The sequence below is a fragment of the Sus scrofa genome, chromosome 14, assembly GCF_000003025.6.
Source record: "Sus scrofa isolate TJ Tabasco breed Duroc chromosome 14, Sscrofa11.1, whole genome shotgun sequence".
Classification (NCBI taxonomy): domain Eukaryota; kingdom Metazoa; phylum Chordata; class Mammalia; order Artiodactyla; family Suidae; genus Sus; species Sus scrofa.
In genome coordinates, this window is record NC_010456.5 from 38,552,498 (window position 1) to 38,675,956 (window position 123,459).

General features: G+C 52.6%; 5 protein-coding genes across 12 annotated transcripts; 3 read left to right on the plus strand and 2 right to left on the minus strand.

Moving 5' to 3' along the window:
- DTX1 (deltex E3 ubiquitin ligase 1) lies at window positions 7,208-47,293 on the plus strand. The gene is given in 12 exon segments (XM_021072393.1): window positions 7,208-7,393; window positions 7,894-8,884; window positions 27,269-27,757; window positions 27,760-27,949; window positions 42,782-42,843; window positions 43,212-43,373; window positions 43,665-43,697; window positions 43,700-43,725; window positions 44,448-44,606; window positions 44,701-44,862; window positions 44,957-45,046; window positions 46,000-47,293. Coding segments are annotated over 11 exon segments (1,857 nt in total). The 5' UTR covers window positions 7,208-7,393; window positions 7,894-8,625; the 3' UTR covers window positions 46,225-47,293.
- RASAL1 (RAS protein activator like 1) lies at window positions 46,404-80,693 on the minus strand. Its single transcript, XM_021072391.1, is given in 22 exon segments — window positions 46,404-49,036; window positions 49,301-49,380; window positions 50,205-50,325; window positions 51,056-51,191; window positions 51,277-51,414; window positions 52,778-52,950; window positions 54,186-54,330; window positions 55,020-55,157; window positions 58,943-59,135; window positions 61,499-61,611; window positions 61,892-61,956; window positions 62,356-62,509; window positions 62,654-62,721; window positions 62,724-62,770; window positions 63,316-63,404; window positions 65,198-65,329; window positions 65,468-65,549; window positions 67,595-67,724; window positions 72,580-72,641; window positions 72,797-72,910; window positions 75,453-75,509; window positions 80,038-80,693. Coding segments are annotated over 22 exon segments (2,442 nt in total). The 5' UTR covers window positions 80,103-80,693; the 3' UTR covers window positions 46,404-48,896.
- CFAP73 (cilia and flagella associated protein 73) lies at window positions 89,917-98,021 on the plus strand. Of its 3 annotated transcripts, XM_021073262.1 has the most exons (8): window positions 89,917-90,681; window positions 92,431-92,545; window positions 93,309-93,413; window positions 93,745-93,945; window positions 94,451-94,672; window positions 94,981-95,139; window positions 97,258-97,346; window positions 97,689-98,021. In XM_021073262.1, the coding sequence occupies exons 1-7, from the start codon at window positions 90,470-90,472 to the stop codon at window positions 97,333-97,335; spliced, it is 1,092 nt and encodes a 363-aa protein (XP_020928921.1). In that variant the 5' UTR covers window positions 89,917-90,469; the 3' UTR covers window positions 97,336-97,346; window positions 97,689-98,021. The 3 variants fall into 3 exon arrangements, with proteins under 3 accessions (XP_020928921.1, XP_020928920.1, XP_013838377.1); XM_021073261.1 differs by having other exon boundaries at window positions 97,258-97,718; XM_013982923.2 differs by having other exon boundaries at window positions 89,920-90,681; window positions 92,440-92,545; window positions 97,258-97,718.
- DDX54 (DEAD-box helicase 54) lies at window positions 98,163-115,769 on the minus strand. The gene is made up of 20 exons (XM_021073260.1): window positions 115,114-115,769; window positions 112,727-112,856; window positions 111,196-111,266; window positions 110,474-110,662; window positions 110,314-110,363; window positions 108,552-108,593; window positions 108,330-108,425; window positions 107,586-107,707; window positions 107,381-107,442; window positions 107,166-107,297; window positions 105,344-105,554; window positions 104,926-105,060; window positions 103,736-103,969; window positions 103,582-103,655; window positions 102,876-103,085; window positions 101,582-101,724; window positions 101,362-101,475; window positions 100,726-100,830; window positions 100,358-100,470; window positions 98,163-98,778 (listed from the first exon to the last, which is right to left on the minus strand). The coding sequence occupies exons 1-20, from the start codon at window positions 115,285-115,287 to the stop codon at window positions 98,546-98,548; spliced, it is 2,640 nt and encodes an 879-aa protein (XP_020928919.1). The 5' UTR covers window positions 115,288-115,769; the 3' UTR covers window positions 98,163-98,545.
- On the plus strand, window positions 115,589-121,634 carry RITA1 (RBPJ interacting and tubulin associated 1). Of its 6 annotated transcripts, none has more exons than XM_005670684.3 (4): window positions 115,589-115,857; window positions 116,020-116,160; window positions 116,566-116,931; window positions 120,584-121,634. In XM_005670684.3, the coding sequence occupies exons 3-4, from the start codon at window positions 116,621-116,623 to the stop codon at window positions 121,089-121,091; spliced, it is 819 nt and encodes a 272-aa protein (XP_005670741.1). In that variant the 5' UTR covers window positions 115,589-115,857; window positions 116,020-116,160; window positions 116,566-116,620; the 3' UTR covers window positions 121,092-121,634. The 6 variants fall into 6 exon arrangements, with proteins under 6 accessions (XP_005670741.1, XP_005670742.1, XP_013838378.1 ...); XM_005670685.3 differs by having other exon boundaries at window positions 115,590-115,857; window positions 116,082-116,160; XM_013982924.2 differs by having other exon boundaries at window positions 115,598-115,857; window positions 116,027-116,160.

Here is a 123,459-nt window from a genome sequence, read left to right on the forward strand (position 1 = left end):
GATTAATCCCACTGAGGGTTAAGGATCCAGTGTTGCTATGAGCTGTGGTGTAGGTCAAAGACGTGGCTCTGGCGTAGGCTGGCGGCTACAGCTCCAATTAGAGCCCTAGCCTGGGAACCTCCATATGCTGCAGGAGCAGCCCAAGAAATGGCAAAAGACAAAAAACAAAACAAAACAAAACAAAACAATTAATTCCACTGAGCTGTGAGAATCCTTTGCAATCTGAACAGCATCACATACACACCACGGAGAGTTACAGTGGGGATGCTTTTACTCCAGCAAATAGCAAATAGTCTCTCCCTCACTTTTACTTTGCAAGGATTTGTTTTTATTTTATTTATTTATTTTCCTTTTTTGGCTGCCCCAAGGGCCTGTGGAGTTCTCGGGCCAGGGATCAGATCCAAGCCCCAGATCTGCAGCAACGCCAGATCCTTAACCCACTGTGCTGGCCGGGGATCGAACCTCTGTCCCAACTGTCCTAAGCTGCTGCCAATCCTGTTGTGCCACAGCAGGAACTCCAGGATTTGGATTTTCATAAACAGGATTTGCTTGAAGCTATGTGTGCCCATAGAAAGGCAAAATAGGACACTGGCTTCAAATCCTGCCTGTTGCTCAGTGGCCATTTGACCTTGAGCCTGCAACTTGAGTGTTCTGTGCCTTAGTTTCCTCATCTGTTAAATGGGGATAGTAATATTATATCTCATAGCTTTGCTACAAAGCTTAAATGGGTTAAATATGTATGTAAAAGGTGAAGGAATATTTATGTAAAAGGGTTAAATATAAATGTAAAGGTGAAGGTTAAATATATAAGTAAAAGCCTGGTGCGGGATATTGTTCTGTGACCACTAACTGTCATCACCACCACCATCATCACGAAGACTAATAGGATTTCTATCAAGATCCTGGGCTGTAAAGAGACACCCACCCAAGTTGGAGCCCTTTGATGTATTACTGACAAGTTAGTTACTTGTATCCTCTGGCCTCTGTGCCTCAGTTTCCTTATCTGCAAATGTGGGTGATGCAACAGTTTTATTTGCTAACATGGGGATTAAATGACAGCAAACATGTGACCTGCTTAGCTCAGGGCTGGATACACAGTAAGCCTTCACTGAATGTTTGAGAGAAAAATTACCTGAAACATCCATGAGGAAAGCTACTATCAAAAAAAAAAAAAAAAAATCGAGGAGTTCCCATTGTGGCTCAGCCAGTTAAGAACCTGACTTGTATCCAAGAGGATGCGGGTTCGATCCCAGACCTCACTCAGTGGGTTAAGGATCTAGCATTGCCGTGAGCTGTGATGTAGGTCATAGATGTGGCTCAGATCCCGCATTGCTGTGGGCCTGTGGTGTAGGCCGGCAGCTGTAGCTCTGATTCGACCCCTAGCCTGGGAACCTCCATATGCCACAGGTGCAGCCCTAAAAAGCCAAAAGAAAAAAAAACGTAAATAACAAATATTGGTGAAGATGCAGAGAATTTAGAACATTTTTACCCTGTTGGTGGGAGTGTAAAATGATGTAGCTGTGGGAGAAAACAATAAGGTGGTATCTCAAAAACTGAAAGTAGATTTACCAAACTGTACTAGTCAGCCTAGGCTCCTTTGGCTGTCATAACAAAATACCATAGACTGGGGGGCTTAAAACGATAGAAATGTATTTTCCCACAGTTCTAGAGGCCAGAAGTCCAAGATCACGGTCCCAGTTTGGTCAGGTTCCGGTGAGAGTTCTCCTGGTTTGTGGATGACCATTTTCTCATTGTGCCCCCACATGGCCTCTGAATGAAGATGGGGAAAAGAGAGAGAACTGTCTCTTCCTCTTTTTATAAGACCTCCTAAAAGCCGTTTCTCCAAACAGAATCACAATGTGGGCTTCAGGATTCCATATATGAATGGGGGGTGGGGTGGGAAGGACACTCAAAGCAGCACATATAATCCAGCAGTTCCACTTCTGGAAAGAACTGGAAGCTAGATTTCAGTTATTTGTACATCCATCTTCATAGCGGCACTATTCATAATAGCCAAGAGGTGCAAGCAAACAAAATGTGGCCTTTAGGAACAATGGAATATGACTCAGCCTTAAAAAGGAAGGCAACTCTTGACTCTTGCTACAACATGAAAGAAACCTGAGGGAATTATGCTAAGTAAAATAAGCCAGTCACAGAAAGACAAATACTGTAGAAGTCCATTATTATGCGTATCTAGCATAGTCAAATTTGTAGAGGTAGTAGAATGGTGACGTTGCCAGGGGCTCTGGGGAAGGGGAGGAACGGGAGGAATGGGGAGTTTCACAGGACTGCAGTTCTACGAGACGAAAACGTCCTGGAGATCGGCTGCACGACAATTTGAATATGCTTAGCACGACCGAGCTGTCCGCTTAGAAGTGGTTAAAATGATAAACTCTAAGTTAGGCGTTTTGACCACAATAAAAAAAAAAATTTAAATGTATTACCTGGCAATCCCTCCAGTATTAGAGCGCTGGTCCCAACATAGGCCACCAGGGGGAGCTATGCACCCACTCCAATTTCATTTCGCAGCCCTCCCCTCCGTTTCCCCTTTGGGGATCGAGTTGGCGGTTTCCAGAGGAGGAAAAAAATGCCCTAGGATCCTGGAGAAAGTTGGAGCTCCTCTCTCCGCCTCGCCTTCCCCAGACGGACCAGCTCTGCCTAATTTCCAGAGCTGCACCGCACCCCTGCCACATGCCCGCCGCATCCAACTCTGAGCCCCATTCTATCTCTGGGTCCCTTCCCTCTGTGCTGGAGACTTCGCGAGTCCCGGATGGGGTGCGCCCACCCCACCTGGCTGCCTGCTGGCCTCCAGATTGCCCTGGGGCTGGAGAAGAGGAAGAAGTGGCAAGAACTCACCCCCCCCCCGGATTACCCAAAGAAGAGGACAAAGCAATGGAATTGGGTCAGAGGCCTCCTATCCACAGGATTTTCCCACTCAGCTGCCAGCTGTGTATGTCATAACCTCCCCGGAGGCCCAGTCACTCCATCTCTAAAGTCTGTAGTAATAATACCCAGAGGATGGGAAAAGGTTTATTAAACTCTGATGCTTAGAAAGCACTCGATGAATGGACTAATGACCATTCCATGCCACATGTCTGATGCTGGTCTGGGTCTTCACATATGTCCCTCTGAGTGGTTTTTCTACTGCATTGCAGAAGAAATCCCATTTGCCCTGATCTCTTAAGAAACCTCTCCTGAAGTTCCCCTGTAGCACAGCAGGTTAAGGACCTGGCATTGCTACTGCTGTGGCTCAGGTCACTGCTGTGGTGCAGGTTCAGTCCTTGGCCTGGGAACTTTCACATGTGTGGGCACCACCAAAAAAAGAAAAGAAAAGAAAAGAAAAGAAAGAACCTCTCCTGAAGAAACCCACACCAGGATTTTCTGGGCCAGACTGGCTCAGTGTTTTAACCAGGTAGGACTCACTGGTTAAAGAATGAGAAAGTAATAGAAACCCAGTTAAATCACCTCAAGGAAGAAGCCAGTTAGACTACCTTAAGGAAACATGTGTCTTGTGGAATCCCAGAAAAAAAAAAAAATTGAACAGCTGAGAAGAGCAGATCCGGGATCTGGGCTCTTTGGGCAACCCTGGACCATTTTCTCTGTCCTCTCCCCAAAGCCTGCTTTATTCCCCACTCCATGCACAACATGTGCCCACATTCCCTCCCTCCAGCCCATGGACCCCGCTGTCATTCCTGGAGCATGCCAAACACACTCCCACCTCAGGGCCTTTGCACTTGCTTTGCCCTCTGCCAAGGACACCGCCCTTCCCTAGATCTAACCTGTGGTTCACTACCTCCCTCCTTCAAGTCTTGGCTCAGATGTCACCCCAGTGACGCCTTCCTTGACAGATTGAAAATTTAAACCCTGCCCCTGCCCCATCAGCAGCATGCTCTAGCCCCTCCCCTACTTGCTTGCTTTTTTCCTTTAACCTGGGTTCACAAAAAATAAGGGGGGGAGCGTTAATCATAATCCTTAATCCATAGCCCTACTCATCAGCATTTAATTATTAAATTTAGTAATGCAATAAACACCTGTGAAACCACTACTCAAAACAAAAGCTACAGCCTTGACAATAATCCACCTCTAACCACATAGTTCCCTCTGCCCCAGCATGATGTCCTCACTTAATCCTCATCTTGAATCCTAAACTTATTCCTCCTTGTATGCTTTTTATAGTTTATTACTGCATATGCGTGTATACTTTTAGTTGTTTTCATTTTTTGGCCACACCTGCAGCATGCAGAAGTTCTGGGCCAGGGATTGAACCCACACCACAGCAGTGAACCAAGCCACTGCAGTGACAATGCCGCAGATCCTTAACCTGCTGTGCCACAAGAGAACTCCCTAGTTGCTTTTAACTTAATCGAAAGGATATTGTGTGCATGTAATGGAACATATTTCATTGGATATTCTCTCTCTGAGATCCACCCACATTGCAACATGTGGCCATAGTTCCTTTATGTTGACTGCCAAGTAATATTTTATCATGGGAATTTATTCATCTGCTCTCCCATAGATGGGGACGTGGGTGTTTCCCAATTTGGGCTACTGTGGCCAGCACCCCCGTGAATAGTCTTCCATGTAGTTCTTGGTGTAGATGGGCAAGAATTTTTCCACAGTGGGTACTTTGGATTTGAATTGCTAGGTTAGGAGTTCCCATCGTGGCACAATGGAAGTGAATCCGACTAGGAATCACGAGGTTGAGGGTTCAATCCCTGACCTTGCTCAGTGGGTTAAGAATCTGGCATTGTCATGAGCTGTGGTGTAGGTCGCAGACGCGGCTCGGATCCAGCGTGTTGCTATGGCTGTGGTGTAGGCTGGGAGCTGTAGCTCCAATTAGACCCCTAGCTTGGGGACATCCATATGCCACAGGTGTGGCCCTAAAAAAGCAAAAAAAAAAAAAAAAAAAAAAAAAGAAAAGAAAATTGCTGGGTCATAGGATATGTATCTGCTCAGCTTTAGGAGATAAAGCCAGACTATTTCCCAACATGGTTGCACCAATTCACATGCCCACCAACAATGTTTCTTTGTTTTTGCTTTTTAGGGCTGCACCCACACATATGGAAGTTCCCTCATATACAGGTTAAAGAAGCATAGTCAGACCCAGGTTGGATGTGTAACTCAAAGATCTAGAAAAGTAGCAGAATTGTCTTCTCCCATCTCATCAGTTGGAAGTAATTGTACTGACGACCTCAGCTGGTATTATGGCCGCAAGGAAGCAAGACAGAAACACACAGAAGAGAAAATCCTGGGATTCCTCTGCTAGGCATGTCATGCAGGCATACAGTAAATTTTAAAGAGTTCATGATGGATTGCTTTTGTTCTACTGGCTTCTCTACTGGTGTCTGAGCCATCTCCCCAGGGGTTTGTGAGCTCCTCAAAGATTCCTTTCACCTCCTTAGAATCCTTTTCTCCCAGGAAGCCCTGGGAGCAGGGCTTTGTACTTCCAGATGCTCCAGAGCCCAGTGGAGAGGGGGCCATTAGGGCCCTGCTGCTCCAGATCCTCAGCGGGATGCTATTCATTAACGACTGAAAAAAACACCACTGGTGAAGTGGGAGGTGCAAAAGGGTTTGGGATTCAAATCTCAGCACTACCACTCACTCTCTGTGGGAACTTGGGCAAACCTCTGAGCTCCAGGAGATTTTTTTCCATATGTGAAATGAGGACAATATTACCTACCTTGTGGGACAACTGTGAAATGGAATGAGCATTACAAAAGTGCCTTGGCACATAATAGGTACTCAATAAACGATAGCGATTAAGTAATAAACACCAGCCACACCACACAAAGATGAGTAAGACACAGTCTCCGATCTCATGGATGGCTCATTCTAGCAGGGACAAATTCCATTGAAGTGGCTCATTGTGATATAGGGTGTCACATCAAGGTATGTGCAAAGGAACACAGAGGAAGATGGGACAAGTTCAGGGAAGGCTTCCTGGAGGAGGTGACATTTAGTCAGACCTTAAATAGCATTATACAGTCTGGAGTCATGGGTTCTTTCCAACTTGCTGCTAAATTTCCATGTAACTTTGAGCCAGTTTCTTCTCCATCCCGGAATCCTCAGATCCTTGTCTGTAACATAAGGGTGTTACAGCATCAACTCTGAATCTTTGGGGTCACAACCTCCGTGGAGAAGAATCTGCTGAAAGCCAGAGCCCTGCTAAAAAAAAAAGTACAGACATGTAAGTTTGTCTGTAAGGGGAGGGCGGGGCTTCATGGACCCCTGGAAATCCTAGGCTAAATGCCCAGAGCTCAACCATCCTGTTGGAGCAATAGCACTGCAGAGCTGGCCCTGCCCTCCGACAGAGCCGCTCTCTTTAGTCTGCAGCAGGCACAAGCAAACAGAATCACAGCCCAATCTGGAGAGGCCCTTGGGCACTGGGCTGCAGGAGAAAACAGGGGCCTGGAGAAGAGGCAGTCACTCCAGTTAGCTGGGGAATTGAGTTAGGTTCTGGGAAATCTCCCCTGAGCAGTCTGCCCTGACTTTGTCCCGTTCATCACCATCTGCCCTGGAGAGGAAGAGGAGCGTGGGCCGTGCTGGACAGGCTCCAACAGACCGCTGACCCCCATCTGCCGCCCAGGCTGGAGTTCCCGGACACATCCTTCATCCTCCCTAATCTAAACACCCACAGGCTCCGGGTGGTCCATCCCCTTGCCAGATGTTATGCGGTTCTCAGTTGCATCCAGCTTGCCAGGGACAGGAGGGCTGGCCATCCCATTAACACTTGAGCTACTGCCACCACCTGCCTCCCTTTTCATCCAGCCAAACCTCATCTGGCATTTATTGAGCACCTGTTGTTTGCAGCATCCCTGAATGATATGGCGGTGGGCCTACCCTTACCCTCCTCCAAAATCTTTCTTTAAACAATCTCTGGATCTTAGTCATTTGTTCAAGCATTTATTGAGCATCTATTGTGTACAGGCCCTGGACTGGGCAACTGGAATGTAACCCATGACTAAGATTCAAGCTGGCACTCCATGGACACCCCAGTCCATACTTCGCACCATGCTGGGGTCAGGAGGCCTCCTGGGGTCCCAGGTGGGCCTAGCCCAGGATATGGGGCGCCCCGGGGACTCGCGTGTCAGCGTTTAGGGCCGCGGTCTGTCTCCTCCCCTTCCTCCTTCTCCGCCCCCTCCCCCTTCCCTCCCCTGAGCGCGGCCGCGGCCGCCTCCCACCCGCGGGATTCCGGCGTCCGGCAGCAGGCACACGCGTCCGTCGGTCGGCAGGGTAGTAGGTCCGCACGCCGAAAGCCCAGCGCCCTGGTGCGCGGCCTGGGAGAGAAAGGGCGCGGAGGCGGGACCGAGGCTCCCTCCCACTCCGGGGGGAGCCCAGGAGGCGGCCGGGCTGGAGCTTGAGCCGGAGAAGAAGGCAGAGCAGAGGAGAAGCGGTGAGAGCGCGGGGTGCTTGGGGACCCCACCCCCGGCTCCTTTGGGAGGTCCGCGCGCGCTTTGGGGAGGTCTGGGCTGGAGAAGGGGGACTGTTACCCCCAGGGCGGAAGGCATTGACCATCCAGCTCCCGGCTTCGCCTCCTCGGTGACGCGACCCCCGAGGGGCCCTGGGCCGCGCCTGCAGCGCCGCGCATCCTCGCATATCCCCGCGCACCCTGCATCCCTCGGCTGGGCGTGCGGGCCCCGGGGGAGGGGAGCGCTCAGGGAGCTGAGGAGGGGGCGCCGCAGGCGAGGAGGCTCGGAAAATTTCGCCCGCAGCCCCATCCCTCCCTTCAGGCCTGCCCTTAGGGACCGAGACCACGCGACCCCCTTTAGCCCCCCTTGCTCACCCCCCCCATCGGTTCCCCATTGTTCTCAGCCGATTGCTCTCCCGGGAAGGGGGGAGGGGGTGCCGCGCTCTATTCTTAAAGGGCCCTCTCCCCTTCTTGTTTCCTGGCAGGTCGCGAGCACGAGTGGGGTGGGGCGTGCCCACGGGCCCCCGCCCCCCTCGTCCCCTAGCCCAGCTCCGGGAGCCGCTGCCCGGGCCGCCAGGCTGGGGATACGCGCCTCCCCCCTCCCCCGTGCGTTCTTCAGCCACTCAGGCCTTCCAGGACGCTGTGGATCCGGAACAAGGGGGACGGGGACGCCCCCCTTCAACAGAAGCCGTCGGGGGGGGCGGACCCGAGGCAAGGCAAGCAGCCCAACTGGAGCCAGGCTCGGGGTCTGGGACGCAGTTGGGAGCGCAGAGGGCTGGCCGGGCGCTGCAGAGAACAGCAGGCTGGGCCGGGCCTCCTGGGTGACAGGCCCTGCGCGGCCAGGAAGAACGGGAGACCAGCAGGAGAGAGCCCGGACCTAAAGTAGTGGCGTCTGCCTCACTCCCTGATCTGAGCTGGGGACACCAAGGAATTGAGAGCGCCGTTTTCCCCATCAGAAGAAAGACACTTGCTCATCCAGAGAAGCACCTTTATCTGAGACAGCTCTGCCGCCAAGGGGTCCTTGGAGCCTGGAACACCATCCCACACTCCTTTAACTGAGGCCTCTGGGCCTCAGAGAGGGCCAGGAGTTAGAAAGGAGGCCAGACAGTCCTTGCTGTCCTCCCTGGGGAGAGAGGAATTTCCCCACCGGATCCCAGGCCCAAAAGGAGCTGGGCCAGGAATATAGCGGGGTCCTGGCCCCTGAGGCAACAGCGGCCATGTCACAGCCAGGCCAGGGCGTGATGGTGCCGGTGAACGGGCTGGGCTTCCCACCGCAGAATGTGGCCCGGGTGGTGGTGTGGGAGTGGCTGAATGAGCACAGCCGCTGGCGGCCCTACACGGCCACTGTGTGCCACCACATCGAGAACGTGCTTAAGGAGGATGCCCGGGGTTCCGTGGTCCTGGGGCAGGTGGACGCCCAGTTGGTGCCCTACATCATCGACTTGCAGTCCATGCACCAGTTTCGCCAGGACACAGGTGAGTGGACTCGCTACCCTCCCCACCCCACTACCACCATCACTATCACCACACCACCTTTCAGTGGGATGCTGAAATGCCCCCAGCATCCCTGAGGAGAGAGCCCAGATCTGCAGAAAGCCAATCTGCTGGTCTGCCCCCAACCCTCAGAAAAAGGGACAGTCTGGCTTAGTCCAATTTAAGACTTGTGTTCTGATCCAGCCTCTTATATTAGGTATAGGGCTCTTGGCAAGTTATATCACCTCTCTGAGTCTCAGTTTCCTCATCTGCAAAATGGATGGGTTGATGTCTCTCACAGCTGTGTGAAAATTAAATAAAATTGTGCTCACTGAACACAGAGCCTAGAAGAGCATTAGCACTCAAATCATCACAGTGAAAGGGCTCTCCATGCACTTCCCCATTTGATTTTTTCCCATCATTACAGCCAGTCTTACTGTTCATAGTAGTGGTGGTAGTAGTAGTTGTCGACCCATTTTGCAGATGAAGAAATTGAGTCTCAAAGAGGCTGAAAGAGGAGTTCCCTTTGTGGCTCAGCTAGTTACTAACCCGACTGGTATCCATGAGGATGCAGGTTCGATCCCTGGCCTTGCTCAGTAGTTTAAAGATCCGGGATTGCTGTGAGCTGTGGCATAGTTCACAGATGCAGGTCCAATCTGACCTCTTTCATATGCCACACCTGCAGCCCTAAAAAAAAAATCTTAGAGCTGGGATTTAAGCCCAGACAATTGATTTCCAGAGCTGAAACTCTTGACTGGTATCTTATTCTGGTTCTAAGTGATGGTAGTGTTGGGGTGATGCGATGGTGGTTCTAATGATGGGGGGAGGGGGTTGGTGGTGTTGGTGCTGGCGGCGGTGGTAATGATGGAGGAGAAAGCGTTGGTGGCAATGTCAGTGGTAGCACTGATTGTGGAACTGGTGGGAGTGGTGTTGATGGTTGTGTTGGTGGTGTTCTCGGGGGTGTTGGTGATGGGCTGGTAACAATGGAGAGAATGAGGTTGGTGGCAGTCCTGGTGTCGGGTGATAGGTGATGGCGGTGATCAAAATGGTCAGGTCCCACTCTCAGCATTCTTGTTCGCCATCACCGTGGAGTGCTCCCTGAGTCATTGTTGCCTGGTGGTCTATGACAAGCTTGGTGGGCAGTGGGGGAGGACAAGGTCTTGCCTCATGGGATCTGCCAGAGAATCCTTGGCATGTTCACTCCCAAGGACCAGCTGATTGAGGTTTGAGGAAGTTATTGTGACTCTCTAGATGACAGAACTGCATGTAACAACCCTGGGGACAATAGGACACTTTCCTTCTCTCTAGAGCTGTGTTGTCCGATATGGTAGCCGTGGTGCTATTTAAATTTACATTAATTAAAGTTAAATAAAATTAAATATAGTGCCTTGGTCTCACTAGCCACATTTCAAGTGCTTGGTAGGTCCATGCATCTCATGGCTACTGTATGGGACAGCATGGATCCAGAACACTGCCATTGTTGCAGAAAGTTCTAGCTTCCAGCTCTGCTCTAGAACATTGCCTGGTGCCTACAGAGTGGTCACCAAGCATGGAACCACAGGTGCATTCATAACAAGTGGTGCATCAATGTTACTTTTCAGTACATCTGGTTCCAAAACTCCAAGTAATGGCGACAGTCACTAGTGATGCCAATCATTCATTCATGCCATCATGGATTTACAGATCTCCTGCTGCGTGTCAGCTCCTGTGCTAAGCACTAGAATACTGCAAGAAGCAAGACAGCCAGGGTCCTCAGTAGAGGTCTTTTGGTGGAGGACCTATGCTGGAGATTCCAGGGTAGTCAGAGAGCAAGCAAACACCTAATTAATTACACAGATAATAAGTTGCAGGTCTGAGAACATGAAATAAACCTGATCTGGGGGTGGTCACAAAAGGCTAATCTGAGGAAGTCAGGTTTGAATAGAAATCTGGAGAATGAGTGAGGGTAGCAGTGTTCCCAGCAATGGATACAGCCAGTGCAAAGGCCCTGTGGTGGGAAGAGCAGAGTACATTCAGATCTGTTGCATTTGGAGTGCAGGGGATGCAGAGAAGCTGGTACAAGATGAGGTTGGAGCGGGGACAAGATGTACAGCCCTGGGCAGCTGTGAGGAGGGCTTTGAATTTTATCCTGAGAGTAGAAGTGACTGTTGAGTCCTAGTGCCCATTCTTCCAGAAGAGGCAGAGTCCCCAGTGGAGAATCACCAGGCGTCCCCTGCCCCATTCTCTCCAGTTTATCCCAGGACCGCCTCTGGTGGAGGGCAGGGGTCTGGCAGCAGGAGCTGGTTTTTTTCCATGGCTTCATGTTTGGCATTCTGTAGGTTCGGGCTAGTGCTGGGTGGGGACATTGTCCAGGACCTGACTCGTGGTCCTGAGAAGCAAGGATAGGCCCACCCAAGGCTGCCAACTTGGCCACTTGGCCTTTGATCCCCCCACCCCGGCTCAAGGCTCCTTTTCTATTCCCAGCACCCTCGCTTGCATTCTTAACTCCCCAAACTCTCTCCTTTCCCCCCTTTCAGCAGGCCCCTTACTCTCCATGGCACCCCCTTTTAAGGTTCAGCCTCACTGGATCCCCCAGTTCAGTTTCAGTCATTTTCTGGCCGCCCCCTCCGGGAGCGCTCACTCCACACCTGCCCCCAGTTTGCCGGAAAAAGGAAAAATCCACTCATCCTTCCACAGGCTCCTGGGAGCCTGCCAAGACCCCTAGCGAGGGAGGAAGGCCGGGAAACCTGTGGAGCCAGCAGGGGACCTAGGATGCCCAGAAAACTGCTGGCGGGGGCATGATGTCTCCCAGCAGACATGTTATAATATGCTTGCCCACGTTTCCCACGGGCAAAGCAGTGTCAATCTTGTCCTCACTGTCAATGGTCCAGGCAAGAGCCTCGAGCAGGTATTGTTGGGCACACCTCTCTGGGCCTCAGTTTCCACATTTATGAAATGGGCAAGAGTATTGCTTTGCTAACAGAATTGTTGAGATGATGGAAAGAACCACACATGTGATTTTACCCCACAAATCTTAACTAAGTACCCACCATTTGCCTAGCATGTGCTGAACACTACAGATGTGTGAGAGGTGAGTAGAAGATTGTGGTACACACACACACACACACACACACACACAGCACACACAATATAAAGTTGCAAAACCCAAAGCTCACATATTTGTACCAAAATAAACACAGCCTCTCCTTAGAGTTTCTAATTATAAAATTCTTGAAAAGTTCATTGAAGCTGAGCTTTAAGGGGGTTTTTGTCTTTTATTTTTCTTTTTAGGGCCATACTCATGGCATTTGGAAGTTCCCAGGCTAGGGGTCTAATCGGAGCTACAGCTGCCAGCCTACCCCGCAGCCCACAGCAATGCCAGATCCCTAACCCACTGAGCAAGGCCAAGGATCGAACCTGCAACCTCATGGTTCCTAGTTGGATTCGTTTCTGCTGCACCACAACGGAAACTCCAGAACTTTAAGTTTTTGCAAGAGGTAGCAGCACACACCAGCACCCTGACATTGAAGGCACAGGCTCCCTGATAAGGGCAGACAGTAAATATTTTAGCCTTTGTGGGCCTACAGTCTCTCCTCTAACTGCCACTATAGCTTGACTCTGCTGCTGTAGGTTGAAAGCAGCCATAGACAGTATGCAAATATGTGTGTGTTCTAACAGAACTAGTTCTAGCCACTGAAATTTGAATTTCATATTTTCACAGGTCATGAAATAGTCTTTTTTTTTTTTTTTTTTTTTTGCCCCAGCTCTTTGAGAATGTAAAAACCACTCAGCTCATGAGCTGTGCAAAAGCAGACAGTGGGTGGATTTGACCTGCGGGCTGCAGTTCACCACCCTGGGCCTTAACATGTTCTTAACCTGCCCACGGGGTAGGACAGCACTGGTGCCACACCACACCCACAGCCTGGGGGATACTCAAATACTCGCCTTGTTGTGTGTGCCAAGGTGCACACAGCAGCAGCCTGCATGTACACCGCTGACACACAAAGGGCCTGTCTACACGCCTGTCACACAGCCAGCGGAAGAAAACCCAGGTGTCAGGTTTGGACCACAAGGGAAGGGCCAGGCCTGGTCCCCCCCCGGGGGGGGGGCTGCTGTTTGTTCAGCCGGTGGCCCCCTCACCTCTCCCCTGCTGGGCTGTTTTCATCACTCTCAACAGGGGGTGAGGTTCCCTTTGAAGCCCTACAGGACTGGAGCCCACGTGGAGGAGAATGCTGTGACCCTGGGCCACGTGATGTTAGATTACTCGCAGGGGTGTCCCAGGCAGAGGACTGGAGGGGAGAGCCAGAGGTGGGCAAGAAGTCAGGCGGGGGCTTCCTTCACAGGCACGCGTGCTGCCCTATGGGTGTTATTCTTTCCACCTGGTGGAACACACGGTGCTGTTGCCCTAAAGCTTGCCTGGTCTTCCTTTGTCTTAAGCCAACCAACCCAGGATTTCATACACCGGAAAACCAAGCCTTAGGTGTTTGCCCAGATGGGCAGAGCAGCTAGTGGTGAAGTTGGACCCAAGGGTCTTGGAAGAGGGTGTTGGCTCCCACTAGCAGTGAGAGAAAGATTTGGGAGCTGTTTCCTGCCCCCGTGAGAGGTCACGGCTCCAGGAGAGTCATTTCCCCCCCTGCTGTTGGGATGGCAGCCACTGAGGGCCTCACGCGGACCCTGGATTTTCCACCCAGTGCCAACAGCTGGATAGAAATGTGACCCAGGCAATTTCCAGATTCCTTCCTGAGCTCACGTGGCTGGGGGTGGGGCGGGGGGAAGGCCACCTTTCAGACTGACTGGTGATGCCCATTCTCTTCTCCCTCTGCTGCTGGGGCCATTTATGGCAGCCATATGCCCATTCTCTTGATGGGACAATTGAGGCTTGGAGAGGCCCAGCTGGGAATTATCCCCAACTATTGTCCCCACAGAGTGCTGTGCCTGGCACTTCCAAGCTGTCAGACTGGAGGGACAAGTGGTGACTGGTTTCAGATCTTCCAAGCCTACAGCATCCCTTCTCTGGGTAGCTGGGGCTCCCCTTCCCCTCAGCTGAAGACACACTTAGGCTGTTGGAGAGCAGGTGGGGCCACCCAGAGGGCGGAACAGCCATCACCAGGGAAAACACTGCCAGCACTAAGACTCCTAGGCAGCTCATTGTATCGATGGAGAGACAGAGGCCCAGAGAGAGTGAGTGACTTGCTCAAGGTCACATAGCCCATCAGTCCTCTGGACCCCAGGCATCTAAGGATAGAAAATAAGGTGATGTTCAACATGCCAGCTGAGAAAGTCCCCTCCCCCTCTCCCTTGAAAGCTCTCCTGGGGCTTGTTGCCAGGTTCTGTACCAAAGCAAGTACAGTCTCCACCCACCCCCACCGGAGGCCTCCAGGGCCCAGCTCCCTGATTAAGGGACCCCTTGGGCCCTCTCCCAGACAACCTGAAGGGCCCCTGGGGCTGAACTTGACACCAGGGGCAAGAAGGATGATGTGTATTTGGGACCAGAGGGGTTCGTTCCCTGGTGGCGACAGGTCCAACTAATTCATCCATGGGTATCCCCCCAACCATCTGTCACCACCTGCATCCCCACCCTTACAGATCCATCTTTGAGCCTCTGGCTGCTTGTCTGGTACCTGAAGCCTCTTCTGGTGCCATAAATTCATTACTTTTATTTGACAGTCATTGGTGCTCTCAGTACAAGGCCCTGGGCTGGACCCCTATCAAATGGATTTCAGGATCTAGTGGGGGCCAAGGCAGATGCATATCATGGGAATGGCAGTCAAACGGTCTGGCACAGATACAGATCTAAATTCCAGCTTGGCCCTTTGTTCGTTGTGTGACCAAGGGCAAGCCCGTTAACCTTTCTGAGTCTCAGACTCCTGCTCTGTAAAATGGAAATAAGAATAGTCCCTAAGGGGAGTTCCTATTGTGGCTCAGCGGAAATGAATCTGACTAGTAACCACGAGGTTGCGGGTTCGATCCCTGCCTTGCTTAGTGGGTTAAGGATCTGGCATTGCCGTGAGCTGTGGTGTAGGTCGCAGACACAACTCAGATCCCATGTTGCTGTGGTTGCGGTATAGGCCAGCGGCTACAGCTGTGATTGGACCCCTAGCCTGTGACCCTCCATATGCTGTGGGTGTGGCCCTAAAAAGCAAAAAAAAAAAAAAAAGAAAGAAAGAAAGAAAAGAAAAGAATAGTCCCTACCTGAGATGGTTATCGTGAGGATTGACTGAATGAGATAATGTAGTTAAAAGCATGGAGAATATTATTTTGCACATAGTACTCATGTTCAAGTAGGAAAAACATTTAAAGATCTTATAGGAGAGTTTCAGGTTGCCCTCAGCCAGCTAAGGTGGGTAGTGTGTGCCTGGAGCCTCTGAGAAGGAGGACTTCCTAGAAGAGGAGTCCTTCAAGAGCCTATATGGTTTGAGAAACACTTCTGGCTGGAAGAAATAGCACCAGCAAGGTCCCGGAGGAGGCTACAGGCTAGAGTGAAAAAGGGAGGCAGCACTAGAAGGGGAAGTAAGAGAGGAAGGGAGGCCTCTTGAGTCTCACCGGCCATGGCTGGGCTGCCAGCTGTCACCCTTTAGCGGCTAGGCCCCAGAGGACCCAGAGCCACACTGCAGGACCAGCCTCGTTAATCATGGGCCCTCAGAGGCCAGAGCTGGAGCAGGCTGGGCAGAGGCTGACGCAGGCACTTCCTGACAATCTGTCTGGGCTCCGTCGTCCTAGCCAGCAGGCATCAGCCCATTTAATACATAGCAAAGCTGAGGCTCAGGGCGGGGGAGGGGGACCCTGCCCAAGCTAGGAAGAGATGGATCAGAGATTCAGATCCAGGTGGTCTGCAGCACCTGCGCAAGGCCCGGCTGCCCCAGCACCTTGGACAGCGACACCCACGGCTGGACCACTCCTGCCTGCGGGGCGGACAGGGGTGGGGTGGGGGGAATCCTCGGTCAAATCCTCCTCATGGCCTCTTCTCTCTCCTCTCCTGTACCCTGCCCCTACCTGCTCCCCTCTCCATCCTTTCCTGCTCTCTCCCAAACCCCCATCGTCACTGGTCCAAGGGAGCTGTAGATTCTGACCTAAAGATGAGGGAGGTGATGGAAGCTGTGATGGGTGTTGGAGTTGGGGAGGTGATAGGGAAGGTGATGAGAGCCATGGTGGGGGAGAGGACGGAGAGGTGATGAGGGCTGTGATTAGAGCTCTTCGTGGTAGGGGTGGAGTGGGGAGTGTGATAAAGGGGACCGTGACAGGGAGGATAACAGCAGCTGTCATGGGGGAGCAATGGGGGCACGGTGGGGGCTGCGATGGAGAGTGGGGAAGAAGGTGAAAAGGAGTGAAGGGGGTGGCATGAGGGGGTTCTAAAGAGGAGGCGATGGGAGGGTAATGAGGAAGGCCCAGGATGGGGAGGTGTGGGGCAGGAATGGTCACAGTGGAGCTGCCTATTCAGGCTGTGGGCTATGGGATCCCTAGGACCCTCTTGAGTGTGAAGTTCTCAGGGTATAGAGGGTGCCCAGGGCCCCTCTGGCCTCCCTCCCCCCGCATATTTGTCCCCTGGGCCTCCCTCCTTCCTCTCACTCCTGCATCACACCCAGTGGCAGCCAACCCCCAGGACTGCCTCCAGGTCCCAAGAGAGTCACCACCCCCCGTGAGACCCCCCAGCCTCACAGTTAACACAGGCACCCCCGCCAGCCCCCAGCTGCCCTTGGCTGATCTCACCTGAGAACATGGGGCCCCAAATCTGGAACTGGCTGCCTCAGGGACCCTGGTTGGTGAGGCCCAGTTCCAGATTCTCTTCCTCGCAGCTCTCTGGTCAGCATGGGGTGGGGCGGGGGGCAGTGCTGGCTTGTGACTTTGGGTGAACCATGCTCCCTCCATGAGCCTCAGTTTCATCCTCTGTAAAACATGCCTCTTGGGACTGTGGTCAGTATTACTTTGTTCATTCAGCAGGAATTTAATGAGCACCTACTACGTGCCATACACTGTCTTAGACACTAGGGATGCAGCAATGAGCAGGACAGATACAAACCGCTACTCTCAAGGCTGTTCCATGCTGGTAGGGCTGATGGGCATGGTACAGGAGCCCAGACACTGAGGAGGTCCAGAATGTAGGGCTATTCCTGATCTTGGCGCCATAGGAGCAGCCAGGCTGGAGGCTGAGTCTCCCCTGGGCCCTGTGTAGCTGCATCTTTGCTCTGCCACCTGGCTAAGTGCCTCTCCCTCTCTGTGCTCCTCCCAGCATCCCTCTGGAGCTGCTCCAGGCTGCCACCTCCACCTTCCCCGGGCAGTCGTGGCAGGCGGGTGATGGGCTATGGGAGGGAGTCTGGCGCCAGGCCCTGGCGCTGAACGCCCTGAAGTGCAGAACAAAGGAGGAGGCAATCAAAGGAGGCAGTGCTGGCGGCCAGGACAGTCTTGCCAGCAGCTGCAGCGTAGCCACCTCTTCTGCGATGACAGGCTGGGCCCCATCGTCACGGAGCTTTTGTCCCCTGTCCCTCCGACTGCAAGCAGAGCATGCCAGGGGAAGCATAGAGTTCACCCGAATTTGCACCATTACGGAGCCCTCTCCGGTTCCTCTCTTCCAGGGAACAAAGGTTCATTCACGCTAAGTTGTTAGTCACCTGGTACTGTGAAAATAAGAGTTGGGGCCTGGGGTCAAGAGCTCCCTCTAAGTGCAGGTGATTTGGGCCAAGTCCCTTTCTCCTTCCGGGGCTCAATATCCCCCTCCAGAAACATGCTGGAAATTCAGATATTTACAGGGCCTGGGCAGCCAAGAGAAAGGTATGCAGTGCCTGGGAAGGTGATGGTTTTCCGCTGTTGTTCTCTAGTGCCTGGTACATGGTAGGTGCTCAATAAATACTTGAAAACATGAACAAGGTGACCGTGACTCAGCTTTTGCCAACTGTTGCCAAGAGCGCCAATCCTGGTGGCTGCATCTTGGATATTTGGGGATTTTTTTTTTTTAAGGCCACACCTAAGGCATATGGAAGTTCCCAGGCTAGAGATCGAATCGGAGCTGTAGCCGCTGGCCTACCCCACAGCCACAGCAGTGCGGGATCTGAGTCACTTCTGCGACCTACACCACAGCTCATGGCAACACCAGATTCTTTAACCTGCTAAGCAAGGCCAGGGATCGAACCCACGTCCTCATGGATACTAATCAGATGCTTAATCCACTGAGCTACAACAGGAACTCATATTTAGGGATTTTCAAAATCCAGGCTTGAGAGGGTCCACCTCATTATTAAATGCCTGGTCATGACAATTATAAACGTCATGGGGACCCAAACAAAATCAGTTACTCTCAACTTGCATTCTCCAGCCTCATCATTTGCAGTATTCGGGTAGGTTCATTCATTCATTCATCCATTCAGCTAGCATTTTCCAAGTGCCTACCTCCCTGTGCTCCTGGCTGTGGAGAGATGCTAAGGTGGCTGAAGCCAGTCCAGCCTTTGAGAGGTTTCCGGGCTAGAAGAAACAGATGCCTCAACCTTCAGTGAGCTACGTGCTTTACTGGCGCTCCTGCAAGTGCAAGGTGTGCTATGTGAGTCCCAAGAAGGGAGTGATTCTCCCTGAAGACAGCAGAGATTTTCAGGGGACAGTGCTTGAGCTGAACCATGACAAGTGTGTAGGACTTCAGCAGGGAGGAAAATGGGGTGGTGTGGGTGGAAGGACATGCCAGAGGGAACAGCCTGTGCAAATATGCAGAGGCATAAGCACGTGTGATGTGTTCAGAGAATAGCTAGAAGTTTGGTGCCGTAGGAGTGTGAGGCTTGTGATGGGCCTGGAAGATGAGTTAATGCACTTAGACCGTTCATTCCTAAGGGCACTAGAGAGCTATTGAGGGGTGTTGAGCGGAGGAGAGATGTGGTCAGACTTGAGTCTGTGAGAATGCATGACAGGGTCGAAGGGTGGAAACTGGGACACAGGACAGAGGTTGCTGCAGTAGGGGTGGTGGCAGCGGAAGTGGAGAGAAGTTCAAATCTGGCTGGACTGAATCCCGGCTTAACTTAGTAGCTATGTGATCTGGGGTAAGTCACTTCACTCTCTCTTTGGTATTTGTACAAGGCAACAATAATAATGGTACCTGTTCTATAGAATGTTGTGTAGATTAAGAATTAACATGTGTGGAGTTGCTGTTGTGGCTTAGCAGGTTAAGGACCTGACATAGTGTCCTTGAGGATGCCTCACTCAGTGGGTTAAGGATCCAACACTGCCATGAGCTGTGATGTTGGTTGCAGGTGTGGCTCGGATCTGGCATTGCTGTGGCTGTGGCATAAGCCAGCAGCTGTAGCTCCGATTCGACCCCTAGCCTAGGAACTTCCATATGCCATGGGTGCGGTCCTAACAAAGCAAAGAAAAAAAAAAAAAGAATGAACATGTGAAACACTTAGAACAGTACCTGGCACATAGGAGGCACTCTGTGGGTGTTTACCATGATGATATGATGATGATAATATCTGTTTCACAAACGAGGAAGCAGAGACTTGGGTCAGAGGCAGTTGCCCAACACCACTCAGGGCTCCAGGAGAGAGAGGGCTCTCACTCCTTCCTACCCACTGCATTTCCCTCTTTCAGCTCCTGCTGCTGTGCCAGAGGGTCTGAACCCAAGTGTGTTAAAAGCCAGATGACCCAGAAGCCACACCCACAGCCCATCATGTAGGGATAGCCAGCTTTCAGGTGCTGGCAGCCTCCAGAGCAGGGACATTTTGCAACTGATTTGAAAGTGGCGGCCTCTTCGAGTGCCATGCAGCCCTTTAGCCTTCCCCAGGCCAGGCTGGAGACCCCCTCCCCTCCCCTGCCTGGCTGCCAGCCGACCCTGGGGACCCTGGGCCAGATTCAAACGTGCAGAAACCGCTAATGGGCCGCAGCTCAGTTGACAAGTCCCCTGGGAGCGTTTGGAGGGAAACAACACTGCGGGATTATTGATCACAGGGCAGTGTTGAGGGGGGCACTCTGGGCTCACAGACTGCAGTTTGAATCCCAGCCAGGCCACCGCCCCCAGGTGGACCTCCAAGTCTTCCCAAAGAGCCTCAGTTTCCCCATCTGCCAAATAGTAGTGCACAAGGGAGTTCCTGTTGTGGCTCAGTGGGTTAAGAAACCTACATAATGTCCATGAGAATGCAGGGTCTCACTGGCCTCTCTCAGTGGGTTAAGGACCTGGTGTGGCTGTGGCTGTGGCATAGGCTAGCAGCTGGAGCTCTGAGTCGACCCCTAGCCTGGGAACCTCCATATGCCGCGGGTGCAGCCCTAAAAAAATAAAATAATAAAATAATATCCATACCTCACAAGGCCACGTGAGGATTAAATGAGTTAACATGAGCTTGGGCCACAAAATGTGTTCTCTGAGTGTGAATGATGGTTCTAAAGGCTTCTAGGTTGGGAGAGGAGTCAGTAAACTACCTCAGCAGGCCTGGCATCCAGTCGGTGTTCAAATCAGGCTTCACCCATTGCCCGAGCTCCAGTCACCGGCCTCAGCCTATAGCGGGACTTCCCCAACCTGACAGGACATCCCATGACTGCCTCCCACAGGCCCCCCTTCCCAGGAGGATCTGGGTGCCCCCAAACTGAGGTCACTTCCCTCCAGGAAGCCACCCCCAGAGGGAGCAGTTCATTGTCGGGATTTAGGGCTGGCCCAGTCCAGAAAGGAGCCCTTTGGAGACTAGAGGGGCAGACAGAAGGGCTCAGAGCCTTCCCTGTCTCTATAGAGTCAGTTTCTCCTCAAGGCTAAGAGCTGGGAGCAGAGACACCCACACACAAGCAGAGGGGTCAAATCAGGACCAAGTTCTCCAGGCAGAAACCTCTTCATGGCTAAACAGCTGAGGTAGTGAGTTCCCCATCACTGGGGGTATCCTAGGCTGGGCTACCACTTGTCTGAGTTAAACCCCTTAGAATCGGGAGTTCCCATCGTGGCTGAGTGGTTAACGAATCCAACTAGGAACCATGAGGTTGCAGGTTGGATCCCTGGCCTCACTCAGTGGGTTAAGGATCCGGCGCCGCCATGAACTGTGGTGTAGGTTGCAGATGCGGCTCAGATCCAGCATTGCTGTGGCTCTGGTGTAGGCCGGTGGCTACAGCTCCAATTAGACCCCTAGCCTGGGAACCTCCACATGTCTCAGGAGTGGCCCTAGAAAAGACAACAAACAAACAAACAAAAAAAAAACCCTTAGAACCAGTTTAAGCTTTCCTTTCCTTTACTCCATGAATAAAGCACCATCCCCAACCCTCTCAAGATTTCACTTCTTTCGGGAGTTCCCATTGTGACTCAGTGGGTTACAAACCCCACCTGGTATCCATGAGGATGTGGGTTCCATCCCTGGCCTCGCTCAGTGAGTTAAGGATCTGGCTTTGCCATGAGCTGTGGTGTAGGTTGCAGACTCAGCTTGGATCTGGCATTTCTGTGGCTGTGGTATAGGCCGGCGGCTACAGCTCCAATTCAACCCCTAGCCTGGGAACTTCCATATGCCGTGGGTATGGCCCTAAAAAGCCAAAAAAAAAAAAAGATTTCACTTCTCTGGGACCTCAGCTGTCTTCTGTAAAATGTGAATAATTCAGATCCCTCCCTGGAAGGACAGTGCTAAACACAGCCTCTGGCACATAGTGGGTACACAGTAAATGTTAGCCTTTTTTTTTTTTTTTTTTTTTTGGTCTTTTTGTCTTTTTAGGCCCCACTGCGGCACATGGAGGTTCCCAGGCTAGGGATCTAATCAGAGCCATAGCCACCGGCCTACGCCAGAGCCACAGCAATGCCAGATCCAAGCCAAGATTGAGACCTACACCACAGCTCATGGTAATGCCGGATCCTTAACCCACTGAGCAAGGCCAGGGATCGAACCTGCAACCTCATGGTTCCCAGTCGGATTTGTTTTCTCTATGCCACAACGGGAACTCCAGTAAACGTTAGCTTTCTTGTTATTGCTGTCACTGCCATCTACCCCCACTGTCTCTCCTCTCTATTCCCCCCGTCACTTGGCCCAGCTCTCTTGTTCTCTCTGACTGTCTGTGATATTTTCCATCTCTAGGTTCCAGAATTTTGTTTCTTTATGTCTCTCTGCCCCCCACTCTCTGGTATCTGCCGTAGCATTTCCCTTTTTGATCCTGGTCTCTCTGTGCCTGTGTGTCTCTCTGTCTCTGTGCCTCTCTCTCCCTATCTCTTGCTCCCCCCCACGTCTCCATCTCTTTTTGGTTGTCTCTGCCCCAGGCATGAACTGGTTCCTGGCTGCAGTAGCCATGGCGCCCGCACCCCCACTCTCTGGGGGCCCAGCTCCTGCAATCCTCCAGCTGACATTTGGCCAAAGCCCCTTTCCCCTCAGTCCAGCTGGAACAAGACTGGAATTTTTCAACCAAACATTCCTAAGAAACAAGGGCGGGTGGGGGGAGAAGGGAACAAAAGCAGACACAGAAACAGGCCCAGAAATAGTACGTGCTTCACACAGGTTGCTAACTGCCATGGGGACGTGGACCCTGGTGGCCAGCGCAGCTGGGTGCCCGTGAGGCCGGAGAAAGGGAGTGGAGCCAGCGGAGCCGGTCGCTGTTAGAAAGATCGGCTGTGCATCCAGGCCACCCGTCTGAGGCCCTTCCTGTTTCCCGGGCTTAAGAACCTCCAGCTCCATCTTAGACCCATTGTTCTGGCTAAAAATCTAGGCCAAGGCCACTGGGGAGGAGAAAGAGTGTTTCTGTCACTGCTCCCTTGGAAATCTCGAGATCGTGGCCCAGACAGGTCACCAGGGAACCAGCTGGCCCCCCTCAGCCTGGTCCATGGCCAGTGTGAGCCGGGGAGGTGGACGGACAGGCAGACAGGCTGCACTGGGTGCTGCGGGGTGCGGGGCCCAGCAGGGAGGCCAGCAGCTGCCCTAATTACTCCAGCTCGCCAGGTTCAGATCTCATTTGAAAAGACTCCAGGGACACAGCCTTTAATAACTACCAGTAAACAGGCAGGAAAATCGATACCTGGTAAATAGAGCCCTGGAGAGAGGGATGCCTGGGCTGGCTGGCCCTGACCTGGCTGGGAGGAGCTCCCAGAGTCCTTTGTTGCAGAACCAGCCAAAACTCTGACCTCTGGAACTCTGTCCCCCAACTCCAGCCTTCCCTGGGGACCCTCTGTGTGCTCTGGGCCCAGCTCCATTCTGCACTCCCTCTCCATCGAGACCAACCCTCTCTCTTCCCCACTCCCTCCCAGCCCGGACCTATGCCAAGTAGGTGGCCTGTTTCAGTTGCCCCTTATGTAGGGAACAAAAACTATAGATCTGACCTGGTCCTTGTCCTGAAGTCATTAACTGGTGAGGAAGATTAAGAACAAAATGAATAACTGAATGACAGTGCAAGGACAGACATGCAATAACAAGCTTCATGTGCTTTAGCTATTGCAGCAGAATGGATGAGTACTTCCTAGAGGAGGTGGGCATGTAGAGGGTTTTATTGAGTGAATTGGAGTTCTCCAGGTGACCAAGGGTTAGGAAAGGGTGACTGTGGGTAATGTATATAATAACACAGTGTCTTAGCTAACATTCTTCAGGCACTTGCTCTGGCCAAGCATCCAGCCAAGCACCTATGGTGTGCATCTTACTTTGCCCCACGGTAATTCCTTGGGATAGGTCTTAATACCCGCTTTTGACAGATGAGGACAGTGAGGCTATATGTGGAGTCAGGATTTGCCCATGGCCTGTGAGACTTCTGAGTTGTTGCTCCCAACCACTTCGCTCTGCACCCCCCACCCATGACCCTGCTTGCCTAGCTCAAGACTTGGCACCCAAAGGTGGTTAAACATAGCAAGATCCCACCCCCATCCTTCCCATCCAGGGGTTACATCTTCCAGGTTTGCCGGGAGACTAATGGAGGTACTTCAGACAAACAGGACCTGAGGCTCATCTGTCACAAGCCCTTTTTACAGGTGGGGAAACTGAGGCTCTGAAAAGGGGAAGACCAGGACTCAGGAACAGAGCCAGGGAACAGGATCTCAGATTTTCCCTCTAACTAATCTCTCAGATCTGCCCAGGAAGAACAGTACTGTCAGGGGGAAAAAAAAAAAAATCAATGCATGCACACTCAATTAAAATGATAAAGCAGACCGGAGAATGAGGCTGCCCTGGAGGCCCAGGGGAAGTTTTCCTATGATTGACTGGAACCTTATAGGAGCCCGGGGGATGGGGGGGCACACCCATTGTGCCTCTCTCCTAAGAGCTACAGCTCCGTGCCCCGACTTCCCCAGCTCTCAGGGTCTGGGTGGTTGAAAGGGAGCTTGGGTAATCTGTAACCCTTGGGGTTCAAACAGAGGAGAGAGCAGAGGACAAGCTGTTTCAGCCCTGGGCGGGGAACTGAGTGAAGGTCAGATAGAATCTGTGCTAGGGAGCGGGCAGCCTCAGCAAGGCAGGGGAAAGTGGGGGATGAACTATGGCGGGTGGACCAGGCTCCCTGGGGTTGCGCCAGTTAACAGTGGAAACATCCTCCATGTAGGGAGGGCCCACTGCGTGCCAGGCACTATGTTAGGTGCGGGGAGGCGGTGGTGGCAGGGCAGGTACAGCAGTGAGTAAACGCATGAGATCCCTGACCTCGTGGGGGCTGCTGTGATAAGGAGGTCTGCAGAAGAATGAATCAGGCAGGGGGTGCTGAGCGCCGGTGAGAGGATGACCACAGGAGGGCAAAGGAAGGGTAGTCTGGGAAGGTCTTTCCAAAGAGGTGGCCTTTGAATAGAGACCTGGAAGAAATGAGGGAGGAAACTGTGAGAACGTCTGGGAGTGGCTGGGTCATATTCCAGGCAGAGGGAACAGCAAATGCAAAGGCCTGAGGCAGGACATTGCTTGGGATGTTTGAGGAACGGCAAGGGGGCCAGGGTGGCTGGAGTGGACTGATTGAGACATGGCTTTGTAGAACTGTGAGACTTTGTAGAGGCTTTATAGACAGTGTGGTGCTTGGTTGGTCATGGCCGGGACTTTGACTCCAAGTAAGCAGGGAACCATGGGAGACTTTTGAGCCGAAGAAGAATGTGATCTCTGACTTGCATGGATTGAGATCCCTCTGCTGCCATGTGGGAAAGAGTCTACAGAAGGCAAGGATAGAGTGAAGACCAGTCTACTGCAATTGTCCAGGCAGGAGAGACACAGTGGCTTGGACCAGGTAGATCCAGGATGGCGGGGAGAGAGAGAAGTGGTTGGATGTGGGATGTATTTGAAGACATGGTACATGAGGTAAGAAGTCAGTGATGAGTCCCAGATTGGGGGCTTGGGGCTTGAGCAGCTGGAAGGATGGAGCTGCCAGTAACTGCAACAAGGGAGCCTTTAAGAGGAGAAGGTTTAGGGTAGAGGAAGATCACAGCTGTGCTTTGGCAGAGATTAGTTTGAGAATCCTGTCAGACCTGCATAGGAAGGTGCTGGAGAAGCGGCCAGATACACAGGGCTGGCCCTCAGAGGAGACGATATTGGAATCATCAGAGTAGAGACAGAATTTGTCTTGCTGGGTCTTTTTAACAATTTCATAAGGAAGGTGCACTTGTGCCCATTTCAGAGATAAGAAAACTGAGGCTTAGAGTGTTGAGTCACCCGACCACAGACACAGAGCTGGAAAGTCAGGCAGTCAGGACTTGAAATGAGATCTATCTGCTTCCCAGCCCTGGGGCCCTACCCAGACCTTCGGCTCTGTGGCTCTTCTCAACGAGTCCTCCCGGCAGTCCCAGGTGAGAGGGGTGGGGTGGCTCACAGATTACCATCACCTACATTTTAGAGATGGGGCCGCCAAGACTTAGGGAGACTTAAAGGACTTCTCCACAGTTGAGGAACAGTCAAGAGTGCAGCCTTCCTCCAAATGTGCCAACTGAACTCTGGAAAAGAATCTCTCCATATTGGTCCCAAGGAACAGAACAGGCTAAAGGCACTGAGAAGTCCTGTAGCCTAGACCTTGGTCTTCTCTGTTAAAGCCAGTGTCTACGGAGCCTTCTTGTCAGGAAGCATCTAGGGGTGGGACACATGGAGCAGAGGTTGTGAGCAAAACCTCGGAGCCCCAGTTTTTCAAGTGACTACCCACCTGGCTGTGGTTATGATGTAGTTATTTAATTTCGAATGACTGCTCAGCACAAAGCCGCCCCCCCCCCCAAGCAGACAGGCTGCATGCTTGTTAAAAGAAGGAACAAATAAACAGATGCATGAAAAAAGGAATTAATAAGTGGATAAAGGAATGAACTGATCCAAAGATAGCAAAAGGCATGAAAGAATAAAATAACCGAAGTCCAATTGGATCAATGTTTGAACTAATGAATTCATTCACCCAATCAGCAAACAACTAGTGAGCACCTACTGTGGGCAAGTGCTGGGGATATGGCAGTGAATAAAACAAAGTCCTGCCTTGTGGCGGTGACATCCTAGTGGGAGGAGACAGACCAGAAAACGAGATAAATATGTAAAATATAAAGTATACCAGATGGAGAAAACGGAGCAGGGAAGGAGAGGGGTAAGGAGATGTTGGGGGAGGGTGCACATTTTTACACAGGATGGTCGTCAAGGAAGCAGTGGTTGAACTTGTGGATAAAGGAGCTGAGGGAGAATAAATGCAGGTACAAATGATGGATAGCAGGCATGGGTGAAAGAGCTAGTGAAAGAATCGCTGAATGAATGAACTGAGGAATACATGAATGTGTGAATAAATGAATGAACTAATGAAAGACCTACTGAATGCATAAGTGAACTTGTGCTTGAAGTAATCAAGGAATGGATGGATTGATGAAGGAATTATTGAATGAGTGAATTACTGAATGAAGGAAAGAAGAACTGCAGGCCATCAGTGTCTGCATGATCTTGGCCTCTGTAGATCCCTGCCAGCGCTCTGCAGGTGCTAACTCTGCTTACACCTCCTTGTTTGAACAGCCCCCATGTCCCCTTTGCCCTTTTCCTCCTCCAGGGCCTGTGATTGCCACTGCTTCAGGGCCTGTGAAGCCCCCTGCCCCCCCTTGCTGATTGGCATCTCTTTTTTTTTGCTTTTTAGGGCCACACCCATGGGAAAGTTCCCAGGCTAGCAATCGAATTGGAGCTACAGCCACTGGCCTATGGATCCAGCTAGGATCCAGGCCACGTCTGTGACCTACACCACAGCTCACGGCAATGCCAGATCTTTAACCCACTGAGCAAGGCCAGGGATTGAACCCACAACCTCATGGTTCTTAGTCGGATTCGTTTCCCACTGGGCCACAAGGGGAACTCCTCGGTGCTGTCTTGACACCCCGCTACCTTGCCTTCCCCTCCCACCCTCTCTCCCCAGCTCAGACTCTGGCCCTCAACCTCGCCCCTGCTCGCACTGACCCTCCAGTTTGTGCTGACCCTCTGTGTTGTCCCTTGCCCCTCCATCCTGTGCGCCACCCCCCCGCCCCGCCCAGTCCCGCACTCGCCGCGGATGTTAACCGCCCTCCTGTCCTGACTCCCGCCCTCCTTGTGAGCACAGGTACCATGCGACCCGTGCGGCGCAATTTCTACGACCCGTCGTCGGCGCCTGGCAAGGGCATCGTGTGGGAGTGGGAGAACGACGGCGGCGCGTGGACTGCCTACGACATGGACATCTGTATCACCATCCAGAACGCCTACGAGAAGCAGCACCCGTGGCTCGACCTCTCGTCGCTCGGCTTCTGCTACCTCATCTACTTCAACAGCATGTCGCAGATGAACCGCCAGACGCGCCGGCGCCGCCGCCTGCGCCGCCGCCTGGACCTCGCCTACCCGCTCACCGTCGGCTCCATCCCCAAGTCGCAGTCGTGGCCCGTGGGCGCCAGCTCGGGCCAGCCCTGCTCGTGCCAGCAGTGCCTGCTGGTCAACAGCACGCGCGCCGCTTCCAACGCCATTCTGGCCTCGCAGCGCCGCAAGGCGCCCCCGGCGCCCCCGCCGCCGGCACCGCCGCCGCCTGGAGGGCCGGTGGGCACGCTCGCCGTGCGCCCCAGCGCACCTTCGCCGGCGCCGCACTCTGGGCCGCGCCCACTGCCGGCTCCGCCGAGCCCTCGCAGCCCCCGGGCGCGCCCCCGCGGAGCCCCAGCGCCCCCAGCGGCGCGCCCACCCCGGGGCAGAACAACCTCAACCGGCCGGGGCCCCAGCGCGCCACCAGCGTGAGCGCACGCGCCTCCATCCCGCCGGGGTAAGCCGGGCCCTGGGCGCTGGGGTGGCTGCCCACCGGGGCTGGGAAGAAGGAATTACAATAATTATAATAATCATAAGTAATATCTAGCGTCTATTAAGTACTCACTTTGTGCCAACATTAACTTAGCACCTTAATGCTCACTTATCTCCAGGCGTGTAAGGACCCTGTGAGGTGGGGAGCATCATCATCCCCACTGCACAGAAGCGGAAACAAGCAGGGGGAGAGTTAATAACATATCCAAGATCAACTGCAGTGGCGTATAGTCCGTGTTTATTTTATTTTATTTTAGGGTTGCATTCGTGGCATGTGGAGGTTCCCAGGCTAAGGGTCTATTCGGAGCTGTAGTCGACGGCCTGCGCCACAGCCACAGCAACGAGGGATCTGAGTCGCGCCTGCGACCCACACCACAGCTCACAGCAACGCAGTATCCTTAACCCACTGGGGGCCGAGGCGGGTCGGGGGAGGGGGGCGGCAGGGATCAAATCGTCATCCTCATAGATACTAGTTTGTTCGCTTCTGCTGAGCCCACAAGGGGAACTCCATGTTTATTATTTACTAAACCCTTGATCTGCATCAACTCATTTGTTACCTCTCCCCCAGATACCACCATGCCCCTATTACCGTGGGGAGGCTGAGGCTGGGAGAGGACCAGCCAGGTGGAGAGTAGGGATTGAAATTCAGATCTGTAGGATTCTAGGAGTCTGTGAGGTGTTGCCTTAGAATTGTTAGAGGGTTTCCACCCCAGCCCCAGGCCATACCCATCTTTTGTAGAGGCTCAAGCAAGCATTAGCCCCTTATCCAAAATACTTCCTCACCTGAAAGATCATCATTAATTACTTGGGGCCAATACTCTAATTTTCAAGCTGGGCTTCAGGGACTCTTGGCGTGACCTGATAGTGGCAGGAGAGGGTGGTGGCTAAAAAGTCAGGCACACAAGGGGCCAGCCTCTCTGCTCTCATTTTGATGAGAGCAGCCCTTTGGGGAATCTCTTTTATGAACTGGCATTCCCAGCAGGATTTCCCTGAGGAAAGGAACCCCAGTCATTCCAACTTTGGAAACTCCTGGATGGAGGCATGCAGGCCCCAGGATAGGGACCTACTGAGCCTGTCAGCTGCCCACCCTGGAGCCCAGATTCAATTGATCTCAGCCGACTACCAGGCCCTGAAGGAGTGGGAGGCAGAGGGAGGAGCAAAGACCTTGACCTTGAGACAAATCAAAAGGGAAAAGAGCAGGTGGGGTGTGGGTTGTGGTGCCCAAAAGGAGGCAAAATATCCCAAAAGTCAACTCTGCTCCTGTCCCTCTGGCATGGCCCAAGAGAGTGACCTTGCTGATCTGAGCTCAGCAAAGGTCAAGTATAGAGACGAGCTGTAAGTTCACCACATCCAATTCTCTCCTCTCACCAATAGAGGCCTCAGAGTTCCCATTGTGGCTCAGTGATTGTGAACCCCACTAGTATCCATGAGGATTCCGGTTCAATTCTTGGCCTCACTCAGTGGGTTAAGGATCCGGCGTTGCCTTGAGCTGTGGTGTAAGTCGCAGACACAGCTCAGATCTGGTGTTGCTGTGGCTGTGGTAGCGGCCAGCAGCTGCATCTCTGATTTGACCCCTAGCCTGCCTGGGAACTTCCATGCCCTGGGTGCAGCCCTAAACAGACAGAAAACAAAAAGAAAGTGGGGGGGGTGGGGGGGAGGAAGGAAAGAAGGAAGGAAGGGAGAGAGAGAGAAAGAGAAAGAAAGAAAACAAAACAAAACTGAAGTCTGGGAAAAGGAAGGGACCCTGAATGAGGCTGCCCTATCTTCCCTCTCAAACTTTGAAAGTCTGACTACTTGGATTCAGATCCCCTCTCAGCTGCCACTCCTGAGCAGTGAGATCTGGGGCAAGTCCCTCCCCTTCACTGAGCCTCAGTTGCATCATCTGTCAAATGGGATCTGTGTGCCTGAACATAGCACCTACAAGACGAACGTCCTGCAGTGGCAGTCAGGGTTACTGTTGTTATCCTAGAGGAGGATTGGTCTGGGGGCAGGGGAGCTGTTATTTTCCGTGGGAAAGGACTGCAGGCAGCTGCCACTTGCCTGCCTCACCCTCCCTTCCCCTTCCCCTTCCCCTTCCCCTCCAGGTCTTCCCCCCCCCCCAAACCAGTGTCCACAGAGAGGAGACATGAGGAGGGCGGGGAAAGCCTCCGGTTTTGTTGCAGGAAGGACTCACCCACCTGGGAATCATGGACAGATATTCACAATGGCTCCTTGTAGACAGCAGCCTGGCAATGGCTCCCCTATGGAAAGAGAGAAGGCTCGAGGGCCCCAGAGTGACACGAAGCGTGCAGCTGCAAGCTGGACTAGAGGGGGAGGGGGCAGAAGCAGGAAAGTCCCAGGGTCCTTTGCAGTAAGATTTGAAGACCTTCTCTCCAGAGCTGTATTGCTGTAATTCGCTAGCTGATTATGAAATCAGAAGGTTATAACCAGAATTTTCTGGGAATGGAATGAAGGGAACAAAATGGAATAGAATAGGACAGGCTAGAATAGAATAGAATAAGTTGGCATGTGTCAAGAGTTCCCATTATGGCTCAGTGGGTTAAGAACCTGACTAGTATCCTTGAGGATGCAGGTTCAATCCCCATCCTCGCTCATTGGGTTAAGGATCTGGCATTGCTGCAAGCTGCAGTGTAGGTCACAGATGCGACTAGGATCTGGTGTTGCAGTGCCTGTGGTGAGGATGGCTTCTGCAGTTCAGATTCGACCCTAGCCTGGAAACTTCCATATGCTGCAGGTGTGGCATTAAAAAAAAAAGAAAGAAAGAAAAGAAAAAGTTGTCATGTGTTATAAATAGTAACAGTAAGAATTGTTCCATGAACCTTTTGCATGATATCTATATGTGTTTAATGGGTTGGCAGGTGAAATGGTCGCTGATGAAATTCTTAAAAGCCACTGTTATAAGGGCAAGCTGAGGATTACTCAGTTTTTATTGCTTAGTATCAATTCTCCAAATATGTACCGTGGGAGCATGTGCACACAGCCGGACCAGACAGGATCCAAACTGCCAGCCTACAGCAATTGCTAGAGAACGCAATTGGAAGTGAACGCAATTGCTAGAGAGTGAAGTGCTGGCCAGGTGGTGGGACAGGGTGGCAAGGTTGAGAGGGAATGGGTGGTCTGGGCAGACCCGGATGAGGAGGTAGATAGCAGACCCGGAGAAAGGCTGTTCCAGGCAGAGGGAACAGCATGTGCCACTTCATTGGAGCCTGAAGGACATGGCACAGGGAAGGGCTAGAGGTGTGAGGAGGGCTGGAGTAGGAGGTGTCAGAGCGAACAGGAAAGAACATCCCAGGCTGTAGTGCAAAGGGGTGGGGGTGAGCATGAATCCAGCAAGTTCCGGAGACCACGAAGGGATGGAGGTTCCCTGGTGGCACGAGTAGGAGCCGAGATTTTTTCCATGTTGGGGGTCCCAAGCCAGATTGCAGAGCCTGAGGGGAGCCTGGCTTGGTGCCGCCAGCAATAGGGAGCTATAGAGTGTGCTTGAGCTCAAGAGGGTCGCGGGAAGAAGAATGAGTTATCCCTGGGGGTGCCGATCATACAACATGTCCTTCTCTGACCTGCCGAACCCTGTGTTCCCCAGCCATGTGTTCCCTCCCAGTCAATGCCACTCCCCCTCCGCTGCCTGGGAGCTCTTTCTTACCCTCTCCAAGACCAGACATTGGCCTGGAACAGGGACATGGGTGACTGACAGGCCTCCCTTGAACCTCCCCAGCCGTGCAGACCCTGCCCAGTCTCACCCCTGCCCTTCTAACAGACCCTCCCTAGCCAGACAAGCATGTGCCAACCCCCACCCCCCCAGCAGCCCCCATCTCCAAGGAACTCCAGGTAAAAATACCCCTGGTTCAGAGTTGGCAAGGGGGAGTTCCTGTAATGGCTTAGCAGTAATGAACCCGACTATTATCCATAAGGACACAGGTTTAATCCCTGGTCTCACTCAGTGGGTTAAGGATCTGGCATTGCCGTGAGCTGTGGTATAGGTCACAGACACGGCTGGGATCGCACATTGCTGTGGCTGTAGCTCTGATTGGACTCCTAGCCTGGGAACTTCCATATGCCACACTTGTGGCCCTAAAAAAGCAAAAAAAAAAAAAAAAAAAAAAAAAAAAATTTAACCAGAATGGGGGGTGGGCACAGGACACATGGCATCTGCTGCTGAGTGAGGGGAGTGGGAGGAGGGAGGCATGGGGATGGCTGACCCTGGTCCTCCAGACTGAAGCTTCCCATTGCCAAGGCAACCGAGGCCCCGGTGCAGCCTATGAGAGAAAAGGGATGGGGTCTCTGAAGAGTTAGGCAGCCAGGGCCCTCACCTTCACCCTGGTCCCAATATACCCACATCAGAGTCCCCCCGTGGCCCTTCCCACTGTCTCTCTGCCTCTGTGTTCATGTCTGGCAGTGTACCTGGGCTGCCATAACTAAGTGCCACAAGGCTGCAGGGGCGGCCCGAACAGAAATTTATGGTCTCATAGCTCTGCAGGCTGGAAGTCCAAGATCAAGGTGTGGGCAGGGCAGATTTCTTGTGAGGCCTCTCCTTGGCTTACGGGTGGGCACCTTCTGCCAGTGTCTTCACATCATCCACCCTCTGTACCTCTGGGTCCAAATTTCCTCTCTACAAGGACACCAGCCGTACTGATTAGCTCCCCCACCATGACCTCGTTTATAACTTGATCATCTCTGCAAAGATCCTGTCTTCAAAGTGTCTGGGGGCTTGACGTGGGGGAGGGGGGAGGTTAGAACTCCAACACTTGAGTTCTGTGCAGGGGGACACATTTCAAGCCAGAGCAGTGTCCCTGTGACTCTTCTGTCACAGCTTCCTGCATCTCAGCCTCTCTGTCTCTCTCTGCCTCCCTGTGACTGTGTTTCCATGTTTCCGTCTGTCCATCTCTCACTCCTACCCTCCTGCCTTCTTCTTTCTCTCTCAGCAACTCTCTCCCTCCCCTGCTCCCGTCTCTCCACTCTCCCTCTCCCCTGCAGAGAGAGGCCCACAGTGTCCCCACCCTCACTTCGGTTTCCTATCCGCCAGAGCTAAAATCACCCTGTTCACTCGTGCCGCTCAGCATGCCTTTAAACTCAACATACATGATTGGTGCGCCAGGGAGGGGTGACTAGGAGGACCTCGTTCTTTGTCATCCTGCTCACCTCCCACCCTCATCTCAGGACAGAGGCCCAGACAGGGGCACTGACTTGCCCCCAGGGCACACAGCAGGTGGAGCCTGAGTGCCCCCTGGCCAGGGTTTTTTTCCACTCCCCTTGTGACAACGATGAGGTGGAAAGCCAGCTGGCAGCTGGGGCCTGGGGGACAGACACACAGGGGTGGGGAAGATCCGCCCTGTCTCCTGAGAGGGCAGCATCCAGCACTTTGGAACACAGCTGTGGGGCAGACTCAGAGTTTCCACCCCACGTGGTGGAGGGGAGAGGGAGGGGACAACTATTTCCATTCACTGAGCGCCCACAGTGTCCCAGGCCCCATTCTCATGGCTTTTACACACATCACCCCTTGATGCGCACGGAAATACAAGGTGGCAGGTCCTATTATTCCCATTTTTCAGATGAAGAAACTGAGGTTCTGCGGAGTTCCCATCGTGGCTCAGTGGTTAACAAATCTGACTAGGAACCATGAGGTTGCGGGTTCGATCCCTGGCCTTGCTCAGTGGGTTAAGGATCTGGCGTTGCCGTGAGCTGTGGTGTAGGTTGCAGACACAGCTCAGATCCCACATTGCTGTGGCTGTGGTGTAGGCCGGTGGCTACAGCTACAATTTGACCCCTAGCCTGGGAACCTCCATATGCCGCAGGAGCGGCCCAAGAAATGGCAAAAAGACAAAAAATAAAAAATAAAAAAAAAAAAAAGAAAGAAAGAAACTGAGGTTGTGAAAGCCTGGCCCTTACCCAAGCTCACACCACCGGGGCTTTGATTCAAAAACCCCAGTTGGCCAGGATATTAGGGTGCGCCACTGCCCTGTCTGCCCACCTCCAAGTTTAGGGCGAGGCTTCCACAGACCTGGTTCTGATTCCACAAGGTGCTGGGGAGTCCAGGGAGTGGATGGACCCACAGAGGCTGAATTTGGGCCCAGCTTCCACGTCTCCTCTCCCTGTGTGATCCCAGTGGAGTTCCTTGCCCTCTCTGGTCTTCAGTTTTTGCATCTATGAAGTGGAGCTGGCAACCAAGGCCAACACGGGGCCAGATATCAAAGTGCCTGCACTTTCAAGTCTACACCCATACACATCTGCCCGCAGAGGTGGGAGAGGGGGCTTGTTCCCACCCCTCCCTGCACATCCCTGGCAGACTAGTACCAGGTTGCCAACCTCATCAGGGCCATAGAGATGCCAGGTGAGTTCTCAGACCTCCGAGTCTTAGCTGGAGAACCCCTTCCTGTTTCCTGGCCATCAGTGGTTCCTTCCTTTCCCAGTCACTTGTTTATTTCTATTGTTTATCCATCTCTCGGGCTGTTTATTGATTCCTCGTTGATTTGCAAGCACTCCTTCTGCATAGGGTATTAACCCTTTAACTATCTTTCCCCAGTTTGCTGCTTCTTTTTACATTCTTTATAGCCTATGTTTGTTTTTTAATTAATCTATATACATTGAGCAACGACTCTCTACCAGGCACTGTTTGGGGCCCTGGAGATACAGCAGTGAACAAAACAAACAATTGCTAGAGTTCCTGTCATGGCTCAGTGGTTAATGAATCCGACTAGGAACGATGAGGTTGCGGGTTCAATCCCTGGCCTTGTATGTGGGTTAAGGATCCGGCGTTGCCGTGAGCAGGGTGTAGGTCGCAGACGAGGCTCGGATCCTATATGGCTGTGGCTGTGGCGTAGGCTGGCGGCTACAGCTCTGATTAGACCCCTAGCCTGGGAACCTCCATATGCCGCAGGAGCAGCCCTAGAAAAGGCAAAAAGACAAAAAAAAAAAGGACAACTGCTGCCCCCCTGGAGCTCTCATTCTTGTGAGAGATAAGGAATAAACAAAAGAAGTAAATTCTAGAATATGGTAGAGAGTAGTAAGTCTGTGGTAGAGGAAAAACAAGGAAAGAAGGGAGTGTCGGGAGTGGTAGCAGTGAATAATGAGGTCAGAAATGGCCTCGCTGAGAGTATAACGTTTGATCAAGGACTGAAGGAGGTTGAGAAGCAAAACCTGTGGAGAACTGAGGGGAGAGCATTGCAGACAGTGGGAGCAGCTTGTGCAAAGGCCCTGAGGCAGGAGCAGGCCTGGTATGTTCAAGGAGGCCAGTGTGGCTGGAGAGGCTCCAGGGAACATGGGGAGAGCAGGGGACAGAGATGAGATGGGGGCCAGTCCTGGAGGTGAGGACTTTGGCCTTTGTTGTGCGTGGTTGGGAGCCAGCAGGCCTGTGAGCTGGATAAGGACGGGTGTGACCTTGTTGTCACAGATTCACTCTGGGTCTGGAGAATAGGTGGAGAGGTGGGCTTTGATGTGGTGGGTGTGACTGGGTGGTTTCCTTCTTCTTTTTATTTCCTGCAGTGATTTTACGTTTATGTTTTAAAGAATCCCCCTTTTTGTTCCTCCAGCTCTTTAATAGGTATTACATTTAAATGCTTCAAAAATAGCAAAGTCCTGAAAGGCACAACATAAAAAGTCTTGCCCTCACCATGTCCCCGCAGGGCCCCTGGCCTGCCCCCCTCCCCCCCTTTTCCTGGCCTGGCTGGAGTGCAGTGGCTGAAACTCTGCCTCGCCCCTCCCTTGCTGGGCTCCCCCAGTGCCTCACCACAAGGTCAAACCAAACACCCCCATCCTTCCAACCCCCAGACCTGAAGCACTTCCTGCCCTGCTCCCTGGGAGGCCAAACCACACACTCCTGTCTGTACACGGCAGCCCCAGGCCGTGGGAACCACCAGGCCTCCCTTCCCCCCCTCCCTGCCCTGCCTGGGCTGCCCCTCCAGCAGTGACTGAGCTGGGAAACCAGGAGGGTGGCGGAGGGAGGCATGGAGCGCCCAGGCCTCTGGATAGACCTGGGCCCTAAATAACAGCCACCTCTCAAAATCTCTCTCTAGGGGACTTCTGTACCCTTGAATCCCTAGAAGTAGATGGGGTCAGCCGGGGTGATAGGTCCCACCTGACTGAGGGGAACTGAGGCCCATAGAAGCTTAGTGGCTTGTCCAGGTGGCCCAGGGGGTGCTGGAGCAAGGAAAGGGGAAGTGAGCAAGGCCCCCGGGTGGCAGCCGTTGATGGCTGATGGTTTGTGGCTTCGGCTGGACCCATGGGGCACCCTGTCCCCCTGGAGCTCGCTGTGATGGTCTTAGCCCTGGGGCTCTGCAGTGGGGGTGGGGGCGGGGATCTGGTTGGCCCCAGGACTGTGTGGGAGTCAGGGGTCAGGAACAGGAGGAGTGGGTCCTGGATGGGGACAGGTGACAGGAACAGGCCCAGGGAATGGGGGAACCCCAAGTACTGTTCAACTTCCTTCTCTCTGTGACATGGCACTCTCGCTTCTGCCCCCTTGTCACCCATTTGGACCCAAATGATGGAGGCCTGAGCCTTCTGAGATTCCCCAAGAGGCCATGGGTAAGTGCCAGGTGTCCAGAGGCTGCCTGAGGCCAGTCAGGGGACCTGAATATGACATGTCTAGGGACTGCTAGGGACATGGAGGGGAGGGAGAGGCCAGGAGGCCAGGAAGGCCTGCCTAGGTAGACAGATGGAAACTCAGCTGCCCTAAAGGGGGTGTCAGTGTGGCTTCCTGTGTCCCTGGGGTCCTGACCCCCCTTGTTGCCTGGGACAAAGAGGAGTGGCCGGAGCAGGCAAAAGTCTCCACTTGTGCAGCCCCTGATGCAGCCCTCCCAGGCTGACCCCTGAGCCAGCTCCAGGGTCCATTTCTTGGGCACAGAGGGCTCAGGAGGCTGGCTCAGCTCCAGATGACTCCACAGATCAGCCTGGTGGGCTCAGCCCTGGCCTCTGACTCAGAAACTCCAGGATCCCCAACCAGCTGGGTGACCTTAGTGAAATCCTCTCTCGGGGCCTCAGTGCCATCCTCTGCAAGATAAGTGACAAACAGACTTCGGTTTGTGTGCCATCTCTGTTTGCATGGAAGTGACTTCCTGGAGTGCTCTTAAGGAGGATTCTCAAGTTGCATTTTAGCTTAGTGGAAAGGAGTGCTGGGATTGATTGGTGATGCCTGCTGTGGGTGCTACATAGGCAGTAATAGTACATGTGTCATGTATTTGCCATCCCTGCTCCAGCTTTGTCTCTGGGGAGCACATTTGGTATGAGAACTACCAGTTCTAAGGACACCAGACCCCCTTTGAAGAGACCAGAGAGCTATAGACCAATTTCACATTTGGCTCAATTCCTCTATTCAGTACTTAACTGAGAACCCACTTGCACCAAGTTCCATCCTCAATCCTGGAGTCACAGAGCTGGCACAGACACATTTCCAGAAGCTCACAGTCTGGTGAAAGAGATAGGAGTGGAACTACACAACTAGAAAGCAAAGGAAAGACAGGAAATGTCTGTGTCCTCAAAAATAGATAAACACTGTCCCCTGGGAATTAAAAGAAGGCGTGGTTATGTCTTTGCTTGAGGTGGATCAGAAAAAGCCTCATGGAGAGGTCAGGAAGACAGACCTTTGAACCTGTCTTCAAAGCAAAGATGTGAGTTGGGAATAGACAGTAGGGACAGGCAGAGGGAACAGTGTGGCAAAGATACCCAGACAGGAAAGGGCAGGGAATGGTGTGAGGAACAGCAACCTGGAAAATCTCCCCACGTTATCTCATCCTGCCTTTGAACGTTGCCTCCCAGCCAGAGCAGGTACAGGGCATCTCCATTTGCTCTTCTTTGGCAAAGGAAAGAGAAGGGGGCCAAACACCCCATTCTTCTTTCCCAGACTCATCCGGGGGAGATTTTTTTCTCAGACACAGCCTCCTGTCTCAGTCTCTGAGTCACAAACTTGGTTTGGGGTCGCGTGGCTAAGAGCACAGGCTCAGGAGTCTGACATCCTGGGCTCAGGGGTGGGCTCTACCGCTTACTAACAGGTTACTTCGCTTTCTGCACCTCGGATTCTCTCTCTGTGGGATGGGATGTCAGAGACTCGTTAGGCTGAGGGAAGGAGGCTTTAGAACAGCCTGGGACATAGAGAGCTTTTGGAATTATGGATCTTGGCCCGTCTCCGTGTGGCACGTTCAGTGGGACAGTTTCCAGGAAATGTTTGGGTTCCCCAACTTGCCGAGGAATCTCTGCCTTGAGTTGGATGTGGAGCGTTTCTGGGAATTTCCTAGAGAAAGCTTGCTTGGGCTGTTGCCCCAGATGCCCACTTGCTGTGCCCACTTTAGGATGAATGTTGGCAGAGAGTCTCTGAGGGGCCAGAGGCAGCAGAGGGTCTTCTTTGGGGTGTCAGCTGCAAGGCTCACTTCTGGTGTGGGCAAAAAAAATGCATGGGGGTGGGGGCTGTGCCCAAGCCCACGTGTGGGAGTCATTGGCTGGGAAGGTTCCCACAAAATCCACTCTTCCTTCCTTCCTCCATGCAACACATTTCTTGAACATCTACTATAAGCCATGACTGGTGTTGATGGGAGGTGGGAAGGCAGATCTCTCTGATGAGGCAGCGTTGCTGCAGACCTCAGGAAAAAGCCTTCTGGCGGTGGGGGGGGGGGCACAGCGAGTACAAAGGCCTTGAAAAGGCTCGGCATTTAGAGCCACAGCAGAGATGTGCAGAGTAGAGAGGTGGAGGGGGTAGGAGATGAGGTCTCAGACGCAGGGAAGGCCTGGGCATGCCAAAGACATTTGTTTTTGCCCACGCCCATGGCACGCAGACATTCCAGGGCCAGGAATCAAACCCCTGCCGCGGCAGTGACTCGAGCCACAGTGGCAACAACACTGATCCTTAACCCGCTAAGCCACCAGGGAACTCCCCAAAGACTTTGATATCAAGTTGTGATTAGTGCTTTGATCAAAAAACTAAATAAGGGAAGGGCCAAGGCAGAGGCTTCTCCAGAGTAAAATGTCAGGGAAGGTCTCTAATAGGGTGACATTTGAGCAGAAACCTGTGTTAAGTGAGGGAACAGAGCATGAGGCTATCTGGGGAATTGGCAGTGCAAAGGCCCTGGGGTGAGGATGTGCCTGGTATGTTTACAGAACGGCAGGGAGACCAGGGAGGCTGGGGTGGAGTATGTGAGGGTGAGCACGGGGTAAACAGAGTTCAAGAGGGATAGGTGGTGGCTGGATCTCAAGGTAAAGAGGTAGGAGCCATGGGGGATTGAGGGCAGAGGAGGAACGGAATCTGATATGGGGGTGGGCAAGGCAGTGGGACCCACCCCTGTCCTGGGACAGCCAGGCCTGGCTTCTGGTCAGAGCAGGTTTCAAGGCCTGAAGGATTCCTCTGACCCTTTGCCAGGTGGGGGCCCAGGAGGGTGGGGCAGAGAGTGAAGGCCGGCCCCCCTTCCGGGAGGCCTGCGGGCAGCGGTCTCCTGTCCAGGGCAGGAGGATGTTCTCGCTGAGTCGGAGGAAACAGTGCATCCCACATCAAAAGGGGGCCTGCGTGGCTCCCACGCTCCAGCATCGTGGGAACCCTGCTACCCTGGGTTCTCGCGAGGGGCCTGCACATTGAGAGAGGCTGGGGGCCACCTGGGGGCTGTCCCCCAGTTTGCTGATGGGTAACTTAAAAAACGGCCCCACCACTGTGGCCCATTCACAACCCTCATCTCAGGAGCAAGGCTGACTTTTGTAACCCAGGGCTCTGTGGTTTTCAAAGGGTGTTAGAGATTGTAGGGCTGCTGAGATCTAAAATATTCCCTCTCTGGGGTCCCTCCCCCAACCTAACTCTCTGGCCAAAGGCTCAGCAAGACCAGGGACATGAGCTGGACCAGACTTTGGGCATTATATGGATTGAGGGTATCCAGCTGTCCTTGCTGATTGGTAGAGGCTGCCTGGAGAGCCGTGCTGATGACTCTGCTTGGCTCAAGAGAATGCTGTGATGGATTAGTGATGTCTGCCACAGAGAAGAGACAAGAAATGGTGGTACACGTGCTAGATACTTTTCTTTCACCCTTCTTACAGATAGCCCTGGAGAGAAGGAAGGATGTTTTCTCATGAGCTAGATGGGAAGGAAGGAAGGTGGATGGGGGAGACCTGGGTATGAGGAGGACCTTAAACAGTGTGTCTACACTAGAAGTGTTTCAAAGGACAGGGCAGGAAAAGAAGCTGGAAGTGCCTCCATGCTTTCCTATAAGAGGATGGGGAGGGATGAGATTGGAAGGGTGCTACCCCCCAGCAAGGTCCTGGAGGATTATGACAGACCCCAAGAAGGGGCAGATGGATACTCAGCCCCCACCCCTTGGGTCCCGGCAAGCCACGAGAAGGAGAAAATCAGGACACCTCCACTCTCACCCCTGTGCCAAATGATACACCAAACACACGAGCTCCACATGTTTTAACCCAAACCCATTGAACCTTCACAAAACTCCAGCCCCATTGCAGATGGGAAAACTGAGGCACGGCCCCCTATCCCCCACCTCAGCTGCCCAGATCCTGGGGGCCCCATGGTACCTGCCCTGCGCTGCGTCTCCTCAGGTGCTGTGTTCAGTGACTCTGAACACTTTGGTGACCCCAATGTCTGCTCCAGACGCTCCCACCCCCTCAAGGGGTCTGGGAGGAGGGCTCCGGCTGACCTGGTGTAAGCCTGCGGTGCTGGGCAGCCCAGGGTAGAGGGCTGTGTGCCATGCATGTGTATGTGTTATCATGCATGTGACTCTGTGCAGAGCAAGTCTCCAGCCAAGTGTCTACATGTCATTGTGGGGGAGTGTGGGTCACAGTGTGTCTATGTTTCCACATGCAGGTGGAGGGTCCCTTTGCAGGCTGCAGACTGCTGGGTGCTGGTGAAGACCTAGAACTGGGGAGAGGGGCGGCTGTGGGGGGAGGGGTTTCTCCTGTCCACGTGAGTGTCCTCGCAGTGTGGGCACGTGGGTATCTGTGTGTGCCATGTTCCCTGGAGTGTGCGTGCACATGTCTGTGTGGTGTTCTCCACACAGAGGTGCGTGGATCTGTCCGAACCTGTGTGTGTTCGTGGGGTGTGTTCACTGAGGTGTGTTTGTATCTTTGTATACATGTGTATTCCCTGATGTGTGTGTGTGTTTGTGTGCATGTGGCACATTCCCCAAGTGTATGTGTGTTTGGGTCTGTATCTGTGTATGGGGAGGGGGCTTCCTGGATTGTGTGTGTGTGCCTGTAAGTGTGTGTATCTGTCATGTGTTCCCTGGAGTGTGTATGTCTGTGTGTGTACGTGGGGGGGCATGTTTTCAGGGGTGTGGCCCTGTTTGTGCAGCATTCTCCATGTACGTGTATATATGTGTATTTGTGTCATTGTGTGTTTCCCAAGTATACATGTGCATGTATGTATAGCCTGTGTTCCCCAGGGGTGTGTGTGTGTGTGTGTCTGGACCCACTGCAGCAGGATGCAAGCCTGCCAAGTGTACCATTTGCTTCAAGATGCTTTCCAGCCAGCTCCCTGGTGCCGAGTGTGCCAGTCAGGGCAGGTGACCAGCTGCCACCGCCCTCATCCCTTCCTGCACCTCCTCCTGGCACATCCCCAGGCCCCTCAGGCAGCCCCCTGGCTTTCATGACATGCCTTCTCTTCTGGGGTTCCATGCTCATCAACTGCAAGACACCAGTTCACCCACAAAACTAAGCCCCAAAGTCCTGAAGATTCAGGCGGGCACACTGTACAGATCACAGCAGGCTTCCTTCATTCCTCCCGCCAACCTTATAGGTGAGGTATTATTATCACTCCCATTTTACAATAAGGAAACTGAGGATCACAGAGATTAAGTGACTCTTCCAAGCTTCTTCTCACTACGTGGTTTCCTCTCCCCGTGACTTAGTGGGCTGAGGTGCGAGAGAGGTGAAATTAGCCAGGATTATAGAGTGATGGTAATGATGGTTAAAGTGGTGATGATGGTTAAAGGTACTGGAGTCTTTATTGGGTACCAGGTATTGTGCTCTGCCCTTGACATGTAGAATTTCATTAACTCTTCACAGCAAACATAAGGAAGGTGCCAGATTATCCCCATTTTATTGACAGGGAAACAGGGTTATGAGAGATGCAATGATGTACCAGGTGTCACACTGCTGTTTAGTGGTTGAAATATGAAAGCAACTCTGGATGATTCCAAAAGCCAGGCCTCTTTGGAGGGAAGGGCATAGAGGGGAAGCAGGCTACATTTTCCTAGGGCCTTTTGATTTGAAGAGGGGACAATACTTTAGTCACAGGAACTGATATCAGTAAACATTCCAAAGGCAGAAAATGTTCATCATCAAATGTCTTTGGAAAATTTGGATTTACCATCGCAAACCTATTTCCTTATGCAGGACTTATCAGAACCTTTGATATGCCTATGTGTGTTGTGAACTTCCAAGTGGGAGACAGTTAAGTGTTTCCTAGCTGATCCTAAAATCCTTCTTTCCCAGAACCTTTTATGGGGATCAGTGCTTCATATAACAAACTTTGAGAGAAGCAAGAATGGCTAAATCAGGCATGGTTGGGTTTTTAGGCACAGTAGCCAATCAAAAGGAGCAATTGGAAGCCAAGTGCGCTCACCTGGAAGGAGGCTGGCTGTGGAGTTGGGGAGGGAAAGTACTGTCTAGGGGTTCATTCCATTATCACCGGGGCAGAGGTCCTGGTCACACCCCATCTCCTACTAGAAGGATATCAGAGCAGGAATGGAGTTCCCTGGTGCTCGTTTTAGATAACTGGGACAGGCTCAAAGGGCTAAGAGTATGTCTACGAGTCAGAGCCAGAAAGTAAACTATGATCCCCTGATCTGGTTTGGGAGCTCTGCAGCCTCTTCTCTTCTCCCCTCAGGGTCCCCGCGCTTCCGGTGAAGAACTTGAATGGCACGGGGCCAGTCCACCCGGCCCTGGCAGGTGAGGTCCAGTCCAGGGCATGAAAGGGGGCGGGGCCCACAGGTGGCAGTCCCACCTGTCCGCCCCTTGACTCCGCCCTAACGACACTTGTAGGCGTGGCCCAGAGGACATGCCTCCTACCATTGGGCCATAACACTGCGGTGGGCGCGGCCCACGGAAAGCACTCCACTTGACTTCAGCCTTTGGTGGGGCTGAATATGTGGGGCCTGTAGGGCACCCTACTCACCCGTCTAAGGATTCCTGGGCACACTAGGTGCACGGAGTCTGCAAAGAGACCCCATAAGTCCACGCGATGACAAGAGAGCAGAATAGGTGAGGCTGGAATTAGTACCCCACCCCCTAACTGTCCCCCGCCTCCGCGACCCCAGGGATGACCGGGATCCTGCTCTGCGCGGCCGGGCTGCCAGTCTGCCTGACACGGGCCCCCAAGCCCATCCTGCACCCGCCGCCCGTGAGCAAGAGCGACGTTAAGCCTGTGCCAGGCGTGCCCGGGGTGTGCCGCAAGACCAAGAAGAAGCACCTCAAAAAGAGTACGTCTTCTGCCCTCCACCCTGACCAGACCCCTGAACTTAACCCTACTAAACCCCTGACTGCGAACCCTCAGGCTACTCAGCTCCAATATGATCTCAGGACTTGTGACCCCATCCGCCACAAACTCCGATTACATCAAACCTCAAGCAACCTCTGACATGTGACTCCTGCCAGCCCTTACAGCTGCTGCCCCCACCCTTCACCCCTCTGACCCCTGACCCTGTCCTGGCCCTGACCCTCAGGGCTAGACTCTGGGTACCTTCAAGCCTGCCCCCACTCTGTCCTTGCAGGTAAGAACCCTGAGGATGTGGTTCGAAGGTACATGCAAAGGTGAAGAACCCACCTGATGAGGTGAGCCCCAAGGGGAGGTACCTGAGCAGAGGGCAGGCAGCCTCACCTCCTATCCTGGGACAGGAATTCCTCATCCTTCTGTGCATTAACAGTTTCTTCTCCCAGTTTGTGGGCTTGCCTTTTCGATTTCTTTACAGCGTCTTTTGATAAACAGAAATGCTTTTAACAATCACATGTATCAACCTTTTGATGATCAACAGTTTTGGCTTTTTTTTTTTTTTTTTTTTCCTTTTAGGGCCACACCTGGGGCATATGGAAGTTCCAAGCTAAGGACCGAATCAGAGCTACAGTTGCGGCCGACAGCACAGCCACAGCAACGTGGGATCCAAGCTGTGTCTGTGACCTACACCACAGCTCATGGCAAGCCCAGATCCCCAACCCACTGTGTGAGGCCAGGGATTGAAGCCACATCCTCATGGATACTAGTCGGGCTCTTAATGTGCTGAATCACAACGGGAACTCCTTGGCGTCTTGTTTTTACCCATACTTTTCACCAAATATGTTTAAGTTTTGCTTTCAACAGGTAAGCCTTTAATCCCTCTGGAGGGGACTGTGAGGCACCTTCTCTTCCTGGGTCGCATATCTGAATTCAGTACCTAAGAGTGTCTGCTCCTTTTGATAGACAGCTGACAGAGAGGGGGTAGTCCACTGCCCTTGAGGGATTGTGGGTCTGGCCCCGGGGTGTCCTGCCCTCAGTCTCTGCTCCATGCCCTCTCCCTTAGGACTGCACCATCTGCATGGAGCGGCTGGTCACGGCCTCCGGCTACGAGGGCGTGCTTCGGCACAAGGGTGTGCGACCTGAGCTCGTTGGCCGCCTGGGTCGCTGTGGCCACATGTACCACCTGCTGTGCCTCGTGGCCATGTATTCCAATGGCAACAAGGTGGGCCAGGTGGGGCAGTGGGTGGGGAGTAAGCAGGAGGGCCAGGTGAGGTCAGAACATAAGAGGACCTCACGGCCACCCTCCCCCACCTCAGGATGGCAGCCTGCAGTGCCCCACCTGCAAGGCCATCTACGGGGAGAAGACAGGCACTCAGCCGCCTGGGAAGATGGAGTTTCACCTCATCCCTCACTCGCTGCCCGGCTTTGCTGACACCCAGACCATCCGCATCGTCTACGACATCCCCACAGGCATCCAGGTGAGCCTGCAGCCCCCTGACTCCAACTCCTCTGAACCCTCCAGGGGCCCCCGCCACTGTCTGTGGTTCAAGCCTCTGCTGACTCTCCCCACAGGGCCCTGAGCACCCCAACCCAGGCAAGAAGTTCACGGCAAGAGGCTTCCCGCGCCACTGCTATCTGCCCAACAACGAGAAGGGCCGGAAGGTGGGTACAGGCGGGGGCCTCACCACCATCAGCTGTGCCTGTAGTTCCCATTCTCCCCAGTCCCCGGACCAGCATTTGACCCTAACCACCAGTGTGTGTGTGTGCCTAGCCTTGCCAGTCACCTCACACACCTCATCTCATTTACCAGTCTGCTGAGGTCAAGGTCTTGACCCCATTTCAGAGAAAAAGAAATGAAGCCTCAGAGAGGGCAAGTAACTTGCCCAAAGTCACACAGGTAGTAAATGGTAGAGCCTGGATTTGAACCCAAGCAGTCTAGGCTCTTCACCACCACACTAGAGATTGTCTGCTTTTACTTTTTGTTTTTCAAGAGAAGCCGGAAATTCTGATTTTCGTGTGAAATAGCCAGGTTTTTGGATATTGCCAAACAAAGTGGCTATTTAATACATCATGAGAGAGTTCCCGTCGTGGCTTAGCGGAAACGAATCCGACTAGGAACCATGAGGTTTCGGGTTCAATCCCTGGCCTCGCTCAGTGGGTTAAGGATCCAACGTTGCTGTGAGCAGTGGTGTAGGTCACAGACGCGGCTTGGATCCTGCGTTGCTATGGTGTAAGCCTGGCGACTGTAGCTCCAATTAGATCCCTAGCCTGGGAACTTCCATATGCAGCGGGTGCGGCCCTAAAAAGACAGAAAAAAAAAAAAAAAAAAGTCATGAGGTCCAAACCAAACACAGCTGAGCCCCTTCATCCCAAAAATACAGACTGATAACATGGAAAGTGCTTTTACTGGGGGAGCTCAGAGTGGGAGTCAGTCTAGGGAAGGAACTGGCCAAGCCTGGCAGCCACAGGGAATGCTGTGGGGGGGCGGGTGGAGGTGGGAGGACCACTGTGTGCTCAGGGAGAGAGGGAGGCTGGGCTGGAGGGACTCCAGTCGTGGGCGGGGCTGCCTGTGAGTGACCCTTGCCGACCCCGCCCCTCCATACCCCACCTTCCAGGTGCTGAGGCTGCTCATCACCGCCTGGGAGCGGAGACTCATCTTCACCATCGGCACGTCCAACACCACAGGCGAGTCGGACACCGTGGTATGGAACGAGATCCACCACAAGACAGAGTTTGGATCCAACCTGACGGGCCATGGCTACCCGGACGCTAGCTACTTAGACAATGTGCTGGCGGAGCTCACAGCCCAGGGTGTGTCCGAGGCTGTAGCCAAGGCCTGAGGCCCTAGGCTGCCCACCTTCCCTCCTGCTTTGCCCCTGGTCCGGCACATGCCTCCCTCTGCCAGGTGTGTCCTGGCGGCCTAGGATCAGGGCTGGGGAGTGGCCTGCAGGGGGAGCCAGAAGTGTTCTGGGGATTTGGCTGGTTGCAGCTGGGATGATGGGAGGATGGTAGGCCAGCCGGCTTCGACCTGTAGCTCCCTGAGAGGGTCGCAAGGGTGTACCGGAAAACACAGCAACCTCCCTACCAAAAAGACAGAGCCCCACCCCCTCACACAAACACACATGTCCTGTTGAACACATGCACGCACACCCACGTGCCTCTACTTACCCCCCAGACTGGGGGAGAAGAGACAGAGAGCCCCCAGCGATACTCCACGTGGATTCCTATATGTGGCTATCGCATCTGTACAGGCTTGTCTGCAAGCAGGAGGACTCAGGTCAAGCACTTGGGGGCTTGTGGGGCTCTGGGGATAAAAGGGGGCAATGGGGAAGCTCAGCCTCCCCCCCATCTCTGCCACCCATTGATGGGCAACCGTGGGCCCATGGAATGGAAGCCCCCAGATTATTCACAGGTTCTGCAAAGGGGCGGGCCAGGGAGACAGACTAGGAGAATCTTCCTTTGTGCTTGTGTCTCTTCATCCTTCTGGGACCTTCACCTCCTTCTTGTCCCCTCCTATCCTGGTCCTTATGTCTGTCCCTGATAAAGGCATTGTTTTCCTTTCCTCCCCACCCTATCCTCTCCACCAAATTGTTCCCAATGTCAAGATCCAAAGGCTGGAGCTTCTGGCTTCAGGAGCGAGATGAGGAGGCCTAGCTTAGGCCAGCAGGTTTAAAGAGCAGACCAGACAAGAAAGAGTCCATTTCCCTTTCCTTGGGAGTGGGCAGTGGGGTAGCTGACAGTCTTGGCCAACCAGGGGCCTGTTGCCCAGGCAACTCACCAGCTCCGCCTCTGTTGATTGGCTGCCATGGTGGAAGTCAGCCAAGATTTAAAGGGACGCCAGTGATTGCTCTTTTGAAAATCTACCAGTCCCATTGTAGGTGGAGAAATAAATGGTCTTTCTCCTCCTCAGCTGGGTCTTTTCCTGTTAAGAAGGGGTGTGGGTGGCTCTGTTTCTGGGGACTTTCCATCCATCCCATAGGGGAGCTTACAACAAAATGATGACCCAGGACCACTGCCCCTGTCAGCCTAGGGCAGCTGGAGATGGAGGATCCCCATATTTCTCAAGACCTAGGGCAGGCAGAGGTGATGGTGGCAGAGGCAGACCCTTCCAGTCCTAGTCCCCAAGAGGGCAGAGGTGAAACTTCTATTCTCAAGTGCAGGCACAGGCAATGTACACAGCTGCTCCCTGGTACAAATAAGTAGGATTGAGGAACTCGAGCCGGGAGCTGAGAGCCTCCAGGAAAACACGGAGGAGCTAGAAGACACTGTGATCGGCCCATCGGAACATCAGAGCCCCAGCCTCTGCCCTCAGGGAGGAGGGCCGTGTTCAGTCTGGGAAGAGACAGAGACATATTACAGAACCTGCCGCCAATCTCCAATCAGCCTCTACAACATCCCAGGATGCTGGGTGGGGTGGATGGGTGGATGCTGGGGCTCCAGGCGACCCCTACTGGCCATCCTAGGATTGCACTGCATCTTCCCTGGTCCATGTCACCTCTCTGCTCAGGCTTACATTTCTGTCCTACACCTTCGTCACACAAAAGCGGAAATGAGTCTTTGGAGCCCCTTCCAATCTGCCAGTTGGGTGTTCCCAAACAAATTACCTTCTGTGATTCACTCTGCAACAAAATATCACCTCAAACCCTAATATGTAAAATCAGCCAGCCCCATGATCCTCAAATCTCACGTACATTCACATCATCTGTGGAACTTGTTTAAAACCTCAATTCCTGCCCCCACACTGCCTCAGATTCTGATTCAGGAGATCTGGATGGGTCCCAGGAATCTGAATTTTTAGCAGACAACCTGTGGGTGGGCTTAGACCACAGTCTGAGAAACCCTTCCCTGGCTCCCGAACTATCTCCATGGAACCCACTTTGAAAACCACACATTTATACTCACTCCCTCTTCATTTTATACAGGGTAAACTGAGGCTCAAAGAGAGGGAAAGAGGCTGGCCCAAGGTCTCCAGGCTCCAAGGGTCTAAGTCAGGTACATCAGGCTCTCAGCTTCAGTTATTCCTGAGGCACCTGATTCTGGAAGCTTGTGGTTAGGACTCGGCCAAGGACAGGGTTCAGGAGGATCAGTGAGTTTACAGGGATTGGCAGACATGAAAACAGGAAGGGCCGAGCACCTTTAGTGCCTGTCAGGGGGCAACAAGACCACATGGATGTGAGGAATTCAGGTACAGCTGTATCCAGCAGTGCAGGGCCAGGATGGCCTTATTGGTGTGGATAGAAGCCAGTCTGGCGAAGCAGAGACCTCAGGCTGAGCCAAGTGAGTCAGGTTCCTCATTCCATCCACTCCAATTTGCCTCAACCCAGAGGGTGAGATTCATTCAGTGCAAGGCTGGTCCCCTGCCAAAGGGCTTCCATACCCTGGGGTCTGGGCTTAGGACACATAAGACTAAGATATCTCCAGGAGACTGCAAGCCACAGCATCAATGAGGTACAGGACAACCATGAGGACACTGGCTTCTTCCTCCTCCTTCCAGGCTGGCTCTGGCACCTCCTCAGGGCCTGAAGGAGCCTGGGGCCACCTTCCCCTGCTCCTGCTGCTGGAATTCCTCGTGGGCTTGATCCAGGTCTGCAAGCACCTTCAGCAGGCGGGCAGCTGCCTCTCTCTGCTGAGCTGGGGCATCGGGACAGGCCCCTGGGAGAAAGAAAAGGGGACTACCAGGGGGCTCAGCCAGGCCAGGGCAGGCTGCTGTAATTCGGATCCTATGGTTTTCTCAGGCTCCAGATATGCCTGGTGCCCTAAGAATCCTAAAATGTACCAGAGCCACACACACAACCCTCTGGCCTGCTGGTGGACTGGAAACAGGAGAGTGGGGGGGGGGGGAATGGGGATGGGGTTCTTGGCCAGGTGTGTGAGGTATCAGAGAGGGCAAAGAAAAGGGACCTCCTTATCCCCTACCTTCCATGGCACTGCAGGAGCCTTTCTCTGTGTCTGCCTCTGGAGCTGGATCCACGTTGGAATCCTCCAGGAATGTCATCCTGGAAGTTAAGAGGGAAAAACCCAGGCTGGACCCTGAGTGCCAATGCTGCTCTCTAACCCAGAGAATCTGCTGGTTGCAGGAGACATTACAGGTTTCCACTAAATCACTACTATTATCATCATCACAGCAAACACTTACAGAGGCAGATGCTATTCTAAGCCCTTTACGTATATGAACACATTTAATTAGCACAAAACACTTAGGTGGTACTTACTGTTGGTTCCATTATACACGCGATCACTGAGACACAGAGAGGTAAAGTAACTTGCCTAAGGTTACACAGCGTAACAATAACTGTTACCCTTTACTGAGAGCTAACTATGGGGCCAGGCACCTACAAAGTTCTTTATCTGTAATAGTTCATTTGGTCCTCAGGACAACCCCATGAGGTAGATACTATTGTTAACCTTATTCCCCAGATGAGGAAACTGAGGTACAAAGAAGGTAAGCAACTCGCCCATGATCACACAGCCAGTGAGCAGCCAATCCAGGATTTGAAGCTAGGGAGGCCAGCTTCAGAACCCACATTATGAACTGGAACAAATCTCCATCACTTAGTTCCAGTGATCCTGGGGCCAGCCAGGAAGGGGGAAGGACACATCCAAGGTCTGTGCCTGTGTCCCTGGAGTCCTGGGTATCAAAAGATCCCAAGATCCAGTTCTTCATTAACATCCACCTGAGGATGCTTCCCAGTCTTCCCCTGGAGCCTGGGCCCCCAGGAAGCTCATCAGACGCCACAGAAAGAACACATGAGCGTGGGGAGGGCACAGGGGGAGGCTGCCCCAGCTGTCACAGTGAAGTGGGCTGGGGGCAGGGACCCACCTGAGCCGGTCCCGCCCTAGGAGCAGCTGCCGATATACCATCTGGGTTTCAGCATCGGGATCTAGGGGGTCACTCCAGTCCCCCAGGGTGACCGCTGAGTGTGTGCGACTGCAGCCAGCAGCTGAGGGGACATGGCATCATCAGTAACTTCCCATTCCCCGTCCAGAAGCCCCATTACCAGGCAGTGGCCAAGCCCCGCCCCTCCTGCCTCTGAAATCACTCTTCAAACCTGGTACTTCCTTCAAGCCCCGCGCCTCCACCTGCGTCCAACAGAGCAGCAGCATCACTTCCCCATACCCTTCCCGCATTCTGGGCTCCAACCGCACAGGGCTTTTTCCACCCTTCAGCACGTGTGTTCTGTCTGAAACACTCTTCCTTCCTCCATCCCTTTCTCCAACCTGACTACTTAACTCTTAGTCTTCTCAGGTCACACGTAAGCAGCACCTCGTCCAGGAAACCCCCCTTGCTCTCCTACCCTGGGGCTGGGTCAGAGGCCTTCTCTGGAGACTCAAAAACCTCATCTTGGCACCTGTAACACTGTATTACACTTGTCTGCTTATGGGCTTGTCTTCCTTGAGAGCAAGCCTGATGTGTGTCCCACTAGACACCTGGCATTTGGTGGGTGCTTGAAAGATATCTGCGTGCCAAGTAATGTTCTAATTGCTTTGCATATATCAACTCATTTAAACCTCACAGCAAGGCAGACACTATTATCAACACCATTTCGCACTCTAAGAGACTGAGGCGAAGAGAGTAACTTGGAGAGGTTGCCGAGCCAGCCCTGGCGGGGGTGGGAACCCTCTGATTGACAGGTGTAGAGGGTGGAGCCTCAGTCTGCCCTACCCCCTCACCTGAGCGCTCTGCCTGGAGGCAGCAGGTCCAGTGCGCGCTGCGGAAGGCACCGGGGTGGCAAGCGGCCAGCTTGTCTGGGTTGGGGGCGCTGGCCTTGCGCAGGGCCGACAGCCATTGGTTGAGGTCGTTCACATTCTGGAGGGAGTTGAGGAGGGCGGTCAGAGGTGGGATAGGACCTAAGGGATCCCTCTGCTCCTCCCCTATTCTCGCGGGGCCTCACCTTGCACTGGAGGTAGGTGGTGTGCAGCGCCCCCGCGCCGTCCTGCGTCACCACCTGCATCACGTGCGGCAACTGGAAGGCGCCCTCGTCCACGCGCTCCACCGCGCGGATGTGCGACACAGGGATAGAGGAGCACATCTGTGAGAGAGGACCCTCGATGCAGGGCGGCTGGAGGCTGGAGCCGGGGACAGCTTTCCTGTGGGAGTGTCCTCCCCCACCCCGACCCCTGCCCACCCGCGTGGGGATGGTCAACGCTGTGCATCTGTGCTATGCACGTGTCCACTTAGGCTCCTGCCCCATCACTAAGTGACAACTTCTCTGAGCATCAGTTTCCATCATCATCATCATTATCCTCATCCTCATCATAGCAACCCCTCATAGGGTATTTGGATGTGATTCTAAGCACTATACAGTTATCAGTTTATTTCATCATTACAACAAGTTTCTGAGGCTGGGTCTATTATTCCTCCCAATTTACAGATGAGGAAACTGAGGCACAAGAGGCTAAAGGACTCTCCCAAGGTCACTTAGCTGGTGGAGCCAGAATTGGAACTCAGGGAGTTCTACACTTTAGAATCTATACTCTGCTGATAAAGTTGAAAGAATAAGCGTGGGCACCCTCTCCAATGTTAGCTATTATGATTTGTGGATGTGCAGACACAGAAATGAGTAGATCCTTGTGTGTGTCTCAGTTTGTGTTGGACCCCAATGGCAGCCCCAAGAGAGCAGGGATTTTATGTCTTGTTTACTGCTGTGTCTCCAGTGCCCAGAACACTGCATGGTACCTAGTAGATGTGCGGTAAATGCTTGATGGATGAATGAATGACTGAACATTTGCCTGGATATGTGCACCTATACAGCCAGGCATGTACCTCTTTTTTTTTGTTTGTTTTTCTTTTTCTTTTTAGGGCTGCATCTGTGGCATATGGAAGTTCCCAGGCCAGGGGTCGAATCAGAGCCACAGCCACCAGCCTACGTCACAGCCACAGCAACAGCAACACAGGATCCGAGCTGCATCTGCAACTTACGCTGCACCTTATGTCAACGCCAAATCCTTAACTCACTGAGCAAGGCCAGGGATCAAACCCGCATCCTCATGGACACTATGTCTGGTTGTTAACCCACTGAGCCACAATGGGAACTCCAGTCATGAACCTCTGGGTAAGCAGATCCAATTTTACATGAGTCTCTACAGTATATGGGCAGAGATCCAGGTGGGCACACCTAAGGGGGTTAAGCATTGTCCCTGCCCTATGTGCATCCACATCTGGGCCACCACAGGTGTACGTTCTGAAGGGATTTGATGGCCTGTGTAGGTATTTGCCTGTCCCTGTCCTGTGCCCACACTGCCCCAAAGGTATGAGCAGAGTCGGCCTTAGAGGTGGGACTTGTTAAGCTGCCACGAGACCTTGGGCAAGTCCTTACCCACCCCCCAGACCTCAGTATCCCCCTGGGTACAGAGAGTCAGCTCTTTGAGGAGGTTACCCCTGGGGAGCCGCACCTGCCACTCAGGACTCTTGGAGTAGGACAGTATCTCCCCGCTGAGTCGGAAGTAGCGTTTCTTGAAGGCAAAGCGCGTGGCCAGGCTGGTGGGCTCGTCCTTGCGCTTCAGCAGGTAGCCTTCTCGAACGGTCACTGAGGGTGGGACCAAGGCCCTGGCTGGGCCCCCAGCCTCTGGGAAATGGAGAAGGGGTGCTGTGAACCCTTCCCACCCAGGCTCAACCTGCCAAGGGCCTCAGGGTAGAGCATGGTTCTCAGCTCCTCTAGAGGCAGGGGATGGACGAAATGATTTTGGACCTTGCTCCCTCCATAGGGAATGGTATTCCTGAGGCCTGGGGTGAGGGGTGGGGGCGGCAGGGAGTAGGGGGCCCAAAGTTGGCCTTGGCGATCGCTTTCCAACTTGAGGGAGCTGCAGGCAGCCAGCAGAGGCAGCCACCCTGACGGAGTCAGTCCAGGGAATGTCCTGGATCTTCCAACCCTTACGGGAGTCCAGATACAGCCCCCTCCCCCAGCACCACAGAGACGCCACTAGGCCACAACCAGGGCTCCACATTCAACAGGTTGCTCCTTTGTGACTCAGACCCAACTCTCTCTTGACCTGAGCCCCACGGTGTGATGCAGACTCCCCCTACCACCACCCCCGCCCCCGCATCCTCTGCTCCAAATTACCCTGTGGTTCCAATTCACTCTGAGTAGAAGCCAAAATCCTTCCAGCAACCCCACATGATCTGCCCCTCTCACCGCTCCTTCACTGCCTGTCATTCATTCTTCCTCAGTGGCCCCCTCACTGTCACTCTTTGTCTCCATTGCAGGGCCTTTGCACATGCTGTTCCTAGCCTGGAACACATCCCCAGGATCCTCACGGCTTTCTCTCTGCCCCCTTTTAGGTCTTTAATGTCACCCTAGGGAGGCCATTCCTGGCCACCCTCTCTAAAAGTCTGACCTGTCGCCTTCAGCCCAATGTTCCCTTCCCTCCTTTATTTTTTCTCTTTAGCATGTATCACTCCCTAACACACCATATGATTTGCTAATTCGTCTTGTTTATAGCCTGTTGTCTCCACTAGAATAAAACTTCCATGACAGCAGGAGTTTCTTCTATCTCGTTCACTCCTGTTTCGCCAGCCCCTGGATTAGCATCTATTACATAATAGGCACTTCATAGGTCTTTGTCGATTGCGGGAATGCCATTTCACAATCCCCGCTGACAACTCCACATGGGCTGGAATAATCTGAGTCTGTTCATCTCTGGGATCCAGCACAGTATGTGACAGGAAATGTTAGTTGACTGACTAGCTGACTTACAGGGCAACAGTCTCAGTGCAAGGGATGGGGGAGGGGTGGTAAGAAAGGCAGGTGCTGAAGGTCCAGTGGAGGGACAAGCCAGCCATGGCAGGGCCCCAGGAACTCACCCTCCTTCCCATCCACGTTCACCAGCTGGTCCAGGAAGTCTCTCACACGTGCAATACTCTGCAGCAGGAAGGGATGAAGGGGGGCTATCCAGAGCTCCTTGCCCTGGCCCAGCTGCTGGCCCAGGTTTCCGATGCTCTGCACGGCCTGGAGCAAAGGAGCAGGGGATGTCAGGGCCAGGGTCACTGCAGGGGGGAAGGCCCTCTGCAGACCCCAAATAGAGCCCCGGTGTACTGGCTCCAAAATCAGTGCTCGACGAAAGGCGAGAACTCATAGCCGCACCTGCTTTGGACAATATCTATCCCTCTCTGTGCACAGATCCCCAGTGCTTTTTTTTTTTTGGCCACGCCCACAGCATGCAGAAGTTCCCAGGCCAGGGACTGAACCCAAGCCACAGCAGCAGCCCAAGCCACATTAGTGGCACTGCCAGGTCCTCAACCTGCCGAGCCATCAGGGAACTCCCCCAGTGCTTTTATTCTGTCCTCTCCTGAACCCAGATCATCCCACCCAGGACTGCTTGATCCCATCATGCATACTCAAGCCCATTAGAATCTCAGATATGGCCCCTTTGCAAAGGATTGTCTGATTTATATATACTAAGGTATAAATGACTACCAGCCTGCTTTCCACCTCTCCCTGGAAGAGGAAGGTTTTTGTTCCAAAGAGGAAGTTAGTGAAATGAATGCCTTCACGTTCAGAATGGAAAGCTAATGGTGACATTTCAAAAGATTTCTCTGGGTCTCATTTGGGTTTTCCATGGGTCTGGCCTCCCAGCTCTTCCCCCCATGCTTCTCTCTGGCTAAGGGCACCCAGGAATGGGGGCCCACTGCCGGCACCTTGGCAAGGAGCAGCAGTGAGCGGCTGGTCTGGGGATCTGCGTGCTGGTCCCGGAGGTCAAACAGCTTCGGGGTGAGGATGGCAGGTGCGAAGAATCGCAGGAAGAGAAAGCCACTTATGGCCAGGTACTTCACATCCTGCCGAGAGGAGCAGCAGGTAAGAGGGGTCCTCAAAATCCACTTCCCAGCTGGGGAAAGTGAGGCAGCAAGGACTAGTTTGGTGGCAGAGGGGAAGTAGAATGGGAGACAGATCAGGAGGCCAACCTGGTCTGCCAAGGAGGCTCTTCCTCTCTCGGCCTCAGTTTTCCCACCTGAAAATTGGAGCAATAACACCCATGCTGCTCAGTGAGACCTAGCCAAACATCCTCAGAGTCTGCTTTGGGCCAAGCACTGTGCTAAGGGCACAGCCCTATAAAGAAGGCATCATCATTATTCCCATTTTACAGTTGAGGAAGCAGAAGCTCAAAGATGTCAAGTGACTTGCCCAAAGTCACAAAGCTGAGGAGTAGAGGGAGCAGGATTCAAACCCAGATCTGTGATTTCGGATAATTGATAGCAACAAGCCAAATACTTCTCCATACATTTGCTTAGTTAATACTCACCCCAGGAGGTGCTATATCTCTGTTTTACAGAGGAAGCAACTGAGACCCAGAGAGGGAAGGTCACTTGCCCAAGGTCACACAGCTCTAAGTGGTAGTTGGGATTTGAACCCAGGCAGGATTTGAATTCTGCTCTTCTCCACGCTCTCCTGCACTCCACACTAGCTACTGAATATCAGAAACTAAGCCTCAGCTATCACATTTACTCCTCGAACGTGAGGATATACGATTATCCCCATCTTCTGGATGAAGAAACTGAGGCTCGGTAATGAACCCAGTTCAGCTGGGCCCCAGCCTCAGCCTCTGCCCTCTACAAACTGTAAAGTAGGGTGCCTGTCCCTAGGAGTCCCAGGCCTGGCCCACCTTCAAGTAAGGCTGGTTCCCCCTGGCTCCAGCAGAGGGGACTCAGGGAGAGGGTGTGTCTCTATCTCGGGTGCTGGCTCCCCCCAAATGGCTCCTCACCTACCCCTTACACTCACCAGCTGTATTTAGCCCGAGATGTGCTGCAGTGTTTATTTAGGGGCTGTATTCACACATAAGACAATACCCTCTCTGGGTTCATGCCAACTTCCTGGGGCACTGCTGCCTTGACAGTGAAGCCTGCTGGAACCCAGGTTCCTGGAGCTGCCCAGAGGTGGGGGCAGAGGTTCCACTTATCTGGAACCTGGAACTGCCCCCCAGATTGCCACCCCCTGGCCGCCAAGTTTCAGGGTAATTTTAGCCGTTGACATCAGCTCATTAACTTCCTCCTTTCTTTCTTCTTCTTCTTTTTGTCTTTTTAGGGCCGCACCTGCGGCATGTGGAGGTTCCCAAGCTAGGGGTCAAATCGGAGCTGCAGCTGCCAGGCTACACCACAGCCACAGCAACACTGGATCCAAGCCGCCTCTGTGATCTCTGCCTCGGCTTGCAGCAACACTGGATCCTATAATCCACTGAGCAAGGCCAGGAATCAAACCCACATCCTCATGGATACTAGATGGATTCTTAACCCAATGAGCCACAACGGGAACTCCAACTTCCTCCTTTCTTGAGAAGGAGGAACAGGTGTCAGAGTGGCAGAGAAAGGGGCTCCCTTGGGCTCCCCTGACCCCATCCACCCTCATGGGCCCCAGGAAGTCTCTTCTCCCTGCCTGTGGCCTCTGCCCACTGTGGGGGCCAAGAACCGGGGGACACTTGCATGTCACTGATTTTGGCTCCTCCCACAAGAGCCAGGCTGCCTGGGGAGCTGGCCTCCTCTTCCCTCCCCTCCTCCCTGCCACGTGGCTGTGTCCCACTTAGCACCTCCTTCCACAGCCCAGGCAAGAGCCAGGCAGAGCGGGGCGGCAGTCAGCCATGTCCCAGTTTGGAGGCCTGGCGCTCACTCCTCAGCAAGGGTGAGGGGAGAAGAGACAGATTGCCACTGGGAGTCGGGAGGCCTAGCCTCAAGCCCATAACTCTTGGCCGAGGGGCCTCACCTCTCTGGGCCTTGGCTTTCCCCGTCTATCAACAGGAAGTGGGAAGAGGTGGGGCATAATTAAGACCTCCTAACCCAAGCTCTAGGGGTTGGGCCGTTACATCTCCAACCTTCAGCAGGTTATAGATCTTTCTGCAACGTGAACCCCCAGTCTGCACTTCTATTATGTCACCACTATATGAGAGCTAGCCTCACGTGATGTCTTTGTAAGCAAGGACAAGGATAGCCACGTCAGAAGGCATGCTGAGCATTAAACCAGGAGGTCTCAAACTGGTAACCCATGGACCAGTCCAGCTGCAAACAGACAATGATTGGCTCAAAGTATTGCCTTGTTGTTGTTAGGTGAATTAGTGCCATTTTTTTTTTTTTTTTTTTTTTTTTTTTTGGTCTTTTAGGGCTGCACCCGCAGCATATGAAAGTTCCCAGGCTAAGGGTTGAATCAGAGCTGCAGCTGCCAGCCCTAGCCCCAGCCCCAGCCCCAGCAATGCCAGATCCAAGTCACATCTGCGACCTACACCACAGCTTGCAGCAATGCAGATCCTTAACCCAGTGAGTGAGGCCAGGGATCGAATCCACGTGCTCATAGATACTAGTCTAGTTCATTACCGCTGAGCCATGACGGGAGCTCCAGAATCGAAATTTTAAAAATGAGACATCTCGGAGTTCCCGTCATGGAGCAGTGGAAACGAATCTGACTAGGAACCATGAGGTTGCGGGTTCGATCCCTGGCCTCACTCAGTGGATCAAGGATCCGGCGTTGCCATGAGCTGTGGTGTAGGTCGCAGACACAGCTCAGATCTGGCATGGCTGTGGCTGTGGCAAAGGCCGGCAGCTGTAGCTCCGATTAGCCCCCTAGCCTGGGAACTTCCACATGCCGTGGGTGCGGCCCTAAAAAAGCAAAAATTAAAATTAAAATAAAAATGAGATATCTCACATAAAATCTGACTGCTGGCTCAACAACAACAAAAATCTCTAAAGCTCTGGCAATATTGGGTTCCCATTCCTACATGGCAATAATTGACGGTCTGGAGATGCCCTTTTAAGACAAGCTGTGGAAGCTCCACTTGGCCACAGTCCCTACCACTCCCTACTGCCCCACACCTTGACCACTTTGTTCAATTACCTCACCTGCCTGAACCCTACAGCACCTGGATTTTCAACTTTTGTATCCATGTTGGAAAAGCACATGAGAGATTAATTTTTAGACTCTAAGTGTCTTCCACTGAATGCTATGCATCTCTCTCTCCCTCTCTGTCTCTAAGAGCTGGAATTTAAGAGGTGCTTACTTTGTGCAAGACCTTATTATTTGGTGGTTATGAGAACATATTCAGCAGTCGGCCTGGTTGGGTGCCTACCCCCTCACCACTCACTTCTAGCTCTGCAACTTCAGCTTTCTGGGCCTCAGTTTCCTCCTCTATAAAATGGAATAATATACTGGCACCCACCTCGCAGGGTGGATATGAAGACTAGATGAGGTAATAAATATGTAAAACAAGGTCTGACCCCTAGAAAGGGCTATATATAGTGTTAGTTGCTAATTTTTTTTATGGCTACACCCATGGCATATGGAAGTTCCAGGGCCAGGGATCGAATCTGAGCCAGGGCTGCAACCTACACCACGGCTACAGCAAACTGCATCCTTAACCCACTGTGCTATAGCGGGAACTCCAAGCTGTTGTTATTATTATCACCCTGGGTCCCAGTTCCTGCCAGAATGCTGTCCCCACTTCTGTCAAGACACACACTACTTCAGCGTGGGCAGCCCAGGTTCTGTCCCACCTCCGCCCTGCCTGTCCATATGACTCTGGACAAGCTACTGCCCTGCCCCAACCTCAGTGTCCCCATCTGCCCAATGGGAGCGCCTGGCCCACCTCGTGCTCCGCCTGGGGAAAACGCTCCTCCACACGCTGGTGCAGCTGCTTGAAGGCGAGGCGCATGGCGGGCGGGCAGCGCCCCACGGAGCCCACAATAGCATCCACGATGGGCCCCAGGTAGCCCGTCAGCAGCCCCAGGCTGGCCTCCCGCACGTGCTCCTCGGAAGGTGCACCCTTGAAGGAGATTCTCCTGGGGGCAAGCAGAGGGCTCTGCCTCAGAGCTGGGCACCTGCTTGCTCAAAACCCCCGATCAGCCCCCACTGAACACCCATCTTCCCATCCCATCTCCTTGGCCTCCCCTCCTACCACTCCCTCACAGCCACTTAAATACTCGAAGCATTTCCATCTTGGATCTTTTGTACCTGCTGTTCCCTTTGCTGGGAGTCACCCCCTTAAAGAGGCCATCCTCCCCCATTGCTCAGCATCATGGACCCTGGTTCAGTGCATTTTCAGCCTGGACCTGCCAGACATTCCTACCCCAGGGCCTTTGCACTTGCCATCCCCCCACCGCCTGGAACACTCTGCCAGCAGATCTGTGCACAACTCCCTCAACTCCTCCAAGTCTTTGCTTCCATGTCCCCTGTGAGGCTGTCCCTGCCTGTAACCACCCTCTGGAATATTACAAGCCCCCTCCCCTGCTCCTGGCACTTCCCATGTCCCTCCCTCACTTTATCTCCCTCCATTCCACTGATTGCCTACAATAAGCCTTTTTCTTCAGCTTATTATCTGTCTCCTCCTAGAAGAGGGATTTGTGTCTATTTGTCCCCTGCTATGAACTCAGTGTTCATTCAGCCCCGTGGCTGGCACATAGTAGGTGCTTAACAATTGCTTCATTGAGTGGATGATGGAATAGCACTTTTCAATCTGCAATAATCCTGTTCCCTTCCTTCCTGTCCCCATACAGGAATTACTGCAAATTCTATGGAAGCCAGGCTGGGGTTCATGGCCCCACTGTGCCTTGGACCCAACAAGCTAACCCTGAACTAATTGTCTCTGGCATTAAATCATTTAATCCTGATGGCAACCCAATGTTAAATTGAGTAGCCTGATTGTTCCCATTTAACAGAGGAGGAAACTGAGGCTCAGAGAGGTCTCCTTGCAAAAAGGTGGAAGAACAGAGATTAGAACTCAGGACTACCAATTCCAGAGCCTGCCTGCAACCTTGCTCTGCCCACATCCCTGGAAGCCCCTGCTCCCTGTGGGTACCCACTTGGCAGGGGTGCTGGGAAAAACCCAGCCCTTAGGGTTTCACAGATGAACTCTGCCCTTCTGCTCAGGGCCTGGGTTCAAATCCCCACTTTGCAACTTCCCAGCTGTGCAATCTCGGGCAGGTGACCTCCCCTCTCTGGGGCTCAGTTTCATCGTTGTTTTTCGTTTTGTTTTGTTTGTTTTTTTATCTTTTTAGGGCTGCACCAGCAGCATATGAAAGTTCCCAGGCTAGGGGTCAAATCAGAGCTACAGCTGCCGGCCTTCACCACAGCCACAGTAATGCCAGATCCAAGCTGCATCTGTGATCTACACCACAGCTCCAAGCAATGCTCCATCCTTAACCCACTGAATGAGGCCAGGGATCAAATCCAAATCCTTATGGATAGTCGGGTTCATTACCACTGAGCCACGATGGGAGCTCCAGTTTTCTCATTTTTAAAAAGGATCTTGATGCCTGCCTGGAACACTGGTGGTTGGAAGGTGTTGGCTGCACATGCTAGGCAAGGCCTGGAGCAAAGGAAAGATCCTCTCCTGCCTCCACCATGGTCCCCAGTGGACTTCCCAGAAACCAGCTCTGATGGCTGGGCAGGAACAAGCTTGCCTACCTCAGCTGGAGGGGACAGTCCTCGAAAGAAAGGAAGAACCCACGGAAGCTTGAAATGGTCCCTCTACTCCTGTCGCTGCCCCGCTCCCTGAACCCATGTCACCAAGATGCCACCTCTGCTCACAGACCCATACAAGGCCCTTCCCTAAGGGTCTCGGCCACCACCACAACAATAACAGAAATAACTAGGAGCTCCCTCTGTGGCTCAATGGGATTGGTAGCATATTGGGAGCACAGGGATGCAGGCTCTCTCCCTGGCCCCAGCAGTGGCCTGGGGCTCTGGCATTGCCACAGCTTTAGCTTAGGTCAAGACTGCAGCTCAGATCTGATCCCTGGCCCAGGAGCTCCATGTGCTGTGGGGAGGCCAAAAATGAAAAAAAAATAATAATAATAATAGAAAGAATTATTACTTGTGGAGTATTAGTTAATGCTGGGCTTTGTGTGTATAACTCAGTTAATTCTCAAGACAATCTATCAGGTAGATATTCACGGGGTTGAAATAACTTGCCCACCAGCAATGGCAAAGCTGAGATTTGAACACAGGGAGCTCATGTCTCAGAGTCCAGCCCATAATCACTGTGACCCCACAGCCTAAGAGCTGGATGCTCGTAGGAGAGGCTTTGAGGTACAACGCAGGGCTCCGTGCTGGAGGGAGGGTTTGGGTGGCAGTGGCCCAGATCCAGCCTGGCACGGCTCCAGGTGAAGGGGCTGTGGAAGGTTCATCCCTCAGGCTTGCTCACCTGGTGCGGCCCAGGTCCATCTTGCACGGGTCCAGCTCCATGTACTTCTTCTCCTCGAAGACGCGGTTAATCACGGGCTTCAGGAGCTCATGCAGGTAGGGCATGCCCACGAGCTGGGGGAAGGAGGGTACCACACGGGACAGGGCTGAGGGCCAGGCCGGGGCGTGCCCATGAGCTGGGGGCAGGGGGAGGGGGACCATGCAGGGAGAGGTTCAGAGGGAGGCGGGATGGCGGTGCCACTCAGGGCGAGGCAGGCACCAGCCAGCAGCACCCCAGCTCGGCTACCCAGGGCCACCTGAGGCCAGCCAAGCTCTGGGGTCCAAGGAAGCACTGGGAGGGGAGTTCCCTTGAGGAAGCTGCTGCTGGGCCCCGCCAGGCCTTCAACCTACTCACCTTCATAAACTGCTCCATTGACTTGGATGCCAGAGAGTTGGAACGGAAGAGGGTGTTGGGGTCGGCTGGGAGGACAGAGGGAAGTGTTTGCTGAGATTTGGGGTGCTGGATCCATCTCACCTCATCTGCCCACCCAAGGTGGGGGAGTCATAATTCTTCCAGCTTCAGACTTCAAGGAGCCCTGCAACATCAACTCCATTCAAAGTGCAAAGGCCCAGAGTGGTTACGTGAGCGGCCTAAGGTCACACAGCTGATGAGCAGCAAAACCAGGGCCAGAACCCAAGACCATGCTTCCAGCTGGCTAGGGGTACCCAGCACAAGGACCCCTGCCCCCTACACACAGAGATACAGTGGGCCTGCCCTCTGCCTGAGTACCAACCCCCCCCCCCGCAATTTCTCTCCCAGAGACCCTCAGCAGACCCATCCTTGGGAAGTGCTACCTGGGGGTCACACAGTAAACTCACTGGTCCGTGCCACCTCACGCCGTGTGAGGTAGTCCAGAAAGGGTCCAGCCAGACCCTGGCCGAGAAAGAGCTTCACCAGCTTGGTGGCAAGCTCCTGGCGGCAGTCCCCCAAGGTCAGCTCCTCCAGGACAGCCAGGGGGCTAGCGGCATCCTCCTAGGCAAAGATGAGAGGCAAGAGAAGTGGCCTGGGGCCCTGGGACTCCAAAGCAGAAGAGCTCAGCTAGAGATCTCAAGGCAGGGGGAGCCCATGATCCAGATCCCTACACACCCTCCGTGGAATTGTCCACCACGCACCCACCTCTGCTGGCCCCAGCACAGACTCCAAGAGAAGCTCCCTGAGTGGCTGGTAGTACTGGGAGGGTAGACACGGTCCTCGGTCAGGCGTACCTTCAGCCGCAGAGCACCCAGGTTCCCCCTGGCCAGGGCCAGATCACAGAGAAGAAACGTAAGTATGTATGGGCAGGTGCAGATAGCCAAGACAAGCAGGTGTGAACACAGGTGAAAAGCATGGATATCTGTAATACGAGACAGGTGTGGACGGGTGTGGGCAGGTGTGAACAGGTTTGGCCAGTATAAATAGGTATGAACAGATAGCAACAACAGGCATAAGCAGGAATGGACAAGCACAGGCAGTGTAAACAGATCTGGCTGGTATAGAAAGAGGTGGCCAGTGTAAACAAACGGATACAGGAACAGTGTGAACAGGGGTGGACGGATGTGGAGGCCCCGAAGTTCTGCATCCACATCAAGTGTGAACTGGCATCTTCGCAGGTGGATGGGAATAACGTGAACTTATTTGGACACAGGTAGACGCACCTCGTGGGACATTCAACAAACATTTGTTAAATGAATGAAGTGACATGATGATGGTGTGTGGGCTGATGTGGGTACTCATGAGAACTGGCCCACAGGCTGAAGATGGCACCCAGCCCGGCCTCCTCCCTCCACACCCACGTTTACCCAGAATCCTCCTCTGCTCTGGGAAAGGGCAGGAGGCGGAACCAGCCATTGGGCGGGTTCTGCTGCAGGACCTGCGGGGGAAACTCCACCTGTGGGGGGGACACACAGACCTTAAGCAGAGCTCTGCCCTGCTGGGTCCTGGAAGAACTCCCACCCAAGGAAGGGTGGCATGGCCCACCAAGGGCCACTCTTCCTCCCCCACTGTATCCTGTCAACACAACCCTAGTGACACACCCTCGCCCATTCCCAAATTATTAGCTCCTGCCAGGGAACCAGGGCCTCCAGGGAACACTTAATTTACACCTCAGGAAACTAAGGCTCAGAGAGGTAGAGTGACTTGCCCAGGGTCACGCAGCTGCTAGAGACAGCATGTCTGGGCTGAGTGTATTTTCAGCTCTGTTTAGGGACAAAACTTGCATCTCTCAAAAGGCTTAGGATTTCCCTTGTGGTGGAGCAGATTAAGGATCCAGAGGTGTCACTGCAGTGGCACAAATGACTGCTGTGGCACTGGTTGTACCCTTGGCCTGGGGAACTTTCACATGCTGTGAGTGTGGCCAAAAAATGAGGGCTTAAAGATAATACAGGAGGCCCCCAAACCCCACCCACCTCTCTTTTTAGATAGCAAATTTACAGAGATATAATCACATCCCCTACAATTCACCAATTTAAACTGTGTAATTCAATGGTTTTTAGTATACTCAGAGTTGTGCAACCATCACCACTAATTTCAGACCATTTTCTATCAGTTCTCAACTTCCCCCTCTGAAAAAACCCTGTATCTATTAGTAATTGCTCCCCACCCCCCAGCCTCTGGCAACCACTAATCTACTTTCTGTCTTCATAGATTTGTTCATATTAGACATCTCATATAAATTAAATCCTATAATATGTAGGGCTTTCTGGACTGGCTTCTTTCACCTAACATTGTGGGTTTTCAAAATTCATCCCTGTTGTAGCATGTGTTAGTACTTTGTTCCTTTTTATGGCTGAATAATATTCCATTGTGTGGCTACATTACATTTTGTTTATTCATTCATCTGTTGATAGACATCTGGGTTGTTTCTACTTTTGGCTATTATGAATGATGCTGCTATGAACATTAACATAAAAATGTTTATGTGGATACATGTTTTCATTTCTCTTTGATATGCACCTAGGAATTGCTGGGTCACGTGGTAATTCTCTATTTAATCATTTGAGGAGCTGTCAGACTGATTTCCAAAGCAGCTGCACCGTTTTACAGTCCCACCAGAAGTGTATAACTGAGTCTCCCTCTTATTTGCTCTAATCTTGCCTCCTTTAAAAAACTGTCAGCCCTGAGAAGACATCCACTACTATTACTGAGAAGCAAGAAAAATCACACCCATTTTACAGATGGGGAGACTGAGTTCCAAAAGAAAGACCCTGAGCCCTAGCGCTTCCAGGAGTAAAAGTTAAACTTAGATTCTGGCATCAGAGAGACCTGAAATCAAATCTTGACTCGGCCATGTCTTAGTCATATGACCTTGAGAAAGCCGCCTATGCTCTCTGAACCTTAGTTTTCCCAGCTGTAAATGGGGCCATCAGAGTTACATAAATGAGCCTCTTGCAGTGGCCGTCAGTTACATAAATGAGATGATGCTGGAGAAGCACTTAGCACAGGACTAGCACATAGTCATCCTGGGTACTCTCATCCCAGAATAAGAATCTGGGCCCACCTTGTGACCTTGGGCAGCTTCCCGCACCAATGGGACAATAGGACTCCATCACTCAGGCCTGGCCAGGAGACCTGAAGAGGCAGCCTTAACAGCTACCCTTCCAAGCCCCAGGATGCCCAGCCCATCCCCCCACCCCCCTTGGAGGCATTAGGGAGCCATGAAGGGTGTCAGGAGGGGGTGCTCACCATGCCCAAGAAGTCATTCTTGCCAACCATGTCCCAGTCCCAGAGCTCCACCCGCAGCGGGGCTGGGGGACCTGGCATCTCCCGCAGCTCCAGCACCTCGTCCCAGTGTGGGAAGCGTGTCTTCTTGATGGTCTGGGGGAGGAGGGAGTGGGAGAGAGAGAGCAAGTGGGACCATTGTTGTCCCCATTTTACAGATGGGAAAACTGAGGTTCAGAGAGGTTAAGTGGCTGTTCCAAAGACTCCTGATGCCCCAATCTCCCCACCACTTACCGAAGTCTCTGAGCTCTGGCTGCCCCAAAACACACGTGCAAATGGGTCAGACGTGCCGGAGATGTCTCGGGGGGCCAAATCCCTGGGGACAGATGAGGTAAGGAATGGGGGACACAGGCACCTCGAGGACCAAGACCCAAGCTGGACCTTGGAAAAAGGGTTCAGGGTAGACCATTCAAATGCTGCTGTTTTCCAAGGCAACAAACTATCCCATTGTAGGGACCCAGGAAGGAGCATTCCTCATCAGGCCCATCAAACCTGGTATCTTATTGTTGACTCACATTACCGTACCAGGATACTACTATGCCTCTATTTTCTAGTTAAGGAAACTGAGGCACAGAAAGGTCAAGTTCAACATCACAAAGCAGCAGGTGAAGGTGCAGTGAGGACGGGAAAGGGAGCCTCGGTTTCCCTGGAGCCCCTAGATAGGAGACCAGATGCCAGATGCCAGGGTTTAAAGCCTGGCTTTCCCATTCACTGGCTGGGTGACAATGGGAAAAGTCACTTCACCTCCCTGAGTGTCCGTTTCCTCATCTGGAATACCAGGGTGACTACAGACAAACCTCACAGGGCCAAGGTTTAAATGAGATGCTATGTGTCAAGGGCTTAGCATAGCAGCCAGCAAGAAGTGCTCAGCTCACTCATTCACTCAACAAACACTCATGCCCACTCCCTGCCTAGAACCCAAGAAAAGGCATGAGGCAGGGACCCCCTGCCTCCGATTGTCATGACAACCCAAAGTCTCATCCCAGGTAGCCTCCCCCATCCCTCCTTCCCAAGGTCCCCCAAATCCAGGGACACTATCCCTGCACACACAGGGGCTGCTTGTTTCTTCCTGCTGCTTCTCTCCCACCCCTGCTCGGCATCCAAAGCCTTCTTTGGTTTCCTAGGAGCCAACCCAGTTGCTAAGCGACAGGAATCTGTCCTTCTCCTCTTGCAAGGATCCTGCACAGCTTTGTGGCTGGGGAGGAGGCCATGGGCACAGAGCAGATGAGGAGTCCCTACCCCATACCAAGTCCTTTTGCCTGTTCTCTGTCTGCCTGCTACTCCACCCAGACTCCAGGGAGTCCCAGCTGGGGATAGAAATCTGGAGGTGGTGGTATAGGCACAGAGAGGGCAAGAAAGGGCTTCAAGGTCACACAGCAAACTAGAAATAGAGATCCCCCAACCTAGGTGAGGACTAGCTTAAAAGTAAGGGTCGAGATGGTAAGGTGTGAAAAAAAAAAAAAAGGCAGAAAGCAAGATAGGAGATGGGAGGGGGGAAATGAGTGAAAGTATTTAAGAAAACTGAGTGATGAGGGAGCTGAGAAAGAGAGAAGTGAAGATGGATATCCTAGGAGCTGGTGCCTCTGGAGGGTCATCTGTGGGCCTTGCTGATCCTGCATCTGTCTTCCTTCTGATGTTTCTTTGGGACAGGACCTAACCCCCCCCTTCCCCGACTCCCAGTCCACATGACTTAGGTGTGTTGATCCCTCTTCAGGAATGGGCTTACACTCAGGCCTGACCAATCAGAGTCAGTGTAATTGGTTCGGTGATGGGCATGTGTCCTAGACTGAACCAATGAGAATCAATCCCAGGATGCTGGTTGGAAATGGTGAAAGACAGAAGTTCTTTTCCCACTGGAGCTGCCAAGTTGGGAGGATGCCAGTCTGGGGCTGCTGGGGTCATCTTTGCTCATACCTGGGGAAAGGCTGTCTGAGGATGAAGTTAATACAAAAGACAGGCCAGGAATCTGTGTCTACAAATTCCTGATATCACTGTTTGAGCACCTGGATCCAGCCATACCTGAAGCTACATGTCATTCATATGAGCCAATCAGTTTAAGCCAGTATGAATTGGGTGTCTATCACTTACAATTTGATAATACACCTACATACTCATCTGTCTGGTCATCCTGAGTATCTGGCCTTTGTTAGCTGGTCACTGGGGATCCATGAAAGATTGTGTTTGTGCTTTAACCCAAGAAATTTGCACCTGGTGAGCTCAGACTGTCTACCTACAAGGGATCCTGGTTGTGAGCCCAGAAGTGTCCCAGGAGTGAGGTGGTCTCAAGGCAGCTGGGAAGACCCAGTGGATTCCTGTTCATTCACAGATCATGATCCTCCCCACCTCTCATCATGACCATACCTGGCCTGGAGCACATGACAGCGAAGACAATGGCCCCGCACATCCTCCAGCATCTGCACAGCCAGGCAGATCTCACCCTGCACCTCGGCATCCGGGTCCACGCGGCTCAGGTTGATCCAGCTATCAATTCCTGGAGGGCATAGGCACTAGCATTCATTAAGCACTGACAGCATTGTGTTAACTTAAAAATTCAATTACCATTAAAAAAGCATTAAGTCCTGGACTTCTGTTAGCCTTCTGATGTAGGTACTGTAATTATCCCCACTTCCGGAGAAGGAAAATGAGGCACAGCGAGGAAAGAGCTTTGAATACAACTCCAGAGCTGGGAAACAGCAGAGCTAGGATTTAAACACAGGCAGTAGAGTTCTAGGGCCAATGCCCTTAACCATGTACTGTTACACTCTTCACTCTGGTATATGAAGCCCTCCATCATTTAGCCCCAATAGATTCTCCCTTTTAAAAAAAATCTTGGGCAGGAGTTCCCACTGTGGCACAATGGGGTTGGCAGTGTCTCTGCAATGTGAGGATAGAGGTTCAATCCCTGGCCTGGCACAGTGGGTTAAAAGATCCAGAGTTGCTGTAGCTACGGTGTAGGTTGAAACTGCGGCTTGGATCTGATCCTGGGCCCAGGAACTCCATATGCCGAAGGGTGGCCAAGAAAAGAAAAAGAAAAAGAAAATCTTGGGCATTCTTGTCTCCGATAGGATTCAGGCTCTCTGCCTGAATCAATTATATCAGTCTCAATCTCAACCTTAAATTCTCCCTCTTTTCCTCTCCCTCTCATTTTTCTCAACACTTTATTATTATTACTTTATTTTTTGCTTATTAGGGCCACACTCCCGGCATATGGAAGTTCACTTAAAAATTCAAATCAGGGAGTTCCCACCGTGGCACAAAGGAAATGAATCCGACTAGGAACCATGAGGTTTGGGGTTGGATCCCTGGCCTTGGTCAGTGGGTTAAGGATTCGGCATTGCCATGAGCTGTGGTGTAGGTCAAAGATGAGGCTCGGATCTCACGTTGCTGTGGCTGTGGTGTAGGCCAGCAGCTACAGCTCCGATTCGACCGCTAGCCTGGGAACCTGCAAATGCAACAGGTGCGGCCCTAAAAAGAAAAAAAAAAATTTCAAATCAGAGGCACAGCTGCCAATCTATGTCACAGCCACAGCAACTCAGGATCCAAACCACATCTGAGACCTATACCACAGCTGCTGACACCATCATATCCTTAACCCACTGAGCGAGGCCAGGGATCAACTGGAGTCCTCATGGATACTAGTCAGGTTCATTTCCACTGAATCACAATGGGAACTCCTTTCTCAACACCTTAAAGATATTGTTCCACTGACTTCCAGTTTCCTCCATGGTCACTGGGAAGTCATTTCAGCCTAATAATTGATCTCGTGTGAATGATCTATCTTTTCTAAGTTTAAGGACTGTGTCTTTGATGTTTTCTGCAGTTTCCCCACAATGTGTCTAGATAAAGATTTTATTTTTAATCCTGCTTAGCACAAGCTGTGCTGCTTCTACTTACAGAACCACGCCCTTCCTTGAGTTCTGGAAAATTCCATCAATTTTTAAAAATCATTTCCTCTTCTCAGCTCTTTCTGCCCTCTTCTTCTCAGACTCCAATTAAATGGATGTTAGACCTTCTCAATTATTTTCTATGTCTTGAACTTCTCTTTTATTCTTTCCTTTTCATTTCTCTGGGTCAAAATTTAAATAATTTCTTTATCTCTCTCTCAGTTCACTAATTCTGACTTCAGCTCTAAATGCTCTGCTGTTAAATTCAGCCACTTAGGTTTTTTGTTTTTTGTGTTCTTTGGCCACATCCACAGCATGAGGAGACTCCTGGGCCAGGGATTGAACCCTGGACACCACAACTACCTGAGCCACAGCAGTGACAATGCCTGACCCTTAACCTGCTGAGCCACCAGGGAACTCCCAGACATTTAGTTTTTAATGCCAACAATTGTACTTTTTATTTCTAAAAGTTTGATTTGGTTCTTTTCCAAGTCAGTCTATTTTTATTTATGTATGTATTTTTATTAATGTATAGTTGATTTACAATGTTGTGCAAGTCAGTCTATTTTTTTAATGTATTAATTTATTGTGGTTATTGATGGTTCTTTCTGGTGATTGCATCTTATGTACTGAATTTTTTTTTTTTTGGCTGCACCTGCAGCCTGTGGAAGTTCGCAGGCCAAGGATCAAACCCATCTCGAAGTTGTGGCTTGCGCCACAGCTACAGCAATGCCATATCCTTAACCTGCTGCACAGCAAGGGAACTTTCTACCTACTGAATTTTTAAAAATTCTATATATCATAATTACAAAATCTAAAGTCTTTGTGGGTCTAAATATGGTCATTGTTTCTGCTGACTCTTGTTCATGGTGGCTCACTTCCTTGTGTGTGTGGTGATGTTTGATTGTGAAGTCAAAGTTTGTTTGAGCTTGCTCCACAGGAAATTTGACATGAGGATGCTTATCCCTGGAAAGGAGTGATGGTTACTTATTCTAGGACCTTTTTAAAAATATATTTTTTTAATGATTTTTATTTTTTCCATTATAGCTGGTTTACAATGTTCTGTCAATTTTCTACTATATAGCAAGGTGACCCAGTCACACATACATATATACATTCTTTTTCCTCACATTATCATGATCCATCATAAGTGACTAGTCTAGGATTTTTTTAAGGGTTTCAGTCTAATGGGGAATTCTCAGGTTTGGTGACATCTGCCTTCCCCTTAGCCCAAGATTTAGTCTGTTTGATGACTGTCGATTTGATATTGACATTTACTTGCAGGGAAATCCTTCCTTGCTCTCTTGCTTGTTGCTCACCACTCCCCGTTAGGATTTAGCTCATGACTCGCAGGCAGGGGTCGGGGGGGGGGATGGATAATACTGAGGGTTTCTTCCTTCTTTACATGCATCCAACAATGTATTAGGAATCCCATTCTAATTCAGGACCTCACTGATATATGGCAGGAGGGCGCTTCTGAGGATCTAGTCCTCATGCTGGCGGAATTGTAAATTCCATCTCATCTCTCTATCTCCACCATTAACCCCAAGTCCAGGATGTCATCTCACTTGATTATTGCAACAGACACCGAATCGACCTCCCACATCTATTCTGTCCCACTGTGACCCAGTTTCCACACAGCAGCACAGAAGTCTTCTGAAAATGTATCTCATCACTTCTGTCACTCCATCCTCTGATAATATGGCTCCAATCTCTTTACTGTCTTATTCAAGGACTATCAGTGACTCCCTAGTGCCTCCAGAAGAAACTCCAGCCTCTGGCTTGGTACCTAGAGCCATCTCCTATCAACCCCCACCAAATACTCCATCTGGCCTGGCCTATGCCCGACCTTAAAAGAAAATCCATAGAGATGTGCCTTAGCATCTTTGCCAAAGCACCTTTAAGAACCAGTTCAATCCCTTTCCTACAGGAAGCCTTCCATAACCACACTAGCCCTCACTGCCCTCTGTCATGGCCATGATGTCTCACAAACTTCACCCCCACATTTCGGTCATGTTTGAAAAATGAAAGGTGGGAGTTCCTGTTGTGGCTCAGCAGAACCGAATCTGACTAGTATCCATGAGGACACAGGTTCGATTGCTGGCCTTGCTCAGTGGGTTAAGGATCCAGCATTGCCATGAGCTGTAGTGTAGATCACAGACGCGGCTGAGACCTGGCACTGCTGTGGCTGTGGTGTAGGCCAGCAGCTGTAGCTCCAATTCAACCCCTAGCCTGGGAACCTCCATATGCTGTGGGTGCATCCATAAAAAGAAAAATAAATAAATAAATCAAAATAAAATAAAAAATGAAAGGTGGGAGCTCAGCGGTAACAAATCCAACTAGTATCCATGAGGACGTAGGTTCAATCCCTGGCCTCCCTCAGTAGGTTAATGATTCAGTGTTTGCATGAGCTACGGTGTGGGTCTCAGACCCGGCTCAGATCTGGTGTTGCTGTGGCGTAGGACAGTGGCTACAGCTCCAACTTGACCCCTAGCCTGGGAACTTCCACATGCTGCGGATGTGGCCCTAAAAAGGGAAAAAGAAAAAGAAAAAGATAAAAAACCATGGAATTAGCCAAATAAATGATGGCATATCCAGACAATGGAGCACATGAAGTCATACAAAGATCAAAGAATGCGGAAACTGTAGGGGCACCAATAATGAAAGATCTCCAAGACACATGGTGAGGAGAAAAGATGGGCTACAGAACAGTGAGTTTAATGGGCTACCATTCCTATACACAGAGAACAAACATATACAGTACAGTGTTAAGAGCACAGACGACGGAACTAGACAACTTGGTTCAAATCCCAGCGGTCCCACTTAATAACTTTGTGCTCTTAGGCAAGTTATTTAATCCCCTCTGCCTCAGTTTGTCCACCTATAGAGTGGACAGAACAAGAGTACCTATCTCTTAGGGTTATTGAAATAATTAAGTAAATCAGTACAGGTAAAGCATTCAAAAGAGTGCAGCAGAGAGTAAGCACTATATAAGTGTTTGCCACTATTACTATTGTTACTTGCTTACATATGTTTAAAATGTCCTTAGAAAGACATACAAGAAACTGACCACATTGGGAATGAGAATGGAGTAGCTAGCGTAAGAGGGACAGGTTAACTATACCTTTGGAATATTGAATTACGTAAATAAGTTGATTGCTCAATAAATGAACCATATTAAAATTAAAACCAAACGGAGTTCCCCGGTGGTGCAGCAGGTTAAGGATCCAGTGTTGTCACTGCTGTGGCTCTGGTCGCTGCTGTGGCTAAGTTGTAATCCCTGGCCCGAGAACTTCTGGGTGCAGCCAAAAAAAATTAAGTTAAATTAAATTAGAAACAAAAGCAACAACCAAAATAATTTTGTACCGAAGGCTCTGTGTTCCCCAGTGCTGCTTGCTCTGCCCTTGCAAATGCCACTCCCTCTTCCCTTTGCCCGGCTGGGGGCTCCTGCCCCTCACCCACCTCGGGGGTCAGCTGCAATGGCCTCCCTGCTCAGTGAGATCTTGCCTATGACGTCATCGTGCCTGCAGAAAGGCAGGAAGGTGAGGGTCCAAGTCAGGGACCCCCAACGCACCCATGGAGTGCTGGGGACAGGCATCAACGGCTGGGTGGGAGGTATTGTGCTTTGGGATGTCCCCCCTTCCCACAGATGTCTGGCTTAGGTCCCCAGCACACATACCCCACGGTATCCTCGTCTAGCACGTAGAAGGCCAGATGGTGGAAATCCAGGGGCAGGTGCACTGTGTACTCCTCCCCCCAGAAGGGGCTCAGGCTCCGCCAGATGGTCGCTGTCCTGCAAAAGGGAACACAGGGGCCTGGGGGCTTTGGGGCCACACAGGCAGAAGATACCTGGGGACACACGCACATATAACCAGGGGTCCAGACACATACACACCCAGAGTTCCTCAAACACAGCTACACACACACACATACTCACATATACCCAGGAACCCAGGCGTTGAGATACACACAAATATATACACAAACCCTGACACACACACCCAGAGACCTCAATACACACACACATACACTCCCACAAGGATACATACTGCAACAGAGACATTCACGAATATACCAAAGAAGCCAGAGACACACTCACGTATATACAGATATACATGCACAGCCTCAAAAACACACCTATGTGTTTTTACACAGACACATGCAGACACACACAAAGAGAAAACAGAAACATGCACACAGATACACAGACAAAGGAAATGCCCAGAACATGGAAGCACACACTGATACATATTCGAATACATATAGGGATGCACAGCAGACATACACACAGAGAATCACACAAACACATGGTAACTGACAAGACACACAATTCCATCCATCCATCCATCCATTCACTTACTCCATAAACACTTACCCTGACTATGTGCCAAGCCTTGCAGGCTATGGAGAATTAGAGGAAGAGGTGCCAAGGTCCCCACCCCCACAGAGCCCCCCTCAGCAGACAGGTGCTCCCTCCCAAGCCCTTATGAGACGTCCTGTGATTGGTTAGTTCAGGAGTGCCCTTTGGGTCTGAAGGTAAGAATAGAAGGGGTCCTATTCTGCAGGAGAGGCTTCCTGCAGGAGCTAGTCAGGCAGAGCTGGGGGAGAGGATGAGGGCAACTATTCCTGATGGCTGAAAGAGCCTGTGCAAAGGCCCTGAGGCAGGCATGAACCTGGTGAGTTTGAGGAACAAGAAGATGGTGGGTGGGAGGCAGGAGAGTATGAGGGGCCAGGAGACCATGAACTCAGCAGGGGCAAGAGCACTCAGTAAGCAAGGGGGAGCCCCAGGGAGGCTAGGGACCAAGACAGACTCAGAAAAGGACACACACATCTTCACCCGAACACCCCTGCTCTTCTCTTTACCCAACAGGGAAATAAAGAACCTACTTTGCCTGGTGAAAACACTCAAATTTATGGCTGCAAAATTTGGGGTGCACACCTGCCACTGCCTTAGTCCTTTCTTCTCCCACATTGGGATGCGTGTGTGTGTCCACACACAAACACACACACACACACACACACACACACACAGCCCAGCCCAGGGCCCTATCATCAGATGGATTCTTCTTTCCAAACACCCTTCCCCTACCCCGACCTCTTCCCAGCTGGAAGGTGCCCTAGGTGCCCCAGCACCTGAGCTGAGAGGCTTCTCAGAGCTCAGAGAGGGAGTAACAGCAGCCTGGGGTCACACAGAAAATCAGTCTGTGGGTTTGCGGGCGGTGTCACAGAAGACAGTAAGAGGTCAGTATGAGCAAGGAGACAGTGATGGAGGGGGACACCTGGGGTGCAGCAGGCTGACCCTCCTCCATACAGGCTCCCTGCCCCCAGCTCCTGGCCCATCTGGACCAGTACTGACGCCAGGAGGATCTTGAATCCTGCTGTCTCCATAGGAACCGGGGCCTCAGCCCCCCGCCTACCCACACCCCTCAGGCCTGCGGGGGCTGAGCGCTGTCCTTCGGCCTGCGGGGGTGGCAACCAAGCACAGCTCAGCCCGATGCCACTCCACCCCCGCCCGAGACTCACTCACACACCAAACCTCTTCACATTCTCATATGTGTTCACACTGGCACCTGGGGACCCAAATAAGCAGGCACTGGTACACACATGTGTGTCCATGGCAGCCCATGTGTGCACACACACATACACACACACACACACATGGGTACACTTGAACCTGTGAGCTTCCACACCCACACAGACATGCACCAGTGGTCACAGGCATTCACACCAGCCCTCCAACACCCCCACACACACACTCACAAGCAGACCCAGATGGGTGAACATGCACACACACACACATAACACCAGTGCCCGCAGCACCCAGCAGGCCCGGAACCAGCCAGCCCAGCCAAGCGTGAGATGCCCGCCCCCAGGAGGCCACTGTGGAAGACACAGTCTGGCAGTGGCTGAGTCAGCCCCCAGGACAATGGCCTGGACATTGTCAGGACAGTGGGAAGGTGTGGACCCGTTGGTAGGGCCTGAGGGAGAGAGGAGCTGGGAGCCCCCACTGGGCCGTCCACCCCTGTGGCCAGGGCACAAAGCACACACAGTGAAGCCCAAGAGTCTACTACCCTTGGGGTAAGCGCTGCCCTCCCCCAGGTGCTTTTTTTCTTTTAATGGCTGCACCTGTGGCATGTGGAAGTTACTGGGCCAGGGATTGAACCCGCGCCTCTGCAGCAACCTGAGCTGCTGCAGTCAGATTCTTAACCCCCTGCACCACAGAGGGAACTGCCAGGTGCTCTTTTCAGCTTGAATTCTTGTGCCTGGACTGCCCAGGTCCAGAAAGAGCCCCCGCCCTCTCCCTTCGCCCCAGGCCTGGCCTTTCCCCTCCTCACCTGGCCACCACCTCGTCGTCCACTTTCACGATGCAGTAGGGGTCACTGCTCCCAGACCTGCGGAGGGAGGAAGTTTGGGAGTGGGGTTGAGAGGGTGGCCCTGGGTGGAGGTCCCAATCTGCCTTCATCTTACAGATAGGGGCAACTAAGGCCCAGAGAGGGGAGGGATTTGCCCAGGGTCACACAGCAAATCCTAGTGAGACAGGACCTTGGGGGATGATGTCATGGCTGCCCAGGCCACCCACTGTGTGTCCGACCTCCCTGAATGGCCCCCGGGCTTCCAACCTTAGAAAGAGGACATTGAGACCTGAAGCCAGGGGTTCCCACTGAGTATCCATGAGGATGTGAGTTCAATCCCTGGCCTTGCTCAGTGGGTTAAGGATCCAGCATTGCTGTGGCTGTGCTGTAGGCCAGCCGATTCGACCCCTAGACTGGGAACCTTCATATGCCACAGGTATGGCCCTAAAAAGCAAAAAAAAAAAAAAAAAAAAAAAGTCAAAAAAAGAGATTCAGAGCCAGAGCCAGAGCCAGAGCAAGAGCAAGAGAGAACAAGAGAGAGAGGAGAGAGAGAGAGGGGGAGAGAGAGGCATGAAGCCAAAAAAATTTGGAGTCCGGGTCTGAGGAAGCCCAAAGCTGTGGTCCAGAGGACATGCTGTCCTGGCTTCAAGTTTCCTAACCGTGGAACCCTGGCACGTCCTCTCCCCTCTGTGGGCCTCAGTTTCTCTGCTCTGTAAGTCAGATGTGATAATTATCATGCATCTCCTAGGGTGGTTGGAGAGCTGAAGATGCTAATGCGATAATTCATGGTAAGATGCTCTCCCCACAGGTGCCTGAATGCCGCCCTTGGGGTAAGCACTGCCCTCTCCAGCTTTGCATTTCACTGGGAGTTTCCCTGGAGGGGACTCCCCATAGCTCAGCTTTCAGCGGGGATGGACTCAGCAGATGCTCTCACAGCAGACACAGCCCAGGACACCGAGACCTCAAAACTCAACCAGTAGGAGAGATGGGCTGCAGCCCCTTGAGAGCCAAGAGCCAACCAAAGCCAGTTCCATCCCCCCTTCATAATAAGAGTTACTAGTCCATCCACCAAAGGCCCTCATCTCTTCCCCCCACCCCCCACCCCGCCCACTGCACAGGCTTCCTTTGTCTTCCAACAAGCTCAGGCCAGCCTCAGGGCCTTTTTGCACTTACTGTTCCACCTGCCTAAGACACCTGCTCTGTTCCTGATCCTGTCGTGGCTGGCTCCTTCCTGTCATTCAAACTTCAGCACAAAAGTCACCGTCTCAGAGAGGCGGTCCTTGATCATCACTTGATCTTCTGACAGTGAACAGTGTAAAATTGACCGTGAAATCATCTTGCTCCCTTGTTTGTCTCTGTGTTTAGTGTCTGTCTCCCCAGCTCCCTACAACTTCCAAACTCTGAGCTCCTTGGGGGAAGAGCTGTATCCCCACTCCAATCCCATCCCTCCACCCCTGGGCAGAGCCAGGATTCGAATCTAGGTCTGTGCAGCTCAGCAAACATGTTCTCAACCCATGCTGCCTCCACTCAAGCTCAGGATCCCTTCCAAATTGGGTCCCTTCCTCCATGCCCCCCTCCTCTCTCTGCCACCCTCTGGGTGCAGTTTGTCACTGATCTGCAAATGCCTTGGGGATTCCCAAGAAGGGGGACACGGGCACAAGGAGCTGGCTCAACCTCGTCTGCTGACTGAGCTCTCCCCTCCCCTCAGTTTCCTCTCTGGACTCCTTCACTTAGCTCCCTTCCCTGGGGGTGCCTCCACCCCCCATCTGCTCTCCATCCCTGAACACCTTACACTGGTTGTGTCCTGGGCCTCCAAGTGTCTCTCTGGTTTCATCTCTGAACTCCCTTCTGCGTAACGCCCCAGGCCTCAGTTTTACCACCTGGATCTCTACCAAACCCGTTGGGCTGAATAACCCTGGGGGTCTCAATTTTCCCATCCGGCTCCACCCCCACCCCGATGCTCGTGGCTGGGTAACCCCCTCGATCTCATTGCTCTCTCTGGGTCCTCTATCCTGAGCTTCTTTTAGGCAGGCTCCCATCCCTCCATTTCCCCAGCTGCAGATGTGGGGCACATGGGCTGGGATCCACTAGCAAAGGGCTGGGAGCCACGCCCCCTCCCGTTCACCGGCCTGACCCCTGGGTCCCTCATGGGAGCCAAGCACGTCAGCTCCAGGGCTCTGACGCACAAGGGCCTTATCAGGCTCCTATCAGGTAGGGGTGATGGTGGTGGGAGGGGGGGCCACCCCCCTGCAGACCCTCGATCTCTCCAGACCCTTGGCCTCTCCCATGGCCCCTGCTCCAACTCAAACGTGGGAAAGCGGGCCCCTTGGCTATTGCCTGCCCAGTCTGGTTGGCAAATGGGGGCAGTCAGGGTTCAAATCTCAGCTGTGTGACCTTGTGCAAGTGACTTTGCATCTCTGAACCTTGGTTTTCCCATTCCTAACATGAAAATGTTAATAGAACTATAGAAAATCTTAAGCAGAGGATCTGGCCCATAGGACACCCTCGATGACATACAGCTGCTGTTGTTTTTGTTTTTGTCTTTTCTTTTTTGGCTGCCCCATGGCATATGGAGTTCCCAGGGCCAGGGATCAGATCCTGCAGACCTACGCCACAGCAGTGGCAATGCCAGATCCTTTAACCCACGTGCTGGGCTGGGGATTGAACCTGTGTCCTGGCACTGCAGAAACACCACTGATCCCGTTGCACCACAGCTGCTATTGCTAATGATAGTAATAATAACTCTAAAATTATCAGCTGAGGCCTCCTCCCCAGCTATGTTGGACCCCTCCCAAACCTGGGGAGGCTTCAGGAAGAATCTGGGCCCTCTCCTTAGGAGAGGGAAAGAAGAGACATACGTGGATGAGACACCCATCCAAGAGTCCCCACGGGCACGGAGATCCCAGTATGCTTTAGAGAGCCCCTCTGAAGAAGGGTGCCAACAGCAAGGGAAACTGAGGCAGGGTGGCTGGATCCCCAGCTGGGCTTAGTGATTCCTCCCTATCATGGTTCTGGGGTGTGGCCCACCCCACAGCTCTCCTTGGCCCGGGACCTGGGGGAGGAGGGTGGCCAAGAGACGCAGGAACCAGGCATGAGTCAACTCCTTCCCCAAGAGACACAGAGGGAGCCCCGAGAGCTGTGTCCAGGTCCAAGAACAACACCTGCCACTCCCTTGTGGCCCTCACCCAGGGCTGGTAGAGGGGCCAGAGCACCGGGAGATAGAAGCCCGGTTTCTGGAAGGTTCCCCACCTCAGCCCCCCAGCGGCTGCCAGATCCTCTAACCTCATTGCTTGGCAGTTCCAGAATTGTTTATTCTCAGGTGCTCAGAATGAGGGAGGCAGGGGGCTTGTCCAGATGCTGCATTTGCATAGCAGGCAAGCTCTCTGCTTTCCTCAGGTGCATGTTTAGCGGGGGTGATGAGGATGGGGGGAGCTCGAACTGCTCTAAGCAGCTTCCCCCTTGACAGCTGCAGAGTTGGGGAGGGAGGAGGTTCATAAAACCAAAGGCGGGATACTTCTTGCTGGGAAGCCCACAGCGCTGGGAGTTAGGTAGGGCACAGCTAAGCTCCAGCCTGTGCAAAGGCTCAGTATCCACATTCCTGCTCACCCTGGCCATGGAGAATTCCTAAGAGGTTCTCCACCCTCCCAGCTGCATGCAGCTTGGAGACTCCTGTCCAGAGCTCCCATTGCCTGGATGGGAAATCCAGACCCAGCCCAGGTTCAAGGTCATATAGGCAATGTCTGGCCAAGGATCCCACACATGTTCGAGGTGCTGACACCCTCACAGCCCCTCTGGGCTCCAGGCCAAGCAGAAAGGAGACCCCTCCCTCCATCCTGCTGATTAGGCAACTGCTGACTCAGCTCTGGGGAAGCACAGCCAAGGAATGGTAGTACTAAGGAGAGTCTGAGGGTCCTCCAGCCCCATCGCACCTTGCTGGGGAGGGGGCTGCAGTGGGGAGCTGGCTCCTCAAGTGGCTTAGCATCCAGGGAAGGCCCACCCTGGGCTGGGAGATGCTGGCTGGGAAGCTTAGGGCTCTGGGTCAAGAGGACCTTAGTTTCTCCCTGGCTGGTGGGCCACCTGGTGACACTCTGCAAAACTAAATACCAGATGCATACAGAGGAATGCTGTGGCCACCTGCATTCCGGGCCCTCTGGGGCTCCTCCCCAGGGTTCTCTTAACAGATGCCCACCCAGGCCTAGAGAAGCCCCAGCTGCAACACCTGCCAGGACTAAGAAAGAGAGCCTCCCCCCAGCCCTCCCCCGAGCTCTGACAGAATCCCACCTTCTAATCCCCAGGGCTGAAGCCCTGGAAGACCCCCATTAATACATCCCAGAAACAAAGACACCCCTTCCTGGGGGCGGAGCAGGACATCTGCTAAGTCTGGGCACTCTCTCCCACCAGGACAGCGGTGGGCATGGGGCCTGGTGCCCCATGAAAATGAATCTGCCACAGTATTCGGTCCTAGACAGGAATCTCCCGCCCACTTCACCGACCTTCCCTGGCACGCAGAATGGGCGACCCTCGCCCGGCACGCCCCTCATCTCCGACTGCCCCCGGGGGTACTCACACATCCTTGGCGGGCAGCGCCCGGCCCTCCACCACGCGAACATTCAGGGAGCTGCTCTTGGCCATGGCGCCCAGCCCCAAACTTTCCGGTCAGGAGGACGCCCAAGATCCGAGGCTGGACCGCGGCTGGTAGGGCGTCTACATGTCACCAGCGGCGAGCCTGGCACCCTGTCCCGGGGTCCCAGGGCCGCCTGTCCGAGACGTGGGTAGCCGGGCGGGAGGTTTCCGAAGGAGAAGATAGGTGTCCGCGGAAGGGCGCCCCCCCGAACTCTACAGGTAGGAGCCAGGCGCCGAGCCGGCAGAGCGCGGGGGTACACCGCCAGCCCTCGCCTTCTAGATTGACGCTCTTGGTGGGCAGGCGGGGGGGGCAGGGGGCGGGAGGGGGCCGCCCAGGGCCCTCCCCTCAATCCCTCCTCCCGCGGGGTCCCCCGCCCGTCGGTTCCCAAGCCCCCTCGCGCGCCCTCTGCCGGCACCCCAGCCAAGCGTGCCAGAGCGCCCAGGCAGCCGAGACCCCGGCGCGCGGAGGCAGGGACTACCAGGTGGGGAGCGGCCCACGGCCATGATGGGCGTGGCCACAGGCTCCTGGTGAGTTGGCATTGGGCTCAGAAGACACAGTATGTCCCTTGCCTGTCCTCCCTCCAACCTGTTCACACCTCCCCGGCTCTCCCCTGCCTACCATCCCGGCACTGCCTTCTAGGTCAGACCTCAGTGCCCTGTCCCGGAGGAGTATCGGAGGTCCGCGTGTGGCGTCACTAGAGAGTCGCACCTTCCCCGGGGGTTCGTTCAGAATCAAGGGAGGGGCCTCGTATATCCCCTTACGTCTCTGAGTTTCCAATTAAACCCAGACTGTGCGAGCGGCAGATCCCACGTCACGGGCTGGCACTGCGGGGGTGGAAGTCGCGGCCGGAGGGGGCGGGGAAGACGTGAAGATAACCGCAACAGCGATGATAAAAGTCATCTAGAGGTGTGGAACACTTACTGTGTGCCAGACACTGTTCCAAGCGTTTTACAGGGATTATCTCCTCTTCGTCTTCACAATAACTCCATGTGCTACTCACTGCTGTACAATTGCCCACAGTGTATGGACACAAGAAGGAATGTTCAGCGGGATTAAACAGCATGTGGAAGGTCTTACAGTCAGTAACTGATTTGCCTTTCTGGATTTGAATGCTGACTCCACCACGTGGTAGCTGTGTGGTCTTGGGCAAGTCACTTAACTTCTCTGTGCCTTGGTTTGGTTTTCTCATCTCTTCATACATTAATTAGTACAGTATCCCACTCACAGGGGTTTGAGAGAATTAGATGAGATAAAGCAGATACAGGTCTCAGAACACCGACAGGCACATAAGCAGCTTTCAGAAAGTGGGGTTTTGTTGCTGTTGTTGTTTTTCTTTTTTGGCTACCCGGGGTATTTGGAGTTCCCAGCCCAGGATCAGATCTGAGCCATAGTTTCCACCTAAGCAGCAGCAATGCTGGATCCTTTTTTTTTTTTTTTTTTTTTTAGGGCTGCACCCATGGCATATGGAAGTTCCCAGGCTAGGGGTTGAATCCGAGCTACAGCTGCCGGCCACAGCCACAGCAGTGTTGGATCTGAGCCACATCTATGACCTACACCACAGCTCAAGGCAATGCCAGATCCTTAACCCACTGAGTGAGGTCAGGGATCAAACCCGCATCCTCATGGATCCTAGTCAGGTTGCAACACTGGATCCTTAACCTAATGTGCTGGGCTGAGGATCGAACCTGAGCCCCAGCGCTCCCAAGACATTGCTGATCCTGTTGCACTACAGCAGTGACTCCAAAAAGGGTTTGCTATCATTACTGTCCTTCAAGGCACAGCACAAATGTCACCTGTCCTAGGAAGTCTTCTGGGGTGTCCTCCACACCAGACAGAGGCTTTCTTCCCCTTTTTCTCTGTTCCCACAGCTCCAGGTTTGTACATTTTTGGAGTTTTAAATGAGATGCTGTGAGCGGAAGGGTCTGTCCCAGGGCAGAAACCTACACCATTTCTCCCCAGGAGTTTGTTGTTTACCTGCCTCAGAGTCCTGAGAAGGGCTGGCAGCAGGCCTGACTCACTCCAGTCAGGTCAGCCCAGGGCTAGGCACCAATGGGAAGGGCCTACTGATTGAGTTTGGGAGCCAACGCCCAGACTGGCAATTCCGGGAGGGCCCAGCCCAGCCACGGGGGCAGCCTCATGATTGGCTTCCCTAACTCTGTCCTTAACTTCCTGCTCAGCACCCTGGCCAGGTCGCTGAGGGATTCAGATCAATGGAATTCTCTCCTCTATGGCCGCTGTCTGGTGAGTCCTCCAACTTCCAAAGGCTGGACTTCAGTTACCCCAACTAGGAAACTGGTCTAGCAGGGCCAGCCCAAAGGCTTCAAAGTATGGCAGCATCCTCCAGTCACGTGTGAGGGCTGATCCAGGGTTGAATCCAGAACAGCCCTGAGAGTTAAAGATTTCTCATAATCTTTATCAGTCACCCCAGATCCTATCTAGGAAGACGGTATTTGTTATGTCACTGCTACTTTGAGACAGATGTCCTGCCCTTCTCTGGGCCCCTCACCTAGGTGGGAGCTTTTGGCGAAGACTTTTCTTCTGAAAAAGAGACTCCAGGGACTTTTCTTCTGAAAAAGAGACTCCAGGCTCTCCAGCCTCCAGGGACCCTTGATGGAACCTGGGGGCCTTGCCCTGGGGCCACCTGGGATGCCAACCAAACCGCCACCAAGCCATCTCATCTGGAGCTGAGCATGAAGTCACATTCCCAGACCCTCCTCCCCAGGCCCCCAGAGGGTTACAAAGGCTGCAGACTGTGCCAGCCAGGCCTCCAGGGAGCTAGCTCTGTCACCTAGCCAATATCCGGCATCTGACCCTGTAATTCGCCTGGGGCTGTGGCCACAATCCCCATACTCTCCAAATGGCTGGGCCACTTCCTGTTGTTCTGAGAAGCTTTGATCTGAAACTGACAGAGGGGTTGACATCTCCTAGGGCAGCTCCTGTACAGAGGGCAGCAAGGTGGCCTGGAGACGGAGTGTGACCTGCTAGAGGCCATGTAGGAGGGAAGATGCAGGCTCATCAGTGCCCAGGCCTGGGCTGTCACACAGGGTCTCGCCTTTCTCACAGGACGGTTGTACAATTAATGAAGACGGCTGTGTAAGGCACCTGACATCGTTCCCTGGCACTGAGTAGGTGCTCAAGAAATGGTTAGCTGCCTCCCCTTCCCCTTCCTTTAAGCTTCTTCAAGACAAACTCACCATCATCTTCCTCCCTACTTAGTCTAGTGCCTGGGGATGCACACAACAGGTGCTTCATAAAGCCAAATGGGAGGGGAGCCCGAGCTCAGGATTTAAGAGCAGAGGTTTTATTTTTTATTTTTATTTTTTTGTCTTTTTAGGGCCACACCCTCAGCATACAGAGTTTCCCAGGCTGGGGGTCCAATCGGAACTGTAGCAACTGGCCTACACCACAGCCACAGCAATGCGGGATCCAAGCTACGTCTGTGACCTACACCACAGCTCCCAGCAACACCAGATCCTTACCCCACTCAGCAAGGCCAGGGATCAAACCTGCATCCTCATGGATACTAGTCAGGTTTGTTAACCTCTGAGCCACAACAGGAACTCCAGCAGAGGTTTTATTTATTTATTTATTATTCTGGCTGCTACATGGTATGTGGAGTTCCCAGGCCAGGGATCAGGTCCACACCTGAGGCATGTGGACATGAATACCACAGCAGGAACTTAAAATCAGCCACAGTAGGAGCGTCTACACCATGAAAATTAGCAAATAAACACTGCAGTTTTGGGTTTTTTTTTTTTTTTTGGAGAGTCAAGTTAACAACACACCACTGGCCCCAGGCTTCCCTGGCCACATGCCGTCTAGACACAACACCTAACACCTGAATACAACACCCTTAAGACCGTATTCTTAGTCCCCTCACCCCACCCCCCACACTGCCTTCACCCTAACAGTTCCTTCCATAGGGAAAGCCTTTGCATTCCTGTTTCTACCTATTTCGTGGTTTAAGTCCCATAGATACAATTAAACGAAGACTAGGAGTGGTGAGGTGAAAGAGCGTGCAGACATGTGAGAGCAAAGTGATGGAATATTATATAGCTGTTTAAAAGGATGTTCTCGAAGAAGACTACTTAATGATAGGAAAAGAGTTTAATAACAGAAAGTAAGTCATATGAAAAACATAGTGTATTCAGCATGATAATGATGCCGTAAAGTATTATATATATATAAAATCCTTTTCATATATACAAATGTTTATCTATTATATATATTTTTTGCTTACATTATATATATATGTGTGTGTGTATGTATGTGTATATATAAAATTCTTTTCTTACTTAACAACGTGTATTGAGCACCTACTATGTACTAGGCAGTAGGGAATACACTGAGGTACAGAGAGTCCAGCCCTGCTCTCATGGGCTCTTGGGAGGGTGGTGCGGACAAAAGTAACAGGCAGTTAAGAACATGCTCTCAGTGGAAAGAACAAAGTGATATGCAGACGATAAAGCATGCAGGGGAACAGGAGGTCTTTCTTGGACATAATGGCATGTGCTTCTTTTATAATCACAGAATATTTTGTGTTTCCTCCTGTCTCTGAAAGACCCACTGCCCTGGCTTTGCAGTTCTGCTCGCTGCCTCTGGGAAGCCTGGAAGGTGGCTGGAAGCCAGCGACGACCCCCCACCACCACCCCCACTCCCTACCCCGTTGGCACCGCTCTGTGACCTTGGTCTCTGGTTCTCTTGTTTCGTGGTGATTTACATGCTGTCTTATCTCCTAAATGTCAGGGACAGTGTCTGATTCATGTGGTGCCTCCCACACCGCTTGGCACATAAGAAAGACTCAAAACACACTCTCGGGGTTAAATAGAATTCAGTTCCCTCGAGGGCTGGAACCTGGCCTCTCTCCTTGTGATAATGGTCATATTTTTTTTTTTTTTACTTCCTTCTTTCCCTAGGGTGCGTGCCTTCACGTTGCCAATTATCACCTCTCTGCTCCCCCTTCACCCCCAAAGCAGGAGGCAGACCTCTCTTCTGGCTCCAAGGACCTGTCCATCTCTAGACCTCACTTTCCCCTGCTGGGAAGTGTCACTGTCCCTTCTGAAGCCAAGATCAGGGCAGGGCAGACCAGTCCTGACCCAGGTTGGGGTGAGGAGCGTGTTCTTTGTCTCGGGAACACAAAGCCCCGTTTGTGAGCACCGGGCACGATTCTGGGCAAGAAGCCACGCGGGACAGGAGGCAGCGGTGGGAGGAGTGGGCAGAGTTTCCAAACCCCCTCTTGCTGGCTGGCAGGCTGGCTGCCGAGGAAGCAGGGCCAGTAAGTCCCCTCCTCCTACAGCCTGAAGACAAGGTGTCCGTCTGTCAGACCGCACCCCAGCTTCCTCCTTGCTCAAAATACTCTCCCCTGTCCCCTCCTTGGAATGGAGAAGTAGGAAGGGGGAAGCCGCCCAAGCGAGACTGGGGGTGGGGTTCAGGAGAGTGGATATTTCCAGAGCCTGTGGGCTTGTGGCCAAGGGCAAGGCCAGCTGAGAAGTTATGTTTGGCTGTCACTCAGCAGCCACACGCAACCATCCCCTGGGACACTGGGACAGAGACAAGCAGGAGGCCTTGCCTCAGCAGCATGGCAGGGGAGCCCTGAAAGGGCTTGAGAGCAATGGCCCATCTAACAGAGAGGAATGCTGAGGCCCCGGGGGGTGGATCAGCTGGCCGCAGAGCTAAAGCCACAGCTCTAGCCTTCTGAAGATGAGTGATTCGTGTAAGGACCTTCTCCCCTCCTCAGCTGTAAGTAGTACCAAAGCAGGGATTGAGTTACCTCTACATAACAAACCCCAGGGCCCTGCACTTCTTAGCCTGCGTATCCTTGGAGGAGCCACCTAACTCTCCTGAACCTCTGTCCCCTGTCACTTCCAGCCCAGGTACTGCCCTTTCCTGGCCTTATGCAGTCCTGGCCTGCCCCATCATCCTAGGGTTCTGCATGCCAACCTACACACCTTTGCTCTCTCCTAGGAGGGGCCACATTCGCCTGCCTCAGGGCCATTGCACTTACTGGGAATACAATGCCTCCCCTCTCCTCATCCTTCAGGTCTGGGTTCATGTGTTGCTTCCTCAAGGAGGCCTCCCTTCCCCTGTTCTTGCACTCTGCACCTCTGCTGGCAACCCCATCAGCATGCAATGACATACCTGCAGGGTGATTTGATTCATCCGGCCTCCCTGTTAGCTCATAAGCCCCATGAGGGCAGGTTCTGTCTTAGCCACTGCTGAATCCTCACACAGTGCCTGGAGCATAGTAGGTGTTTAGTAAACATCAGGGGGAAAAGCCCTCTAAAAGAAGAGAAAATAAGGGGAGTTCCTGTCGTGGTTCTGTGGTTGACGAATCCAACTAGGAACCGTGAGTTTGTGGGTTCTTCCCTGGCCTTGCTCAGTGGGTTGGGGATCCGGTGTTGCCGTGAGCTGTGGTGTAGGTCGAAGACTCGGCTTGGATCCCGAGTTGCTGTGGCTCTGGCGTAGGTCTGCGGTTACAGCTCTGATTGGACCCCTAGCCTGGGAACTTCCATACGCCACGGGAGGGGCCCTAGAAAAGGCAAAAAGACAAAAAAAAAAAAAAAGAGAGAGAGAGAAGAGAAATTAGGGAGTTTCTGTCGTGGCTCAGTAGTTAATGAATTCGACAGGGAACCATGAGGATGCAGGTTCCATCCCTGGCCTCGCTCCGTGGGTTAAGGATCTGGCATTGCCATGAGCTGCGGTGTAGGTCGCAGACATGGCTCGGATCTTGCACTGCTGTGGCTCTGGCATAGGCCGGTGGCTACAGCTCCGATTGGACCCCTAGCCTGATAACTTCCATATGCTGTGGTTGCAGCCCTAGAAAAGACAAAAAGACAAAAAAAAAAAAAAAAAAAAAAAAAAAGAAGAAGAAGAGAAATTAAGGAAACGATGCACACCAGCTTCAAAAGGATGGCATCCTCTGGGGAGGAAGGGAAGGGAATGGGCCAAGGAGGAAAAGATCCAAAACGGGCTCAACTGTATCTGGAGTGCTGTGGTTAAGAGGGTGGACTCCACAGCCACACAGCCTGAGTTCAAAAGCCACTTTAGACTCGACACCAAAAGCACAACCCATGAGGGAAAAAGTGGCAAATTGGACCTCCTCAAAATTTGTTATTTATTTATTTACTTATTTTTATGGTTGCACGCAAGGCATATGGAGGTTCCCAGGCTAGGGGTCAAATTGGACCGCAGCTGCCGGCCTACGCCACAGCCCCAGCAATTCGGGTTCCAAGCCGTGTCTGCAACCTGTGCTACAGCTTGGGGCAATTCCGGATTGAGCCTGCATCCCCACAGACACTATGTCGGGTTCTTAAGCCACTGAACCACAACGGGAACTCCTCATCAAAATTTAAAACACTGCAAAAGAGCATGTGATGAGAATGAAAAGACAAGCTACAGACTGAGAGGAAACACCCAACAGAGGGCTATCTGGAACATCTAGACATGGATCAGAAGAAGACTCAAAACCTGACAGTTTAAAAAAAAAATCCAATTAGGACATAGGCAACAGACACGAACAGATATTTTGTTGAAGAGGATGTACAGATGGCAAATAAGCACATGAAAAGATGTTCATCATCACTAGCCAGTAGAGAAATGCAACATAAAACCACAAGGAGTTATGGATGCACACTGATCAGAAGGGCTAAAACAAAAAATCGTGATGACAGTAAGCATGCAGGAAAAAAAAAAGTGGATCACTTATGTATCGCTAGTGGGAACACAGAATACTACAGCCATTCTGGAAAAGACTATGTCAGTTTCTTAATTAAAAAAGAAAAAAAAAAAAAAAAACTAGTTCCCATCCTGGCTCAGCAATTTAAGAACCCGACTAGTATCTATGAGGATGCAGGTTCCATCCCTGGCCTCGCACAGTGGGTTAAGGATCTGGCTTTGCTACAAGCTGCAGTGTAGGTCACTGGGGCTTGGATCCTTGGATCCTGGATTGTAGCTGTGCAACATGCTACCATCGGGAGAAACTGGATGAAGCAGCATGAGCTCTCTTCTTACTGTATAAACAGCATGGGAATCTACAATTACCTGTACATTTAAAAAGCTGCATCCATACAGCTATACATCTATTAGAGTGACTTTTACAAAAATTGAGAGTACCAACGCTGGTGAGGAGATGCAGCCATCAGAACTCTCATGCCTTGCTAGTGTGAATCTAAAAACAGTGCAGCCCCTTTGAAAAACAAGTTTGCAGTTTTTTATACATGCACTTACTATAGGACCCATCAATCCTACTCCTACGTATTTATGCAAGTGAAATGAAAGCTTCTGTTCACACAGAAAAACTGCACATGAATACAGGCTATATTTATAATTGCCCAGAATTAGAAATAACCCAAGTGGAGGATAAATAAATGGCAGTATGTGATTAAATACTACTCAGCCATGAAAAATACACGTTAATATACACACGTCAATATGAAATGAATCTGAAATGAATATTGCTAGGTGAAAGAAACCAAACTCAAAAGGCTATAAAGTGTATAATTCCATTGATGACATTCTGGGAAAGGCAAATCTAGAGCAATAGAGAAAAGGTCAGTGGTTGCCAGGGGCTGGGTTGGGGACAAGAGCTGATTACAAACCGACATGAGGACTTTTTGGGGGTGATGGAAATATTTCACATCTTGACCGTTGTGTTTAAACAACATTATGCATTTGCTAAAACCCATAGAATCGTGTGTGGGGAAAAAATGAACTTTATGTAAATCCTACATCAATATTTTTTAAACTAAGAAAAATTAAATCATGAATCTTGTCACTTCACATCAATATAGGCAGAAAGATAGTATGTGCAATTTAATGCAAAATGCTCAAAGATAAATGTACATTATTTTAGCTCTGTCTTTCTTTTCAGTATGCTCTACCAAAATGCTTGGGAGTTGTTTTAAGCAATGTAGGCATGACAGTAACTACAGTAAATTTTTAACAGCGTTACTCTCCAATAAGAAAATATATTTCCTTGCGTGGAAAAAAATAAATTATTTAAAACAGAAAAATAAAATGGTCAGAAGCTAAGAGTACAAGACGCCTTTTTTTTTTTTTGCTTTTTAGGGCTGCGCTTGCAGCATGTGGAAGTTCCCAGGCTAGGGGTCAAAATCAGAGCTGGCCTACACCACAGCCACAGCAGGATCCAAGCCACTTTTGTGATCTATACCACAGCTCATGGCAATGCCACATCCCCAACCCACTGAGTGAGGCCAGGGATTGAACCCAAGTCCTCATGGATACTAGTTGGATTCGGTTCTGCTGTGCCACAATGGGAACTCCACGAGACGCTTTTTTTTTTCGTTATTTCCAGTTGGAGGACCCATGAGTATCTGGAGTATTATTCTGGGTACTTTTCCCCATTACCATCCCCTGCAGTGCTGGTTTGTGTGTGTGTGTGTGTGTTGCCACACCTATAGCATGTGGAAGTTCCTGGGCCAGGGATTGAACCTGTACCGCAGCAGCAATCCAAGCCACGGCAGTGACAACGCTGGATCCTTAACCTACTCAGTCACCAGGGAATTCCCCTGCAGTGCTGTTTTAAAGATTAAATTAGAGGAGTTCCTGTCGTGGCTCAGTAGTATCCATGGCCTCAGTAGTATCCATGAGGATGAGGGTTGGATCCCTGGCCTTGCTCGGTGGGTTAAGGATCCGGCATTGCCATGAGCTGTGGTGTGGGTCGCAGATGAGGCTTGGATCTGGCTTTCCTGTGGCTGTGGCGCAGGCCAGCAGCTGCAGCTGCAATTTGACCCCTAGCCTGGGAACTTCCATATGCCATGAGTACAGCTCTAAAAAGATTAAAAAAAAAAAAAAAAAGCTTAACTTAGATACTGTAGGTAGAGTGCTCAGTTCAGTGTCTGACCCAGAGTAACTGCTTAAACTATGTCACCCCTACCCTACCCCCACCCTCCAAATCCAGAGGTCTCTTCCAAGCTGGTTTCCACCAAGTAGTGCTGTTGGCCCCTGCTCTTTATGTCCCTAACCAGGCTGGGGGCTCCATGAGACAAGACCAGGTTAGTGCCACCTCCAGCAATAGGAGCTGACCCTCAAAGGGCTGGAACATGGTAGGCCCTCTGGACCTTGCCAAGAACCTTGTCCCCACTCCGCAAGGACCTGGCAGACAGTAGGTGCTCATTTGAGGGGACAGCTGCACCCACGGCCACGTTAGTGAGGCCCCACCCAAGCAGAGGTTTGACCAGACATAGGGCACCAAGAGGGGCAGATTCCTGGCCAAGAGATCCATGTCCTATTCACTGTGCCCCAATTTAGATTGGGAGTTAAAGCCTCCTCCAGAACCGGCAGAAGCTGCTCCCCTCCCTGCAGCCCCCTCCCTCTCCCTCTCGGGGTGGATTCTCCGCCTCTAGCAGGCAATGGAATGTTGTGTTGCTGGTTGCCTGGACAACAGAGGCCGGCTGGGTGGCTGCCTTCCGGGAGCACAGAGCAAGAGAGCCCTCCATCAGAACCCCCAGGGCTTCCTAGGCTAGCGCAAAACTCCAGAAAGAGAGCAGGTACCTGGGCAATTGCTGGCAGAATGGCAATACCCTGGGAAGAGTATTTCCGATTGACCTCGCAAGAGAAACTGCCTTTGTGAGTGGCGTGGAGTGGTGGGGAGGGTTGAAAGGGGGGCAGGAGCCAGTGGGATGGCCCATCCCTTCCCCCCACTCCTGGGTCCTGGCTTCCCCAGGCGGAAACTGAGGATCCAAAGGAAATGGCAATTTCGCCAAGGTCGTAGGACTAGTTAGGGCAGAACGGAGTCAATGGCCCAGATCTCTAATCTGTTCCCAATCCCCACCCCTAGTTGATATCACCTGAGGTTAAATCGTGTGACCCAAGCTGGGAAGGAATTACTCTTAGAATTCTTGCCCCCTCTCCCTGCAAACTGCATTTTATTATTATTATTATTATTATTGCTTTTCAGGGCCGCACCTGTAGCATATGGAAGTTCCCAGGCTAGGGTTCAAATTGGAGCTGCAGCTGCCGGCCACAGCCACAGCCACAGCCCCACCAGATCCTTAAGCCATGTGCGCAACCTACACGACAGCTCATGGCAATGCCGGATCCCAGTGACCGGGGCCAGGGATCAAACTCACAACCTCATGGATACTAGTCAGGTTCTTAGCCCACTGAGCAAAAAGGGGAACTCCCCACTGCATTTTAAAGGAAGAGTGGGGGAAGCTTGTTCTGTGTCTGCCTTGTTTCAGCAGTGTGGCTGGGGGTCCCAGTCTTAGAATCAGAATCAGTAAAATGGGAGGGTTTCCTTGGACCAGAGCCAGAAAACCTTGCAGAGTGGGATGCTAGTGCATCCTTTCTGCTCCCCATACAGCCAACCCTGTGGGGCTGTGTCCAGTCCCTCCTCCCCTACGAGCCTGGCTCTGGATCCCAGCCTCTTTCCGGACCCTCCCCGCAGAGGTCAACAGGCGGCTCAATCTCAACTTGACCTTAGCAAAGAGCTGATCTCCCCTGCTCCCCACTCAGCCTCCCATCAGCAACATCTTTCCAGTACCCTTGACTCCTTTCTCACCCCCTTGTCACCCTGTCATCTTGTCAGCTATGATCTCCACTGGTATCCAGAACCTTACCTCTTTACTCCAACCACCCAGATCAGGATGGCATCCTCTGCATTATTCTGTGACCTGTCCCTGGTCCCCCTCAGCTGCTCTGCCCCTCCTGCTGCCCTAGCTCCCACAGCAGCCAGAAGGCGTCCCTCCCCTGCTCCAAACCCTCCCACGTTTCCCACTTCACTCAGAGCCAAGGCCAAAGTCTCCCGTGGCCCACCACTGTCCGACCCTCACTTCCCTGATTTCACTTCCCATCTCTCTGCTCCCTTCTACCTCCCCTCCAACTACACCTCCTGGCAGCTCCTTTACACACCAAGGTACTTCCCTTGGGCTTCACACTGGCCATTCCCTCAGCCTAGAATCTGTTCCCCACAGTATTTGGCTCACTCCCTCTTCTCCTTTTAAGTCTCTGCTCAAATGCCTCACCAGAGACTTTTCTCTCTCCCTATGGGGAGATTTCCTTTAGTCTGCTGAATTTTTCATCATAGCACCTGCCACGTCCTAGCATTATTTATTATTATTAGCTTTCTTTTCTGTGGCCACTAGCAGAATGCCCTCTCCTGGAAGGCCGGGATTGTTTTCTTCTTCAGGACTGTTACTGTTACCCCCCTCCCCCGTGCCTAGAACAGTGACTGGCACAAAGTAGGTGCTCAGGACAATTTGTTGAATAAATGAAAAAGTCAACAGCTAGGAGGTGGCTAATGGGGGCATTTCAGGCACCAGTGGGGAGTTTGGGGGTCCTGAGTCTTGCCTCCTTCACCGCCACCTCCTCTTTGAGCCCCTCCAGGAAGATCTTGGAGCAGAATGTGGACCACATCCCGCCGGTGCTGCGTCTCCTGGAGAAGAAGCAGGAGCTAGTGGATGCAGACCAGGGCCTTCAGGCCCAGAAGGAGGTGAGATACTCAGTGCAGCCCTTGAAATGTTCGAGGACCCCAGCCAAAAAAAAAAAAGGAAGTGATGGAGCCAACTTATTAGTACAAAGCCTAAGATAAATAAGTCACCATCTCGAGCCTTGGTTTCCTCATCTGTCAAATGGGGATCAAATGAAGTGCAAATAAACATGTATGGAGTAGCTACTGTGCACAGGGCACCACACTGGGGTCTAGAGGTCTCACCACAGTCCCTGCCCTCCTGGGCTCACAGTACAGAGAAGGGGACAGACAAGTGTCCAGGTGGTGACTGCTGTGAGGGCGGGAAGCACTGAGTAGGGTCTGTGGGAGCCCAGAGAAAGCCCCCATCTCTACAGAGGGGTGGTCATTGACGGAGGGCTTCCTGGAGGAAGTGATTCTTAGGGATGGCTGTGGGGCAAGACCACTTATCCAGCGAAGGGGTACAGGGTGAGAAGGGACAAACAGGCAGAGGGGACAGCATATATAAATACTGGAAGGCAAGGACAAAACACAGGTGGGTAAGAGGCTGGAAGGCAGTGTTGGAGGAAAGATAAAGCGGGGAGGAAAAGCAGAGATGCTAACACGCAGAGGGAACTTGGGCTTCATCATGGGTGGTGGGAGCCAGGGGTGGATTTGAGCAACAGTGCAGCGACAAGATTAAGGGCAAATGATGAGAGAAGTTAAGCGTGAACCTGAAAGCGTGGGATGCTTTGAACCCCCAAACACACCCAAATACCTATTCCTTACCTCCCCCAATACCCCCCAGGTGTTCCAGACCAGGAGGGCATCCCTGAAACAGCGATGGGAACAGTTGGAACAGAAAGAGCAGGAGCTGAAGGGGTCCTTTGTCCGTTTTGAAAAGTTTTTGCAAGTAGGTGGACACTGCTGGGGGAAGGTAGGGCAGAGGGTCACAAAATCACAATCCTATAGGGACCAGAGACATCGCATACACTTACAAAGTGGGCTTACCAACACAAAAGGAGTGGTGGGGAATAGACACGCACTGCCTGCAATATTTTCAAAAGAGTGGAAGAGAAGTGAGGGACCAAAATCAGAGATTCTGGCTGGAATCCCGCGGGCCACCTGTTGGAAACTCAGGACTCAAAGTGTGAATGAATGCTGGGGCGGACTGGATGCATTCAGCTCCACTCCGCAGACTCCCCAGTCCTGGAGGTCTTCACCTCCTCTCCATCCCTCCTCAGGACGCCGAGGCCCGGCGCAGCCGCGCACTGCGGAGGGCGGCGGAGGAGCGGCACCTGGCGGGCCACCAGGAGGCGGAGGCGCTGAGGCGTCGGGCCCAGCTGGAGGAGCTGCAGCGGGAGCGCGCGCGGCTGCAGCGCCGGCTGCAGCGTCTGGAGCCCTGCGCGCGCCTGCTGGGGCAAGTGCTGGAGCAGCTGCCCGAGGTGAGGGCCCTGCTGGTTTGGGGTTCAGCGTCGCGTGAAGCCCTGGACGGCCTCAGGGTTTGCTTTGGAAGTGTGCACTACTGGAGCACTGACTGTATGCCAGAGGTCACCACTTCTTGAGAGCTAACTGTATGCCTGGAAAATGCTCTGTTTATGCAAGGTCCTGTGAAGTGGGTCTTGTTACTGTCAACCTCATTTTACAGACAACTGTAAAATGAGGGCAACTGAGGCTCAGAAAGGTAACTTAGTCAAGGACACACAGGAAGGTGTGGGGGGAGGAGCGAGGGGAATCCGGGCACTAAGTATTAGGTGAATGAAACAATGAGTTAATATTAATAAAAGGCAGTAAAGGTTAGCTAGGGTTGATGGTGGAGTTGGGAGAGGCAGAAGTAATCACCACTTATGGGCAGGGGCTGTGCGATGCGCCCATTTCACAGAAGGGATGAGGAAGAACGTGCGGGAGGGGAAGGCGGGCCCGGTGACTCCCTCTCCTACGCCATCCCAGTTCCAGGAGGTTCCCGAGCTGGTGGCCCGCTTCGACGGCCTGGCCGACATGCAGGAGGCGCTGAGGATCACGGAGCGCCAGCGGCTCGCCGAGCTGGAGGAGGCGCGCGCGCGGCTGCAGCGGCTGCGGGACGCCTGGCAGGACGAGCTGCTTCAGCAGGGCCAGCGGCGAGTGCAGCTGCTGCAGCAACTGGAGGCGGCGCGGGAGCGCACGCTGCACTGGGTACCGCCGCTGGGAGGAGGTGGACGCCCGGGATCCCAGCCCTCCACCGCCGGGAGGAGTGCCAGGGCCGATAAGATCAGACGGGGCAATGCTGCGCTCACGGGCTCACGGGCAGGTTTCAGGCATCGGAAAGCACTCGACGGCGCGTGAGGCCCCGACCTATGAAAACTTGAGGCAGGGTCCTAGCACTCCTGTCCCAGGAGAGCGCCTATGGGCATCTGACTGATGGGAAGTGCAAGGGAATGGGGCCCTAGCCCTTCTCAGGTTGGCTCACACCTTAATGGGGAAGGGGGTTGGGTGTCCTCCAGGAATCCAAGTGGATTCAGATCCAGAACACAGCGGCTGAGCAGACCCTGCTCCTGGGACGCACCAGGATGGCAGCGCTCAACCTGTTCCAGCTAGTGTGCCAGCACCAGAGGAGGCCTCCTTTCCTGGACATCGAGGACACAGAGGGGCAGCTGGAGCAGGTGAGGACCCCTCTTTATGTCACTTCCAGCCCCCCACCTTCTGTGGGTTAAGCATGACCCTCTGCTATCAAAGCCCAGGCTTTGTGCCACAGATACAGTCTCCATGGCCGCCTGATCCCCCTGCCTGGGAGCCTTGGATTGGTCTTGGCCCTGCTGGTCACCTGTTATGAGGTCTCAGTGCCTTCACTGTGCAGGAGGCCACACTAACTGATAGGTTTTTGCCAAGACTCTTTCTTATGTCTCAGGATCAAAGAGCAAGTGGTGACACAAGTAAGAGGGGGACTCATTTTTAATTAGTCCCTGACGCTCTGGGTCTCCACATGGACAGGCCTTGGCTTCCCTGGGGAGCATGGAGATGTGCAGTGGTTTTTCTTTCTGCACAACGGCACCGCAGTGTCACTGTGCACCAAAGCATGCCTGGCTTACTCTGTCACTCAGGTTTGCGAGGTGGGAGAACACGTGACATGGTTGACAATGGAGGGAGGGGTTTCAGACTTTGGAGATTTATATTTCTAGGTGTTCCCAAGGGATGGAGGAAACAAAGCAAGACACCCCACTTTGCCCCAGCCCATCCTGCTCCTGTCCTGTGGCCCAGGGCCAGGATTCCAACCAAATGCTAAGAACGGGTCCCCGGAGCCTACCTTTGTGCCACATCCTGAGTCAGATGGATTCAGGTGTACACCATTGTTCTCTCAAGTGTGGCTCAGGTACCCCAAGGTACAAAAGATGACTCTAGGAGGGACAGAGGCTCGAAATGAAGTAACAGGCAAAAGCCAGTCCCTTTTCAACCAACACTCTGACCTTACCAACGACCAAGGTTCAACTGAAGAGGGTTGGCGGGGAGGCGACTATGCCTTTAACCCCTGTAATAACCGCTGGTCTTCAGGGCCTGGGACTCACACCCACTGTGGGCAATAGCTGCTGTCAGAGGTCAGCAACCTGGTTTCATTTTCTTTGTATTATTATTATTATTATTATTTATTTTTGTCTTTTCTAGAGCCACACCCGGTGGCACACGGAGGCTCCCAGTCTAGGGGTCCAATTGGAGCTGCAGCTGCTGGCCTACACCGCAGCCACAGCAACACAGGATCCAAGCTGCGTCTGCAACCTACACCACAGCTCACAGCAACACCGGATCCTTAATCCATTGAGCGAGGCCAGGGATTGAACCTGAGCCTTCATGGATACTAGTGAGATTCGTTTCCTCTGAGCCACGACAGGAACTCCTTCTTTGTATTACTGTTTTTTCAGTTACCCTCTACTTATGACAAGGGGTAAATCAATCTTTTCACTTTTGGTAGAGATACGGTTTCCTTGTCAGATGTTTATTTCAGTGACAAATGTAAAGGGGGAGCCCCCAAAAAAGTCTGCCAGCAAATTCTAGGTCTTTGCGGTGGATCCATGGGTGTTCCTTAAGTTCTTATCAATAAATAGGTTAATCAAAACAAAGTAGGAGCCAGTTCCCATTGTGGCACAGCGGAAATGAATCTAACCAGTATCCGTGGGGATGTGGGTTCGATCTCTGGCCTCCCTCAGTGGGTCAGCGATCCAGGGTTGCCATGAGCTGTGGTGTATGCTGCAGACTCAGCTCAGATCCCACATTGCTGTGGCTGTGGTTGGCAGCTGAAGCTCCAATTCGACCCCTAGCCTGGGAACTTCCATATGCTACAGGTGTGGCCCTAAAAAGCAAAACAAAAACAAAAAGACAAAAAACAAAATAGGAGTTCCCCAAATTCCCGTGTGGCTCAGTGGATTCGGGTTTGATCCCTGGCCCCGCTCAGTGAGTTAAGGATCTGGCACTGCCATGAGCTGCAGTGTAGGTCGCAGATGTGGCTCAGTGCTGTGACTCTGGCGTAGGCTAGCAGCTGTAGCTCCTATTCAACCCCTAGCCTGAGAACTTCCATATGCCTCAGGTGTGGCCCTAAAAAAGAAAAAAACAAAAACAAAACCAACCAGGACAGTTTAGGCCAGCTTTCACTGCCCTGGGGAATCACCATCATTGCTGTCTAATAGGGGTCTCTACCCCCCCACCCCTGCTTTGCAGCCTCTGGGATTTGGGGGGGGGGGCGCTGGACACTCAGGGCTGGGATGTGACTCTGGCCGTGTCGGGACCCACAGGTGAAGTTGTTCATCCTGGACCTCTCTGCCCTGCTGGCCAGCCTGCGTCAGGCTGAGCCCACAGCCCCTGCCTCTTAACCCTGACCCAGGTGAGCAGCAGGGGAGGGACCCAGGCCCTGGACAGGAGGTGCACATTTCCTGTGGGGTGGGCATGAGGGGTACACAGCAAGCACTAAATAAACACAGGCTACATGGGCGGGGCGGGGTGGGGGGGACAAGCCCACATCCACCGCATGGCCTGGGACCTGGGCCTCTCTCTCAGGGTAGCTGGGGGTATGTAAACATGCTGATGTTTGTCAGGTGTTTGGAATGAGGCCTGGCACAAATTCTGGTAAATTCTAAACAAGGGTTTGGTAAGTAAAGTAAAATAAAGAAGGACCAGCAAGTGGGTGACAATGGCGAACACCCATTCCCGGGGTGCCTGCTTACAGAGGCTCCTCGGTTTGGACTGGTGCTGAGTGATGGACGATCTGAGGATCCGGAGGCTACCCTTGACCTTCTCAGGACCCCCAGAAGGGGCTGAGGAGCACAGGGCTTGGATTGGGACCAAGGACAGGCGTTGACCCCTGGGTACGTGGTGAGGCAGTGTGAACTCCTTCACAGCCAGGGGGGAGCTCTGCACCCTCTACCCGGAACCCTACATCCCATCTCACTCCCCCCATCCAGTCCCAGCTGCAAGCCTGACCCGGTGGGAGGAAGGGAACCGAATGCCAGCTTGAGGGTGCCCCCACCTCAGTAATGGGCCCTTCCACTGCGCCTGATTTTCCTCATCTGCAAAATGGAGACACCAGCAGAACCCACACGGGACTTGCCCATACACTCTCAGCTCATCCGCGCACTACCTGGGATTCTAGTACCCAGGTCTGTCCCTTCCAACTCCTCAAGCAGACTGTGCTCCTGGTCCACTGGAGGTGCTCAACAGAGGTTTATTATGTTAAAAATACATCATTGGGCCTCAGGTGCCCAGGGCTCAAACCCCTGTGGCCAAGACCTCTGAACCCTGAACACACGGAAACAGTAGCAACTGAGTTGCGAACTCAGGTCTTGGCCTGTCTGGCCTTGCTGGCAAACTCCTATGCACCCTTCAACACCCTGCTCAAAGGTGCCCTGTCATAGAAAGAGGCAGCTGCTGCCCCCTGTGGCAGTACAGAACTCCTCTGCACAGATCAGTTCCTGTAGGGAGCTTCCCCAGAGCCCAGCTCAGGGCCAGGCACACAGTGGTACAGGGGAACACTGTGGATGTCCATGCTTTGACAAACTGAGGAACCACGGGGCCGGGTCACCTTCCTTACATCTTCTTCCTCATCTTGCCCTTCTTAGAGTGGGCGCCCCGGCCGAAGGCACCCTGCTGCAGCTCCTGGGCATGGCGCCGGTTGCGGGCAGAAAGCTGCTTGAGGCCACCACGCTGGAGGAAGCGCAGCTTCTGGGCTCGGCGCCGCTGCTTCAGGATCTGCTGCTTGGTCTTGAGCTCTGAGCGCACTCGGCCTGCGGGGGTGCCAGGGGTGCGGGGTTGGGATGCACCTGCCAGGACAGAGATTTGGGGGGCTCAGCCTTTGAGTCCGCTTCCAATGTTTTCTCCTGCCAGAAGCCTCCAAGCTGCTCCCCTGCCCCTATTCACATCCCATGTTCATTGCTGTGGCTCTGACATCTGGCAGATAGCAACTGCTTAATAAAGCTTAAGGAGTCTTCTGTAACGAACAAGAGCATGGACCTTCAAGCCCATACTGCCAGGGTTCAAATCCCAGCTATGACCACTTGCACCTTGGACAAATGACTTGACTTCTCTGTGCCTCAGTTTCCCCTGCTGTGAATTATGAATAACAACACCTACCATGTAAGTCCTAATGAGGGGTAAATGAGCTATTACATGTGTAGTGTTCAGAACATGGTCTAGTCTACAGTCAGGGCCTCCTAAATGTAACTATTACAATTAGAAATCATTCAATGAAGGCTTTTCAGTGTCTCCACTATGCAGGCGCTAAGGACCCAGACGGACTGCAATCCCTGTCTCTATGGATGGTGTGCTCTAAGCTTGTTAGACGAAAACAGGCTGTAGCTTAATCTTCCTCTGGCAGGAGAGAAATCAGAGAAGACTGGAGAGGGGACGGGACTTGGCCAAAGTCACCGAGCAAAGTGGCAGCAGCAGTGGTCAGTGGCCTTGCCCCTCGGATCCCCACCAGGCCCTTGTGCCCCACTTCTAGGCTCCCTCTCCCACCCACGTCAATGACCACGGAAGAGCTCCCACACAGATGATCATTAAGGCGGCCCTAGCTGACTCCATGGGGGCCAGGGCACCTAACAGGGACCCATCACTCCAGTGAGGACAAAGGACAGAGGGGAGAACAGCTGCTTTTTCCTGAAGCTGACAGGCCACCCTCACCATCAAGCCCACAGCAGCAGCCTGCTCCACTCCGGGTAAAATTGGGAGCTGAGGAGTGAGGGGTGAGGGAGCCTGGGGGGAGCCAGGGGACATCCACAGGGAGACAAGAGAGGAGGAGAAAGCTGGGAAGTGCATGTGTGCAGGAGAAAAAATAACATGAACCATGAGAAAAGTAGAAAGAGATACAGAAAGACAGAGAAAGATGGAGAGAAACAGACAAGGAAAGAGAGAGGGACAGGGAGAGAGTCAGAAATGGAAAAGGAGAGGATGAAACTACAGAATAACGAGAGAGGATGACACGTCAGAGAAAATCCAAGACAGAAATGGAGGGAGAGACAGAAGAGGTGTCCACCACCAGAGAAGGAAAAACACCACATGAGGAGGACCAAGCCCCCGAGATGACCAAATGTGCCAATCTGCGGTTTTGTTTTTTTTGGTCTTTTTGTCTTTTTAGGGCCACACTTGTGGCATATGGAAGTTCCCAGGATAGAGGCTGAATCAGCTACAGCTGCAGGCCTCACCACAGCCACAGCAAAGTGGGATCTGAGCCACGCCTGTGACCTACACCACAGCTCATGGCAACACAGGATCCTTAACCCACTGAGCGAGGCCAGAGATGGAACCCAAGTCCTCATGAATACCAGTCAGGTTCGTTAACCACTGAGCAACGATGGGAACTCCCAACCTGCACTTTAAGGACCATCCTACCCAGACTCTTACCTTGCCCTCGGCCATGCTTCCCACCTCTTCGCTCTGGGCCTCGCCGGTCAAAAGCCCCTTCCTCTTCTGAGTCACGATCATCGATTTTCTGTTTCTGTTTCCACTTTTGGTATCTGAGAGGCTGCATTAAGGAGGCTGCCTGCAGCATCCAGATGCCCGTGACACGTGTGGGCCCCACCCTGCCCAGAAGATACAGGCCTTACCTACAGGGGGTTTGATGGTTGAATCCGATCGACCCCACCCATTCTCTTGCCCTCAACTATAGGGGCTAGACCACGCCCCTCCCTGACACCGCCCCCACCTATAGGAGATGTGGAGGCAGAAGGTGCTTGCTCCCCCCCCACCCATGGCCACGCCCTTCTGGATACAGGTCCCGCTTGTAGGAGCTGCTGATATAGCGGCCACTCTCTGTCTTGATCTTTTTCTTGTCCTCCTGTCCTGACTGTCCCACAAACCGCTTCTTCTTCCGGTCCCTGTGGGAAAAGGAGTTAGGAACTTGGGAGGTGTGCTGCGGAGGGAGGTGGCCCACTTGCCTCGGGGCCTGTTTCCCCCTGACTTTCATTGGGTCGCTGGAGGATTCAAGGAAAGCAGGGTGCCCACGTATGGCGTGCAGCAGGTGCAACATAAAAGCCTGTGCCCTGCCCCTCCTCACCACTCCCTGGCAGCCCAGGTCTCAAAAGGCAGTGTGAGAGTCAGGGGATTAGCTCCAACCTGGGGGTTCAAGGTCTGGGGGCCTGGGTCACATACAGGGGTGCCCTGGAGGAGTTCCCAACTCCCACTTTGCTACAGGATGGGCTGAGGGTGTGTGTGTCATAATCTGTGCTGTGCAGGATCAAATGAGGGTGGGGATGTCATAATTCCTGCTCTAGGGCATCATTTTTTTGCCCACTGGAGCCCTGTCCGATCAAACATAAGAGAGACAGTCAGGGAGGAGGTCACATGCCTATTGTGAGGACCAAGTGGCAGACGGGGACATGGCGGGGTGTGCTCACTGGCTCACTTACCACTTGAGCTGCTGCCGGCCCCTGGTCAGACTCTGGGCTTCGTCCCCCATCAGGTCCAGGACAGCACCAGCCGCCTGCTGCTCAAAGGCTCCCCCGTCCCCACCGACACTCAGGCTGCAGAGGGAGGGTTGGGGAGACGTCATGGGGTTGGAGGTGGGGTGCCCATCAAGCCCACCTACCCTAACCCACCTGCCCTAAACTGGGACCAGGAGTCACTCACCCTCGCTCGCTCTCGAAGTCCTTGGGCCGGTAGGGGACGTAGAACGCCTGGTCCCGCTGCCGGGCCTCCTCCCTCCGCCTCTTGGCTCCCCGGTCAGGTCCTGGCTTCTGCCGCTTCTGGCCCACGACCTCTGTGAAGACGTCCTGGCGGATGGAGGCCCAGGAGTCACCCGCTGCCCCCAGGGAGTGGACTGGCCACCCAACCCACCAGCCCAGGTTGCGGTCCAGGGGCTTCCGGGACTTTGAAAACCTGGTGTTGCCATTTAGACCCTGTTTCCTCATCTGCACACATAGCACAACCCCTGCCTCAAACACCAGGAGAGACAGGCCAGGTGGGGTAGGAGGAGGGCAGGGTGCCAACGAGGGTGAGACCCACCACATTCTTGTCCCAGCTCAGCCTCCCTCAGGTCATGTGACCAAGGCAAGGCCCTGTCCCTCTCTGGGCCTGGGCCTTGCTCTATATGATGTGGACTAGTCCAGGGGTTTTTAAGAACATTTTTTGCCCTCTGGAGCCCTATCCGATCAAATGTAAGAGAGACATACTGGTGGATGAGCAGGCCCAGCCCCTAGCCACCAGGGGCACAGCACACTCTTGGTCCCGCAGCCCTGCCTTCCACCATGAAGGCCCAGGGCTGACGCTGCCTGAGTCATGGCCCTGCTGCTGCCAACAGTCCCTGGTCTGCCCATTTCCCCCTGCCCCTGCCCCAGCCCCCAAGCTGAGATTGATGGTGATGATGACAATGACACAGCCAGCACTGGGCCCATTAGAATCCTCCACGTGCTGTCCTGAATCTGCCCAGCAGACCCAGAACCTGGTACCGCAGTGCCTTGGCTGCAGTGCCGAGTCCACAATGTTCTGAAAACGACCTTTCCTGAAATTCACTTGGTGGCAAAAGCCAACCTGGGCCAACAAGAGGCTTTGTCCATCCACTCGGTGTGGGGACCAGCATGTCTTGCTGTGGAAACTCTGATGCATTTTACGGTGGTGACACCCCAGACCCTGATGAGAGTGTTACATCACACACAGTGCAGAGACTGAATCCAGAAACACCTCTGGCCCCCAGGTTTCAGGCAAGGGAGGGTGGACAGGACCATGACCCCATTCTGCAGATGGGGAAGCCGGGGCTGGGTCACTGATTTCCATGCCGAGGTGTCAGAAGTGGGACTAGGGTCACTGCATCCACCCCAGCAAGGGCCCAAAGCCCTGAGGTCAGCCCCATGGGCTGCTGCTACTTGACCCACCCCCCTTCCCCAACCCCAGGCCAGACTCCAGGGTCCCCGGGTGGGGCCTGCACCTCTACACTCTCTCCTGCTGCCTCCTTCTCCTCCTCCTCAGGCTGCTCTTCCGGTGGTGCCTGGAGGCTCAGGGCTGGGCCGGCTGGGCTCTCCTGCCGCTCCTGCCGCCCCTGCTGGAATCTGGCAATGGCTTTTCGGTCCTTCTGCCTCTTGGCACGCATCACCTGGCTGCTCAGGTCCCGGCTGGAGGCATTGATCTCAAAGATGGTCTGTGGAGGAGACACCCAAGGCCTTACCCACTGGCTCCTCCTCTGCAACCCCTCCCTCCCCAGCTTGGTGTGCTCTCTCTGGCATTCCTCCTAACTCCTTTCCACCCATCACCTGCTTTTCCCAACTACAAAGGGAGGCCCAGAGAAGGTGAGTAACCTGCCCAAGGTCACACAGCTAGGACGAGCCAGATCTGGGATTTCAATTCAAGTTCATTGGTTCTGAAACCAGCACTCTTAACCATGAGAGGCTCCAGCCTTTCCTGCTCCTGTACACACCTCCCACAGGCACAATATGGGACACCCGATGGCAGCTGGCTCCTCAGGCCTCTAACAGGCCTTAAGCAAGTCACCGCCCCGTGAGCCTCAGTCTACCCATCTATAAGAGGAAGGAAATGCTTGCCACAAGGGAAGCCTGTGGTGGACCAGAAGGGATGGTTCCAGAACAAGGGGTGGCTCGAGAGATGCTCAGACAGCCGGAGCTGCGGTCCCCACTCACCGTGCGGGAGCGGTAGTTCCTAATGCTGTCTACCAGCTGCAGCTGCTGCAGCTCCTCCTCCTGGAAGTGTGAGCCTGGTGAGGAGGGAGGAATGAGGCTGGGGTGGGTCCTGTGGGATCCAACCCCCAACCCCCACACCCGGGGCAGGACTCACTGAAGAGGGGGTGCAGGCCCAGCCCAGCAAGGTCCAACTCTTTGGCCCTCTTGATAGACTCAGGTGAGGGCGCCGGTCGAGAGCGCATGTACTGCTGCTGGGCATTGTCGGCCACGCGGCCCAGACTCCGCAGCTCCAGCGACGCCTCCAGAGTGGTCCGAAGACCGCAGTCCTCATCATCCACCACGCCCTGCGGCACCCGGCCTAGCACACAATCCCTGCCACCGCCTGCACCTGCCACCCGAGAGAAGCCCCAGTCAGAGGGCTTCCAGCCCAACCCCACTCTGAGTCCTGAACCATGAAATAACCCGTGTGAAGAACCGTCACTTATGGAGCAGCTCCTACTGATTTTTGTTTTTGTTTTGTCTTTTTGCCTTTTCTAGGGCCGCTTCCCACTGCATATGGAGGTTCCCAGGCTAGGGGTCTAATCGGAGCTGTAGCCACCGGCCTACACCACAACCACAGCAACTCGGGATCCGAGCCGCATCTGCAACTTACACTACAGCTCACGGCAATGCCGAATCCTTAACCCACTGAGCAAGGCCAGAGATTGAACCTGCAACCTCATGGTTCCCAGTTGGATTCGTTAACCACTGTGCCACGATGGGACCGCCGCTCCTACTGTTCTTAAAAACACAGTTTTAGGGGACACAACCCCATCGACTCATTTTTGACTCATTTTCGTGTTGTCTGTGGCTAATGCTGCACTACAAGGGCACAGAGAAGGGGCTGCCATGGATCACATGACCTGCAGAGCCTAAACTCTTTACTATCTTGCTCTTTACTGACTTTAAAGCACAGAGATCTGGAGTTCCTGTCGTGGCTCAGCAGTTAACGAATCCAACTAGTATCCATGGGGATGCGGGTTTGTTCCCTGGCCTCCCTCAGTGGGTTAAGGATCCATCGTAGCCGTGAGCTGTGGTGGAGGTCGCAGACGCAGCCTGGATCTGGTGTGGCTACGGCTGTGGCGTAGGCCAGTGGCTACAGTTCTGACTTGACCCCTAGCCTTGGAACCTCCATATGCCGCAGGTGCAGCCCTGAAAAAAAAAAAAAAAAATACAGGGATCTTCCTCTGCAGTCAAATCCCAAAGCCAGGACAGCTTGGCCCACCTCCACCCCCCACCCCCAACCCCACGCCCACCATGAACTCACTCTGCAGGGACCCCAGCCTCCCCCCAACCTCCACTCACCCGTGGGCTCCTCGTGGGGACAGGCGAGGGTCAGGGAGCGGCCCAGGAACAGATGCAGGTCCAGCAAGTACGGGACCTCATCTGGAGCCACCAGGGAGTAGGCTGTGCCACTTCGGCCAGCTCGGGCCACGCGGCCTGTAGGAGGAGGGGGTCAGGCAGAGTTTTAGGGAAAGGACTATGGAGAGGAGGGGCCCTGTCCTCAGACACCCAGGACTGGGGGATCCAGAAAGCAGGAGAATCTCCTCCTTAGAGCGGTGGTGGGGAGGGGCTGCCCGCTAGATCAGGCCAAGGCCATGCCCTCCACACGGATTCTGATTTATCAGTCCCCTCCCTGGGCCTCAGTTTTCCCACCTATAGTGGCAGGAGCTGAGCCCTATGCCAGGACACAGCACTCCTGCTGGCACTGCAGGCTCCTTACCCACACGGTGCAGGAAGAGCTTGCCCTTGGCCGGGAAGCTGTAGTTGATGACATTGTCCAGCAGCGGGATGTCCAGGCCCCGAGCGGCCAGGTCAGTCACGATGAGGGTGGAGCACTTGCCATGTGTGAATTTGGCCAGGTTGATCTTGCGGGCCGTCTGGTCCAGGGCGCTATAGATATGGGCGCAGCTCACCCGTTGGGTCATCAGCAGCTGCTCAGGGTGAAGACCGGAGGGAGGGAAAGGGATGAGGAGGAGACAGGCAGGGAAGGGGAGAGGAGGCTGGGCCAAGGCGGTGGTGCTGTGACATGGTGGGAAGACCATTGGTCCAAACCCCTGAGCTGGTGACCTCGGTTTGGAATCTTCATCCATATAAATGCAGCACATAACACCTCTCACTTTTGCAGGGTTGTTTGAATGTCAAAAAAGGTGACACGCGCAGAAGTCTCCCTCAGGGGGCCTGCAAGTGCCACCTCAAGACACAAGCCTCATCCCGACTTTGTCACAAACAGGCTTGGTGACCTTGCCCAAGTTCCCTAACCTCTCTGTGCTGTCACTTTCCTCATCTATAGAACGGGGAGAACAACAGTTCCCGCTTTGCAGCTTTGTTGTGAAGATTTTTTTTTTTTTTTTTTGCTATTTTAGGGCCACACCTATGGCTTATGGAAGTTCCCAGGCTAGGGGTGGAATCAGAGCTGCATCTGCGACCTACACCATAGTTTACAGCAACGCCAGATCCTTAACCCACTGAGCGAGGCCAAGGATCAAACCTGCATCCTCATGGATACTAGTCAGGTTCTTAACCCACTGAGCCACAATGGGAACTCCTGTTGTAAGAATTAAATAAGCTAATGCACATACACTACTGAGAACAGGGCCCAGAACACAGGAAGTGCTGTAAAAGTTAACTGGTCTTTAAAAACTATCATTTGGTTTTACTCATCAGTGACCCTGGCAGCTCCAGGGAGGAAGCGTGGTTAAATGTGTGTCAAGTAAGTGAAACCCGGTGAACTGCATCCTCAGAGAACAGACCCCAGGTGTGGCTGCCCCGCAGGGGCCACACACACTCTGGAAGGGCCCTGGCAACCTTGGGGGTTAGAGGACTCCCGGGGGAGGGTCACAGGTACACATGTGTGAAAAAGCTCATTAAGCTGCTCACATGAGATTAGGGCACTTTACACAGCTTACAGCGTGTAGGCCATTGATTTTAAAAAGTGAAAACAGGAGTTCCTGTTGTGGCTCAGTGGTTAACGAATCCGACTACGAACCATGAGGTTTCAGGTTCAATCCCTGGCCTCGCTCAGTGGGTTAAGGATTCGGTGTTGCCGTGAGCTGTGGTGAAGATCACAGATGCGGCTCGGATCTGGCATTGCTGTGGCTGTGGCGTAGGCCGGGTGGCTACAGCTCTGATTAGACTCCTAGCCTGGGAACCTCCATATGCTGTGGGTGCGGCCCTAGAAAAGACAAAAAAAAAAAAAAAAAGTGAAACACATGGGACACTGAAAATCTACAGAAAAATGATAGGAAGGTTGGGACACAGTTCAAAATCCCCTGAATGGAGCCAAGGAATATTAGATAAATCAAGACTGAGTGTGAGTTGATAACTGAGTACCTGAGAGTTGATTCTGCTATTTTGATATTTGTCTGAAATTTCTTACAATTAAAAGCTTAAAAGAATACAAACGTATGGAGCCTTGGTCAGGCCGGAGTCCTGCTCTGATGCTGCCCCCTGATGGCCAAACACGGAAGTGCAGCTCTGAGCTGGCAATGGAGTAGGTAGGTGTTGGTCCCCAAGACCTGGGCAGTAGGGGCATCCCCGCTCACCTCATTGAGATACTCTGCGTGGTGCTTGGTGGCCACAAACACCACCGTCTGGTCCTGGGGCCGCACGACATTGCGCAGCAGGTGGAGCAGCACGGCGGCCTTGGCGTCCTCCCGCACGAGGAAGAAGGAGGTCTGCAGGGAGAGGGGTGGCTCGTGTTGGCTCGCTCACGGGGTTCTGGACGCGGGCTGGGGAAAGGGCACAGCGGAAGTCTCACCTTGAGCTGCTCGTTGAGTTTGGCGTCCACGTCTAGCCGGATGAGCACGGGCTCAGTGAGGCCTGCGGTGGGTAACAGGGGAGGATGGGTCGGGAGTGGCTGAGGGACAAGCCCCGCCCCAGGACCTGTCGTGCATCCCAGTCCCCAGCCCCCAGCCCCACTCCAGCCCCAGCCCCAGCCCGGCTCCAGCAACTTCCTCCCTCACCTGCCCGGGCGAACTCCACCAGCAGCTTGGGCAGCGTGGCAGAGAACAAGACAGTCTGATGGCCCCCAGGGAGGCGGCCAATGATTTCCTGCAGCTGCTCTGCAAACCCCATTTCAAAGAGCCTGGGAGGGCAGAGAGCAGGACCGGGTCAGGAGAGGGGCTTCCATTCCAATGAGTTCCAAACCTGTCACCTGTGACCCCATCACGCTTCGTGCCACGTGGGACAGGTGTTTCCTTAGCTCACTTTTCCTCTATTTGACAACCTCATGCTAAGCAATACTGACCTTGAAATCTTCGGTCTGGTCTCAGGTATGTTTCTTACAAATTCATGTTGAAATAAATGACAGCAGTGCTAACTCTGGGCCAGGCATGGTTCTAAGGGCTTTATAAATATCAACCCCTTTAGTCCTCCTGGCACCCCTGTGAGGGACATGCTATTTTATCCCCACTTTGTAGTTGAGGCCACCAAGGCCCACAGACCCTCGGGGATTTGCCCATGTTCACAAAGCTGGGATTTGATCCCACCTCTGTCTGGCTCCAGTCTGTGCTCTCAACCTTGAGCTAATTTTTATCTTTTTGAAATCCTGTGTGTGTTGTTCTACTACTCTTTTTCGATATTCTTAAAAGTAATACAAAATAAAAACTTGATCCAGGGAGCCCTGTCAGCTCTGGCACTGCCTGGGGTCTGTGGCCCACATTTGGGGACATGCTGCTTTGTGCCCAGGGATGCACCCGCAGCCTTACCTGTCAGCCTCATCAAATACCACGTACTCCACGCTCTGGAGCTTCAGGTTCATCTCCACAGCCACATGCACCAAGCGCCCGGGGGTAGCAATGATTCTGGAAGTGGTTGTGCAGGCCAGGTCACCCAGGGTCAGGGCCACCAGCAGAGCCCTCCTCTCACTCCTCAGCCCCTGGCCACCTGGGAAGGGACCCCAGAGCATCATCCCCAATCTACAAACTCACATGTCGGGATTTTCGTGCAGGGCTGCAAACTGATCTTCCATTCTAGGGAGAAGAGGAGGTATCAGCTTGATAGACCAGATCTCTTTTGTCTCTCTCCCCTCCTAACACCAAATGCCCAGGTGAGACCTAAGCCCTTACCACAGCTTTAGAACTGGGGAAAAGCTATTGCTGAGATAGTAGGCAAAAATCACTGCCCTGACAAGAGATACAAGTTCAAACATACGAAAGGACAGATACAGCAAAGCTCCCCAAAGAGGTGGATTCAACCACAGAACCCGTCTTGATGGCTCTGTAAGGGCTGCAACACAATGGCCTTTGACCCACAGCATCACCTGGCAACTAACCTTAGAACTACCAGCTCCACCTAGAACCACTTTCCTGGATCTCTATGTCCTAGTTCTCAAACTGAGCAATACACATTCCTAACTTTAATTCTCTTCTGCAACACCTCTGGGACACCTGTACAAACCAGAATTCTGGGCCAGGTCTAGCTCCGGGAGCTATTTCTGACAATCACAGCAATAGAGATGATAAATTATAACACAGGCAAAAGTGCACTGAAAAGCAAAACATTTGTTTAGAATCGAGAGCGCCTGGTGACAGTGACATCCTGAGAGAAGAATAAGGAAAGGGCTGCCCCCTGAGGGAGAAACTCTGGGACAGGGGCAGGAATTCTAATCTGAGCTCTACCACCAGATCACTGTGTGGCTCTCTGGGCCCTTCACTTCCTCAGTTGGCTCATCTGTAGAACAGGTGTGGTGCCTGCTACCTCTGAAGGATGGTACAAGCACACCAGGAAAAGTACAGCATTTTGCAAATTTGAGCTATTATAAACATCCCTTAATTTTGTGCCTTCCACTTTAAACACCCCCAAACCAAGCATATTAAAACAACCAAGTGACCCATTTGGATAACCCCATGTGCCGCCAGCTCTCTTTTAGGAGCATCGCAACCTGCGTCTGAGTTGTGTGTGGGACATTTCTTATATTTTACTGTATGTTCCCCTGGTCAGTTTTTTGCTGTTGTTGTCGTTTGTTTTTAATGGCTGCACCCGAGCATATGGAAGTTCCCGGGCCAGGGGCTGAATCTGAGCAGCAGCCAAGACCCACGCTGCTGGGGCAGTACCAGATCCTTTAACCCACTGCACCAGGCTGGGGATCGAACTTGCACCTCCACAGCGACCTGAGCTGCTGCAGTCAGATTCTCTCTCTCTCTCTTTTTTTTTTTTTTTGCCTTTTCTAGGGCCGCACCCGCAGCATGTGGAGGTTCCCAGGCTAGGATCAAATCGGAGCTGTAGCCACTGGCCACAGCCACAGCCACTCGGGATCCAAGCCGCGTCTGCCACCTACACCACAGGTGTGGTGCCTGCAGGATCCTCAACCCATTGATCGAGGCCAGGGATTGAACTCACAACCTCATGGCTCCTAGTCGGATTCGTTAACCACTGCACCATGATGGGAACTCCCTGCAGTCAAGATTCTTAACCCACTTTGCTACAGTGGGAATTATTGGTTAGTTGTTTTTTTTTTGCCTGCTGTGGGCAGTGGCTTGATATAGGATCTCAGTTCCTAGACCAGGGATTGAACTTGGGCCACAACAGTGAAAGCACCAAATCCTGTAAATCCTAACCACTAGGCCACCAGGGAACTCTGAGGAGTTACTGTTACTAATAAGCAGCACAGGCTCAGTAGATCTGATGGGGAGGCCCAGGGCACACCTGCTTTGGGGGAACCACTGCATGGGGCACCCAAGGAACTCTTACTTATCCCCACCCAGGATCAAGGCAGTCTTGAGGCCAGTGAACTTGCCCAGCTGTGGAGAGAGAGAAAGAGAGAGAGATTGAGAGCCAGTTAAAGAGCTGACTCAGCCCACTCAGGCCTCCCACACTGGTCCCAGCTCTGCCCAGCCACGCCTGGACACACCTCCTTGGTGAACTTCATGGTCTGCAGGGCCAGCTCTCGGGTGGGGGAGAGGATGAGGGCACGGGCCCCAGTCTGGGCGCTGCGGGCCTTGAGCCGCTCGAACATGGGGATGAGGAAGCAGGCCGTCTTGCCGCTGCCCGTCCGGGCCATGGCCACCACGTCCTTGCCATCCAGGATCAATGGGATGGTCTGCAGGGAATGAGGGGGGGAGGGGAGCGCTCAGCTCCTGCACCCAAGGATTGCGTGATCCAGAGCCTGTCTCCCAGACCCGATCACACACCGCCCAGGATGAGCAGCCCATCATCCCCAACACTCTCCACGGCTGGAAGTCCTTTTTCAGGTTAAGCCAGACTCCACCTCCCTGTCTAATCCTCCCCTTCCTCGGGACCCCAGAGAAACGCTGTCTCCCTCTCAGCTACACATCTCAGTACAACAATTCTGAGACCCAGGTGATGATGGGGTGGCTGGGAGCCGCCCAGGCTGGGACTCAGCAATGGGTGGCTTTAGGGGCAAAGAGGCCCAGGGTCAAGCCTCTGCTCCGCTGGGCCCAACTTTCTCCACCTGGGAAACTGGCAAGCTCGTGGGGCTTCAGCCAGAATAAGAGGGGCCGACAGATGTGACAGCTGGGACGAGGGGTGGATGTCAAGAGGCCAGCCAGGAGGGCTAGGCTGGCCGTCCCTCCTCCCAACCCACGTCAGCACCCCCCACACGAACCCCCATACCTTCCTCTGGATGGGCGTCGGCACCTTGTAGCCCTTCTTCATGATGCCTTTGAACACAGGGTAGCTCAAGCCTGGGAAAGACACGGGAATGACCAGGGGGCTGGAGGAGCCCCTAGGACACATGACAGAAAACCACCCAGGACAAACGACTGTCTCATCCACAAATAAACAGCAAGAGGAGTTCCCACTGTGGTGTAATGGGACTAGGGGCATCACTGCAGCACCAGGACACACTTTCCATCCCCCGCCAGGCACAGTTGGCCAAAAGATCCAGCTCTGCTGCAGCTGTGGAGTAGGTCACAACTACGGCTCAGATCTGATCCCTGGCCCGGGAATTCCATATTCCATGAGGTAGCCAAAAAAAGAGAGAGCCGTGAGCTGTGGTGTAGGTCATAGACGCGGCTTGGATCTGGCATGGCTGTGGCTGTGGCGTAGGCTGGCCAGCTGTAGCTCCAATTGGACCCCTAGCCTGGGAACCTCTGTATGCTGCGGGAGCACACCCCTCCAAAAAAAAAGCAAACAGCAAGAAAAGGGACAGAGCAGTTTATAGGTTAACTGAGATTTATAAAACAAATCTACTGATGGTGGGGTAGGAACCTGGTTTGGATTCTGATTTGAATGTTCTCAATGCTGTGAGACAAGGGGGGATGGTCTGAACACTGATGGGGCCTTGGTTGATACTGAGGAGCTGGGTTTGTCTTAGTAGGAAGGTCCTGCCTCTCTTGGAGGCAAGTGGGGAGGGTTTACAGACAGAAGGAGGGGGTGCCTGGGATTCGCCTCAGGATCCTCCAGGATGATGGCCCCAGCAGGTGGGGTGTGGGGCTTAATCCACTGAGCCACAATGGGAACTCCTGTTTCCTTTAACTTAGTCTACAATGTTGTTTTACGTTGTTTTTTTCTTTTTTCTTTTGGGGCCGTGCCCACGGCATGCAGAAGTTTCCAAGCCAGGGATTGAACCCAAGCCACAGCTGTAATCAGAGCCACAAGCAGTGACAATGCCAGATCCCCAAACCACTGAGCCATGAGGGAACTCCCCACCTACAGCATTTTTTGGCACAGGCATGTCTAATTAGAACAAAAAAAGTCAAATGAAATGGTGCTCAGGTCACTCTTAGTAGAAAGACCTCTTTTCCTTTCTCTGACTATAAAAACATTCATCTTGATATTTAAATCTTTGCTCTAGACCCTACTGACTTCTAAAAAGCCAAGAAAGAGTTCCACTTTCCTTTCAGGCTGCTCGGGCATCCTGAAACCATGCAACTCTCTCATCTTTCCCCTTGTTCTGAAGTGCCACTCAATCCTAGGACGCCTCTGCCTATTTCTGCACAGCATGGCCCTGAGTCCTGCTCTGACTCTTCTGTAATTGTGACAGGCCTGCTGTCACCCAAAGAAGTCTGTGACTAGCACAGAGACTATGTGCTGCCTTCGTCCACCCAAAACTACTACCATGCTGGGCCCAGGGCAGAGCTTGGGGGGCATGATGACCTCCGCTCTTCCTCCCCCCAAATCCCCAGATGCCAGGCTCACCCACCCATGGACTGGAAGCCTCCCGACTTCTTCTTCTTCTTGTTCTGGGCTCGCACCAACTCCCGCGTGTCCGGCTCCACGTCTGAGGCACATTCCGAGGTGGGAAAGGTCGGGAGGGGTCTCCCAGGTCCCAGCTGGGAGGAAGCAACAGAAAGGCTGCATTGCTCCAGGTACAGTCCCACCACTGCGGCAGGGAGGGGGGCTGTCCCGTTGCCTGTCTCCCTTATCGCCCCCCCCCCATTCAAGATGATGACTCTCCCTCCAGAGCATGTGACTTCCCTGCTAAAAGGCTCTCCTTTGCCTGGACCAGGTCAGGAGGTCAGGGCAGAGGGTCAGAAAGTGGGGTCTGTAGATAGGCTGCCTGCAGCGTCAATCCCAACTCTGTCACTTCCAGCCGTGAGACCTCAGGCAAGGGACTTTATCTCCCTAGCCTGTGTTCCCACACTGGGAAAATGAGGGTGACAAGTGCATATGCCTCACAGAGTGCTGTGAAGACTATTGGGTAAGTGTAAAGCTTACAACAGTGCCCAGGTAGCAGTGTCATCACCATTATCCTGGTCTGCCATTCAAAGACCTCAAAACTTTAGGGAGCCAATCTAATCATCTCCTTTGTGTCAGGTAGGGACAGAAGGAGGGGGTGCCTGGGAGTAAAGTACTAGACTTATCCCATCTGCCCGCCCCCCCCAATCACCTTTCAAATTCATCACCGCTCCCCAGCTCTGGTCTCTCTCATACCTGCCCTCCTCTCTGCTACTCACTTGTCCCAGCACAGCTAAATCAAACCCAGACAGATCCTCTGGGTAGCCTTCTCGGACTATAGCACTATCCCCCTCCTCTCAGAAATAACATTCATAAAAGCACCAATTCATAATAATGGTTAAAACTCACATGGCACTTACTATCTGCCAGGTACTGTGCTCAGCGTTCATGTAAATTAACCCACTCAATCCTCACAACAACCCTATGAACTAGGTACAGTATAATAATTTTGTCCCTTTTATAGAAAAGGAAACTGAAGCTCAGAGAGGTAAAGTGACCTGCCAAAGTCACACAGCCAGCAAGGGATTTGAACCCTGGCTTAGAAGTCTATATTCTTTCGTATGTGACGCTCTATGGTCCATTACAACTCTCTAGGTCAGAGCTGCACCTGTCTTGTAGTCTGTGAGCTGAGAATGGTTTTTAAATTTTAAAAGATTCTAAAAAAAAAAAAAAACAAAAACAAAGAAAACAGTGACTTTATATGGCCTGCAAAGCCTACACTATTTACCATCTGGTCCTTTACAGGGCAAGTTTGCCAACCCTTGCTGTGGACACAAGATAACAAAGTATCTGGAACACACTGGTGCCCTAACAATAATTACTGAAGAGTAGAATGTCTGAACACTGTCATCTCAGTCTTTCCACAGTTTTCGAGATGCACATAATCCATTGCTTTCTATGTGTGTGGAAACTGAAGCTCAGAGAGGTTAAGCAACTTCTCCCATATCCTCCAGCCAGTACAAGATTGGGTCAAATTTGAAAATAGGGCTGTGCCTTGGTCCATATTTACAGAGGATCTACTATATGAGGCTCAGGTGGAATAAGGTTCCCATCTGGTCCCTGCCTCCGAGGGTAGAACCCTCTCTACATATAAACGCTTCTCTGTGCCTGGCAGCCGCTACGCACAAGGCTGTGAGAAATACTGGGCTACAGCGCTTTTCCACGTTGGTGTTCACACCTACCGCCGCCCCCCTGCCGCCCCTTGCATACAGTTAACATTCAGTAGAGGAAACAGCACGGGGACTGGAACCATACAGTCCGAGATTTGAATCCTTGCTCTCCCACTCACAAGCCCTGAGATCTTGGTCACGTTCCTTTAACCCCTCTAGGCCTAGGTTTCCTCCTCTGGAAAATCAGGATGGCTACTTAGCTCACCGGGTGGGTGTAAGGATTAAATGATAAGGTTTGTAAAGCTCTTAGCGCCGGAGCCTGGCACATAATAAGCGATCAACAAAAGCAAGTCTAACTTATTATTAGTTTCCAAAAGTTTGGGGGAGCCACGGTCTCAAGCCAAGCGGTGAAGCCTTCTCCTAATTCATCCTCCCAAGAATCCCCCAAACTCTCCAAGTCCGATCTTCAGCATCCGCACTTTCCATTGGATGAGTGGGAATCAGGACCCGTTCCCCGGCTAGGAAGTAGCCAATGAGAAGCAAGAAACTGAGAGCCGGCCCGGAAGGCCCGCAGGCCCCAGCCCCTGGAGCACATGAGCCTCAGGCCGGAGGTCCTGACCCAACCCCAGGCCAGACGACCTCTCCCCACCTTCAGCCGTGCCCACTCCTCAGCTGGGGAAACTCAAGCTGCGAGGCGCTGCACGGAGCCAGCGCTTGGGCTCCGACATATATGCGTTCCTACCTTCTGGGCCCGGGCGTCATCTTGCGCCTGGATCTCAAACTCGCCGTCCTCCGAGTCGCTGCTGCGGGACTGGGAGGCCGCTCCCCGGCGCTTCCGGAGCCCCTTCTTTTTCCTCCATTGGGCCATGGCAGCTCCGGACCGCTGTGCGGCCGCCGGGCGCCTGCCGGCAGCCATGCGGGCCCCGGCGCCGAGAAACAGGAGGGAGCGGAGTCTGCCGGAATGTACCAACGGCGCGTTTGGGGCGGGGGTGGGCCTCTACGCGGCCGCTGCTGCGTTCCCTCCCCTCTCGCAGCCTCCGGATGCTTGACACACAATGCGCGCGCCCACAGTGTCGTCTCACCGGCGTGAGATACCCCTCCCCAAGGCTTTGGGGAACTCCAGGTGGCGTCCGGAACGGGGAGCCCTGACCACCTCGGGAGCGAATGGTTCCGGCCGGCTCGCCGGGGCCTGCGGTTGGAGGGCTGGTGGTTGGTTGCTGTTTGATGCGCGTGCGGACCTGACGTCGCTAGGGCTTGACTTCCCTGGTCCAGTCCGTCGGCGCTTTGCCCGGGCTGTCCGCGCGGTGCCCGGGTCGGGGGCTGGGGGTGGCCTGAGCAGCCGAGGGTCGCGGGCTCCTGAGAGTCGGAGCTGCAGATCTCGGGTGTACCGCGCGCTGCAGGTGCCAGAACGCCCCCGCAAAGGAGTCCAGACTTGGGGGGAGGGGCCATAGAATTGCGGCCGACATCAGCAATACAAAATGCTCAGGTAGGAAAGTAACTCCAGGTTGCCGGCACCTCAGACGTCAGCCGGGATTTTGATTTGGGGATCGGCGAATAACAGACTGGGCGTGATCCTTCAGTAGTACAATAGTTGAGTGCACAAGCTCTAGAATTCTATCAGGTTCAGATTCAACTCCCACTGTTTTAGCTTATAGGTGTGACTGACATTTGTGACTTCAGCTTTTGAAGCCCCAGTTTTGTCATCTGTAGAATGGACGTAATGGAAGCTATGTCACAGGACCGTTGAGAAGATTAAATGAGACAATGCTTATGAAGCACTTTGCAAGAGGTAGGCTTGGGATTATGCTGGTTATTATACCTGCCCCGTAAACATGTACAGCATATAGGGACTTCCCTTGTCTCCCCTTCCTTTGTTTTCTGGTTGGTGCCAAAATGGGCACAAGCCCAATCTCTTCTCCAATCCCCTAGCATTCTGTAAATATTTGTTGAGCACACAGTGTATGCCGGAAGTACATGTTTATTCATGAAATTTTGGCCAGTAGGACCCCCGTCCCTGTCATCCTGACAACTAAAAAAGGGTCAGATTTCCAAAATGTGCCCTGGGATTGGCAGCTCCCCTTTGAGGAGGTCTGGTTAAGGGAGAATGTGACCTTTTTGCCCTGGGGATGGGAATTTATGTGACTGCCAGTCTTTGCTGATGACAGATGGTTGCCACCATGACCGTTTTTCACAGGGAGCCCTGGAGGCAGGGCCTGGAAGGCAGAGCACAACTGCTGTCACCAGAGACCATGGGCAGCATGAAGACCCCAGTTGAGCTGGCCATCAGTGGGATGCAGACCCTCCATGTTCAGCAACGCTGCCGGGGCAACCACCGGGTCAATGTTAGGCCGTCATACGTGGATGAGACTTTGTTTGGCAGTCCTGCAGGCACCCGGCCCACACCACCAGATTTTGACCCACCCTGGATGAAGAAAGCCAACAGAACCAGAGGAGTGGGTACAGGGGCATCACAGGCCTCAGGAGCCAACAGGAGCTGTGAGACCAGCTCTTCCAGGGGTAGCATCCCAACCCCCACACCAAGGAAGAAGAACAAGTACAGGTAACAGGCCAGGGAGATGCCCTGCTGTTCACATGCTGTGTGGCCTTGGGCAAGCACTTTGAATTCTCTGAGCTGCGATTTCCTCACAGTGGAAGGTGGTACCTAGTGGGATTATTGAGAGGATTAAACGAGATGAGACTTTACAGTGCTTGGCACAATAACCTGACAATTAAAAAGCTCTCAATAAATGGTGGTGATGATGGTTGTGATGGTGCAATAACCATCCCCAGATGTCTTAGGCTGGTCTTCTGAGGCCCAGAGGGGTCAGGTGATTTGCCCAAGATCACACAGCAGTTTGCATAAGATTATTAGTGTGGTTGATTGATAAAATAACACAGATGTGATTCCACATTTCATCAAGTTATTCATAAAATGGCTCCTGCTGCATTTTCATGAACAAGTTAGGAAAACAGGGTCTAATGCTAATGGTTATTGTTGTAAATTAGAACTAGATTATTTGGATTATTTTGATTAATATTGGCCTGGGAGTTCTCTTTTGTAGGATCCATGAGAACGACGTTCTATCCCTGGCCTCACTCAGTGGGTTAAGGATCTGGCATTGCTGTTGGCTGTTGTGTAGGTCACAGACACAGCTTGGATCCCACGTTGCTATGGCTGTGGCGTAGGCCAGCGGCTGTAGCTCCGATTCGACCCCTAGCCTGGGAACTTCCATATGCCGCAGGTGCGGTCCTAAAAGGCAAAAAAAATAATAAAAGTATATAGATATTGATCTGGAGGAAGGTGTCTCATGGTAAGCCACAAGACTCTAACTTATTTATTGTCATCAGTGATTTGATCAAACACATGGAAGACTAGTAATTTAGTCAGTCAGGCTATCATAACAAAATATTGTAGACTGGGGGCTTAAACAACAGAAATTTATTTTTTCACAGTTTTAGAGGCTTGAAGTCCAAGGTCAAGAGGCCAGGAAGGTTGGTTTCTCCTGAAGCCTCTCCTTGGGTTGCAGATGGCCACCTCTTCACTGGGTCCTCAAAGAGACTTTTCTTTGTGAGGTGTATACTCCTGGTGTCTCTTCCTCTTCTTATAAGAACACAAATCGTATTGGTTTAGGACCTCGCCTTTATGGCCTCATTTAACCTCTAATTACTTATTTAAAATTCACATGAATTTTGGGAGGACTCAATTCAGTCCAAATAACTAGCGATCATATTTAGGATCCCTTCTGAGCCAGTAGACACAAAGATTAGTTAAGAATGAGAATAATGCCTATTTAAGGAGATAAAATTCAACAGAGATAAAAGCAAGACCCCCTTATTACGTCAACCTGACAAGTCTCATGGACCACAAGGCAGGGTCAGATTGACATTAATAGCACTGACACCTACAGCAAGGCTGTAGGATGCTGACAAGTAGAGGTGCCTAAGTTAGAAGGTGCCTAAGAAGTGGAGATGCTATTGAGCAAACACTTTGGTACCAGACAGACATAGGTATCAACCAGATGTGGTTTTCAGCAGTTGAATCAAATAGCAAAAGATTGACTTTTCAAAGACTTGCAGTTTGGGAATGGAAGCACTTTTAGTCCTGGTCAAAAACCATGGACCTGGAATTCCTGTCATGGCTCAGTGGTTAATGAACCTGACTAGCATCCATGAGGACACAGGTTCAATCCCTGGCCTCGCTCAGTGGGTTAAGGATCCAGCGTTGCTGCGAACTGTGGTGTAGGTCGCAGACTTGGCTTGGATCCTGCATTGCTGTGGCTGTAGCGTAGGCTGGCAGTTATAGTTCCGATTAGACCCCTAGCCTGGGAACCTCCATGTGCCACAATTGTGGCCCTAAAAAAAAAACACAAGAAAAAGAAAAAAAACCCATGGACCTGACACTTTGTAGGTATGCCATGAATATTTATGGGATTAATAAAAATAACTGCTGAGGAGTTTCCGTTGTGGCTTAGCAGTTAACAAACCTGACTAGTATTCATAAGGATGTGGGGTTTGATCTCTGGCCTTGCTCAGTGGGTTAAGGATCCAGTGTTGCCTTGAGCTATGGTGTAGGTTGCAGATGCAGCTCGGATCCAGCATTGCTGTGGCTCTGGCGTAGGCTGGCAGCTACAGCTCTGATTGGACCCCTAGCCTGGGAACCTCCATATGCTGCAGGTGTGGCCCTAAAAAGACAAAACAAAACAAAACAAAATAAAATAAAATACTGCTGAATGAATCTAACTAAAGGTGAAAGGCCTGGAAGGCATTTAAGTGTGATTTAGTGATCAGGAGCTTGGGGGTGGGGTGGGGAGGGGGTATTTGAATTTGAATCTTGTCTGTACCTTCCTTCATACCCTCCCTATACTTCAGTTTTTCTTGTCTGTTTGAAATGGGATTATCATATCTCCCTCCTGTGAATGTTGTGAGAAATGATAACACAAAAGTGACATGCTGAGCCCTGGACCTAGCATGAAAAGCTCCCAGTAAATATTCAAAACTTTAAAAAGCTTCCTGTGGTGATACCAGGTCACAGAAGATCAAACTGAGCACCCTCTACATGCCAGGAGCTGGGCTGTGCGATTTCAGATATAGTTGGAAGGGCTACATGACTTTAGAGAGATAAGCTGACAAGCCCACTAGGAAAAGGGAAGAGTAGTGAATTAGAAGAAAAGTGAAGATGGATGGGTTAAGAACCCAACTAGTATCCATGTGGATGTGGGTTCAATCCCAGGCCTCGCCCAGCAGGTTAAGGATCTGGTGTTGCTGTGACTGTGACGTAAGCCTGCAGCTGCAGTTCTGATTCAACCCCTCGCCTGGAAACTTGCATATGCTGCAGGTGCAGCACTAAAAAATACAAAAAGTGAAAGATATAAAGGTTAAGGCTGTAAAGACTATATTAGGAGTTTCCGTCGTGATTCAGCAGAAACAAATCTGACTAGCATCCAAGAGGATGCAGGTTCAATCCCTAGCCTCTCTCAAGTGGGTTAAGGATCCAGCATTGCTGTGAGCTGTGGTGTAGGTTGCAGACATGGCTAGGATCCCGCATTGCTGTGGCTGTGGCATAGGCTGGCGGCTGAAGCTTCAATTCAACCCCTAGCCTGGGAACCTCCGTATGCCACAGGTGTGGCCCTGGGAGGGAAAAAAAAAAAAATATATATATATATATATAAAAACTGGAACTCTTGGTTGCAAGTGACAGAAGACTTTACCCTTTTCAGCAGGAAAAGGACTTTGGGGGCTCATATAAGTTGGGATTCTGTCTCCATTTTCATGTAACTTTCACTGACACATCCCAGGTGCGATGGCCACCAGCTGTTTTGCCGTTATAGCCTGCCAGTTTCTCAGGGGTAGGTGGGATAAAAACATTTCTCTACCAGTAGTTTCAGCGAAGATCTTAAGACAAACATTCATTGGGCAAAATGGGTCATGTCGTTATTCCTCAGCCAGGCAGTGTGGTCAGGAGGATGGAATATGCAAATTGGCCCGGCCAGGCGCAGGTGCCACGGAGGGGGGTGGGGTGGGACGGGACACCTGGGGACTGGATATTTGGCAGGGGAAAAAGTAGCAGAGGTGGGGGTAGTGGTACATGAGGGCTGTGGCCTCACTCTGGGTGCCAGGCTGGGAGACAGGTGCCTCACAGAGGGTGGGGGTGGGCAAGGTTTTTAGGGTTTGTTTATTCTCCTAGTTCACTGTGCTTCTCTTCCCTTTGCCAGACTGATCAGCCACACTCCTTCTTACTGTGATGAGTCGCTCTTTGGCTCTCGACCCAAGGGCACCAGTTGGGAAGCCCCGTGGATGGCGAAGGGGGATGCTGCGAAGCTCCAGGCCCTCTTCTGGACACCCCCGGCTACCCCTAGGGGCAACCACTCGCCCCGCCCCAGGGAGACCCCAGTACGAGCTGTTCACCCAGCTGGTCCCTCCAAGACAGAGCCCAGGGTCGGGCCAGGCTCCCGGAGGTTGTCCATGGATGGGTTTGACTCTCCCCACCCTCCAAGGCAGGAACGTTCCCATTCCCTCACCCGCCTTAATGTGCCCAGCACGGGTCGCCCACCCACCAGTCCCCTCCACGCAAATGGGGCTCGGGATCCCAGGCCTCTCCTGTCGGGGGTGACCTTCCAGAGCCCCCCGTTGATTCCCAGGGCTCATTCAGTCAGTGTTTCAGTGCCAGTTATCCCCCAACGAGGCGGGGTTACCCAGAAACCAAAGCCCCCTTGGAAATGAGTTTGTCCTTTTTGCAGGTTAGCCCATAGGGTCACAACGAGGAGCACAGTTTGAGAGGATGGTGCTGGGGGGAGAGCCTCTGGGGAGACCGCCAGGCATCGGCCAAGCACATGTGCGGGCAAACGTAGCGAGGATGGGCAGAGCCTCCCTTTCGTCTGACAATCTCTGGTCATTCTTTGCTTTTCTTGCTGGTGTGGATTTGAGGGCCACCCACATCTCTAGTCCTATCACAGCTACACTGCAGATAGTGCCAACCCGGGGAGGGTCCCTCCACCTCCCCCAATACAGCCACAACATTCTGTCGTCACCAAGTGAATAAATGGTATGATTGCCAACCCGGAGGGTTCCTTCTCCCCTCATTTCAAGCCAAACTCCTGCCCAGGATGAATTTCCAGCTGAGTCTGGAGGACTCAGCAATTTTCCCAGGCACCATGTGGACCAGCGAGGAACACAAGGATCTGGGTGATGTGTGAGTGGACATTTTAAAATTTTAACAGTCATGTATTTATTTTCATGTATTAAATATATCTGTAGCTCATCAAAGCTGAGAGTTTTACTGATTTCTTTTTCCTTAGGGTAAAGGCCAAAGTTGGGCCTGAATTGATTTAAGTAACAAAGTTAGGAGTTCCTGTTGACCTAGTGGTTGTCACTGCTGTGGTGTAGGTTCATTCCCATTCCCTGGCCTGGACACTTCTGCATGTTGCAGACACAGTCAAAAATTTTTTTTAAAGTTTTTTTTTAATTGTAAATCAACTATACCTCAATAAAACTTTAAAATATGAAAATTTTAAAATTAATAACAGTTAAATAACATAGTAATTATGACAGTGGCAGGTGGGCAACTGACCCTCCTCCCATCTGCTTCTAGCCACTAATTGATGGGTTGGCTGATTCTTCCTAAGCTCAGAATATGGGCTATAGTTTGTTGTTTTGTTTTAAAATCAGATGTGTATGTCTGTCTGTGTGCATGTGTGTATCTGATATACATTTCCTACCTTTGCCAAAAAATTAAAAGCCCACATTAACTAGGACTTTGCCAAGTCGAGAGGTCCAAGAAGACCAGAAAGTTACATGTGCATCTGCAGAGCACTCAGGATGGAGGCTTAATTGGTTGGGACTCACCTTTCTCCTGCCCTGCACCATCCCGGGCCAGGCCCCTTAAGAACAGCAAAGCCTTTGCTCTGCGAAGTTGCACCCAGAATCTCAGCATCCTGGTGGACTTGGATGGAGGCCAGGCTTTGGGCCTCTCTCTCATTTCCCCCTGATGCACCTCCAGGAAGCACAGAGAGGCCCGCTGGAAGTCACACCATTGGTTCTGTACCTTCATCTTGGGGAAGGGAAGAGCAGACACTTCTGGGGAGCGTCTGGGAGGGACCAACAATGGCCAGGACCAGGGGCGCATTGGGAGGAATTGGAGTTACACCACAGCCACACCCACACTGGATCCCAGCCGCATCTGCGACCTACACTATAGCTTGTGGCAATGCCAGATCCTTAACCTCCTGAGCAAGGCCAGGGATCAAAACTGTGCCCTTACAGACACTATGTCGGGTCCCTAACCCACTGAGCCACAATGGGAACTCCCCCCTGTGTTTTATTTATTTATTTATTTTGCTTTTTAGGGCTGCACCAGAGGCATATGGAGGTTCCCAGGCTAGGGGTCCTGCCAGCCTACAACACAGCCATAGCAACACAGGATCCGAACCATGTCTGAAACCTACACCACAGCTCACGGCAACACCAATCCTTAACACACTGAGCAAGGCCAGGGATCAAACCCGCAACCTCATGATTCCTAGTCGGATTTGTTTCTGCTGCACCACAACGGGAACTGTACCCCCACTGGGTTTTAAAAGACATTAGCCACAAATACCTCCAAACCACCAAAAAAGAAGCTACTGGAGTTCCTGTTGTGGTTCAGTGGTAATGAACTTGACCAGTATCCATGAGGACTCGGGTTCAATCCCCAGGCTTGCTCAGTGGGTTAAGGATCCAGCATTGCCTTAAGCTGTGGTGTAGGTTGCAATGCGGCTTGGATCTTATGTTGCTGTGGCTGTGGTGTAGGCCGGCAGCTGCAGGTCCAATTCGACCCCTAGCCTTGGCATTTCCATGTGCCACCCTAAAAAAAAAAAAAAAAGAAGAAGAAGAAGAAACACTGCCCACACAGGCAACTGACTTAGGCCATGATGTCTGAAAAACAGCTGGGGTAGTGGGGACAGGGCCAACCTGACTGCCATCTAAAGGGGGCGCTGCTGCTCACCTTTAGAAGTCATGCAGGCCCATGCTACCTCAGTGATGAGATCTTTCCAGTAAAGGCATTTCTAAGCAATAGCCTCTGATTTTTTTTAATGTCATCAGTGAATTTAAA

What these genes read in the sequence shown, in the direction of transcription:
- CFAP73 (XM_021073262.1), top strand. Translation starts at nt 90,470, where the DNA reads ATGTTGTGTTGCTGGTTGCCTGGACAACAGAGGCCGGCTGGGTGGCTG. An exon ending in TCGCAAGAGAAACTGCCTTT is followed by an intron (nt 90,682 to 92,430) that starts GTGAGTGGCGTG and finishes CTCCTCTTTGAG; the next exon opens with CCCCTCCAGGAAGATCTTGG. An exon ending in CAGAGGGGCAGCTGGAGCAG is followed by an intron (nt 95,140 to 97,257) that starts GTGAGGACCCCT and finishes CGGGACCCACAG; the next exon opens with GTGAAGTTGTTCATCCTGGA.
- DDX54 (XM_021073260.1), bottom strand. Translation starts at nt 115,287, where the DNA reads ATGGCTGCCGGCAGGCGCCCGGCGGCCGCACAGCGGTCCGGAGCTGCC. An exon ending in ACGCAGAGTATCTCAATGAG is followed by an intron (nt 105,555 to 107,165) that starts GTGAGCGGGGAT and finishes CACCCTGAGCAG; the next exon opens with CTGCTGATGACCCAACGGGT. An exon ending in GCTCTTCCTGCACCGTGTGG is followed by an intron (nt 105,061 to 105,343) that starts GTAAGGAGCCTG and finishes CTCCTCCTACAG; the next exon opens with GCCGCGTGGCCCGAGCTGGC.
- RITA1 (XM_005670684.3), top strand. Translation starts at nt 116,621, where the DNA reads ATGGGCAGCATGAAGACCCCAGTTGAGCTGGCCATCAGTGGGATGCAG. An exon ending in AGGAAGAAGAACAAGTACAG is followed by an intron (nt 116,932 to 120,583) that starts GTAACAGGCCAG and finishes TCCCTTTGCCAG; the next exon opens with ACTGATCAGCCACACTCCTT.